Source organism: Ruditapes philippinarum, unplaced genomic scaffold (assembly GCF_026571515.1).
Source record: "Ruditapes philippinarum isolate M1 unplaced genomic scaffold, ASM2657151v2 ctg1211_1_1_1_1, whole genome shotgun sequence".
Taxonomy (NCBI): Eukaryota; Metazoa; Mollusca; class Bivalvia; order Venerida; family Veneridae; genus Ruditapes; species Ruditapes philippinarum.
Window position 1 is genome coordinate 252,722 of NW_026866456.1, and position 131,671 is coordinate 384,392.

Sequence of the window (131,671 nt, forward strand, 5' to 3'; positions counted from 1 at the left end):
AACTAACTTAACAATCTACTGTGGAAGAATAGTTAATGCCAAGAGTTTAAATATTGTGCATTGAGCATCACCTAATGGTCCTCTATAAGTTATATAAATCATGCCCCTTGTGTCAAAATTGGTTAATGCCCAAACAATCGCTTAGTTTATATTTAGAGTGACCTACATAGTAAAACATATTTAATTAGGTCTTCTTGTGTGGAATTACAATGACAAGAGCTTAGATATCTGTCATGAATCATATAGAAGCAGACTTCTACAAATATTTTAAAAATTATGATGCTTTGGGTAAATAAGACAAACCCAATGGTACCTTAACACAGAAATTGTAATATTTTTCTAACAATGTACATGTATCTCAGGTGAGTGACCCAAGGTCATCATGACCCTCTTGTTTGGGATATATGAAGGAAATATTGTAAATTTAGTCAGTTCACAGCAAAGAAATTGGCCAAACTGCACAGAAGTTCAGACTGACCTGAGTCTATAGACTAACCTGGTCACTTGGTTCCAACATTCTTGATTTTTACCAAACGGGCATACGGAATGTCGGTGGTTCTACTCAGGTGCCCTTTGGTGCCTAAAATAATGATAAACGGGCACCTGAGTTCTTCCTCCACCAATAAAGCTGGTACATCACCATATGACCTATATTGTGTTGGTGTGACATAAAACCCAATCAAACAAACCAAAGGGACATAATATTGTGTGATGCTTAGTATAATGATTTACTTTAGTTACTTCCCTTGGTTCCGTGAGCTGTTTCCCTAGCATGATATCCATCCTGCATTGTAATTCTAACTTTCTTTAAACAATATCATAAATTTTCACCACTTTTCACATGAATGATGGCCGTCTACACAAGAAGTTACAGTAATGGTTCAATTTTACATGTATAACCTAAATAAGAAACCTGTAACCTACAGCTTTGAATTCTAGCAGATTACTGGTGTTAATGAGTTTATTGACACATGTATCGTTTTACATACTATTGTCCCATACTTAAAATGCAGTACATTTTTCTTTTAAAATGGTCAGTTGTAAACAAAAGGTTAGTAAATATTTAAATATCCGTACAATATTGCCAAACATTTTTTTCAAATGATGATGGTAACATACTTTACAATTTTCTTATGATATGCAGTAAGTTATGAAATGAAAAGAAGAACACTTAATTTTCAATCAAATTTAGTTTTAAAGTAATAGTTGTGTTTGATGAAATTGACATGAAAACCATCCTGCAGATGAAAATCATTCTACAGTGTTAAGCACTTTCAGAGTCCAGAACAAGTTGTGACAATGGAACCATCCTGTAGTGTGCAGTGCCAGTTGTTCATGGTGATATATGATCCAGCGCTAGTACATGGTGACAAGAGAACCATCTTTCAGTGTCCAATTCTAGTACATGTACATGACGACAACTGGGCCATCCTGCAGGGTCCAGCGCCAGTTGTACATGATGACAAATTCATGGTAACAAGAGAACCATCTTTCAGTGTCCAATTCTAGTACATGACGACAACACGACCATCCTGTAGCGTCCAGCACCAGTTGTACATGGTGACAAATACATGGTTACAAGAGAACGATTATTCAGTGTCCAATTCTAGTACATGACGACAACACGGCCATCCTGTAGGGTCCAGCACCAGTTGTACATGGTGACAAATACATGGTTACAAGAGAACCATCTTTCAGTGTCCAATTCTAGTACATGACGACAACACGACCATCCTGTAGCGTCCAGCACCAGTTGTACATGGTGACAAATACATGGTAACAAGAGAACCATCTTTAAGTGTCCAATTCTAGTACATGACGACAACACGGCCATCCTGTAGGGTCCAGCACCAGTTGTACATGGTGACAAATACATGGTTACAAGAGAAACATCTTTAAGTGTCCAGTACATGACGACTACAGCGCCATCCTGTAGGGTCCAGCATCAGCTGTACATGGTGACAAATACATGGTTACAAGAGAACCATCTCTCAGTGTCCAGTAAATGACGACAACAGCGCCATCCTGCAGGGTCCAGCACCAGTTGTAAATGGTGACAAATACATGGTTACAAGAGAACCATCTTTCAGTGTCCAATTCTTAGTACATGACAGACAACAGCGCCATCCTGCATGGGTCCAGCACCAGCTGTACATGGTGACAAATACATGGTAACAAGAGAACCATCTTTAAGTGTCCAATTCTAGTACATGCCGACAACACGGCCATCCTGTAGGGTCCAGCATCAGTTGTACATGGTGACAAATACATGGTTACAAGAGAACCATCTTTCAGTGTCCAATTCTAGTACATGACGACAACACGGCCATCCTGTAGGGTCCAGCACCAGTTGTACATGGTGACAAATACATGGTTACAAGAGAACCATCTTTCAGTGTCCAGTACATGACGACAACAGCGCCATCCTGTAGGGTCCAGCATCAGCTGTACATGGTGACAAATACATGGTTACAAGAGAACCATCTCTCAGTGTGTAGTTCTAGTAAATTACGACAACAGCGCCATCCTGTAGGGTCCAGCACCAGCTGTACATGGTGACAAATACATGGTTACAAGAGAACCATCTCTCAGTGTCTAGTTCCAGTACATGACGGACTACAGCGCCATCCTGTAGGGTCCAGCACCAGCTGTACATGGTGACAAATACATGGTTACAAGAGAACCATCTCTCAGTGTGTAGTTCTAGTAAATTACGACAACAGCGCCATCCTGTAGGGTCCAGCACCAGCTGTACATGGTGACAAATACATGGTTACAAGAGAACCATCTCTCAGTGTCTAGTTCTAGTAAATGACGACAACAGCGCCATCCTGTAGGGTCCAGCACCAGCTGTACATGGTGACAAATACATGGTTACAAGAGAACCATTCTCTCAGTGTCCAGTACATGACGACAACAGCGCCATCCTGTAGGGTCCAGCACCAGCTGTACATGATGACAAATACATGGATACAAGAGAACCATCTTTCAGTGTCTAGTTCTAGTACATGACGACAACACGGCTGTACATGGTGACAAATACATGGATACAAGAGAACCATCTTTCAGTGTCCAATTCTAGTACATGACGACAACAGCGCCATCCTGCAGGGTCCAGCACCAGTTGTACATGGTGACAAATACATGGATACAAGAGAACCATCTTTCAGTGTCCAATTCTAGTACATGACGACAACATGGCCATCCTGTAGCGTCCAGCACCAGCTGTACATGGTGACAAATACATGGTTACAAGAGAATGATCTTTCAGTGTCCAATTCTAGTACATGACGACAACACGGCCATCCTGCAGGAATCAGCCCCAGTTGTACATGGTGACAAATACATAGTTACAAGAGAACCATCTTTCAGTGTCCAGTACATGACGACATCAGCAGGGTCCAGCACGGAAGTAAGACATTTTTTACAATTATATGATAGAAAGCTATTTTCTAATGATGTTCTTCCGTCAAATGAGCTATCTCTTTCTATGAGGGAACCTTTAAAGTTCCTCCAACTGTCATATTCTTATCAACCCTACGTCTTATTCCTATAAATGTTTTTAATTATATTTACATTTACATACTGGATCATCACCACCACCACCACCACCACCATCATCATTATCATGTTTCTTCTTCTTCTTCGTCTTCTTCTTTCTTCTTCTTCTCCTTCTTCTTCTTCTTCTTCTTCTTCTTCTTATTATTATTATTATTATCATTATTAATTCAGCAACTTAAAGAACGACGTTCACAGTAACCGTTCACAGTAACCTTTAAAGCTGTGAAAAATTTCGCGTGCTTGACTTTCTTACCTGACATTTATCATCAGTCGTGTATGCTAAAATTTTATTAGACTTTCTTACTTCCTCTTCAATAAACATAGGAGAGAAAAAAGTTAATTTGTTAGATGCTTTAAGTCAGTAGACCATGAGTAAGTTCTCATTTTAAACGCATATATTGTTACAAATTTGCATTCATGATTATGCTTAACCGATTTGCTTGATATTATATAGCATATACATCATAACTTAGATATTATATTTATGTTTATTCATTAATATACTCGTAAATACCGGTATATGAATGGGGGAAAACGATCTTGAGCACAAATACATTAATCAAGAACTGATTTTTTTTGCCTTCTGCAGAGATGGTCTGTATTTCTATTCACACATATTCAATCATTTTGAATCATTTATTAAATAAGACTCAACCATTTATTTTACATTCTGTTGATGTGACATCTCAAAGCAGCATGCCTCCAAATTCTTCTCATGAAAATTTTGAAATATTATTTAGAAGTAAACAAAGAACGTAATTAACTCACTGTAGACGGCGCTCACAAGTTAACGTAAATTACCAAAAAGATGTCAAAGTATGCCAAAATAGCCCTTACGACAGTAGGAATAAGGTAATAAATACAACAAAATATTTTTACTTCTCTACGAATCATAGTACATTTTCCTCAAGTTTGATTTTCTAGAAATATTTTGACCCATCTGGAGGCATGCAGCTTGAAACATTTAGGCGTGACACCAGAATTAACGTCAATTGTACCATAATAGATCTGTAATACCCATAAATAATAACGTTGTTGGTATTTAGTATCGTACGTGACAACAAAACCACGGAAAATGAATATACGGATGCTGGTCACGTGAGATATATGATCAGATATTACATATGAGCCGTGTCATGACAAAACCAACATAATGGGTTTGTGACCAGCATGGATCCAGACCAGCCTGCGCATCCGCGCAGTCTGATCAGGATCCATGTTGTTCGCTATCAGTTTCTCTACTTGTAATAGGGTTGGTAAGCGAACAGCATGGATCCTGATCAGACTGCGCGGATGCGCAGGCTGGTCTGGATCCATGCTGGTCGCAAACCCATTATGTTGGTTTTGTCGTGACACGGCTCATATCTATATATAGCCAATAATAAATTGCTCTAGAACAAAATACTATGATTTATTTTATTCTTATGAACAAAATATTGAGAAATATTGATTAAATAAAATGCGTATTTTTATTTCCAGTATTTTCACTATATTTTCCGTATTTTCTCTGGTGTCTTGGCGGACTACTTTCTTCTAAATGCAGCCAATACACAAAATTAAAAGGGAATTCTTCCTATTCATAAGGTTAAAAAAAGGTATAAAATAAACAGAAAATTCAAGTTTTTTTCTATAAATACAGGATTTCATTTCATCTTGTGGTATGAAAATAATCATATTTCACTCGCGGCTACTGCCACTCGTGAAATATTTATTTTCATACCACTCGATGAAAATAAATCCTGTATTTATAGAAGAAACTTGAATACTATTACCCTCTTTTATTAAATAAATGTTTTACTAAAATCACTTGGAACTCAATAAATATTTTATAAGAATATCAAAATACATGTAATACAATTCTATTGTTGTTTTTTTTTATTTTGTTGTTTTTTTGTTGTTTTTTGGGGGTTTTTTTTATATATATTTTTAATACTTACTGAGATTAGAATATGTCCACTGTAGATCAATCCACGATAAAGATGACATTGTTACTGTGACAACAAAAAGTGGTGATACAAATGTCACAGAAGTTACAAAGGTTAACTATAACAGTTTATGTTGCTGCGAAAGAGTTTATTCCACTTTTCTTGATAAGAGACACTCGGCCAGTATAGTACATCAGTCACTATTGATGGCGGCATCCTTGGCCGAGTGGTAAATGTCGTTCTCTTCAAACCATTTGCCCTTCACCGCTGTAGGTTTGAACCTCGCTTCTTTCATGTGAGGAAGCTATCAAGCTAGCTTACGGAACGTCGGTGGTTCTACTCAGGTGCCCGCTCATGCTTGAAATAATGCCTGGAGAGACACTTGAGGTCTTCCTCCACCAGTAACGCTGGAAACTCCACCAGTTAAGCTTGAAAGTTGTCATATGATGTGTACAGTGTTGATGCGACGAGTATTAGTGCGACGTAAAACCCAGCCAAATAATATATAAATTTAAATAACTATTGAAAATCACTGTCTTGATAACCGAACCTACGTCAACTTGACGAGCTTCGTCCATCATTTCACAAAAAACACACACACACACACACACAATAAAGAAAAAAGGAAGAGAAAATAAAAGAACTTTAAACAAAATGAAATACCCTGGTTGGTTTACCGAACGCAATGACTATACATTACTCGTTACGTTTGTTTCACTTTAGGAGATAATGCATTTGTCCTTTGATTGTGACTTTGATTAGTTTCAAAGTCGCACATTATGCTACAGAAACGAATAAATGTTTTCTTTTCTATTAAAAAGGGGAAATATGAACTTTTAACATGAACGTTTTAATAATGGATTTCAAGCATACTGTTACCTAAAGCAAATAGTGCTAGATGTGAAATTATCTGTCATAAAAGTAGCAAAATGTAAACAAAGTAGTATTCTAACTTTCATACAAAAAACTATATCACTGTAACTGTCCATATTGCAAAAAAGTAAAAAAGAAACAGAAGATAAGGATGGTCCAGGTAATTGGCCAATGAATAGCTTTTTGGAAGCAATAAAATTTCATCCAAAATAAAAAAGAAGCTTTTGAGAAAAAAAAAGTTTAAAAGGATCGCCACTGGGAAATCACATTTAGACATCTCCTTTTTGAGTTTATAAGCAATTATATTTAGTAAGTATTTTAACTAGTACTAAAGCGCAGCTCCGTGAGATTTTCTCTCCATAATTATGAAATCAACTATTCTTAAAATTACTAGCATGGTGTAGGTCAACATTACAAGAGGTGTTGGTTTAAAGACACATCATAAATAAATAAATAAAAAATAAAAAATAAATAAATAAATAAATAAATAAAAAAATAAATAAATAAATAAATAAATAAATAAATAAAACTCCGACATTTGTTATCTAATAAATTTGTGAATTTGAACTGGGACATAAGTCCCAGATTTGAAACACTATATATAAGCTCTGAAATCCCAAAATTTCGTGGTTTGACGATATACATATATAAATTTATATCCTAGGACATCATAAATCATGTCCTAGATTGACCTGATTTCATCTGGATTACATGATCAAAAACTTAAAGAACTCCGCTGCGGTTTAAAAAGAAAATTAAAATGAAATTTGTAGCTGGGACATATACGACGCAAAAGAATTTTTTTTTAAAAGGCCGGAATCCCTTTAAAGTTTTTTACTACAAGTTTAAAAAATATTATGAAATGGATATGGTATTTTAATTAGTTTAATTGAAACACTTAAAAATTACCACGGACTTAAAATTTTGTCAATTAAAGCCTTTTATTAAATAAAAATCTTCTAAATATTTTATTATTATCAAATCAAATCAAATCAAAATTTATTTATTGTCGGTATACATATATAACATTTTACAAAACATAAGCTATGTATAGCTTTTGACCGACATACATGCATAAGATATAAATATTTTATTATTATAGTAACGAAGCAGTGAAAGGCAGATAGTTTACAATGATTATTGAATTCATCAACTTTTCCCTTGTTGAAACATAACTTATGAAAATAGATCAAATTCAGGAAAATAATACGTGCTAAAAATTCTCAAAATATTGAGAACCAGCCACTTGTACCCCAAATTTGGTCACATGACTTTTTTTGACGTAAGGCCTAATAACACTTCTAACCGGAAGTACATTATACGTAAAGTAGATCTTAATTAACTAGATGTTATTTTGTACTATTAAGTTAATTATTTTTTAATTATTAAGTATATGCCGAAATAAATGGAAAAAGTCAAATGTGTTTGTCAAATTAATCAATGTTTACCCGAAAAAGCCGCGATGTTTATTCGTACGCAGCACAATGAAAGTAGTGCGAGCATCTTGTAAATATGGTTTTTCATGGATGTCAAGAAACTGAAAGTTTTTATGGAATTTTCAGCCAAAAATGTAGTCTGTAACTGTAATGTGCGGATATGTTGTTCAATATTCAACATAGACTAGGTTCATTTGAAAACCTTTGTGGAAATAACTTTAAATTATAGAGAAAATTACTTGAATAAGTGGCAACCATGTAAACCGTTTGTGCAATCTGGGACAGGTTGCACAATTTGAACCAAAATATTTTGAGTCCCAAATATCGTTGAAATTTGATTTTAAGAACAAATCTGTTTATCATATAACTGCTTCAAGATGTCAGATTCTCAGAGGTAAGATTATTGTTTGAAAGTCTGTTGTGTCACGTTTTTTATGACCTCAATTTCTAATTTAAAAAAATCTTGATTAGACCAGTTTGGTAATATTATTTCAGGTGAGGAAATTTAATTCAGTTTTGAAAATGACATGTTTGATGATATTCTATGTGTGAAGGTTGATAAATCTGCTCCTTTAGTCTTTGAATCTTTTAAATAAGAGATCTACCCTGGTTTTCAATCATATTTTCTGAAAATTATTAATGGGACCATCTTCAGAAAATAAGATCATTAGTATTGACTATTGGCAGTTACTTTTTATTCAAGTATCATTTTTTTACATAGTACACAGAAGTCTGCTGCAAGAAAATATTGCGAATGCAACAGAAGATTTACTAAATAATATTTTGACATGAACTTATTTTAGGTTTGGGTTCAACCATCAAGTTTGTTTGTTTGATTTTACGCCTTTTCCCAACAGTATTTCAGTCATATAGGCAGGTAGTTTCCTAACCATCGTTCCTGGAGAGTTACACCAGTACTAGACTACCTTCATCCGCGCTAAACTACCAAAGCATCTCCCGGGGATTGAACCCATGCCAGAGAGGTAACTGGATTAGAAGTCATCGACTAACCCCTCGACCACGGAGGCGGTACCATCAAGTTTATCTTTCTTATGTTATTCATTACTTATTGCCAAACCCTCTCATGTTTGTGATAGGCAGCACAACATAAGGTGCACATTGGAAATGAGGTGTTTAAATCCTGAAAATGAATATTTTCAGGATTATGAGAAATTTGAAGGTATTAGCGTCATACTCATAGCACAACAAATAACACAACATCATGAACATGTCAAATATTAGTGTATCTTAACTACTGCCTGCTTGCCTTGGTCAAGATCAGAAAATTTAAAATGCTTTTCCACAAATATAGCCCCATGATTTTATGCCCGCATGTTAAACTTGTTGGGAGGCCGGGAGTAACTCCCCTTACCTATCCGGGAACGATTTGTAAACAACCTTGCTTAACAGTAAGTCTTGCATGCTTAAAACAAAACATTTTTAGTTGCAAAAATGGCATTCATTGCAGGAAATTGGGGAAAATGGGCAAAAAATTTCCGGCTTTGAAAAAAACCAAATCTATTTGGGGGGGTAAGGGGGGGGCCCAATTTTTGATGAAGGGTTGGTTGAAAACCTCCCTTTAATAGTTTCCCCCAGAATTGTAAATTGCACATGTAAACATTGTTTAATTATTTTAAAAAGGTATTTTTTTAAAAGAAAAATTAAATTGAAAAAAAATTTTGGGGCCGGTTTTGGAAAACTTTTAAATTACCCTTAAATTTAGTCAAGTTTACCTTTAATATAACTTTGGAGAAAATTTTCAATTTTAAAATGTTTGGCAAAATAAAAAAAAATTGGTGGAACATTTTTTTGGCCCACAATGCTGACCCCCAACTAGTTAAATTACCCCCATTTTTTGAAAAAAGTCAAAAGAACAAAAAATATAAATGAATTTTTGAACCCCCCCCCCCCCCCCCCTCTGGACCCTGCCACCATTCTGACAAAAACCACTGAGTCTGTGTTATGAATTTAAGTAATATGATAATTGTATGCATTTTTTCATGGTAGAAAAGTATATGTTTCCGAAAGTGTCTGGGATTAAGGGTTCCATGTTATTACTTGTAATAAGAGTAACGATATGCATCTAATGCATGCACATCTGACTTGCATGTTAAATAAGCTGATTGATATAAAGTAATGTCAGAAAAAATATACTTCTTTGTCACACATTGACAACATTAAGTTTGCTTTTACATGGATTCTTTCACATTTTCCCCAATATGTTACATGCCATCGATACATCACCCAAATCTACTGTAAAGAAAAGGAAAGGAAATTAACTTTCTTTGCTTTGAATGTTTTCAATGGAAGTTTTTCCAACAGATGTCTCTTAAAAGATCAAACTTGAGATATTGGATTAACAAGACTCATTTGTTAATTTTTAAAAGTTTTGATGTGTCGGCTGGTTTTAGTTTGCTTGGCAATTTTTCACTGTAAGGATTGAACATGGATACTGTATTATATAATGTAATTGTAATACTTTGTGGCCTATCTTTTAACACTTTTATTGTTGTCATTATGTAATGATCTTGTCTTAGTTTAAATAGCAAACATGTATGTATTCCATTGTTATTTAAATTCATATATGCCGTTATTATAATCGAGTTTATCTGACTCATTCTGAGAGTTGGAATTAAGCCTCAGACATAAAAGAATATGTTTTGAACTGGCATGCAAAAGTGAGTACAGTAGGCATATACTATGAGAATGATAAGGTCTAAGCCTCCAACCTGTTCAGACTAAGTGATAAGCCTTAAGAGCCAGGCCAGCATGCACAGTCATGCCCATCCCTGCAGTCTGATTGGGCTAGATATGTTGGGTAATAATGTTTGTATTTTGATAATGAAATCCACTTAAATTTGCACAGACTGTTCCAAAATCAAAGCAGGGTAAATCAAGCCATAATAGTATACCAAAACTTCAAATGGACTGTTCCAATTTTATAAGGGAAATTCCATTATTTACCAGTAAACTGTTTTAGGTTTAATTTTAGCTTTCTGCTCATTCATGATGTATTGGTAAAAACTGAGCACTGAACCTTAAAACATGAAGACAATGAATTATTACTTGGCATGATATCAGAAGAAAGTGTCAGTTATTTGAGGAGAATATGATTATAAATATATATTGGGTGCATAAGTTTTCCTAGAATGTGCTATGTTTGTACATTTATCTACAGTGCTAAATAATGTTCACCAGTTTATTGGTACTACCTGAAAGTTTGAGAGGAACTGTAGAACTGGCATTTCTGAACAAATATATGATAATTATGCATGCTTTTTTAAATATCTGGTATGTAAAGGTCACTGTGGTGTGAAACTAGGGAAATTCTTGTCTTTCACAAAATTGACATATTTAAAAAAAGGAGATCTAAGAAATTGAAATAAATCTGAAAAAAAAAAGCATGACCTCAGTGCCCTTATTTATATATTTACAAATTTTGTAATGGCCTTGAATATCAATTTTAGTGTTTTATCTATATTCTACGAATCATAAAAGGAAGTATATAAAATTATCAGAAAACAATATATTTTTCTTGCAATCTGATAAAATAGTAGCCATTCATAAAGAGATGTGTCATGATTATGAGAGGTTATCTTAGTCTTAAAGGTAATAACAGTGTAATGTAATACAATGGTTCATCAGTGGATAAGTGTTATCTTGCAGTCTCATCATGCAGTGAAGTTGGCACACTGGTGCATTCTTCTTCTAGACCAATTATTACATCGTCTGTTACCTTGCTGCCGTGTCTGTTCTAATAATGACCCTTGTTGCCATATTTTGTTCTAAAAAGAAACTTACTACCATGTTTGTTCTAATATAACACTTACTACCATGTAAGACCCTTGTTGTCATGTTTGTTCTAAAAATGACCGTTGTTGTCATGTTTGTTCAAATAATGACCATTGTTCAAATGTTGCCATGTTCTGTTCCAAAAAAAACAACTTACTACCATGTTTTTTTTCTAATACTGACCCTTGTTGTCATGTTAAAACTTTGTTCTAAAAAAGAATACTACCATGTTTGTTCTTATAATGACCTTTGTTGCCATGTTTTGTTCGTTAAAACATACTACCATGTTTGTTCTAATAATGACCCTTACTACCATGTTTGTTTTAAAAATGACCCTTGTTACCATGTTTGTTCTAAAAATGACCCTTGTTACCATGTTCTAAAAATGACCCTTACCACCATGTTGGTTCAAATATTAACAGAAGCACTTCATTGTTTGTTTTACTATTTGAAAACCCTTACTGGCTAGTGGCAGATAATGACAAGTCATTAGTGTAGATTATGCTATTCCAAAGTAATTGTTGAAATGTGTTGTATGTTGTTACCTTAACAGACTTCCCGAAAGTTGAAAAAAACTGTGAGACATTCGGTCTGACAAACCCTGAAAATCTGTCGGACCCAAACAAAATCTGTCGGACCAAATAAAATTGATCAAAATCAAAGAAAAACTTGTGTTTGTATTTCTAAGACACTTTTTGTTTTTCATTTTTTCGCCGTAAAAATCGACACAATCCGTACAGCGCATTTTCATCTCCTCCCTGTCATACACCAATGATTCATGGTTCTGCTTTCATTTTTCATTAAATTTTGTCTCATGTCTAATATTTTCATCATTTTATTGCTTTTCTGTGCACTCTTCTGACGTAGATTTTCGGTTTTTCCAAGGTTTGGCACCTTTAGCGACGCCATTTTGTATACATGCGGCTTGAATAAAAGCCGGACAGTCGGACCGATCCGGAATAAAAAATTGTCGGACCTGATCAAAATTTATCGGACATGTCCGTCGGACCGACGTATTTCGGGAAGTGTGCCTTAATTGACAGAGGTGAAATCTTTTCTTTTACAGTATGCGTTTGCCGGAGTTGACGAAGGAGGATTTTAAGAACATGGCTAAACAGAGGGAGAAGGCAAAGAGAGATCAAAATGCGAAACAAGCCAAAATCAGCGCAACATATGGTGAGCCAGCCATGCCTGCAAGTGTTAGCTTTCCTGCACCAGTAAAGGTACCGTATGCAAGTTTTCATTGTTTTGTTTACCTTCATTGACAGAATAATCCAGATTTGGATTAAATTAGACTTAGTTGCACAATCAGTGCACATCTTGTGCTGGTTTTGGACATATCAACTACTGGCCTTGAGGGTTAAAAGCTTTTCTTGGAGGTCTGTTTCAAATATCAGGATTTTGCATTAGTCATTGTACATTCTGTGACAGTTCTAACCAATCAAATACCTGAGATAGAGAATTTCTTTATAACCCGGCACCCTAATTCATCGGTTATATAGCAATATTCTAAGCTCCAGTATTTGATTGGTTGGAAACAAGCTCAGAATGTATATGATTGGTCGAAAACAAGCTTAGATAGTACACTGACCAATGAAAATCCTGAGATCTGACTTTTAAGACAAGTCATGCTGACACAAAAAATGCTTAATTGTTTGTCAGAGATTGTCCCAATTTTAGTAATGTATTATGTATTATTTGTTTCTTAGTTCTTTAGGTTTTTCATCAGTAACTTAATACTTAGATGGAAATGAATAATGGCATTGGATTATTTTAAAAATGATGTAAATTTTTTACCATAGATTGTAGAGCTGTCATTGATTCAGTGAAAGGCATATCGTCGATATATCGATATCAGATTGCAAACATCGACGATACACCGATATATCGATATATTTACCTGTATTTCACATTCATATTTGTATGAATGATTTTAGTAAACAGAACACCTTCTTTACATGAACTTATGATGTGTTTTGTTCATAAATGTCCTCTGATCATATTTTGCAAATATTAGTGCTATGAAATATGTAAATTATCAAATAAATATAGAACTGAATATAAAACTGAGTATAAACTGTGGTTATTCATTTACTGGCCTCTATCCATATCTATACACCATCACACTAAGCAGAACACTTCAATGACTACAGTTACAATATGGAATCACTAGTTCACTTGACTATATACAGAGTTCAAACTTAAATGTATATTAACTAGAATGACTAGTTTACATGACTAGAGTAGAAAAACATAATTATTACATAAAAAAAATCAAATTTGTGCATGAGTTTTGTATGTAGGTGTTAAATAATAGTGACTGAAGTCATAAAGTATTGACACTTGAACACAGTGGATACAAAAACACAGTTGATAATAAGGATGCAAAGGAATTTGATTTTGAAAACATACATTTCTGGAAATAACTGTAATTTAATAGGAATTTATCAAATTGAAATACAATTTTATTGACTTTTTATGACATTTTTGTAATTTTACTGTTCATACAGAACAAGGATTTGTCAAACCATTGTTACGCTTTTACTTGACAAAGTTAGAATAATTATTTATTTTATTTATATAGATCTTCATATTTATTTATTTATTTTGTAAATCATAAAATGTTAGGAATTTTCCAAATTATTTTATTGTTAAGTAATAGCCTACTGATTATATTGTTTTTACAATCGGTCTTGTAAACCTTGCCCCAATCATTGTTTACGACTCAAGTTAAATGTATTGCCGCTATTAAAATGGCAGTCATACGACGAATCTAACTAGGGACTAATTTTGAGTTAACAACCCCTTTTTCATCAACAAACCCAAAATGTTCCCAAATGGGAATTGGTTTTGAAATTTTAGCCTTCTTTTTGTCCCAACAATTTTAATGTTTTCAGCCATTTTTAAGTGTTGCTAAGATATGGGCATAGACTAAAATGTAGACAATTGTGAATGATGAATCTCATATCAAGTCAGTTTAAGAACTTTAGGTATAATGATAATTGATTTAGATCTATTGGATTTTTATTTTCAAATTATTTTTTAAAATTGGATTGTTTTGTTTATATAATTTTCAACACAAAGAAATATGTTTTTTTCTGAAGTGCAAATACAGCTTCCATACAGTAGCTGTCCATTTAGTAGTCACGGTATAGTTTTAGACATGTCCTTTTGACAGGGCACCTGTTTCCGTTTATGTTTTGAGTTAATTTTCGTCGTTTCCACAGGTACTTGAAACAAACTACTTTAATGTTCTGTATGGGCTATATACTATGGTATTTTCTATACTTTTAAAAATTAGTGAAAGTATCGATTTTTTAAAATTTGAATCGATAATCGATCGACAAAAAAATATCAATGATACATCGATATCGCTTCTATCGATGACAGCTCTAATAGATTGTATCACTACTACAAAGAAGACCTGGCCTGTCATATACTCAGTTTGTTTTAAGTCTATTTTAGTTTTTAATTGTGTTTTTATGGCTTATCTACATGGTGTATCTCCTGCGAAAGGTTGTTTAAGTTGTTGTATGTAGTGTATGTTAAGTTAGAGGTAACCGAGAAAATGATAAATATGTGTATTTGAAAACTGTTTCTTTTATTTATGTAAATGATTATGTCATCATTATGAACATTTGAAACAAAAACTTTTGCAAGAACATATGTATACAGGTTCAGAGAAAAAAAAATACCTGAACTTGTTGAATAATAGAAAGATGGCTGAAATGATCAAATTGCAAATCTGCTAAACAAACTTAATTGCGAACATGAAATTTGATGACCGACTTTGGCGTGTTTGTCATTTTGATATAAGATCATATTTCTTGAAACTCAGTTGTTTTAATTAGAGAAAGTTCCTGTACATTCGCTTTGTAGAATTTATAAGGTATATTACATTGTTTGTCAGCGATCAAAGCACCCCTAGGGGCTGGCAATTAATTAGAAAGATAATGAAATAACATTATGCTGAGTCGGCAAGAATGGAAAATATTATGAAACGAATCTGTTTAATGTTGATATTGTAGAAAATATATTGTAAAACTGACTTGATTGTACAGATCATATAGATCCTATGGCAGGTGCTGTGTGTATTTTTTTCCCTGTGTAAGCATTGATTAATCTGCAACATGTTGTTGGGAATTGTTACTTCTACTGTCAGTAATAAAATGTCAGTTTTCAAACATCAAAGTCGTCCAAAATAATGAAAAAGAGAGAAATGCAGTTAGTAATCTGTTTCTCTGGTTTTTGCATTTCTTCTGACTTATAATTTAATAAGTAATTAGTAGTACATGTATAGGGATTTTAGTTTAATTATGGTGATAATAATGGTAGAAAAGATATTATATTACCTCTTAACTTGCATACAATGATCCTCTTTAACTAAGAATCTTGTATGCAAGCTTAGTAGTATATTTCTTGAAGATTTTCTAGAATTATATGAAAGCATGACATTTAATACGCCACGCAAGTCACTTTCAATTTCCAGTAACTATAGCTGTTATTTTACAGAGTTTGAATGAAAATTTTCTCTTTCCGAATTATTAGATATTGGAAACGATGATGGCATTCTCCCAAGGTTGTCAAATTTTATCTTTGAATTTTGAAAATCTGAACTAGAGGTCAATCTAAGTCTGATACAAGTTCAATGGCTTACATTGTAGTTTAAGTAGGGAGTAGTGGCTTTTTTTCCCTTGAAGGGGTAGGGTAGGATGACATGCCTAAAGGTCCCGGTGCAGAATCCAAAATTAGTAAGGTTATTAGATAATGATTCCCATCATTGGTTTTTAATTGCAAACAAAGCAGTACTTAAACAAAGATTCTAGAGTTGTTTATTTACATTTCTAGGGAGTTTTTACATTAAAATCGCACCATATTCAGGAAATGATGATTATATCATAATATTAAAACCATATGACCCTAAACTTTCAGATAGATCTGTGGCTCCCGGTTGTAACTTAATAAACTGATTAAACATTAGATAAGACAGTACTGCAATGAAAATATTTAGACTTGATTTTCAGTAAGAACACAACTAAACTAAACATCATCTAGAGTAAATGAAATTATTTCAAACAGGTCATTACCTCTTGCCCTGATAAATTTGTAACATGGCCTGGTCGGTAATTGAAATGGAGTCAAACACATTTTTATCTCTGAAAATTTTCTTGTTACATCTAAAATTAGCCTGGCTACTCGATAGGATGTCAAAAATAGAAGCACTAATCGAAAGGTTGATAAAATCTCTTTGTTGAGACTGTATTAAGACCTGTGCATTGCGAGAAATGTCTAAAAAAGGAAGAATTTGACCATTTTTATACTGTTGATTATTAAATGTAACACAAATATCAGCTATGAGAGTCCAAGTATAGAATTATAATAATTGCACTTTGAGCTTATCTAATATTTAAGACCTTTTTAGTAACGCTTCTGATAGGCAACATTTGTGTTGCATTATTTCTTATGCAGATCGGCTAATTTCATGCTGTTAGAAGTTATGTTATAGTGGTTTTGCTCCTTGAATATTGGTAATTTGCATGTCACGTTTTTCTCATAAATATAATTCCAAACTGGAGGTTATAATAATGCTCAGCAAATACTTGTACATGACTGTACATATATATTACCAGTTTACCTTCTCAATTTAGCAGGGAAATTACTTGGTAAATGCCACCATTGTAGAGCCAGCTAGGCTAGTCTCAAACATCTTTGCTGTCACAATATGAACTCTTTGCTGTTGGCCCAGCAGTTGAAAGTGCTCATTGTGATGTAGAAACCCCCTAAAAATACTAATTTAAAGCATGGCCCTTCTATGTAACAAGGTTATTGCTAGAGGGGGGTGAAGATAAATACAACTTCTGGCTGTGATAAAAAATCATGCAATTAAAAAAAAATGTTCATCACCTGAAAAAAGTAACCCAAATGTGTATATAAAGAGCGGAAAACACATTTGTGTTTTGAAATTATGATGAACGTCCATATGGTTTCCTTGCCCTTTTTAATTCATTTTTTTTTACTTAAATAATGTACATATGAAAAAATATATATGTACAATATATGTTTTAAAAAAAACACTTTCAGTTACTTACAAGTGTGAGGAGAATAGCTTTAATTTAGTGTAAGAATGGATAAAGGTGTTACTACATGTAAGAAATAGTAGTGGATTGTAAGGAAATCCTGTTATCATGATGGGTCATGATGGGTCAAACCAGGATTCAGGATTTTGTTCTGATGCAAAATAGTTACAAATTAATTTAATACTTGTATGTCTTTTTGTATTTATAGTTTTAAATCACAGCCACTGTGTGAGGCTGAAAAAGGTCATGCATGTATATTGTTTTCCAAGCTTTATTGGAATTTAATACCTCACCTCCGACCTCAGGTGCTTCTCAATGCATTATTGAAGGCACTAGCAGGCTTATACTGAGTAGAACAATAATTACCTTATATATAACATGCTGGATAGGAGAATTAATTGTTCAATCTGAGATTCAAATCCATAGCCGAAGACATTAACTTGTATGTTTTTATGTAATGGCCGGGGCATATAGTGTTACCCTGTTCCGTCCTTCCGTCATTCTGTCATTCCGTCATCATCAGTTTCCGTTCATTATCTTAGTAACGGTTGCACACATTCAACTCAAATTTGACATATGGATATGTCATGAGAAAATACAGGTCAAGTGCGAATTTGGTCATGGTTCGATGATTTTTGGCAGAGTTATGCCCCTTTTACTTTGAAAATAACATGAAATTTTCAGTTTCCGTTCATTATCTCCCCAACTGTACAACACATTCAACTCAAATTTAACATATGGATATGTCGTGAGAAAATACAGGTCAAGTTCGAATTTGGTCATGGTTCGATGATTTTTGGCAGAGTTATGACCCTTTTACTTTAAAATAATATGGAATTTTCAGTTTCCGTTCATTATCTCCCCAACGGTACAACACATTCAACTCAAACTTGACATATGGATACGTCAAAGGAATGCGCAGGTCAAATTGAAATTTGGTCATGGTCCAATGATTTTTGGCAGAGTTATGCCCCTTTCACTTTGAAAATAATATGAAATTTTCAGTTTCTGTTTATTATCTCCCCAACAGTACAACACATTCAACTCAAATTTGACATATGGATATGTTTTTTTTAGGAATTCCCAGGCCAAGTTCGAATTTGGTCATGGTTCAATGAATTTTGGCAGAATAATGCCCCTTTCACTTTGAAAATAATATGAAATTTACAGTTTCTGTTCATTATCTATCCAACAGTGTTACAATATTCAACTCAAATTTTACATATGGATATGTCAAAGGAATGGGCAGGTCAAGTTGGAATTTGGTCATGGTTTGATGATTTTTTTTGGCAGAGTTATGTCCCTTTCACTTTGAAAATAATATAGATACATCTTAGGAATAAGCAGTTTAAAGGGGCAACATTCGCTGCCGCGGCAGCGAGTATTTGTGGGTGTGACTTATCAGTGATGTAAAACTGTCTGTTATAAACCCTGAACTATAAATAGCACGCAGTGTTAACCTGCAGAGAGAATGTAAACAAAAACAGCTGATTTTACACAGGAGAGGTTTAATGGATGTTTTATATAACTCAAAGATTAATTAAAGACATTATCAAGTCATCTTGTCCAGATATTAAATGTTAAATCCAAAAGATGTGCCTTACATGGGGCATTTCTTTTAGGAACAACCTGCTAAAATGTTCTTGACAGAAATTTAAAATATTTTTAAACTGTTAATGTATAAAATTTTTTATGCATATGCAACATTTAGTTTGATTAACATTTGTGAGATGTAATTTTTGACTACAAGATATTTACAACAAAATATAGTGTAAATGAAATATACCTGGAAGTTACTTTTACTGTTTTCATGAAGTTTAAACCATTCAAATACAAGTTAAATCAGTACTTTGAAATTTAAAAAAAAATCATAGATTAATGGATTATTGTAAATTTGTTGGATTTGATAAAGCAAGTCAGTAAAAGTTATTGTTTTATTCAGCATTGAAATGTGTCGTCTGCTAAAAATCTACCTCCCTGAAATATACATCGTCTGCTACAAATCTCTCTCCCTGAAATAAACACTGCCACGTGCTTCTGTTTACTACTGAAGGTTCATGACCTGTAATGATCACATGGCTCCTCCCAGGGAAATTCAAATTTCAAATTTGACAGCCAGTATTTTTTTCCAGAAATACACTTAACAAAGTTATATTTTGAATAATTTTGGTCAATCTTTATCAAAAATATCTATGCCTACAAATATGCCAAGTGTTATTTTAATGCATTTGGTAATTAATCTTAAATCTTTGAAAAAGGGTCCCTGAAGTGAAGCATGCATAAAATTAATAAGAAACCTGCCCTAGCGCCATCTGCTGGCTTTTATAGTCCAGTTGGGCCTTTAAGTTTGAATTTGGTCGTGGTTCAATGATTTTGGACAAACTTATCTTTCTTGAACGTTGGAAAAATTTTGAACTTTCAGTTTCAGCACTCATACTTTTGTGGAAATGTATGTAGCCATTATGAAATATGCTATTTTCAAAAGGTTAAGACTGAATAATTTCAGTGCCTTGAAAATTGTATGAAAATGGTTTGTGTTAACATTGAAAAGTTTTAAGGGCTTTGAACTTAAAATGAAAAAAATAATTTGTACAAACAAATTTGGAACTAAATATTATAAGCTGCATGCGGGGGCATCCGTGGCATGATGACACATTTCTAGTTTTTTCTTATTCTGCGTTTACATCTTACAATGAAAAATGGGCTGTAACAAAATTCATCGTAAGAAAGTGATCAGCATAGTCCTTATAGCATTTCAACAACTAAAGTAAAATATATGTATTTTTCAGGTGGCAGGAGAGGATACAAGTATAGGTCGGATTATGGGTGTACGATTTGAGGACTTCAACAACATCATGAAACAGTGTAGGTATACGGATGTTGTGGGCGTGGAAAGACAACCGGCCACACCTCTTCCAGGAAAAAGTGTAGATAAGAAATTTTTTAATTCCAGTTCGGCCAGTAGAAATTTGAACTACCATTCAAATACGAGTAGTTCCTCTTCAAGACCAAATAAATCCACTGCTCATAGTCAAAATAGTGTTAGTAATAGTAGTAGAAATGATGGGAAATATAATAAACCATTTCATGGTGATGAGAGATCTAACAGTGTTCCAAGTAGTCATGGTTCAAAAATAGAAACCAGTTCTAATAAAACTACAAGTAGCGAAAGAGCTAGTCTACACAACACCTTGCAAAAACCGGATCAAAAACCAGAATCTTCCAATTCACATGACCATTTTAAATCGGAACGAGGTCAAAGTCAGGACCATTCTTCGGCTAGGAAAGAGTCGATGCCGCAATCAGTAAAACATCAACCAATCAGAACTAGAGAACCAGTGCTTCAATCTATGAACAAAGAGCTGATTGGTCAATCAAAACCAGAAATTAACCAATCTGGTGCGAGTAACCAAATTTTAAGTGCAAGTAACAGAACAGCTGAGATTAGAGACGGAAGGCAACCAAATGATGCTAGAACGGTCTTAAAAGAGAAGGAAGAGAATAGAAATGCTGATGTTGGTAATGGCGCTAAGTTGAAAAACAGACCAAAACTACATATCCCTGAAGTAAGTATATTTATGCTAGGTGACCCATTTTCTAGTTAATCTTTTCACGAATCAGTCAAATATTGAAACAAACTAATAATCATGACTTGTATTGTTGTTCGATTAGAAGTGCACAAAAATCGCACTGCATTGTTGCAATTTAGCTTGTTCTTGTAGACATGAGAAAGATAAGGTGGTGAAGAAAGTGGCTCTTGCACTTTTACAAGTGTATTCTCTACTTGAAACATAAGTAAACTGTGTACATTCTTTGAATTGCAAGTTGAAGTAGGATAAAGTCTTTTTACTTATTACATAATCATTCAATAATTTTGCGTATATATTGGACATGCCAAGATAAGTTGCATGTCATCAGTATACATGTTTATAATTTTTTTTTGGTGGGGGGGGGGGGGGGAAGTAAAGGTCAATGACGAATTTTCAGCCTATTTGGGGGAAGTGACCTAAGGCGCCCCTACTTGCGTTAGACCAGGAACAAGCAGCACCATATGAGAAAACAAAGTCCCTGGCAGGATTTGAACCTACAGCAGTAAGGGGCAAGTGGTTTGAAGTCAAATACCTTAACCACTTGGCCACAGGCACCCTTATCATTATCCAGTATAATGGAAATGTTATTCAGTTAATAATATACAGTATTCTTTTTGGTACATTTGAAACATGCCTTTTGGTGATTTTGTTTGAACATATGGCTGAACTCCTTCAGTGTCAGTTTTTTCCACTGAGTGCTTTTATTGTCTATAATAATAATTATTCATGTACATTGTTCTTGATTTATTTACTTGACAATATTTTTACTACTGAAAACTTTATCTTATATATTTACTTAATATTCATGAATCTGGGGGTACTTTACTTTAAGAGCACAAAGTTGTGATATATTTAAGAAATGTTCGAAGTTGGCACATTTATGTAACAATTATTGACATTTATCAATAATTTGTGGTTATAATATTGACTATAAATGAAGTCATATAACTAAAAAAGTGTTACCTAGTAAGTTTAAATGACCCAGAGGGTATGTTAAATTTGACAACTGGGACTTCCAGTTATAGTTTTAATAACTATGGTATTTTTGTATGATTTTGTATGATGTGCAGAATTATTACAACTTTAAGGTAAAAAGTATGGTAAATTTTTTTGATAAAAAATATAAGAAAGAAAATACAAGAAGGATCTACATTGACATTGCAGTGTAAATAATGGCTTTAAATATAAAAAAAAATGTAAAATTGTGCTTGCCATTTTAGTGATTGGCAACACTTTGTAGTACTATAAATCTGATTTGGATATATGCAGGTCAAAATTATTTGTAAATTCTTGAGTATTACAAAGGTACAGCTAAGTGCCTTTGGTGCATATTTAAAGGTATTGTTTTGGGAAAATTTTATAGTCCAACCAGATGGTATACTGCCCTAGATTCTGACATTTTACTTGATGCACATCAAACCAAATACAGTTGTCTTCTGTCTGAGCTAGCCCCTCTATTTCCCAGCTGCAAAGCCTACAAGCTGACCTTTCCCTGTCCCCCATCAAACACCTGCCGCCCGCCCCCTTAAAAACCCCAGAAAAGTGGAAACAATACAAAAACCTATTCAAAAAGTCAAAAAATATATGAGAAAATTCCTGAAGAACTTAAACAACAATAACAACAAATTTCTATAAAGAGAATTATATAATTCATCTGATGACCTGTCCTAAAAGAACACTTTGTTGTTTGACCATATGTTGCTCATACATTTACATGTATAACTGGTCGTACTGTTTCAAATTTATGTATAAATCATTAAATGTATGTGCTAATTTAAGAAAGACTTGAAATGACCTTTTTATCATATGTAGAGTGCTGGTGTCACATGTGACAGGCCTTGTAAACATGTGACATCAGTTTAATAATGGTATTTATGATCGAAATAATAATTTTCACCTTTATGCCGTCATTAAAATGTCTGAAGTGAAAATGATTGCAATATTTCCCCAGGAATATCTTGACATTTTCTTGGTGATGGTTCAAAAATGATTCTATATTTCATTATATTATAGTTTGTTTTAATTAATGTGGCAATTTTGTTGTACTTAAGTATTAAGTATTCATTGTGGTTATTTTGAGAACATGATTTTTCTGGGTAAGGAAATTCATATGAAAAAGAAACACAATCGGACGAAAATTACTTGTATTTAGTTCTAAGGAAATTTGTTTACATGTATAATAATATACAGGCAGTATTTCGATGTACAAATCTGATCATTCTTAGCAAAAGTTCCCATCTTCATCCCTTGTTTATTTTTTCTGTTCTTTTAAATAAAAAAAAATAAAATTTTCTCAAGAGTGGCTCTCTGTGTATCTGTTTTAAACCAAGGAATTTCTATATTTTGTGTAGTACATCAAAAAATCTGGATCTAATCCTTTATTTTGCTAAATATGATCAAAATATCTTTCTTCAAAGGATTGGCATGACTTTAAATCTCTTTCCAAATTGCATTGTTTTCAATCAATGGCATGGGGTCATTGACCGCTAAGTTTGACCACTTGTGTACACTGTAAAAGTGAATGTCCTTCGGCCTTGCCAGTTCTGTAAGAAGGTGATTATGGCATGCAAATATTCTATGACAGAATGTTTCGTGATTGAACACACATTTTTTGCAGGTATTTTACCATAGCTCAAGTCATGTTTTTGCCAAAGAGAAAAACAAATGACTTGTCTATAAGGCTTCCAGGCATTATTTGCTGAATTTTCTGTTATTTACCATTATTAATGGAAGTAGATGGAAGAAATTCATTTGGAATGACAGAGAATGCAATATTTTATAAGGCATCAAGTTTGCAAACACAGAATTTGTAGACTTTGTTCAAATTGGTGTATAGTTGTTTTCTTGTTACAAAATATTGTTAATATTTTTAACGTGACTATCAAGAATAAGGAAATTTTTTTGTGCTAACCCTAGAGTCAGCATCATACTAAAAATTGGTTACATTTTTACATGCAAATTGGCATCTCCATAATCCATTACTGAAAGGAATTAATTAAAAATTTGGCTGCAGTTCTGATGCCTTAACCCTTAAAGGTAACTCCTCAGGAAGGCACTGTTTTGTGGACAGCTCATAAGAATTTGTTAAGTTGTATAAAACCCATGCTATAAAACGCCTATGACCTATACTGTGTTTGCGAGATGTAAAAACCCAGCAAAAATCAATAAAAATGATACATTTGTTTTCTTTTTACATACAAACAAAATGTGCTAAAGCAAAAAAAAAATGTTCTTACATGTATGTGGTATTTTTCAGCTTTCCAGCAATATCTATTGAATCTTAGTTACTCAGTGGCACATTAAACATCAACATCATTGAATAGACATATTGATGATATTCATATGACCAACAGTATCAGTGTATACATAGAATTCATTTTAAGTGCAAATTATAGTACATTAAGTCCAAAGGTCAGTTTGTAAAGATTTAAATCAATGTCTTTGAAAAGAATTGTTTTTTGAATAAAATGTTGTTTATACTTAGCACATAATTGTATAAGGTCAGTCACATTTAATAATAAAACATGGAATTGGCTTTTAAAAGCATACTGATTTGACCTAGAACTTCAAACTTTGTAAATAGAAACTTATACTTTGAAAACACACATTTTCAGGTCAAAAGGTCAAACGTCAAGGCCACTTGGACCTGTAGTATCTAGATATAAACTGGTCATTCATTAAATCAATGTTGACATTGACCTCAAATGTCATGCAGACTTTGTATGTAGTGTCCATAAATGAGGTCTGCCTGCCATACCAATTTTCAGGTTAAAAGGTCACAGGTCAAGGTCACTAGTACATTGTACCTATATTAGGTTATCCTGTTGTCAGATTCATGGTCAGTACTGCTTTAAAATTCAACTTTCCGCTATTTTGTCAGTATAAATATTTTTCAAAATAATCCTGCAAATGCCCCCCCCCCCCCCAGAAAAAGTTTATGCATGTAAATGTATGAGTGATTTCCATGATTTTAGATCAGCCCTCGTTTATTACAAGGACACTACATTTATTTCTGCAGATGTCACAAGCAAACATGGTATAACAATGTAAACATACAGTACATTATTTAATACTCGTTTTATTGTATGTTTTCTCTGTGTCAGCAAAATGTGAAGATATTTTGTGAACTATATGCTTTATATTCTTATAACTATCATCAGTGTTTTTTTTACCCTGTTGGGAATGAGTCTGGGTCTTTGTCTACAGAATTGGGAATTTTGTAGTCATCAAATTAAAAATGTAAACTGGGAAAATACAAGTCACTGCAAAAGTTGAATTGCCAATTTTGATATTGCTTAGGGGAGAATAACAATTATTTTTTAGCTATTGTTGATAGGTCTTTTATTTTTTCAGAACCATCAAAGGAAAAAATAATGTGACCCTGTACATTAATTATGCACTCATTATCATGTTTAATATGATATATTTTTTTATTTTTTTTTATGATATTAATTTTTTTTTCTTTCTATTTTTCAGAATGTTGAAGAAATGCTTAAGGTATGTATACTTATAATTTTTGTTTTACTGCACTTAAGTGACAAAATTTATTATTATTCTGTTCTGTCTGACCAGGCTCTATAGTATAGACTTTACTGCCAGTAAATTGACAGTTCTACAAAGGAAGCTGGGCAAGTCGATTAATAAATTCAGCAGGTTACGGGTTAATACATTAATTGTACTTTTCTCGAAAATTTGATTACATAGGGGTGTCTGTGGCCCAGTGGTTAAAGTCGTAGGTTCGATCTGCACCAGCGTCTTCCAATTCTTTCATGTGAGAAAGCTATCCAGCTAGCTTATTGGATGTTGGAGGTTCTACTGGGGTGCCCGTTTGTGCCTGTAATAATGCACAAAGGGACATACATGTAAGGTCTTCCTTCACCAGTAAAGCTAGAAAAGTCATCATATGACCTACTTGTATACTGTGTTGGTTCAACATAAAACCCAATAATAATTTTTTTTTAAAAATAAAATGATTACCTGTAGGAGGAGGTGAATGATTTATGAAACTTGCAGGGTAACATGTTTTTATAATAATGTTGTTTTTGTTTTCCTCTATATAGGTTTTAACATGTGAATAACCTAAAATTTCTGTAACATTGCGAACAAGTGTTGTCCATCATTTTAAGGAAGAATATAATTATTTTCTTATTATTCTTTTCCACATGGTTAATAAGAGTTAATTTTGTTGAGAAAGAAAAACAACAACAAAACTTTACTTTTTCATTGTATTTGGATTGGCAATGGTATTTAAAATAGCATATGAAATATAATAAAATGAACACTGAGAATTACAAAGCTGAAGATGGAATTATCAATCTATACCTTCTATAAGTAGTGTACAGACCCCTCCAAAAAAAAAAAAAAATATTAAAAAAAAACGGAAATGGGGGTTAGTTGGTTAGTTGGTTAATGTTTCCTCTGTGACTTTAGCTAGAACTTGCAAGGTCAATACCTCCTTAATGGGGTCTATACTTGTCCTGGTATGTGCATAAATAAATATTAACAAGATTTAAAACATTTTTCACTAAATACAGAAATAGTGGTTTAAAGCAAGCTAAATTTAAATCATTTTAGCAGTTTATATATGACTTTATGTCTGGTCAAAAATACTTCTCCATATAAAATTTAAAGTATGTTTATTAAATTTCCTTGACATCATTTTATGGTGCACTTTATTAGATTTTCTTTGTATTGTTATTATTATAAAACAGGAAACATTATTTATAATCCCAAACTAAATTTAGATGTCCGATAAAAGCCACAAATGTCTTCCATTCGATTCGGCTTTTATTATATCTCAGTCGTTGCTACTTTTGACGTCATGGTATTTTTTTTTGTGTTTATGCAAAATAGTATGACGTATTTTGACATTAAGTCCGGATGAATGACGCATATTGTCTGTCAAGTGTTTGCTTTAATACTATCAATAATAAGTTAGTCCATCTGAGATTTATTGTAATGATATCTCGGTCTCGGTCAAACTCGCAGCCATGACCACTGCTTTAAATACCTTTAGAATACTTAAGTATACTACAGTGTAGTTATATGTTTATACTTCTGTAGAATTTAAATGACTACAGAAAAAAGATACTTGTGTTAAAAGGCCCATTATGCCCCAAAATGCTTTGAATATTAATTCTCAAAAACTTTATTTTTGGTGTTCTTTTGTAGTTTTCAAAACACTCATTGGCCATTTACAAAAAAGTTTTTTTTCTCTTTTGTTGCTTTTTGGCAAATAGTAAAGTCATAGTGATTAAGTATTTTGTATAGAAGTCAAAATAATACTATGTTTATATTTTGCTACTTTTATGACAAATTATTTTGACATTCAGCGCTACTTTCTTCATGTAACACACATCTAACATGCTCTAAAACCATTATTTAAACGTTCGCCTTTTCTAAAAAGGTAACAATTTATTTGTTTCTGAAATAAAGTGGTCTTTGTCACATATTTGGTAAAATTTTGCTGTTTCATAATTATATTTAAAAAATCTGGTCCATGTTTTATGATAGATATTTATATATATCTTTCATGTACATGATGGGATTTTTTTTGTTTTTATGGTTTTTTGTAGACAGATATATTGTAATTATGTTGTTGAAAGTAATGGATATGAGTTGAGTAAGAATTTGAACCCCGCTAATAGCCATGGAGGATAAAAGAAAAGAAATATCATGTTTCTCCTTTGAACAGTTGATAAAGATTCACTTTATCACCAATTTGATTCTCCCTAACAACTGAAGGATTTTACTTTAATCTCTTGTCATGTCTATTATAGACTTAAGAATTTATCGAACTTTTTTTTTTCTCAGTGCAGTTTTTAAAGGGTGAGGGATACATATAAATGGGTTATTAGTTAAAGTAATGGTACATGACTGTATGCATTTTTCCTGATATGAATTTAGTTTGTTTAAGCTATTTTTTAGCTCACCTGTCACAAAGTGACAGGGTGAGCTTTTGTGATCGCTTTTCGTCCGGCGTCCGTCCGTCCGTCCGTCCGTCGTCCGTAAACTTTTACTTTAAATGACATCTCCTCATAAACCACTAGGCCAATTTCATCCAAACTTCACAGGAATGTTCCTTTGGTGGTCACCTTTAAAAATTGTTCAAAGAATTTAATTCCATGCAGAACTCTGGTTGCCATGGCAACCGAAAGAAAAAACTTAAAATATCTTCTTTTAAAAAACCCAAAGAGCTAGAGCTTAGATATTTGGCATAAAACATCATCTAGTCAGTGTCTACCAAGTTTGTTCAAATAAAAGCCCTGGGGTCAAAATTGGCCCCGCCCCAGGGGGTCATTGATTTACCCTATGTGCATATAGTAAAACCTTAAAAAAATCTTCTTTTAAAAAACCCAAAGAGGTAGAGCTTAGATATTTGGCTTGAAACATCTTCTAGTCAGTGTCTACCAAGTTTGTTCAAATAAAAGCCCTGGGGTCAAAATTGGCCCCGCCCCAGGGGGTCATTGATTTTTTCCTATATGCATATAGTAAAACCTTAAAAAATCTTCTTTTAAAAAACCCAAAGAGCTAGAGCTAAGATATTTAGCATGAAACCTCCTCTAATGGGTGTCTACCAAGTTTGTTCAAATAAAAGCCCAGGGGTCAAATTTGGCCCCGCCCCAGGGGGTCATTGATTTACCCTATATGCATATAGTAAAAACTTTAAAAAATCTTCTTTTAAAAAACCCAAAGAGGTAGAGCTTAGCTATTAAGCATGAAACCTCTTCTAGTGGGTGTCTTACAAGTTTGTTCAAATAAAAGCCCTGGGGTCAAAATTGGCCCCGCCCCAGGGGGTCATTGTTTTTCCTTTTATGTATATAGTTAAAACATAAAAAATCTTTTAAAAAATCTTAAAAGCTAGAGCTAAGATATTTAGCATGAAACATCTTCTAATGGGTGTCTACCATTTTTGTTAAATTAAGGGCCCTGGGGTAAAAAAATTGGCCCGGCCCCGGGATCATTGATTTTCCTTTTATGTATATAGTAAAAACTGAAAAAATGTTCTGTTAAAAAGACCAAGAGATAGAGTTTAGATATTAAGCATGAATTATCTTCTAGTGAGTGTTTACCAAGTTTGTTCAAATAAAAGCCCTGGGGACAAAATTGGCCCGCACAGAGGGTGTGGGTCATTAATTGTTTTTCACTATATGTGTTTAGTAAAAACTTAAAGATTTTTCTAGAGCTAGAGCTTAGATATTTATCATGAAACATCTTCAAATGGGGATCTACCAAGTTTGTTCAAATAAAAGCCCCTGGGTTAAAATTAGCCCCGCCCCGGGGGCCTATATACAGGTGAGCGATTTCAGGGCCATCATGGCCCTCTTGTTTTAATAATCTGACATTTTAAGTTTGTATAAATGACTTGCTGATGAATCTTGTATATGTGTATTTAAGTCCTATAAGTAATGACTTCAATACTGCAATACTTAACTTTACAGTAGAAATCGAAGGCAGTGAGGTTTGTGGAAAAAAAAGCCAAATATATATACACACCAGTTAGAATACTCAGTATGAAATTGTTAATCTATTTTAAATAAACATTTGTCCCCATTAAACGACTAAAACAGTGATTTAATGAAAGTCACTGACATGTACCGATAGGTATTTAGTTTGATTGTTCATGTCAAGGGGTTAACCAGTACTATAGGACACCTTACAGGTACATGTGACAGATAGATAAACAGTGCTTTGTTTCACTGTCTAAAATGGCCTCCTGTAATGTGCGGCTTCATGTCACAGATAAAAACATCGCTGGTTATGAAATGACAATAGCAGATATATTTGAGGCACTTGCCGTTATGATAAAATTATATTCTATTTAGCACAAGCTAGTGCTTTTGACATGAATTTTTTGGCCGGGAGCAAAAAAACAGAGAGAAAAAACATTGTATTAAATAAAAATCAATCTTTACTCTTTATGTCGAGATATTAAGTGGAACAAGTTTTATGTAGTATATTGTGAACAGTTTAATGGTTAATTAAATTGACATATTTATGTAATTAACTGTGATCAAGTTTTAATTGTCGTACATCTTTTTACTTAACGGGACTGAATATGTTATTTCATGTTTACAATACTGAAACATTTTGCCTGAGTGGACAAACATCTTAAACAAGCAGTCTTAATTATGCTGGGTCATATTTTAATGCCCTGATTAATAAAAAAGTCAAACAAGGGAGATAATCAAGATTGTTTATATATTTTGTGTAATTTTTCTCAAATGATCCCAACAATATAGTAATTTAAGAATAAGTGAAGCTGCCTGCTATATGTTCATTCTGTACAAAAAATATTTAAAACAAAACACATGAAAATATTTATTATTTGTAAATGGGGTTACGGGATAGTGGGGTAAAATGTTGAGATGGGGGGTATCATGATAAATTGGCTGTGTGACTGTGTTGCCCAACTGAAAATGGAACTTGAAACAGGTGTCTAATGTTAGTTTAATAGATTTCAGCATCTAAATACTAAAAGAATTTAAAAAATAGGCAGAATTGTAAAGTGTGGTCAAATTGTACCATAGTTCGAAAAAACTTCATTTAGCCATTGTCCAATCTACTAATAATCATGCTGATTTTGCAGTTATTAATTTTAATCTAAATATATAGAACTGGCATTTCTTACTGAAAAAAATATAACTACCACTTTATTAAGCTTGTATAAAAGTTAATAATCATGTGCGTTCAACCTTCTTACAATTTTTTTAAACTGGAAAATCAAGAGGGAGGGACCAAGAATCTTTGGCCTCTATAATTGAATGACGGAAAAACCTGTGGGCACAATAATTGAATTTCTATTCATATGAGCGAAAAATGATAAAATGTTCCTCATGAATTCATGAAACATCTTGCAGACATGACCTAAGATATGACTGGGATATGATATATTGATATGACTGGAGTTTGATGATATTTATTTCGGATGCCATAGGATGGGATAATTGTATGGAGGGATTGGTCTATATTTTCTGCTGTAATTTTGGAAGCTGATTTTAAAAATATTTGGTGCCGAAAAGCATCCATGATTATTTGAAGCTTATGTGATTCTTTTCATTCGACTGATTATTTTTTAACATTTAACCTTTAACCCTCTGAATTTGTATAATGGACTTGCCATTCTTTAAAATTGGATCAGTTCATTTGAAGTTTGAGGGATTTTATTAACAAAATTCAGAAGTTGAGCTGCCAATTTTATAGAGCCTCGGGTCAGACTACATGTACATGCACTGACTCCAGCCTGGCTCTATACTAGTCAGTAGTGGCAAAGCCTTATCACTATCTGTTCCAGCAGGGGAAAGGTTGTTCTCAAATAATAATTAAATTCTGTAGACTGAATACCGTTCCTTTTTCAATGTATGCATAATCGAAGTATTGTGCAAGATGGTTAAGTTAAGGTACTGCTTATTTAGAAATAATATACATGCATATAATATTATTGTATATAAGATTTACAAAATGACTTTTAATCAATTTTTATTATATCATGCGTTTTAACAATTAAAGCTTTTAGGGATAATAAATCCCTGAGTCAATTGTGTAAACGGTTTTCTTGTTTATTTTTCAGGAGTTCCAAGTGCCACAACCTTTGACTGGCATACAGACACCGTTCAAGGAATCCCAGTTTCCATTCTCAGTTAGTAATTTTTTCCTTCTCTTTATATCAGTTACATATTATAAATGCCATCATATACTATATTGCTCAGCTATTTTAAGTTCCACTTTCTGAAAAGAAAAGTGAAGCTTTTGCCATGACTGCTTTTTTGTTGGTTAATATTAATTTTCTGAGATTCTACCAAAGCTATTGATAATTCACTTTATACTTAGTTAACATGTTCATTATATAAACCCTCACCTCTGTGAGATCAAATCCCGACAGGGACTTTGGATCTTTCATGTGAGGAAGCTATCCAGCTAGCTTATGAAACGTCGTTGGTTCTACTCTGGTGCCCGTTCGTGCCTGAAATAATGCAAAGAAGGGCACTTGAGGTCTTCCTCCACCAGTAAACCTGGAATGTCGCCTTATGACCTATATTGTGTCAGTGTGACGTAAAACCCAATCAAACAAATAAACAAACAACATAATATAAACTGTGCATCATTTCAAAAGGGCAGATAATTTATAAAATTAATTTTGGCAATGTTGTATTTCCTTTTCAACAGATAAAATTGCAGGACTCAAACCTGCACATGCAGTCAGAACAGGCTAAATTTTCACCTTCATATCACCTAAATTGATAATGGACTGTTCCGAAAACGGAAGTTCAGCCTGTTCAGGTCAGATCACTGAACAGACTCAGGAGGTGAAGGGTGTAATGTTTGACAATGCTAAAATTGTGGTCAACACTATATATAAATTCAAAGCTATGCTTGCTTGCCTTGTTAAACAGCACTGAAGCCCTAGAAAGACACAGTCTCTGCCATTATGTAATAGAGATCTTTTTATAGCAGGAATGTGCTTAACTTGTATGTAATCATTTGATTTGCATTGTTTGAATTTCTTTCAGGACAAAATACAAGACAGGAAAGACTTGAATATCAATGGGAAGAGTAGCAAAGGTAATTTGTTGTTGTCTTATACAAGTTTGTTAAATTCTTGGCTCAATTACCAGGGCTTCAGTTAGTGGAAGTTTTGAAGTAATTTACTCATCAGTCTTTGGTTTTGGCTTGTGACTTCCAAAATATAATGCTTTTTCTTCTTTACCTATATAATGTGACTTCCAATGGGAGAGACTTTGCAGTCTCTGACTTCCAATTTTTTTTAACTTAATTGAAGTCCTGAATTACAAGTCGTGTAATGGTTTGTTTTCTATTAAAGACCAATTCCATGGCCATTGTTTAATTATATATCCAAAATGACCTTTTAGTAACTTTGTATGAATATCATAGGTAAAAACCAAAGTGAAGTTATTTACCTTCTGGCTCAATTTATATTAAAGTAATGGTACATGATATTATATGACTAGACTTTCTTTGAGGCCGTTCACAATTATTATTTCATGAAGGAGACTAAAGGGGCTTTCCACCTCCACTCCCCTTGAATTGTGAAAATTGTTAAGTCTATTTTATTTGTGAAATGCAAGAGCAATTGCTCTTGAAATACTGAAGTTTTTTTCCTCTTGTGAAGGGAGAAGCGCAGGATATGCAAATTGGGGAAAAACATTGTGGGAAAAAAAGGTTTCTCTCTGTTTGATCCGGACAAAAACAAAACATTCAAATAACTCTGATTGTAAATAAGTAATAAATATTTTAGGGTAAGAGGTGATCAGAAGCAACTAATTATACAGTAAAATTTAGTTGAAAATATATGTTATACTGTTTTTATGGCAGTAATCAAGCAAATATTGGATTGCGGCAGTGGCATTTTTGTCAAGTGTGAAACTTGCATTTTTGAATTGTGAAGGGGCTTTAATAAGGCCCTTGACAATATAGTGAACAAAAAAACCAGCCCTGAAAAAATGTAACTGACAACAACAACAACAGTAGCTGCGGCATCAATTTAAGGTTGACAAAAGGTCTTAGATAATGTAGTTTTAGAGGAGATTTTGAGTTCTTAACATCTTATGGCATTTATGCTGAACGTGCAGTTTTCCATTTTCCACTGGACATCTGTTCACGTAAAGTAATATATTACACTGTATATATATGTTTTCTATATATGGGAAAAAAATTAATGTCTTTATTGATCAATGGCAAAATAGTCGTTAATTGTTCATGGAAAGGTAAATGACATATGTACCTTTAAGAATTAAGGTCATGTTAGTGCAGTATAACCTACTTTCTAGGAAGTCAATGGCACCTGGCACGTGGTTAGTTCATGAAAGGGGAAGATGGATTGTTTCTAACAGGCACAAAGTTACAAACCCTAAACTCAAAATCCTTGATGAAACTGTATGAACAAAAGATTTTTCTATCTCCCTAAATATTTTTTGTAAGGGTATGAAGTCCTGAATTTATCCATCTGTCATTGTTCTTTTTCCATATAACCATTTTTGTTTATAGACAAAAATTCATAGATATAACCACTATCAAAGGGTGAAGTTTCGGGTTGATTGAGGTCAAGGTCAAAGTCATTTCTGTTAAAAATAGATTTTTGGTCTTTACACGTTTCTTTTACAAATATTTTAGATATTTGATAATTAAACAATTACCATTGCCTAGGCAAATATTTATTGTTCTGAGGTAATACTTGTCCATTGTAGGCATTAGTGCTATATACTTTTTTGCAATTCTTGCAGCACTTTATTATGAGGGAATATTTTTTAATGCACAAAGTTGACATATCCATAAACCAACTTTGATGCAATGTATCAGAAAAGTTTCATCCTAATATTTGTAGGGAAACTATATACCATTGTAAATTGCTATATTTCCTGGTAACATATTTTATTATTCAAAGAATCATGCATCAAACATTATCAAATGACTTTTCAGTCATTGAGGTAGGCCATTAATAAGCCCTTTCTTTTACAAAATTAGAGAATGAAATTACCAGTTTGTCGCCCATTGTATGGCACCATGGTCAGTCTGCATATCTTTGCAGTTTGACAACTGGCTCTATGATTGTTGGACGACTTCAAAACGTAAATTTTCATCCTGACATCCCCAAAATGGATGATGAAAAGTTCCAAAAATGGAAACTTAATAACAAGTGCATTATTGAAATTGAGAAGGTTTAACATATAAAATGTTAGTGTTTTGTGGAAAGTGTAAAAAGAACAGAAAAAAGTCGTTTGTAAGGTAATTATTCATATATTGGCTTCAGGTTATCTTGTTATTCAATAGTTGGTTAAACATGTGTCAAGGTTGGTGGTCTAAAAATAGAGCAATTCTTAAAAAATTGTAACTTTTCAGGGAAGTGTTTTTTTTTATTAGAATGCAAGTATTTCCTAAAACTAAGATTTAAAATTGTTTTCTGTTACTTTACAATTACAATCAAGTTTGAACTGGTTATTTACAGCATTGTTTACAAGTTTTTTTTATAGTTGATGAATTACGAGTGTACAAATATTTAAAACCATTTGTTTGTATTGAAACAATACTTGAATTCATGAAGTATCAATCCATAATTATTTAGGCTAGTAAATAAAAAAGTATAAGCGCTGAGTGTACAGATATAGAAAATGTCACATATGCCAGTCTGAACTACTGTGCAGTCTGACACCCGACTAATGTTGCTACTAAATTTCTTTATTTCTACATTGAAATCCTGTCAGCTTTTAATGAACTGTTCTTAATGTCAATGCAGGAAAAATCCATTCTCAATTTTAAGGGTTAAGAATTAAAAATGTTTATTTATGGAAAAAAACAAACCAAAAAAACCCACCAAAATAATTGGACAAGTCTTTCATTTGAAGCCCTGGGCAGAAGCCAAAAAGTATTTGTATATGTTGCTACTGAAAAATCATGGTAAAAACAATAATGTTTTTTTTAACCGACATAGTGAAAATTAAGTTATCGTTGTTGAACATCTGTTTATCTTAATGTCCGTCTTATTGTTTATATTTTGTTCGAAGGTTATACAGTATAATAAAAACACTTCCTTATGAAAAAGTGGTTTAGATTTATTACACAATTTTATGATGCTGTTTTGTTCTACATTTTATTGATGACATTAAGTAAAATATATTAATTTTTTGCTTGACTGTTTGAAGAAAGGGAGAGCTTTTGTTCTCGCCCAGGCCTTGGTGTCAGGCTTTTGTTAATATTTTTCATGCAAGTTGGGTTCAAAACTACTGAATGGGTTAAAACTTCATACACTTTGATTAGAACAAAATAGAAAGTCACTGTCCAAGGCCTGTTACTCTAACATGGATTTTGACGGAATTATAGCCCTTTTTGAACTCTGAAAATTCTATCATTATGTTATCCAGGCTCTTGTTTTACTATCAGGCACTGAGAATTGATGAGCGTGCTGTCCTACCTAAAGCTCTTGTTTAATTTAAAACTCATATAGCTTGCATTTCATTTATAATGCAAAACTTTGCAAACTGTCACCTGTATATGTGAAAGATAATTTATTGAGACGTTTAAATCATATACTTGAGATTTAATAATAAAATTGGAAGTTAAGTTGGCAGAGCAGTCTGGTTAATATATAAATCTTTTTTTTTAACTGCCATTGCTTAGGAACAATTAAGGACTTACTACGAAACAGTGATATATGTATATTTCCCATTAAGTACAACTTAAATTATATACCAACATCTTGAAATGAAAAGTAGTTTTGATGGCCAATTTGTCGGCAAATGTGGAACATGTATGTTGATTATTTGTCAGAAGTCAATTTGTCACCAATTTGTCAAGATGCTAATAAATTCATGCACTGCTTGTAAATTCTGTTAAGTATGATCAATTGAATGTTAATTGTAGAAACACACTTTAACACAGTATTTTAAGCTGTTCTTTGAAGACTGGCGCAGGGATTGATGGATGATATGAAGGTTAAGTTTTATGTAACAGTTATGTTTGTTTCTGTCATCGTTAATTGTCAATTATAGTAAACCTGTAGAATTATTCTTGCTGTAATTTGTTCTATAGAAAAAGTTAAAAATGATCTCAACGGCCAATGTCTGGTGTTCTTATTTTTGCAATTAGTTGTTCTCAATAGCCCTGGTAAAGTCAGTCATTTTCGGAGATAGTTGTTCTATCAGTGTAGTAGAAAATGATCTCAACAGCCCTTGTAAGGTGTTATAATTCTTAGAGATAGTTGTCTATCAATGTAGTAGAAAATGATCTCAACAGCCCTTGTAAGGTGTTATAATTCTTAGAGATAGTTGTTCTATCAATGTAGTAGAAAATGATCTCAACAGCCCTTGTAAGGTGTTATAATTCTTAGAGATAGTTGTTCTATCAATGTAGTAGAAAATGATCTCAACAGCCCTTGTAAGGTGTTATAATTCTTAGAGATAGTTGTTCTATCAATGTAGTAGAAAATGATCTCAACAGCCCTTGAAAGGTGTTATAATTCTCAGAGATAGTTGTCTATCAATGTAGTAGGAAATGATCTCAACAGCTCTTGTAAGGTGATATAATTCTTAGAGATAGTTGATCTATCAATGTAGTAGAAAATGATCTCAACAGCCCTTGTAAGACATTTTTTCTTGCAATATTGCACAAATAAAAATTTCGTTAGTCTTGCAAGCAAAGAAAATCAGTTTCAATACAAGCTTTCTTAAACAAAGAAACTGGTCAAAAGCTAACAAACTAACTAACAAACTAACTAACAAACAGTTGGGTTCAACACACACTGCTCTCTATATATTTTAAAGTAGCTAGAGAAATTTTGAGAGTAGCCAAAACTGATGAAATGCTAAGTTTTTGACACTGTTTTGTTCTTGATTCAAGGAAGTACATTTTGAATGCCATTTTCTTTGGTATAATTTATTCAAGAATTGTTGCTGTTGTCTGATGGCATTTGGATCGGCATTTGTAAATGCATATATGAGCCGCGTCATGACAAAACCAACATATGGGTTTGCGACCAGCATGGATCCAGACCAGCCTGCGCATCCGCGCAGTCTGATCAGGATCCATGCTGTTCGCTTACCAACTCTATTACAAGTAGAGAAACTAATAGCGAACAGCATGGATCCTGATCAGACTGCGCGGATGCGCAGGCTGGTCTGGATCCATGCTGGTCGCAAACCCATTATGTTGGTTTTGTCGTGACGCGGCTCAATTATGTTGTTTATAAACAGGCAGCTTTTTGATAAAATAGAAGCTGTTAACATGTGATTGATCAGTGGTAATTATTCTGATACTTTAATCATCACTTTACATAATAACTTAGCAGTAATAATTTCTGGTTTCTTATTAGTTGTAAATATAGAAATTAATTTGATCGATTTGTTTCTATAAGTTGTATGAAATGAAAATGATGAAATTAATTTCCATAGAATTAATTTTGGTGTCAATTTACTAAATGTAGGTCATAATTTGTTTAACAAGTTGTAAATATAGAAAAAATTAAGGTAATAATTTAGTAAATATATTTTATTTATATAAATTGTTATTGGTGCTAATTTAGATAACAATTTTATTAATGTTTTATATATAGAATCAGACAAACAATTGAATGTGTAATATTCATCGCTATTCTTGTCTCGATGTTTCACCGCCAATAAACATAAAACATGTGGTAAAAAATGGATTTATGTGATTACATTATGAATAAGTAAATAAGTTATTTAAACAACATACATTTACATCAAAGCATTCTGTTTTGATTATAGTTGCTGTTTTGAAATAGAAAAAAGTATGTGCTTCTTTCATATTAGTATATCATAAATCATGTGTAAATAATGTTACGCGGAACTTTTTTTTTTTTTTCATGCTAACCATCCCCTCCGTCCATTTGCCAATCTTACTGTAATTGTCACAGTGAACTGCAGCTCTCAACTGGTTGTGATAATTTTCCAAGCTGGTAAAAACCCATAATATTCTAAATTCCGGGAGCAAGCTTACGATTAGTAAAAATTTTATTTCCTACCTTGATCTAAAAATAGATTTTTGATTGCATATAAGGTAGACAACTTTTGTGTCCTTATTTGAAAAACATTACATACCTGAATGATTTCCCTTGTGGTAGTTAAAAAAATCAATGGAATTGCTTGTAAATCGAATTCTGTGTAGTCGAGATTTAATTACTAAAGTCCCTTAGGTATAAGAATAAAATTAATGAATAAATGTGTGAAGACTAAGAAATTTTATACAAGTGTTATTATGATATTTAAGTGAAAAAATTCTTTACACTTCCTTAACCTTTTAAAAAAAAAAACTTGAAATATACATGTTTAAACTGCATGTATATTAAATTAGCTTAAAGGGTAATGGATTTTCATTGGTCAGATGGTCAGAGTACATACTGTGTCAGACTTATCAAATACCTGAGATGGTAGTTTAAGCCCAGAGAAATTCTTGAAAACCTCGGACCTTGGTCTCCAAAGAAATATTTTGAACATATTAAGAAAGAAGTGGCATTGAGTCAGCCACTCCTGAATCATAACTCATATTTTCATTGGCTATTGTGACTTCCTGCTACTATAACACATGATTGTAATATATGTGATACAGAATCTATAGTAGTATGTCCAAATATGGTAATGGTAGTAGGCATAGCTTTAAAAAAAAGAAAGAAAAAAACATTTTACTTGGCTATCTTAACATTGTTGGGTCATGTGTAACAGATTGCCAAAAGTTAAAACACATTATCCATGTAAACCTTAAACTTGCTTGAGAGAAAAGTGATTTGCCTTTGCCATCAGTATATAGCCTGGCCAGCCAACATGCATGTGCAGTCAGACCAGGGTTTGTACCATATTGCTAGCTTAATTTGATGTAACATTATTTAAATGTGTAAAGACTGTTTGAAATTCAGAAGGACAAATCCATTTCACAAATTCAGTAAATTTAGAGTTATAGCCCCTGACTTGAAGAGTTTATCTCAGAAGTAGGTTGAAACAGCTTAATGTATCAAGACGAGACAACACAGTTACCAGACAGAGGACTTGTTTAAGTTTGCAGATTTTGGCACTATTCCAATTCCTGCCCAGACATGCAGCCATTATTCTGTGAGAGTTTAGTACTTCAGGATTGAAGGCATCTATTATTATGTTAGAATCGTCCTTAATTTTGTCTGTCCAGACTGTCTGAAAACGTAGACATACTGTTATATATTAATTTCTGTATCGTTTTTTTCTCTTATTTGATATAATAAATGTGATTGCTTTAATTTGACAGTATCAGACGCAGCATCACTCTGTGCGGCATCTTCTCCGTAATTTATAAAGGTGATACGTTTATAGACGTGTTTGTTTATTGAACCGTATCTAGACTTTATTAGACTGAAATACTTGATAAAAATTTATTGTACAAAACACTTGAAATATTTATATATATTCCAAGAGTCAGATTTATGAAAAAAAGAAAGAATGAAATTCCTTACAGAGGATCGAACCCTAGACCTTATGATCACAACATATACATTCAGGAATTTTGCTAAATAACTAAAAGGCTGTTGAAAGTGATTTGTATATTTTGCTCAAAACAAATAAGAACAATACAGACGGTACTAAAGCTTTAATAATGTCTGAAGTTACTTTTAGGCTGTTTTTCCCCCCACAGTATCAAAGCTTCACATTTAACATGAAAACACTTAAAATAGAATACAATGTTTGTTTTTGATGTTATTAAAAAGCGTTTATAAAGCCTGCAAGATAGGAGTTTTGTTTTATTATGCTCCCCGAAAAAATTTCGGGGGAGCATATAGTCGCCGCCTTGTCCGTCCGTCCGTCCGGCCGTCCGTCCGTCCGTCCGTCCGTCCCCTTTTCTTGTCCGGGACATAACTTTGAAACAACAAGAGGTATCAACATGAAACTTTGTAGGTAGATAGATCTCATTAAGTAGGTGTGCAGTGCACAAGAACCGTAACTCTGCCTTGCCTAATTTTTGAATTATTCCCCTTTGTTTATTTTTACACTTTGAACTTTGTCCGGGACATAACTCTAAAAGTATAAGAGGTATCAACATGAAACTTTGTAGGTAGATAGATCTCATTGAGTAGGTGTGCAGTGCACAAGAACCGTAACTCTGCCTTGCCTAATTTTTGAATTATTCCCCTTTGTTTATTTTACACTTTGAACTTTGTCCGGGACATAACTCTAAAAGTATAAGAGGTATCAACATGAAACTTTGTAGGTAGATAGATCTCATTGAGTAGAAGTGCAGTGCACAAGAACCGTAACTCTGCCTTGCCTAATTTTTGAATTATCCCCCTTTGTTTATTTTACACTTTGAAATTTGTCCGGGACATAACTCTAAAAGTATAAGAGGTATCAACATGAAACTTTGTAGGTAGATAGATCTCATTGAGTAGAAGTGCAGTGCACAAGAACCGTAACTCTGCCTTGCCTAATTTTTTAATTATCCCCCTTTGTTTATTTTACACTTTGAACTTTGTCCGGGACATAACTCTTAAAGTATAAGAGGTATCAACATGAAACTTTGTAGGTAGATAGATCTCATTGAGTAGGTGTGCAGTGCACAAGAACCGTAACTCTGCCTTGCCTAATTTTTGAATTATCCCCCTTTGTTTATTTTACACTTTGAAATTTGTCCGGGACATAACTCTAAAAGTATAAGAGGTATCAACATGAAACTTTGTAGGTAGATAGATCTCATTGAGTAGGTGTGCAGTGCACAAGAACCGTAACTCTGCCTTGTCTAATTTTTGAATTATCCCCCTTTGTTTATTTTACACTTTGAACTTTGTCCAGGACATAACTCTAAAAGTATAAGAGGTATCAACATGAAACTTTGTAGGTAGATAGATCTCATTGAGTAGGTGTGCAGTGAACAAGAACCTTAACTCTGCCTTGCCTAATTTTTGAATTATCCCCCTTTGTTTATTTTTACACTTTGAACTTTGTCCGGGACATATTTCTTAATGTATAAGAGATATCAACATGAAACTTTGTAGGTAGATAGATCTCATTGAGTAAGTTTGCAGTGCACAAGAACTGTAACACTGTCTTGCCTACTTTGGAGTTATTGCCCTTTGTTCATTTTGACACTTTGAACTTTGTCTGGGACATTACTCTAAAATTATAAGAGATATTAACATGAAACTTTGTAGATAGATAGGTCTCATTGGGTGGAAGTGCAGTGCTTAAGAATCATTACTCTGCCTTGCCTTATTTTGAAGTAATTGCCCTTTGTTTATTTTTACTTTTTGACTTTTGTCCTGGACATTACTTTAAAACTATTAGAGATATCAACATGAAACTTTGTAGGTAGCTAGATGTAATTGGATAGAACTGCAACGCTTCAAGAACCTAAACAAAGCCTGGTCTAATTTTGGAGTTATTGCCCTTTGTTCATTTTTTTTATACTTTCCTGTGTCCAGAACCTTCTCGGGGAGCATCACCCGGTTCAACCGGTTCTTGTTTTGAAGTTCGTTTAATCAAATGAAGCTCTGGAAAAGTAAAAACCATCACTTCCATGATTGATTACTTTGCTAGTGCAGGAAGAATAATAAAAAAAAACCCTATCGTGCAATAAACATAGAAATATGTTTTGAATTCAGCTCCTTTAGATTTTTTCTCTGATTATTTATATAATGCAGTAGTGTGATAAATATATTTCCTTCTACAAATCTGATAATGTAGTGAAACATGATAAGGAGGTCCTTTTGAGTGGCAAAGATGATATAGAAAAGGTATCGGAGATTGTAACTAGCCGTTTTATGATGTAAACAAAGTAATAGACCTATTTTCTGGTTAAAAAACCAAACAAAAACAAAACAATCCAACAGGACTGTGTTACTAAATTGATTTGTTGCAAGCTTCCTGTTTAAGGATAATAGGCAGACATTATGTTCATTTTCAGCTTCATCCGCCAGTATAATAAATTGGTATAATTTTGCCGGCTTAGTGAATGATATTGTTAATGATTTTATGATGATTTATGATTAGTATGGAAGATTATGATTAATGATAATTATAATATAATACTATAATCATTGAAATGAAGTTTGATAAAAATCAGGGATGTTGCGAGATTTATTACGTAATTTGATTATTACCGTCTGTTGCCATGTTTGCAGGTTTGAGCGGAATAGATAATGTGAAAATTTGTTATTTTGGACACTTTTGTACTCTTTTCACTGTTATGCTGAATTAAAGAGTTATGTTGATGAAGTTAATGATGATAATGGTGTTGATGATTGGTTATCACACTGTATGTGTTAATTATCACGATAACAAGGTTTGTGAAGGTAGTGTTGATGATGATGATGATAGGTGATGATAACAAGGTTTGTGTTGGTAGTGATGATGATGATGATGATGATGATGATAGGTGATGATAACAAGGTTTGTGTTGGTAGTGATGATGGATGATGATAGGTGATGATAACAAGGTTTGTGTTGGTAGTGATGATGATGATGATGATGATGATGATATGTGATGATAACAAGGTTTGTGTTGGTAGTGATGATGATGATGATAGGTGATGGTAACAAGGTTTGTGTTGGTAGTGATGATGATGATGATATGTGATGATAACAAGGTTTTTGTTAGTAGTGATGATAATGATGATGATGATGTTAACAAGGTTTGTGTTGGTAGTGATGATGATGATGATGATAGGTGATGATAACAAGGTTTGTGTTGATAGTGATGATGATGATAATGATGATGATGATATGTGATGATAACAAGGTTTGTGTTGGTAGTGATGATGATGATGATAGGTGATGGTTACAAGGCTTGTGTTGGTAGTGATGATGTTGATGATATGTGATGATAACAAGGTTTTTTTTTTGGTAGTGATGATAATGATGATGATGATGATGTTAACAAGGTTTGTGTTGGTAGTGATGATGATGATGATGATAGGTGATGATAACAAGGTTTGTGTTGGTAGTGATGATGATGATGATAGATGATGATAACAAGGTTTGTAACAAGGTTTGTGTTGGTATTGATGATGATGATGATGATGATGATAGGTGATGATAACAAGGTTTGTGTTGGTAGTGATGATGATGATGATGTCAGATGATTCTTCAGCTGACAGAGTTTATAGTGGTAGTGATAATATATTTAAGTAGGGGGATTGATTATGTTATAACACAATGAATTTGTTGCTGATGATTATGATACTACTTATGACACTTTTGATATATAAGATTGTGAAAATGGTGATTTAATTATTATAGATTTTTATGTTCTTTTTCAGATCTGAGGAAAAGTTTGTCAGAAATGAGTGTGACTCCTAATGAGGCGGTTAAAACAAACGTACCAGAGGAAATTCAGGGGCTAGATTCCTCCAGTAGTAGCAGTGATAGCAGTAGTAGTGAAGGTGAAGATGATGACGATGATGATGACAGTAGTGTAGCTAATGATCATCATGATGAGGGCTTTGATATAGATGGAATAATGGAGACCGGGGAACACCCAGCAAATAGGTAAATAATTATATCAATGACGTTTTTATTTCAATGTTTCAAGAAGACTCTGTCATACAGATCTAAGAGAAGATAATTAATGTTACTCCGCTGAACCCGATACTCTGCTGTAATCATTACCTGTCGTTTCTGTTTTGAAAAAAAATTCTGCTTTGTATTTGGACATTTTAATTTCTTATTAAAGTTGAAGGAATTTCAGTATCAAAGTACTTCAAGTAAGCAACCGAAAGTTTCGAGTTTTTGTCATACTGCTTGAATTACAAGCCAACCTGTTTTGTTACCTGAGTGTCATACATCTCCTGTTAGAAATAAATAAAAAAGTAGCATTGCTTCAAAGTCAGGTCTCTGCATATATTGCCAAGCATAGATTAGGTTTACTTCAGTGTAAAAATTTTTTTTCCTTTTTAAAATTATCTTCTTGTAGAGCAGATTTTGTCTTCGTTAAGATATACTTTGTGTCAGAAAGAGTAAATTTATCAGAAGTACAAACTGAGAAATAAAAAGCCAATGATAAAATTGGAAGTAATTTACCGAAATGATATTTCCTACAGTAATTTTCTTTTGGACATCTTCCCATTAATTTCATTTTTAGAGAATTGAACAGGTCAGTTCAAAGATTTATTTTATACGCGCGTCTGCAGGATTCATATATTTATGGCGATTTTATAATATTTTCTGCATTTCAATTGTAATGCTGATTAATCTCTTTTGTATCGTATATAACAGTCTAATATCCTACTTGTTCATTATGCTGATTTATGACGGAACTAAACTGTCTGTAGATGATAGTGCTTATTCCGCTGCCAAATTTCCATTTCAACAAGTCTCGTGAAAGTGAAAAACTCACTCGCTAACCGATAGATTTGTTTTAATTATCATGTTTTGCTCTCCAAGGCTGTTTAAAACAAATTTTCAGACTTCTGTATGGGATTTGTTTTAATTATCATGTTTTGCTCTCCAAGGCTGTTTAAAACAAATTTTCAGACTTTTGTATGGGAATATGCGAGTGTTTCTTCTTTTTTGTGTGTTAGGAAACCAGAGTAATGAATAACAGAAACCGTTTTATAATTTTGTTATTTCCATTGATTAAGTCAGACACAAAGAAGATATTATATGTGCTCAACAGCAGTATTACAGCTGGCACTCAATTTATTATGTTGTAACATTGTTACATAATATGCGACAGGTCTTATCTTTAAACAGTGATCACATAAAGTAGCCTCTTCAAATATTTGAAATGTTTTTCTTGAAACGTCCCTTACCTCGTTGACTTTGAGTCATTGTATCCTTACAGCTATGGGTTTGAATCTCGCTATGAATTTTGGATTCTTTTAACTTTGGGTTCTTTTGAACGATTTTTTTTAAACTTTGGATTCTTTTGGATTCTTTCAAACTTTGGATTCTTTCGATTCTTTCAAACTTTGGATTCTTTTGGATTCTTTCAAACTTTGGATTCTTTTGGATTCTTTCAAACTTTGGATTCTTTCGATTCTTTCAAACTTTGGATTCTTTTGGATTCTTTCAAACTTTGGATTCTTTTGGATTCTTTCAAACTTTGGATTCTTTCGGATTCTTTCAAACTTTGGATTTTTTCGGATTCTTTCAAATTTTGGATTCTTTCAAACTTTGGATTCTTTCTGATTCTTTCAAACTTTGGATTCTTTTGGATTCTTTAGGATTCTTTCAAACTTTGGATTCTTTCAAACTTTGGATTCTTTAAGATGAGGAATTTACTAGTATTCAGATAGCTTTAACATGGTTGGAGTAACTCAGGTGCCCACTGGTGCCTGAAATAATGCATGGGGGCGGACCTATGATCTTCTTCCAAATGGAAAAGTAGCTGTATGATCTTTCTGAGACCTGATTATCTGTTAGGAAGTTTGTCAGTTATGTCTGTGTTGTAAGGAAAATGATCAGTATGTGCACAAGAGGTTCCATAATACTGCTGCCTTATTGGTTTATGATGTATTGAATTACAAATTTATGATGGAAGTGAAAAGTTTATGATGAATTTCATGACAGCAACAATATCAATTTTCATTGTGACAGTTTGATAGGGATAACAATAGTTAATGATAGCAAAGATGATTGTAGCTTGTGCTGATCTTGTCTGATTTATTGTAAAGTAAGTAAGTAAGTAGATGTAGTAACTCGTTACTATGATAAGTATTATATCATTAATCATGTAATAATGTATTATGATAAGTGTCAGTTATACAGAAGTTTTTTGTTTGATATTTTTACAGCAGTGAGGCAGCAAAACCTACAGTCACTAGCAGCCAGAGTTCCAGTGAGAAAAGAAGACCGAATATAGCAGAAAAGGTGAGCAAAGTAGTTATAGATGATTCACTGAAAAACACTGTTAAGAAAAAGAATAGGACTGAATTTGGAAATCTTACTTACTTCATTGAGGTCAAAAGCCTAAAACATAAAATTTGGAAAAGTGACGGACATAAAATGGAAAAATAATAACTATAAAGAACTGTTTCATCTATCTTTCCTGAAAATGTAACTGATCAAAAAGTCTTTAAACAGATGGGCATAATGTCACTTTAAGTTGACTAAAGGTTAAAAATCCTTAACCATATTCCAAGAAAAGGAAACCTTGTTTTCAAGAAAAGAACTAATAGCATTTCATGAAGCCATGGTCAGATGTGACATTTTGTCTAGTGGTTTTATCGCTTCAGCTAATGTAACATGATGTATATCTTGTATTTTACACAATGATCTAGTTTATGATAAAGTGCAAGAAGAAACATGTTTTAGATCTTATTTTCCCTGCTTTGTACGACCATTTTAAAACAAGATTTCCTTGTAAATAGCTTGACATTTAGCAGCTTCAGAGATTAAGAAACGGATGACATTTAAATAGGGAAATGCTTTACAGGATCCCCTGGTCTCTTGGTTATATATAAATATCAAGTCTCCGTGGCTTGAAAATGTAAAGCTATTTTTCACTTGCCATGATTATAGCTTAAGCACATTAATATGATTTAATATAGATTACAGGGAGGAAGGGGAAAAAACATGTTATTTTTCTAGATCATGATTTTAGTCATTAGGAAAAATGTACAAGTCACGTCCCAGTGGGTCAAATAAATGACTGTGTATAACAGAGTAAAAGAGCTTGAAGGATCTATACATACTATTTTGAATTCTTTTCATCACTTGAAATGAAAAAAAAATAAGCAAACAATAATGGAGTGGTATTCTCAAATTATTTTAAAATCAATTTTTGGTGCGATTCTTAGCCTTATTTAATTTTCGGTGCTATTCTTTGCCGGTATAGAGATAAAAGCACTTTTCGGTCATTTTGCAAAATGAAAATTATTATTCTTAAAAACCATCTTGAGAAAATGATCTGAAATTTTATAACAGAGTTATTTGTCAATGCCTTCATCAAATGAAAGACAATGCTTGAAACAAAATATTTCCATTCCCTTCATGTCAAGTAACCTCAGTGGAATCCTTTTAAATGGTCAAATACGAGCTTGAAAAGGGTGCTTCGATAGTAAGACTGTTGGCCTATGGTTACATGAAGTGAAAACTCTGTATTGATTTTAAAAGGTCTCCCAGATTATTTTATGATATTGTATTAATATGTATTTAATTATCCTTATTTAAATGCTTAAAGGTGCATTTATGATTTAAATTAACTACAGGCAATGAAATAATGTTCTTAAATAATAGTTAGCTGACAAATTCCATATTTTCATCTTGATATAACCCAAAATTCTTAATGGATCATTCCCAGAGTTGAAAGGTGGACAAGTTCATTTAAGAATTTCAGAAGGATTGTAGAATAAGCTGAGACATATTGTACAGTGCCTGCTAGAAATTTTATGACAGTAATGCCAGTCAAGTAGTCAACATAATTATTGATAATGTCAATTGATTGCCTGACAGGGAATGGGGTGAAAGTCCTGATAATGTGTGTGTACTTTAAGATAGTATTGTAGAAAATTGTCAGAAATCATTTGTAAGTAGTTAGATAAGTTGATGACTGATTAGCTGGTTAGTCATTGTAAGTTTATAGTGATAACTTACCTCGAGGTCAAAGGTCATGTTATTGATGTTTTATGATGAATTATGATGATATCATAATTATAGGAACTTTTTTTTTAAGACTTTAAACTGTCAAAGGAACTTTTTAACAATAGCCTATTATTATAGGTAAAATACAATACATCACATTATGTTATAGAATACATGTATAATAATTGTTTTTTACATCAATATTTAAAATATTTTTCAAAAAAAGAAAAAAAAAACCCCAAGGAAACTTTAGTGTGTAAATTTGTACAAAGAAAAATTAGCATGTTCTTAAGCTTTAAAATCAACTGTCTCCCACCCCCATCCCCCCAATCCCCTACCCCCACAAATAATAAATGCATTGATAAAAAAATGATACTGTGATTTGGTTATGATTTATAGAATACTTTATAGTGACCAAAATTTTTATAAAGTTAATCAGCAGTTTTTGCTTATTCATTTGGTATCAACAATTTATTTTGTTTACTTTATAAATAATTTTTATTCTGCTTAAGAGATTGGGTTTATTCTAAATAAAAAAGCGTGGGATTTTTTGAGCAGGACATTATTTTGCAGAATTACGGTTATCAGTTAAAACCCATGTAAAATTTTGCCATTATCCATTAGTTGCGAGTCTAAATTGCACCTAGCGCAAGTACATTTTACCTTTTGTTTGACTACGCGCTTCAATTTCATCATGAATTTTTTTTCTCTGGATACAAAGGCATTTAGATAGTGTTTAACAAAAAAAATGTCACATTAAACCCTGACAGATAATTTGATAGTCTCTTGTGTTGATAAAGTATGGCGGCCCTACTAGAAAGAAAAGCCAATAAAATACATGGCCACTCTTTATCCTAACAGACAAGTATTTGATTTTCTATTTACATAACTATTTGGTGTGGAATTCGCTCTGAAGAACTAGTAAAGTGCTCGAATGTGTGTTTGTGCGTAATCTGTCAAAATATGTTCGGAATACGGTGAAATTATAAGATGATCTTTGTTGGCATTTAAATAACCTGATATTCCATGTATTGTGAAAAACCTATTTATGACGACTCATTCCCTACGTGGAAAATGAACTTGTCCGGTTTCTGTCAGACGCACATATTGAATCATTGGATTATTCCATTTGACTGATTAGTGTAAGTGAGGAAAATGTTATGGTTAACAGATTTCAAGGATAATAACGTGAAGAATGTGAAAAAAATTACTCAGGATGTTTTATCATTGTTTCAGGTGCCACCCCTCAGCACGGAGACCGCCGTGCAGAAGACTACGGAAGAGACCGAAAGTCACGGGTACGTTTTCCTTTTATCAATATCTGTGTTTACGTATTTATGTATCGTGTAGTTTAAGGTATACAAGTTTTGATCTGTGACCTTAAATCTTGCCACTATATCACAGTTATTTAAGGTTCAAAGGTCATGTTTTGGTGATAAATTATCTCAATTTAAAGAAGGCTATTAAAAATAAAAGGTGAAATGTATAAGCTGCCAGGCAGGGGTTAAGATTGCTATGTTTATTACATGTCTACCATGACTGTTCCATTTAATATATTCCCCCAGCACATGAATAATTGCATGTTTTCAACTGGTAGATAAGAAACATGCCCATGTCATGTATGACATTATAAGATTGAATGCTGAAAAGATAGTTTTAACTGAGAGGGAGAAAAACATTACATTTCCTGTAATTCAAGTTTTATACTCTATAATGGCCTAAAGATATGTTGCCTTTGATTAAAAAGGTTACTAATAAAGGGAATCAATAATTCTGTTCTATATTCGAAGTACTCATGATCATTGTGAGGTTGCCATGGCAAAAGAATTTAACAATAAGACAAAATAACAACTATCCCCTCAATTATTATGAAAGATATTCACTTGTTGAAATTTTGCTTGAAATAACACCTTTGTTTATTAGTCACCTCTTGTATAAACGGGTTCAGTTGTTGAATGACATTATCATAACCATTGTCATCTATTAGTCAACATTATCACCATGGTTATCCATTAGTCATCATCATTATCACCATGGTCATCCATTAATCATCATCATCTATGATATTTTTCATTCATCATCACAACCATCATCTTTATGACTATTCACCTTGTCGAAAAATTTTCTTTAATCATCATCACCTTTATCATCACAATCATTATCATCATCAACCATCACCTTTATCATCATCATCATTATCATCATCATCTTCACCTTTATCATCACTATCATCATCCTTTATGTTTCATCATCATCATCATCACCTTCATCATCATAAGCATTATCATCTTCATCATCATTTATATCATCATCATTTCTGTTGCATTTGATATTCATCACATAATATTTTGTTATTCCCTATGTTCTCGGTGAACTATTCTAGTAACTGTTTTACGTCCTAACATAACCTTTTTCATCATATCTTGTTACTACAATTGTATTTAGTCCATACGTCTTGGGAGTGACATTTTTTCGTCCAGACAGTTGAATGGATCAAAGGAGAATAATATTTACATACTATAAAATTATCTTTAATACCCATCAGTCCTTTAATGATTCTATGACAGGGCCAAAATATTGTAGTACTAGTTCATACTTAATAAGATAGATAAGTGTCTGAATTTAGTAAAGCAGTTCAATTTAATGTTTACAGAGGTGATAATTTTGATTTTGTGTTAATAATATGTCTTCTTTATCGTTTGCAAAGATATGAATTATTCAAAACTTTGGTCATTAGTAGCTTGAACCATAACCCTGCTAACCATAACCCAGCTAAATATCTGGAATGGATTAGTCCATCTTTCAATATGGACAAAACCATTCATCATTTATGGGGGAAATTTCAAAATAATTATACTTCTGAATATGGTTTGCACTGATCGCTTGGTTCACACTGGTCACATGGTAGGCAACTTGTCACATGGTCTGCTCTTATTGTATGGTCTGCACTGGTCACATGGTCTGCACAGGTCACATAGTAGGCAACTTGTCACATGGTCTCTGCACTGGTCACATGGTCTCTGCACTGGTCACATGGTCTCTGTACTTGTCACATGGTCTGATCTGGTCACATGGGTAGTATCAGTTGCTGCCAGCAGGCTTAAGGTAAATTAATAACAGGTCATCAGTAGAAATAGGTCTACTTGCACAAGAACGTCATCTTCCCTTAGAATTTAGTTCCAAATTCAAACCAGGACTATTCCATTTTGCAAATTCAGCAGCAAATAGGTAAATTGAAGTTTGTTCATATGACTTTTAAAGGCTATTTAGATTTTAGAGTATTTTGTTTAAGATATTTTTTCTCTATAAATTGTAGACTATAAAAGATAAATACCAGATAAATGTAATCATGTTTCTCAGTAGTCCATTCTAATAGTGCCCTGATTTTAACACTGTTAACAAATAATAATAAAAGCATTTGGGGGGCATAATGGGCCTTTAAGAATGTAGAAAACCTGGGTAATTACTTGTATTGATCTAAACAAAAGATGTTGCCTGGTAAATGTTTGGTTATACTAGGACATGTATTCATTATGAAGTTGTAGATTTTATTATATGACTTTGAAACAGCTTGATACGATATTTTAGGTGATATGATATTTTAGGCGATGAGAATTTATAAAATTGTGTACCTTGTACTTTTTTGTGGAAAGTAGTTATGGTGCAGTTAATAGTTGTGTCCTATTGATAGAAAGCTCATGAATTACCAGTACTTGTGTATTTTCTCTGCAAGCATGGTTAGTGGGGATGAAACAGTTGTGTATGTTTTTATCAGAACAGAACAGAAGTTTGTTTATCCTTACATTAAAGTTTACGTAGAGTTTGATTGCGCATAGAGTTACGACTTGAACTTTCTGTTATTTGTGGAACGCAGGGTACCAACACCCTGTTGCTATGCAGCTTTGGGGCACAGAATGTTGTTATTTTATGATATTCAAAAAGCAGGGAACCAGCAGTATGTTACATAAAGGTTTGTGAAGTCTTGAGTGTCTGTTTTCATCCTGCGGACAACACACACTTTAAAGATCTCTTTATTTTCAACTTTAGATTAAATGGTAAAGGCACATCTCTTTAATTGATGATTATGTTTGTAATGAAAGAATAGTATGGCACCTGTCGTGAATGCTTCCAGTGATATCTTGTTATGTCTAATTAGAAAGTATAGGTAAATTTGATGTGTAATTTAGAATCCCATGTCACTAGGTACAAAATTTAAAGAATGCTGCTGTTATTACGCATGTCTTACTCAATACAGAAATGCTGCTCGCATACCCTTGAAACGTGCCACTTCTCCGAAATGAATGATTGCAATGTTTATTGAATTTTAGCATAATTTTTTTTTTAAGGTAAATAAATTTGCTTATAATTGTTGAAAATGAACTTTACAACTACTTGACAGTACTTGATAAAAGGCTGTAGGTAATTTAATTTTCTGAACGTTAATGAAGTTTGTTCTGAAAGGACGTGGGTTATCTCAGTGCTTGTACAAATTCGTAAAAATGCAGGCGGAAAATATTTTGATTTGAAGCATTTTGATTAATCTGTCATGAACAAATTTTTATATTCTTACAGAACGAAAAAAAATATGTTAGATTGGTTATCATTATATCAGAGAATATGTTGGTTATCTGCTAACTGCATTTTGACAGATTTGAAAAAGAAAAATTGAAATTTTAATATTTTTTTCCCCCATGAAATATTCTCCTTATCTCATCTATAATGCAGCAAAAAAAAAAAAGAGGGGAAATTTGATAGTCCTAAGTATGAAATTTTGCAGCTTCAAGTTTTAAAAATTGACTAGATGCCCCTTTATAATACCTGTCTGATATTGGACATTATCATAGGGCCATCCTTAAAAAAATGTTTGTTTGCAGTAATGCGACCGACTCACAAAATTTGTCCCTACTCAAAATTTTTTTTCATGGTCTGGATAAAAAATTATTTTTTTTTTGAATCAGAAAATTATGCCTTGTGCTTTGTTTTCGTTCTTTAAAAGGTTAATAGAAGAAATAAAATGTAGGTCTTATTAAATTAGAATTCAGTTATCAATTTATTAATTGTTACCAGATTATCAAAGCATATATTGTCCAGCATTTTGAAATTCCATGTTTATTAATTTTGGGAGTACAGTTCAATAAAAAAAAAAAAATCGACCTACCTACCCACCTTGAAAATTCTGGGTCGGGTTACTGCAAACAAACATTTTTTTAAGGATGGCCTAGCTCACTGTTTCCCCAGACAGGTGGTCACTGGAACTCAAATGCAAAGGTGATCTAGAAAGGGAATGATTGATGTTTGCTTTAAATATTTTGTTTTTATGGTTGTGGTCTGTAACAGTGTTTTGGATTATCTCATTATGACATTAAAAAGGCAGAATTTGATCATTTTCAGCTGTTACTTTTTTAGCTACTCCTTTTTACTCCCCCATAAAAGTTTTTTTTTATTTTTTTGCAAATGCTTCATAGTTGTTGCAGTGTGTTGAAATTTAGAAAAATATTCATTCAGCTAAATTTGTTATATTTAGTAACATTTGTTAACAAAGTTTTTACATTTAAGGTTTTTTTGTTTGATTGTAATCTTCTATCATATGTAATTATAACTTTCGTATATAGTCAACTTTTGTTTTCTTTTAAGGTAATATTAATTAAAGGTCCCATGACTCAAAACAAGTGTGATTCAATGTAAATTCTTCTTAAATTATTCATGAGCCATGTCTCATTCATGTTTATTGGTGTTTAGTGCAGTAAATATGAGAGCTTCATTGGTAAATTTGTTGTGAAAGTAATGTTGCCTGTTATGAAAGGTAGTCCTTTACAAAAGGTGGTTTTTATTCAGAAAATTTACAAAATACGGTTAGTTTTATCGGTTCGTTTTAGGGCTTCTATTGAAAATTTTGCAGAAAATTCTCAAGAAAAATTGGTAATAATTGTTTTTCCTTGAAAATGTTATAAGTGGTTAAGAGTATAGGTGAATTGATTGATTAGTCCGTACATAAATGTCAATGTTTTCAAAGTTTATTGTTCTATACATGTAGTAGAAATCGTGGTATAAATCATTATACAGAACACATAAAATAAAGACTTAATTCCCCTCAGGGTTTATGATAACTTTTCAGTAAAAACTTGTACTGAATAAGCAAGATATACATCAAATGAAACATTTACATAAACAAATAGAATTTAGCCAAGACGCATTTTTTTTGCCATTTTTGTGCAGTTGACGTTTCAATCAATACGACACGGCTACGGTGTTATTTTAAGGGTGAGAAGATTAAAGGGTTTAAGATGAGTAATGCTTAAGTCATTTGTCTACCTTTGAAGACATTGTTATCTATTCATTGAAATGTATTAGCATCGAATGTAAAAAAGAAGAAAAAATGTATTAAAAGATCGAAAAAAATAAAATAATTTTTATGAAGTTGGCGTTGTAAGAATTATCAGTGGTGCTGTATATAAACATGCCTGCATGGAAAAAAAAAATTGCGAAAAAAATTAATTGGCATTAATATGACTTGCTACAATTATTATATGTATTATCATAAGTATATCATAGAATAGGATTTTCAAACTAGAATTTGAATTTTAACGTCTAATTAAATTAAAAATTTAATTTAATTAAAAAAAAAAAAACAATAACAAAAAAATCAAGTTGCCCCTTTGATATTGATTATAACGTTTGCAAATCAATTAAGAATCATTCATCTATCAGTGTGCTCATAATTGGTTTATCATTTCGATATAATTTGCATGATGAGTAATTTATGCTTTCTAGTTATCAGATTTCATCGTTGTCAGTTTGTCGCAGGCACTGATTAAAAGCTACATTAGGAAAATCGTTATTAAATGAACTAATTTCCCATAATACTGGTCGACGTTGGCGAATCTGCTAGGCATTTCAGATTTCTGAAATGGGGAAAAAAAAAGAATGTAAAAGGATAAAAATCAATTTGTCGTTATTACTAAATAATAGTTGTGCAGTTGATTGGAAATGTTTCGCGTGAAATGATTTTGTCCATTAATGGTGATTGATAAGGAGTCATGTGAAGAAGTTGTTTAAATAGTTACCTGTGGGGAAAACAGATTGGCACTGGTGCAGAGTCCATTTGAGTGTACATTTAAGTAATTATATTGAGTAAACAAAATTTATTTTGAATATAAATTACTGGATATGATGGACGTTGCAATTTTGTGTAAACGGGGACATCGAGTTGTAAAAGAATTAAAGTTTGATTTATTATTTCTTACATGTGAAAGTTGCCATTGCTAATGGGAATACTGTTTTGTCTTAAAGATACTTTACCCTTTGTTCACTGAAAAATACTTAAACCTTAAACTGCTGGCGGGTATGGAGTCTAATCTACCCCCTGCGACAAGTACAGACCCAGATCATCCCACACATCCATGCCATCTGATCATGATCTACATATTTTGAAATTTTCCCTTAAAATGATGAATGGTTTTGTCTTGATCGAAAGATAGATAAGTCTGTTTAGGATTTTTGGATATTTACTATGGTAATGGTGAAGTATAAGATATTGGGAACTAACTTTTTGAGTGTAACTATGTAATATCTGGTATGACAAGACAATTAAGATGGTAAACAACTAAACAGGCCCTATTGATGTAAGAAAACATTCCCATCTCAACTTCAGTGACTCAGCTAAAATTGTTGACAAACATTCATGTAATTATAAGGAGAGCATTAGGCTTAAATGGGATTTTTTTTTTTTTGATTTTTCACTACAGCTTGTGACAGTCATAGGGTCATAGCTGCTCAGTTTAAATCATTAGTCAGGCAGTCAAAACACATTTGTACAACTCCCTGTGGTATTTTAACAGAAGAAATGCTTGAAATAGGATCTGACATATTACATTGTAAAAAATGTGAATCATTATCATGGGGCCTTTATGTGATGATTGAAATGAAATTCATTTCCATATCAGAATACAAAAAAAACAACAACAAAAAACACAAAGCCATGAAAAAAACACCTAAAATACAAAAAAAAAATCTTGCTCAATATTATAAATAACTTGCTTAAATGATATTTATATTGATAAGTAGACAGATTGGTAACAGATTTGGAGAAAATAGAATTAGCTCAGGTAATAAGTGGAGAAGCCATGACTTTGTAACAGATCTGTTGTAGAACCACCAATGTTACGCAAGCTAGCTGGATAGCTTTCTCCAAAACCCTTGAAAAGCTTGCACCTACAAGTCAATAACCACTTGGCCAGGGATACCCCCTTCAAATGTCCACTGGACTCTCAAATATATATTCCAGAAGCCCAGTAGTTAAAATGAGAACAATTAATCAATGTATTGTGTCCACAAATCATTAACAAAAAAACCATTCTTAATACTTTTCTCCCAGACACAACAATCCTATAATGTGTTTTTGATCTATGGGAAACATATCCTGGCAATAAATCTTGGAACATCTGAGTCACTTCCAACGTCTTTTTTTGCAGATCTCTCTGTAGCCATATAGGAATTGAGTTCTTAAAAAGTAGCCCGTTTTAGCGAAATCCTCAAATCCTCGATTATCCTCGATTATTTTCGATTATTTTATCGTTTATATATAATTACTTTGTATTGTTTTGTTGTTGATTATAATACAGTTAAAATGCTGTATGATTAAAGGGTGAAAAACAATGAAAATTTAAATTAAGTTTGCGAACCAGTCACAAAGTCTGACAATTTGGCGATGGCTTTATTGAGTGATAGAATTAGTATGTACATAAGCATAATTATTCTCTAGACTGTAATTTTTCAAATTTGGGCCAGTTTAAAAGAATGTCTGGGTTAGTTTTGTATGCCTAATATTAAGAATATGGTAGTGTCAAATCTAAATGATTGCTGTTGTCTGTTTTTCCTTTGGGTCACTTTAATGTGTCTTTGGTATCATTTTACATTTTCTCATGTCCAATACAGTTGAATATGTGTTGAAGACCCCTTCAAAGTACGAGCCCATGATAAATTATTAATAACTAGTTACTTGATTTAAACCATTAAGCATTAGGTGCTTTAGTACTTGTTTTGACAGTTCAGACTAGAGCATCACAAAACTTAGGTAGACAGTGGTCTTTTTCATCAGGGTTTTAGTGTAGTATAAAATTGTATTATTTAGGAAGGATAATTTAATCAGACATTACTTAGTTGAAACACATAATTTTTACTGTCTCATGCTTTGAGGGAAGGATTTTGTTTGTGTTTTGTTCAAACAGACTCTTAAGTTATTTCAAGGTGCTTTATTTACAAGAAGCCAGTAAGCACAGTGGCCTGGCTATAATTTTAGTAGAAACTTTCTATTTCTTTTTATATTTTATTATTTCGAGTTCTTTTTTTATTGCCCTGAGAATTGCCTGTAAGAAAATAATTTTTTCTCCCCTGGTCTTTGCATTGTGCCACTAATTGGAGAGCTAATGTATTAATTATTTATCATTTAAGTGGAGATTTTCTCATTTGATTACCAATATAGTTTATTGCCTAAGATGTTTGGTGGGGTGGTGGTGGTGTTGAGAGGAGGGGGGGGGACTGTAATAAAATGAATCCTGAAAATTAACAGACAGTCTTTGATGTCGTGTGCTATTATACTATAATGGCTAATGCTTGGATTGCATGTGCTGATAAATCATCAGCAATCATCAGCCATGCTATTGATTGCTGGGAAAATGTAGCCACTGTAGGAGTTACTATATCGTCACTTATAATATTTGATAGGCATTTATACTAGAGGGGAAGAAAAAAAAAGAAGAGAATTCTCTGGTAATGTTTGTTTATGGAAACGTCATAATATAAGGAGTGGACTCTTTCCTGAAATGTCAATGTTGTAAAACACTGACACCCACTTGAAAAGAATATTGTTTTTTTTAGCTTTTTAGCTCAGAATTAATATAGAACTGTGATATTGTTTAAGTATGATGATGTTAATTTACAATAAGTGACAAACAGGGCTTTATTTAGCATTTTGTAGGAACTATATTTGAAAAAAGTCTAGACATGAAATGATTGTTGTTTATTGATGAAGGTGTCCTGTCTTAGTTTAATGGTGTAGGTTAAAATATGATGATAACTGTGGTAGTGGTGATGGTGTGGTGATGATGATGATGATTTTGATGATGATGATGTTGTTGATGATGATGATGATGATAGTATTAAATGATGAGAATGGTAATGATATTAATGATGATGGTGATGATGATGATGATGATGATTATAGGCTTATGATGATGCTGATGATGATGATAGTATTTAATGATGAGGATGGTTATGATATTAATGATGATGGTGATGATGATGATTTTGATGATGATGCTGATGATGATGATAGTATTTAATGATGAGGATGGTTATGATATTAATGATGATGGTGATGATGATGATTTTGATGATGATGATAGTATTTAATGATGAGGATGATTATGATATTAATGATGATGGTGATGATGATGCTGATGATGATTATAGGTTTATGATGATGATTTTTATGATGATGATGATGGTATTAGATTATGATTTGATAATTGATTATCAGTTACTTGTATTGTTTATGATGAGTTTTATGATTGCAATTTTGATGGTGATGATAATTTTGAGTATGGTTTTGATGAAGATTTTACTTGTGATGATAATAATAATATTTGTATGATATTGTTCACTAAATGATGGTGATACGAATGATGATGACAAGACTTGTAATATCTGAGTTAATTGATAACATACTCTGCATTTGGGATAATAGTAGAAAATTGCAGGAATAAATTCCCACTATTTAGAAAGAAACAAATTCATAGTGTCAAATGTCTACTACTTGCAGGTCTTTTTCAGTAGTAACATTTTGTTTGATGACTGTATTACATGTTTCGCACCCATTTAAGAATTGATTTTCTAACTTTACAAATTAACATTGCGCGTTGACATTTTTTCAGTTGCCATAAAATAACTGAATCTCATTTTGTACAATTGTCATTGTAAAGTACTCAGCCTGTAATTTGATTTTCCACTGGTATGAAAAGAAAGAAGTTACAAGTTGATCAAGTTCCCTCAAGGAGTCTATAATAATAGTTTTGAACAATGAGAATAACAAAAGTTTGTTTTTTCCCTATTGTAGCTGAGAATATGATGTGCTTCTTTTCTCAGAGACTTTAATTTTAATTTCGATTTTGTTTTCTTTTAAGGTGCTCCTTTGAGTTCCAAAAGCCAAAAAAAAAAAAAAACTAGAAATTTTTAACAAATATATCCACTTTTAAAATGGAAAAGAAATACAAAAGATATTTTAAAGGAATATGCTCAGAATTTAATAGAATTTTTTTTTATGATATTCTGAGCCCCACCTCAACAGTTTAATTTTAGGCCATTTAAACAATTATTTTGGAAAAATGAAGTATGTGAATGATCTGATATTTATGCACACAAGATTCTCAGGTCCAGTCCTTTAACAAAGGGTACACATTACTTTGAAAAATAAAACTTCAGTGGAGTTCCTTTAATATTATTTGTATCCGGGTTCTTTTTTACTTTTTCAAGTCTTCATTATTATAACTTTTAAAATCTATAATTCAGTCTAGCGCATAAAGTGTTTTTGTACTCCCTAAAGGCATTCATTTAATTTTCAGTAAAAAAAAAGTTTTTTTTAAGGTTTAAAAATTTATTTGCTAATACCTAATTAAAGGTATCTTTTGAAAATATCAGACAGGATGTCATAAAATTTTAATAGCCAGGTAATTATAGAGGTTAAATGGGACTATTTTTCTTCTCTGGGATTTCTTTTCACTGTTAATAAATAGTCTTTTGTACATGTTGTAGTTGACACTGAACTGTTTGACCTTAAGATAATGAGGAGTTAAAGAAAAGTGAAATCATGTCTATTTTTATCCGTGTCTTTCTATTGTAATACCCCACTTGTCCAGTTTCCATTTTCGGAAGAGTCCAAAATCAATTTGGTTGATTATGGAGCCTTTGGCTAGATTGCAGGGATGATTGTCTTCCAGCAGGTTTAAGGATTGTCATAATATATAGACAGCAATAAAAAGAGAAAAAAGCAACTGTTACAGCATTTACTATTTCATATACTAATGATCCATAAATCATAAAATTCAAACTCCATCATTGTATAAATGCAACCCTGCAACCCCTTCTTGAAATCAAATTTGCAAGCCCTTTAAGTGTAACTGCTGCATTTGCTCCAAGCGAAACTACAGTCCCGTCAAGTGTTACTTCAGCCCCTTTTGATGTAACTTCCTCCCCTTTAAATGTACTAACTGTTGCGCTCCTTCAAGTGTAACTTCTGCAGCCCCTACAAGTAAATCTTTAACCTCTTCAAGTATTATCATGTTATTGCAACCCTAAGAAATTTTAAATGTGCAGTGAACCCCTTCAGAGCTCATTTTGAATTGTTATCTGCAGCCTTAACTCTGGTAGTCTTTTATTGTTAGCTTAACCAGAAAAATATGATATGTTCTTACTTTTAAAGTAACGTCGGGTCTTTTGATGTAGTGTGATTTTGTCAGCACATGAAAATGTTTTGAAGTTGTTTACAAAAAGTATAAGTAATTGTACATGAAGGAAACTGTCATAATTACAAAGTGTTTAAATACATTACGCAGTTTTTTTTAGCTTCATTTTTACTGTTTTTGTCACGATTGAAGTCGAGGCAAATAAAATTTGGTAAATGTCATCTCCATACAGTCGTACTGATGTACATTAAACATTATAAGTCATCTAAAAGCAAGAGAGAAATGTGAAGATACTGATAATAAATTGATATAATATAGTACAATCAATGACGTCTGTGTAGATATAGAAATGATGGCCTCTGAGAGCAATGTTTGTCACGTTTATGACAGTTTGCTTTATGGAAGAAGTTCATATCATTGGTTATTTAAAATGCTAGAAGTATTTACGATTTAAAACTGATTGAAATTGTAATATTTGATTTGAGAGACATTAACATTTAACCTACTGGAATGGAAAGTGATTAGCATTAATTGCCACCTGAGTATAGAGCCAGGCCAGTCTGCACATCTGTGCAGTTTTCAAAGCTCTATGTACATCTGGTATACATTTATGTTTTAGGTATTCAAACGATGCAACATTTCAAATTTAAAGTTTGGCTATTTGATTACACAGAATTAATTCAGCATTTTTACTGGTCGTGTGTTAAATAACAAGTTTTTATAAATTTTTATAATTTTGGAATTCAAATTTAAACACAACTTTGAGTGATTTAATGGTTTTCCTATAATGGTACATCTGGCTAATTATTAATGCTTAAGTACTTTTAACATCTCTGTTATTAAATTATTAATTGTATTACTATACTGATGATTGTTTTGTATGCAAATTGAAATTGTGTTTAATAGGGTATGTACGGTAATGTGACTGTTTTATTATCTACAAGTGTTTATTGCTTCAAGTGGTAATTAATCAATTATTTGTACAGGAAAGCTAGTTAAATAGTATTTTTAATTGCTTTTTTGTACTATGTTGTTTAAGGATAGGTGCTTAGACCAGTCAGTTTTCAAAATGATATGACTTATTTTAAGTTTCATTTATTAGTGCTTAATATGAGGAGAAAGTCCACTTTTGTTAAAGGGTCGGAGTTTTAACACCTTTATTATTAAGGTGTTATATGAAAGTACAAACGTTTGCAATTAAACGTTCCTTACAAGGGCCTGAAATGAAAATATTTTCTTAAACGTCAAAATATTAATTGGTAGTCCTTTATGTATGCGGTAATTGGTGTTTTTGTAGTGCCTACGTTGGTTTTAATTTAATACCATAGTGGATAGATTTAAAATTGATAAAAACCAGTGCCTTGTATAATATAAATCTGTCTGACTGCGGTTTTTACTATAGTAGATTCTCTAGTCGGTGTTTGGTGACCTTCTTTTATAGTCCATGGGTTGATGGTTTTATTATATCGGTTCACAAAGGACATGTTTCAATATGAATAAAACAAGGATGTTTTCAATTTTTTGAAACAAACGATTTTTTTGTATTTTGGAACTTGAAACGTTTTTGCAGTTTGAAAAAGAATGAAAAAGAAAGAATTGTCGAACTAAGTAAAGATCTGTTGAGAGATAATATGGTTTTAATGGCTATTTAACATGTTAAGGATGTATTTCGGATAATTTGATTCGTGTAATATAGTGTAAATATTGCAGCGGTGTTTTGTAGGCGAATAAGAGGTCAGAATGAGCTAAGCAAGTGTTTTTAGGAATCGTGTATGAATGTATGAAATATACCGCTGTGGTTTATGTGTTAATACACCTGGAGAATATTAGATAGATGAAAACAAACAAGATTACTTGCGATTTGTGTGTTATATAGCTACGAATGTTTGTTGTGTGTACATGTAGGTTTGTATGATGAACGTACAAGTATAGATGTACATACATGTTGCTTGTAATAATTATTTTAGGTCATGATTAATTCGTATTTTTATAATATACAGTCGCACGTGTATTTAACATGATTGTACAAAGATAATTAAATGCTGGTGGGAAATGAATGGGATTTTAACTGACAGTTAATTGTTTTTGTGGAATGTGTTTTAGGTACGACATAATTATATTCTCAAGTAAAAGGAGTTTAAATTGTTTGGAAAAGTTTTTCGTGAGGAAATATTTGTATTAAATTATCGGAAAATGTGCTTCTCAACGAATTCAGGTTGTGATTTAGTATTTTATATCACATAACACATAACCCATGGGAGATTATATACACATTCAGGATATAATATTGCATAAATACGAAACGGAGGATAAATCTTGCATATATTTGTTTTAGTGAAACTGTACGTACTTTATTAATATGTTTATGTTTTAAGCTAAATAGACTTGAAGACACATAAAGTGGATTAATCATAGGTCATCTGCATCGTGCCGTGAGATTTCACACAGTTATTTTGGTTTATGATTTAACCTCTTATAAATATATGATGAAATGTGAAGTTCATGAGTGAAACTTGGTGTTTAATTAAAAAAATAAGAAAGGAAAAGAAAATGTGCAAAGGATGTATTATAGAGAGTTAAATTAAGGGAGATGTAGTGAATGAAAAAAGTGTTACAAAGGTATTTAAGGAGTGCGAACTCAGTTTGTAGAAACACAAAAGCATTGTAATGTGGGAAAGATTGATTTTAAGCAATGCTGTGTCCAGGAGTGGTTCGAAAACTACTCATGTCAAATCAGGAACGTTTTTCAGGTTAGTAACTTGAGTCAGGTCCTTACATGTGCAATTTATTATATAAATAACAAGATTTTCTTGCTTTGAATTGACTTACTTTTAATACTATAACAGTGTATGTTTGGTATTGATGTTGAATCAGGTATGTATAAAAGTACAATCATGACTGGTTTCAGGTTTCAGCAGAATCATGGTTTGAACAAATGACATGAAACATCCTGCACAAACCAGTCTGTAAATAGCTTGTCTGAAAATAACTTCGTATCCTGGTGGTGGGCAAGTCAGTTGAGTGCAAAAAAATGTTTGAAAATAATCAGGGAAAGTAGGTGAGGTTTATTATAGACAAACTATATTGAACAACAGTAAGCAGCTTGCTGGGAGGGGGGGGGGGGTTGAAAATTGTTAGACTTAGTAAATAGTATGAGTTAATTACCTACTGCTTACATTTAATTGGCTTTGCAAAAAGACTGATTTTTCTTTTGTCTCATTCAACTTGTTTTCCATTGAATAATTTGTTGATTGATTCATTCATTTATTCATTCATTCATTCATTCGTTCGTTCATTCATTCATATTCATTTTGTTTGTTCGTTTGTAACTTTTCATCATTCATTCGTTTGTTCGTTCGTTCATTAGTTCGTTCATTCATTCATTCATTCATTCATTCATTCATTTTTAGACAATTGTATAAGCTTCTTTTTCAACAGTGCTGAATTTAAGCCAGCAGACCATATATAGTATGGTAGGTGCACCTCATACACTACTTGTAATTCCAAGGTCCATGGACGTTGGATATTCATTATGGTCTGAATGTTTTCCTGATTTCTAAGATATATTTGACCAACAGCTTGTTAAATTGTTGATTGTTGGGGAGAAGTTGTCGGTTAATTGCTGAGAACTTGATATCCATTAAAAAATTAGAAAGAAATTAAACAATATTAAAATATTGCGTATTCTAGTATAGCCATTTAGGTTAAATTTAAGGTTCAATTGCTACTGTTCAATAACGTTAGATGTTTTTCGGAAATTCATACCGTGCAAGATAATAAGTTACCTTTTAACTTTTCATTGAAGAAGATAAAATAGAATTTCTTTAGCTAAACACTTGACAAAAACCCTAACAACCATGGAAAGGGGGCAACTATAAAGACTGAAAGTTAATCATTGCTGGACAGAAATCTCGTCTCCTGGTGTTTTGACATTTTCCCATGAAATATTGGACACAAAGAAAGATCTATATCATTGGTAAGAGAGCCTCATACAGTGTCATTACGGAGAATGCAAGACGTAAAACATCCTGACTAAGAGTGTGTATTTGATTTGATTAATTGACCGTGCCGTTTACCAATTACATTTGAGGCAATGCTGACTCTAGGATAAAGAGATAATTCTACTTGTACGCCTGTGAGCTGAAATTGAATTAGTTTGGTTAAAAGATAAAAAGATTAGCTCCGAGAGTAGTTAGGTTAACAAGAATTTATTGCCAACACCAACTGCTTTTGTTGTTGCCATCAAGTCCAACCTTTTTAAACAGTTGCCTCTGACTGTGTTTTAAAAAAAATGTTATAAATATGTGTTTATTGAAAAATAAATGATACTGTTAACATTAAATATAATCGGGACAGAAGTGTGAATATTTATATTTTGGTTCTTTTCTATTTTGATATTTGATTATGATTTTGAAGCAAAAGAAACAGTAAAACGTGTGATTTTACTTTATATCCCAGACATTTTGCTGAGACTGAAATAAATATTTCAAAATTAAAAAAAAAAAAAATTCCAGCTTTTATTGTCAATGTTCCGCAGGACTACAAGAAAGGAAGGTCGAGTGTTTGAGCCCACACAAAGCCCACTTGTTTAAATGTTCCTAACTATATTGCTGCGAAAGATTGTGATGGTTTAATATATATATTTATATTATGATAGACGAAAAAAAAGGGGGATAAAATACTACTTATGGGGACTGTCAAATTTTTATCAATTTATAAACTTGACAATGTATAAGTATTGAATGTAATTGAAATTGAATTGATAATTATGACTTGCAAGTAATAATTGGTTCAGAAAAAGATTTAGTTAAACCTGTCAAAAACAATGTTGATGAGGCCTATTTTTTAATGAATTTCAGGCAATGAATAGGAAGTCAAGATTTGGGGTTGTGATAAAAGCGTTGAATTATATTACACGCAAAATTTATATTAATAGCCCATTATCGTTGACAATATTAATTATGTTTGTTTAATATTGTTTTCATTGATCGTGTGGAAAAATTCTGCTGATGTCATAAAACTGAAGCAAAATTTCATATAGCTGAAAATACCTTAGATGATGAATTAGGCTAGATTCTCAAGGATTCCTGAGCTTCAAATCATACTGTAGAACAAGAAATGCCCATTTAATTTCCTATTGACATTTGAGAGCCTTTATTGATTAGCATGGGGGAACTTGAGAGAGATCTTGCAGTGGCTTTTGCCATTTGAAACACTGTTTTCATTCAACAATTGAGAAATATGTGGGTTGTTTTTTCTGTATAATAATGGGTATGAAATTTGAATAGATTTAATTCTTGGTGTTAATAGATTGTCTTTAAAGTTCATGACAATGGTACAAAGTCTTTCAAATTTAATGTGAATGGAGCATTTTGCTGTATTGTATATAATATTTCTTAATTGAATCACTTAGGAAACAATTTAGAAGTATCTACAGTCAGGTCAGCTTTTGTCCCCGAGTATTGTATAGAGCCGGGCCAGCCTATACTTCTGTGCAGTCTGACAAGGCTTCATATACTGTTGGTAGCTGAATTTTTATATTTTGTTCAAATATTCATGGATTGACCCAAAATGAAAGCAAGGCGATTGTTAAGTTTGTTTAATGTATAAAAAAATAAATCAGGTTGGGGGTCTTAAAGTATTTCTTACACTTGTCTTTATTTCTTGACATTATGATTATGACAATATACAGTAGAACTTCGGTTAGTCGAAGTTCGAGGGACTTTCGTAAAAACTTCGACACATCGGGACTTCGACTTATGAATCGGTCTGAATTTCATGACAAAATGTTAACCCGTGACGAGCCCTAATTATCAGATCTATAACGTAACCTATTTCATGTTTTTCTTTCATTCATTAATCTGATATTTTACATTATACAATGATAAATATTACATGTTAAGTAACTTTTCACGGCTAATGATTTGGACTCCCTGTTGACGTAAACAATGAAGTTACAAAAGGCGTAACATTACGAAAGGGCAATAACTTAACCAGCTTATAGTAAATATTTCGCGTGTGATTATCACGCGACACCGGAAGTACTCAAATGATAGTTCTTACTGTTTACATGTACTTTCAAATACCGCTACGGCAATTAAAATAGTAATGATTAAAGCATTTTTTCACACAAAGGCTGTTTGAACACTCGGCTGTGTAATTAACACCTGTCACTTAAGTTGATCGGAAATCGTCTTCGCGGCCAGAAAAGGTGTGAAAATGTCTCGAGATCGAAGGTGTCAAAATTACCGAGGAACTTCGACTTATTTGTGGTAAATTGTATTAGATTTATTCTATACGGACCACGAAAAAAACTTCGACACATCGAAAACTCGACACATAAAATCTCGACACATAAATAGGTTTTTATAAGGAATATATAAGGGAAAAAATCGGGACTTTCATTTTACTTCGACACATCGAGAAAATCGACTAATCGAAGTTCGACTCATAGAAGTTCTACTGTACACCAGTAAGGATGAAGACCTTTCAGTTTTTAATTAGTTGTAAACATTCGTCATGAAATCCGAGGATAATTAATGTAATTCATAACATTGGATTGTATAAGCTTGTAACATGTGGGAAAAATCACTGTCATACATATTTTCTGTCTTCGGCTGTTGCAAAAAGAGAAATTATAATATGATGTTCTTAAATAGATTGAAAAAGTTTCTCCAAATGTATTTTAAATGGACAGCATTAATTTGAGCAGCTCGTTTTCCCATAGATGTGTGTGATATAAATATATATATAACCGTTTTAAAATAGAATCCACTTGACAAAACCAGGTGCACTAGCCCTGTGATAGTGTAGCTTCTAAGTCTACCGAACACCTGTTTCCACTATAGAATAAATAATGATACAAATTTAAATTGAATGAAATTATAGCCCTGCCGTTTTGAAGCTTGGTATTCAGGGTTAATGGTTTGATATGTTTTTAATAGCTATAGTAAGCACTGGTTTAAAGCTAACTGCTGATCTGTGTTATGTAAATTTGAATTTATGGAAATCTTGTTCAAGTTCCATATGTGCATTTTCACCATTAACGGTGTCAGCCATATAATCATCATGGTCATTTACATCATCATTGTTTGCATCATCATCATCATCATTGTTTGCATCATCATCATCATCATCATCATCATCATCATCAGTAACATCATCATCATCATCATTATCATCAGTAACATCATCAGTAACATTTCCATCATCATCATCATCATCATCATCACATTCATCATTAGTAATATTAACTTCTTTGTCATCATAATCACTAACTTTTTCACTCTCATCATCATAATCATCATTTTTGTCAATATCAAAACTTTTATCATCATGAAAACTGATCCTCCATTACAGTACTCTCCAAAATTATTTTTTTTCACTAGGTGAACCAGACTGCCATACATTTATCAGTGATTTTTATGTTCTTATATGGTTGTAATAAAATGTATATTATAAATGCCCTACTTCCAACTGCCATTAATAAATGGAATTTTTAAGATGTTTATTGTTAAATAAACCCATTTAGAAATTTTTTATGGAAAGTTACAAGTAGCCTGCATAGGTATAAAACTATTTCTGGTTTATTTAAATGTAACACGGAAATTAAAACTGTCACAAATAAACTCATTTGTTATGAAGAATTTGTAATGAAGAATTTGTGGCCAATTGCTTTTTTTCTTGGCACTTCTTTTTTTTTTTTTTTAGGAGATATTTACTATTAAATGAATGTGATCTATTCAAATGATAGTGTTTGATCGATTGTTAATGATATATGCCCATTTTGACATTTAAAAGCTGTGATTAAAATTGATGAAGAACTTTGATTTATGCACTTTTTGCTTGGTATATTTATTACTGCAGATGAATGCACCTAATGAACCTATCTCTAATGTAGTTTGCTAAGTTGTAATTAATAGACGAGTTTTAGGTTAATAGCCCTGCCCATGAAAAGTTGAACATTTGTATAATCCTTTGAGGCTATATTTGATGATTGGTATTTTCTGAATATCGGAGTTTATTATAGACTGTCATCCCAACTAAGCTTGACCAAATTGCTTGTGTCTTACGTGAGTAGAACCACCAACGTTCTGTAAGCTGGCTGCATAGCATTCTGGCTGCTTGAACCTACAGTGGTGGGAGGCAAGTGGTTTGAAGTCAACAACCTTAAACACTTGGCCACGTACACCCCATGCTTGTGTTTCCTGGGGCAGAAAATAATGCATTTAAGTGCAACTGTGGCCTTGAAAAAAGTTGTTAGTTTAAAATATCAGTTTTGGTGCAATTGTGATTAATGCATAAATTCAGCTTTAATATTTGAACTGGTCTTTTGTCTGTTCTGTCTTAACCAGTACTGTTGATTGCCATGTGAGTAATTATAGTGATGACCCCTGACTATGGCTTGAACCCATGAGTCCTGGGTTCAAAGGCATATGCCTTTAAGGCTAGACTCCCCTGTTGTCTTTAACAATTGTCTGTGCAACTCGAGAGTTGAACAAGCAAAGGAGAATTTTGTTACTGTTAATTTTAATTAACATCTGCATTAAATTTTGTCCCTTCAGGGAATAACCTAGAAGATCTACCTTAACACCCGGCTGTACAATTTCCAAGGTTTCCTTGGACAATATCAGGGAATTTTTCATGGAAAAAACCTTGGAGTATTGGGTATACTTTTTCAATACAATAAGAGTAAATTAAGAACAAAAATGGCAGGGTCTTTCCTAGGACAAATGCTTGGACAAATGCTTGGAAACCTTGGAGCTTGTACAAGGTTTCCATGAACATATGCCATAAACCTTGGAAACCTTGGAGTATTGGGACCAAGGTTTTTTCATTGGACATCCTTGGAAAGCTTGGACATTTACATAGACATCCTCGGAAAGCTTGGACATTTCCATGGAAGTCCAATGTTATTTCCGTGGAATTGTCCAAGGTTCTTCAAGTGAAAAAAACCTTGGAAAACCTGGGAAAATACTAGGACATCTTCATGATCTTGCAAAGCCATAGACGCTGTATCTTTGATGCTTGTAATTTCTGTGCTTTCTTACAATAGCCCCTTTGAGATATGGAATTTTCATCATTCTTATAACTAGTTGCCTTTAAATCCCTGACATATTGATGAGCTCGCTCTCCATCATTTTTAAACACAATATGTTACACTGGTAGAATACAAAACATAAAATATTATAAATATTAAAACAATATTTATTCCGCTTGGTAACATCAATGTCAATGTCAATTTCTGGACAGCTTCAAAAGTCACATATGGCCATTTTCTCTTGATCAACTCTGAAATAAAAATATTAAAATGTCATTAAAAACTACATTCAAAACACTTAATTATACATGTAGTAACAAATGAGGAATGCAAGTCTTAAACAATATATTTTAAACGACAACATAATTTTATATTTCCCTTGCACTATTATCATTATCAAGGGAATAAGCACTCAGTAGATATATATAAGACTTCCTAATTAATACAGATTTTACTTACTTTGAATAACTATGTATAAGGACATTAGAGTTTAAGTACATTAGTTGCAACTTAATGCTGTGTAAAACTGTAAAATACTGCAAAAAAAGATTAATATGTTCAAATTTGATTACAATTCTAGGAAATAAAATTATACAAACCATGAAGGACTTTCAGTAATATTGTGTCCTCCAATGCTGGCCTTGATTTCGGTTTTAGTGTTGGTACTGTTGCCAGTAAAACACCTGCCCCTGTATTCTTCAACACTATATAGTTTTCTGAACAGGAGCTTGCTGGCTTTTGAGAGGTCATCACTGTACTTTACATATCCTTACAGCTGTTCCTGGAATAATATAATTTAAGTAAGCAAAGTTTCAGTATATCTAGTCTATTTTAACATTAAATACATTGAATTCTCCTTAATCTTCATTTTCCATTAAAACTTTTTATCTTCAAAATTTAAGTTGAGCATACTAACTTGGAATTTCAGTAAGTAAATTAAACAAATAACTGATTCAATATAGAAATAATTAATAAATCTAGATCTAATTATCAAATAATTATTCACAGCATAATTTTATCAACCTTATAGATTGTTGTATTATAGAAACATTTTTGCTTGCTGCCATAATATATTTTGATTGTTTAAAATAACCATTTTTCTGCATAAATGTATCTAAAAGTTATTTACCTGAAACTGTTTACTATGATTCTTGCATAACTTCCTGCCTCAGGTCATTCTTAGTTCAATTACAACAACCAAACAATTCCACAATCTTGTCACATTTAGATAAATGTTTTCTTTGAAAATTCCACAATAATGTACACAATATTCAAAAACAAGATGATATCTCCAAAATAATCTGGAATACCACTTAGATCCTTTATGGTTAGCACTGAATGTCTGAGATTTCAAATTTTGCAACGGTTTCAGTCTGGACAAGTCTATCATAATGTGAAACAGGGATTATCAAAAAAAAAAATCAAAACACCCATCATTGTATTTTTACATTTATTGAATGTATAAACATATCAAATGATAAATAAATGTAGAATTTGAAAATAATAATAAGTGTGTAAAAAATCAATGTTTCAATGTCCTTCTAAACTGATTTTTTAGAAATGTATCATGCTCAGATTCCCTTAATAATCACATGGAATAGTCTGGTCAGCATCCCAGAATGCCCCATGAGGTCAGATTAGTCATGCAAAGATAGAGGGAAGGGCAGATGGTAGTCATTAGTCTTATCTGACCTGTGTGTTATATTAGTATTTATTTATCCTGACTAGGCAAGCTGGTTATTATATTTAACAAATTTTGCAGATAAAGCCATATATATATAATGGGCAATAATTATTATATAATTTATGTGTTTATTGTGCACATAAACTAAGTGGCAGAGTAAAGTGTAACCTAAATGTATGTCTACAAATATTCAGAGAATGTACTATTTTATATGGCCTAAAAACATATACTCTTATATCAAAGTTTAATAGCATTCTAAAATTATTTAACTGTTGCTTACATGCTGTCAAGAAATAAAAAAAGTCTAAAGATACAAACTACAGGGAAGATACTCATGCATCTAGAAACTTAGAAACCAACAGAACATTTTCCATACTGTTTTGATAAAAAAAATTAAATGTACTATGTATTATACTCAACATCATTCATCTCTGTAATGCAATGAATTTAGTAGATTGTATGCATGTACATGTATATATTTGATGTTTTTAATAACTTTATATTTGATAATTAAATACAAAAATCAATAAATGATTATATTTCTTAAAAATGTCTATTTACATGTATATCTTCTGAAAAGGATTAAATATTCTTTTCCATCTAGCACATCATAATGACAATAAATGTAAATAATTCATTATTCATTATCATTAGGATGATTGAAAAAATGAAAGAAAAATTGCCTAAGTCCTTTGTCCAAGCTGAAAATTTTCTAAGTGTTTCTTTCCAAGTGAAAAAAAATCCAAGCTAAAAATTGTCTAAGTGTCTGAATGTGTTCATTTTCCCAGCTTGAAAAAAACTATGTTTTACTTTCCCAGGTATTGTCCAAGCGATTCCTAGGAATTTTTCAGACAACCATGGAATATGTCCAAGGAAAAGTTAGAAAAAAAACCTTTCACTTTGGACAATTGCAACATTGTCCAAGGTTTCCTAGTAAAACTACCATTAAAGCTTGGACTTCCATGGTTTTTTCCATGATTTTTCTTGAATACCTTGGAAAATACACAGCCGGGCAATTATCTTTGCACTAAGTTCATGCATTGAAGCTTTCCACATAATTAGTGAAGAATATTTGTATCAGATATAAGATGAAAGAAGGATTATATAACTTTTGTGACCTTTATTTTCAAAGCTAACATTAACACAAGTCCTATCTGTAAAAAAGAAAGTCTGTGGGTAAAAAACCCCAAGTGCTTTAAGTAATTGTTATTGACAGTATAACCAATAACAACTATAAACAAAAGGGATACAAAACAATATGATGTCATTCACTGTTTAAACTTCTTTGCCTTGATTAACAGTCAGATGGTATATATAATTAACATCAATGAACTCTACTAGCAAATATTATGGCTTGCCAATAGTCAACCAATAAAGGTATTAGGCTGTTTGTTTGAATCAGAATCCTGCTGACTCAATGTTAAAAGTATTAGAAGAAAAATGTCTTTAAAACTATCGAAGCAAACTTCAGACGACAGTTCACTTAAGTCATTCGGAGTTTTATACAAGTTAACTAGTTTATAATTGCACTAAGGTGACAAAATTTGGTTCGTTAATAGGTAAAGACTAACGTATGTTGATATTTTGTTATTACAGAATGGGTCAGTCATGTTCCAGTAGTGAGAGCTCGAGTAGTGGCTCGGAGAGCGACAGTGATAACAGCTCGGACAGTGAGTCGGATAAAGATGTCTCTGATGACGAGAATCATCATGCCACGCCACAGGGAACTCCCAATAATCCAGATAATATGGAAACCTCGCCTTCATCTGGGGTACGTTTTTATTTTTCTCCGAAAAAGTCAAAGTCCTTGTGAAAAGATGATATTTCAGTTTTTACAAAAGTAATGAATGTCTGTTGAAAAAGAAAGGTTTTATCTTTGTGTTAAATCTATATAAAGATTTGCAAGTGAAGTAAAAAGATTTGAAAGTGAATGGCTATTTAATTCAGACACTATATCACTCAACCTATTGGATGACTAAGATGAAAACTGCAAGTGGTGATTAGTGCATACTGTTGGTGCATTTTAAGAACAGAAAATCTGTTGATTCATCTATGGACATTTCAAAAATCAAAGCTAAAACGATTGATCATTATGTAAGGCTAGATGTCTAAGGCAGTTCAGGAATTGTGTTTCGATCATACATACAACATTTAAAACTTGACAGCTTGAGTACATTTTCTGATTGACTTACAATTCTAAATGCATGATTTATGTATATGCAGAAGATAATTTGTATGCTGCAGTACTCAATAACTGATTGTAGGTTTTGAAACTTAATGCTCTTGATGTCTCAAAAAAGAATTTAAAGAGCTCGGCATTCTCTTTTGAGAAAACACAGTGAAATGTTTTAGTTTCACAGAAAATGTTGTAAAATTGCACAGTTCCTTTACTGAAAATCTTTCAATCTTTGATGAGACAGTATGAAGATAATAACCTGTCTAGAGTTTATATCTCCATTCTTAGGTCTAGACTAGATCAAATGCCAACTAAATCGATTCTGTGTCAACTAAGTGCAACTGAAATTTTATATGTCTAGATCTAGAATATCTCATTTCTTTTACCTTAATTTGTGCTTTTGCTTAGTTGAATTTCTTTAGGGTAAAAAAGATATGAAGTTCAGAGCAGCAAATTCTGATTTCTTAGAAAATTGACATATATTGGCTGATTCTGATGCAGACAAAATTTTGTTTCTGTTATACATTGATATTTAGTAAGAATCAGAAAAAATAAAAATTTAAATATGTAAGCAATGAATTTTATTTATTACACTTGTTTGTAAGTTAGCTCCAAATGTAGATATCAAAGAAACCATAATTTATGTGTTAATGATAATTTGTTTTGTATACATAATGACATTTTTATGTGTCTATTTATAGTCCAAAAAATGGAACCTTGGGGCATTTCTGCAGCAACCCCAGTCTATTAATATGGGATCGAAGCCCCCATCCTGTGACGCACCAGCCTCGAATAAATCTGATCATTTTGAAGAGGACACAGAGATGAAAAGAGGGGCTGACCACGTATCGGACGAGAATCCGCCATCGGTCGATCAGGATCTGTTATCAAAGCCAATGTCAGCCGACGAGTTCTCGCCACCTGCTCCGATAGAATCTAAACACATCCTGTCTCCTATCAAATCTCCACTTGCCCCGCCCATAAAGTCTCCATTACCAGCGATTATATCGCCAATGCAGTATACCCCTAAAGCAGCTGAGAAAGGTTTTCCATCATCATTGAGTGCTAACGAGGTGCCCAGTCGCAGTAAAACTGCTGATCGGGGAAAACATAAAGACAATAGTTTGCCTTCTAAATCGGTCACCGATGGTCCTGAAACAAAAGGAAGACGGTCTCGGAAAAAGAAGCAAAATATAGTGTCGGTCCCTATTATAGACACTTCTGATTCCGATTCCGATATAGACGTTGAGAAAATGTCTTCTGATAGTGCTTTAAGTTCACCACAAAAACCTCTTCCACTGAACTCGCAATTAAGTCAAAAATATACGCCATTAGATAAGTGTTCAGCAAATCTTGGTACAGTTAAACGGAAAGAGACTAAAAGAGATAAATTACTCAAAGAAAAAGATTCAGTGAAGTTAAAAAGAGAAATTGCAATGGCAAATGTACCTAGTAAAGACTGTGATAATAAGAAAGCAGCTTCGCGGATGTATGCACGTAGTTTTACGGATTCCATAGACGATATGCTAGACACATTTTCTGGCGAGAAGCCATTGTCACCTATTCGGAGTGTTACTAATATAAATAAGATTAACCCTACGGAACAGGACTTAATACGGGCCGGTCTCAACGTGTCTACAAAAACCCCAAATTCCCTTACTGGAAATATATCCTGTGCAAGAGAAAAACCGCCAGTGTTAGTAAAAATAGATCTAAATTTGTTAGACAAAGTCCTATGTGTAGATAGGCATAGCCCATATTTCCTGAAGCCTAAGGAGCATTTAAGTGGTAAGCACCGTAAAAATCTGACAAGTGCCAAATACTCTTCAAGTGATATCAGATCCAAGAAAGTGCACAATGACACTGTTAAGGATAAACTATCTAAGTCGACTGCCTCAAAAATAAGTGCAAATAGTGTACCTGATATTGATTTAAGTGATAAAAAGTATGTGCCAGAAAAAGAAAGGATATCAAATGTGAATTTGACTAGTAAAAAGGATATACCTAAAAGCCATGTTCCGAGTTTTGAGTCTCTACCGGTCCGAGAACCGGTAAAAAGTGAATCTTTATCTGATGATTTAAGTGATTCGGATAGTGACGGAAGTGCTAGTGAGATAGAAGACTCTAAGCACGTGGAGTCCGTGCACGATTCATTATCTACATCAAATCATTCGTCTTTCAGTCAATCTCCGCACGAGAAAAAGAAACGCAAACTAAATACCACAAGAGATGATGACACGAAGAGACGGAAAACCTTGTCTAAGTCACCTGCAAATTTGCCAGCATCCGAGATAGTAAAAGAGTAAGTACTTAAGATGAAGTATTTTAATATTTATTTTTATTTATACTCTATGCAAGAGGTTCTTGAATATGTAATTAACTCAATGGCTCTGATTGAAGAAGAACCTACTAAATCTCATTGGTAAACAAAGACATCAAAGACATTGTTTGATTCATTACATTAGAACAATTTTTAATGAGTAAAGCACAAAAAAAACTAAATAGATTATTCAATAGCTTATAGCCAAAAGTTAAGTTCAAACAAAACTCCTTATACTTTCTGTAATAAACATGTATGGGTCTGGAGCTCTTCCTTTCCAAAAATTCATTAAAATTGTGCAGTTTTCTCCTTAATGTTTTTTTCTTTCCCTTTTTGCAAAATAATACTACTTTATGGTTATCCCCAAGTATAAATCTCTCAATAAAGTCAAAAATATATGCCACTCTATAAGTGTAAATCTTTCCCTATCTGTGAAAAAAGTCGGAAAAATGCACTGTAAAACGAGATAAAATCCTGACAAACTATTTAAATGATACATTGTTCATTAACCACAAGTATGCAATGTTTTAGCCTTTATAATCAAAATAAAGTTGAATAATTTTGCACAAAGGTTTCTTGAACAGGCTTTAAACATTTATGTGTAACTGGCTATAATGGGAGGCCAATCAGCTTAAAGTCTATTCCTTCTAACCTAGAATCCCTGTCTGACAGGGTGTTCACTAGCAATGAAATCCTGGGGGTCATTTTGACTCAAGTTTTACCAACTATAAGGCCAAATCCCCATGATTTTAACAAAATTTGACCCTCCAGTTAAAATCCTGAGGGTCAAATCAGGCCTTTTGGAAATTTGAAGGGTCAGAGAGTCATTTCAAGGGTCAAACGTACACCCTATATTATTTTCTGCTAAATTTTACCATATTTGTAACCTGCTTCTAAATCTACCGTGTTACTAGTCTACACATAAGCACTCGTCACATCTGTGCTGTCTGATCTTTACTAAATATATTAAAATTTTCCCCAAAAAGGAAAGGCATAGACTTAAACATGAAACAGGAATATTTTTATATTACTTTAACAGGTGCTTGTACCTGATAACCATTTCTTTACATTATTTGGATAACATTAAGTGACATTTGACTGATATTGGGAGAATTTATCATTGTAAATTATTTTAATTTAGAAATGTCAAAATTATTGATAAACTTTGTTTAGCAATTGGCATGAAATCAAAATTTCTGAATATGTTTATATAAAGATGAATAATTCTGGTATTTTTGGTAGGCCATGAAGTCTAAGGAAAGTAGAAATTCTGTTTTAGGCCATGGAATCTGTCTTTGGCCAGGACATGATATTTTTTGACTGGCTCCATAAAATTGTTTGCCTTTAACCCTGTTAAATATCTCAAAGAGACTTGTCCATCTTTCAAACTGGACAAAACTGTTCTTAATCTTAGGGATTTTTTTTTTTTGAAATATGATGTATTGGCTGAATAGTAAACAGCACTGATCCTGATCAGACAGCATGGATGTGTGACCTGATCTGGGCCTGCACTGGTTGCATGGGTCAGAAGCAGTGGCCGCTTGCAGGCTAGAGTGTGGATGAAAGAAAAGTGGCAATGTTGTTTCTTTTTATGCCAACATCTAAGTGACATGAAGATAAATGATGTCTTTTGTTAATCTATTTTAAGTTTTAAGAGATGTTTCAGATTCCAGGCAAACAAATTTAAAAAAACTGAGAAATTTTTTATATATATATATAATAATATCTACTTTCAAAGTTACTTATTTAAAGGTGAATTCATGCAAAATAGGAGAGAGTTGACTTTTTTTTATCACCATATTATTTTCTTCCCTGTTATCAACAGTGTAACAGAGCTACCTCTGCATGCTTGCAAAAAGTATGTGCTTAAGGCTAGGTTTTTATCAGTTTGATTATACACCTGACAATATGTTTACAAATTAAGATGGCTTATTAAATTTTCATTTAAAAGAAGCAGAAATCTAAACGGTTGCTGCTTTGACTATGGAACATCATTCACATGTTGTCACCTTAGTGCAGTAATGGAATAACTCGTTTAAAATTACATAAGGAGTTAAGCTGTTACTGCACAAAGGCAAAGGTGTATAGTATTTTATTCTAGTATGACTATAACTTTAATTATTACACAGAATGAAATGGAATTATTTTTAAGGGCAAAAAAAATACACCGAAAAACAAACAAAACAACTGGGAGATAAAAATGATAAAGAGATATAACAATGTATTTTTCACGACTTGCGTTCACCTTAATTGTCCACCAGTGGAGTGATCTTACATGAACTTTTAACATTGTTATTAGATAGAGTAATTCTCGAATTGCATTATTTTCTGAGATTGTATTGATTCCGATGGAGAATACAAATGGACGCGTCAAGCCGCTGGCTATACCAATCCCATTTCGTAAAACAAATAAATCGCTTCAGTCTCGTTTAATTTGTTACGGCATGGAACATGGAAAATATGATTTACCATAATTTGATTTTTTTAGGCGATATTAATACAAAAACTTATTAATACAGAGGATTGATTAAATATTCTATGTTTAGTCATGATTTGAAAGTTTTCTCGTATTAAAGAAATGTTGAATGTATTTTGGGCAGTCCTCAGATGTTTCCCAAACCCCCACCCCCCAGTGCCCCACCAACCCTACCCTGTCTTTTCATAACAAACCTATACCCTCATAATTGAGAATTTTAGCAATGTTTTTCACTTAGAATTGGTAATTACATGAAGGGCGGTCACCTTAAAGAAAGTCTCGAACATCTTTCGTTAACAACCGACTTTTGGAAAAACCTTTTTCAAGTCCATTTGCCCTTTAAAATCGGGGCAAAGAACTTTTTTTAACTGGGAATGTGATACAATATTGACTAAAAAATCTCAATTAAAAATTACCCCAAAAAAAACTAAAAAAAACACCCAACTACTTAAGAAACTGTTATTAATTTAAGATTTTTTATTTGGAAGAGGAAGTATCGTTAAGTTTACTTCTTTCCGTCCTATCGGAAGATAAGATTTTTAACAGTTTTCAGTATCAGTAAATGAGCATATAAAATTATTACAAGAAGGGGGAAGATAAAAAAAAATATTTTGGAGGCGTTTTCCTTTTCAGGATGGGAAATTGTTATGAAATTAATGGGTTGTAAGCATTTTTGGGAAAACCTCTTAAGTGTCATTTATAATTTATTATAAAAGAGGTGGGGGGGGGGCATGGTGGTTAACAAAAAAAGGGAAATATATGGAATGTTCAATTTCTAACAAAATTTATGAAAATCCCCATGCATGTATATTTCAGTTTGCAGTATCAGAAGGTGACTAACTTTGACATTACTTGTTTCTGAAAATAAAATAAAAAAAAAAAAAATGAAAATGAAGTTAAATCTATTTTTCAATTTCCTATAGTATAGTTTGTATCACTTTAAAATAGTTTTGTTAAATGATTTGACAATCTAACGAGTGGAAACTATTCCGGTAGAGATATAAGGAAATCTTGAAATAACTTGGTTACTAAGACGTAAGTTAATAAAGCAGTGAAACATGCATAATTTATTTCATGCTCTAAAGAGACAAGAGACGGCATATTTTAACGCTGAGGAAATGCAGTATTATAAGATATGTTTCAAGTTATTCGGTGCATATTTAATTTAAATGCATTTAACCGACATGATAAACACTTTATCATTGATATATATGTTCTATTTAATGCCTGTGTTGGTATTTGAAAATTAAGGAGAAATTTTATAAATTAATTTTTTCGTGGACAGTTTAGTCACCTTATAGTGCTATAACTGGCTAACTCCTATAAAATTTAAAAGGACTTAACCTGTTACTGCACTAAGGTTACGGTTTGTTTAAAGGTTTAAACCTGACTACACTAATATCTTAAATGGACTTATCCATCTAAATGATCTAACAATCTGGACATAAGTGTTTATTATTTTGAGAGGAAATTTACAAAATAAGTAGCAAACAGGGCAGACCCTGATTAGATGGCACTCAGGTGTCGTATTTGGAACCAGTAGGCCACCATGCCCCTTGATAGTAATGACCACCTGTACACCTATATGACTCCCTTCTTAAATGTCCATTCCATGGCCAGTCCTTGAAAAAATTTTCAAATGACAATTTATGGATCTGGAATTTATGAATAACTAATATTTCAGATAATATTTCAGATAATTGAAAAACTTTAATTAAAATCTTTTCATCAATAGTAAATTAGAAAATTAGTTTAGAATTAAAAAAAAAAACAATAAAAAACAATACCACAATAGCGTCAGAACACAACAAAAAAAAATGGGTGAAAAATTGAACAACAAAGACATTAACATTTATTTGACATTTAACTTGATGTTAGACGTCGCCTACACATAATTAAAATATGTTTATATTTGGCTACCAGTAAATGCAATCCCACTGTAATCTTATGGTGAAACATTGTCTGCAAATTTATATATTTAATCATTTTTAGGGCCGTAAAATTTAATTATAAGGAGATTTTATTGTGAGTTAAATATCATGATAAATGTATATAGGTAATTATTATTATGGTTCCAATGATTAAGTGGTTATAAAATTTATGCATATCTTGTGCAGGCTTTAAAGTTTAAACCAGACTTAATATTTTTCGCTGCACAGTTTTTGTATATTTTTGATATTGAAACCTTCAAATTTTAGGATGGTCAGATCTAAATAATATTTGAAATATCAAAACAGGGTATAATAGACTTAGGGATAAGGTCCCCTTTAAAAATAATGTCTCATTGTTTGAGAGTTTGAGTCCTATTTTAGGAAGATATCCAGATCACTAGAAATTGTCTTTGTATGGGTTCCTCACAAAGGTAAACTAAAGTCTGAAAATGAAGATTGACTCTGCTGTTTGTCTTTGACAATAATAATTATGATCTTGAACAGTTTATAATATACATGTATACTGAATTTGTTAACCCTCAACTGTTTTACAACCATCACTCTGCGGAAACAGAAAGTGTCAAGCATAATGCCACCGTTATAGTCTATAGAGTACAGTCATATACTATTAGCTGACTAACTTTATATATTTAGAAAAGTTGCAAAAAAATATCAGCCAAGGCACAGTCTGGACTCGAACTACGTGTGTCTGATTTACAGGTCCAGTCCCTCCACACCACTGTGGCTTTGATGCCTTAATATATATCAAGGAGCATCTATTTAACACTGTCATGATAATGATAACTTCTTTGGAATCTCTTCATGAACAAAACCCACACACAAAGAAAACATCTTGTGTACATATTTTGTATATATGATAGGTAAATTGTAGGCCCATTGCCAAGCGCAATTTTCACCTGGTCTTGCAATAATGCCGAGCAGTTGATGTAATACTGTATTCTAAGATCAGCTGATTTCATTTCGCTGAAACAATCATAAAAAGATTTGTTACATTAAATAATTACATTATATACCCAAATGAAGCCAGTTTGCATAAGGTTTATTTAAGTTTAGAGTGGCTTTGAATTATTGCTTTTTTGATGTCCCCCACTTAATGGTGGGTGGTTATAGATGTGTCCTTGTCTGCCCACCACTCTGTTCTGCTGCCACATTACACTGAATATTAAGCAGTGGAATGTGGTGGCAACTGTGTCCTTTGGACACATTTTCATAGATTTTGTAAACTGTGTGATGATAAACTATTTTATAATTACAAAATAAGAATATTTTTAGCTTTAAAAGAAATAAAAACAAAACTTTTTTCTTGCCAAAAAAAAAGAGAACAAGCCTAGTAATAAACCAATACAGAATACCACTTTGGTCCTGGGGAGTTTTTAAATATTTTTAGATTTTGAATGTTGTTAAAAGTTGTCATATGTAGTAGCATTATAAATGAAAGTATAGATCTATGTTTTTATATGGCAAATTAATGTCCACCCTGATGATGATGACATTAGCAGAAACTGTATCATAAGAGTCAAGTTGAATTGTGTTAAAATAGTATATATAAATGTTTTGCATCATCAAATGTATGACGAGATAGACAATTTTGAAAATTAAGTAAACTTAGGCTAACATATCCTAAATAGACTTAAGTCCATCTTTCAGTCTAGACAAAACCTTTCATCATTTTTTATTAAGGAAAATTTCAGAGTAAAAAGTGACTTAATTAAACTGAACAGGGCATACCATGATCAGACATTTAAACCAGAACAAAAATTTGATGATTTATTGATCAATACCATATTTTAAGTTAAAACAATTAGTTAATTGCAAAAAATCATGATTATTTATACATTTAAAATCTGATGTACAAAATGAATTTGGTATTTATAAAATAGTAACCAGCCAAACAATATGTTGAAAAGTTTATTGATGAAGGTGGATTATTCCCATACAGACAGTATTACAAGTTAGACTGCACTTTTCTGCAGGACTTAATCAAGAATCCGGAGCTGATTAAAGTTTTAGTGATTTTAAAGGCTTTGGTTCCCACAAAAGATTGCTGGAAGTTTTTTTTCTTCTGATTTTAAAATGGTTATTTTCCAACCAGATAAGGGACTTTGGGACGTGCAAGTATAATTGGTTCGGAAAAAAATGTTGAGTGTAATTCAAATTTAGTGTTGCATTTATTGATCATTTAGACTGTCGTAAAATCTTTGTATTAAATCTCCAGTGCTGGAAATTGTTCTGCTGGAGTAAATTTAACTTAATTTGATTTCAGTTTCAAAGTAATTTGTAAAATTTGATTCATTACATGATTGATTACTGTCAAAACAAAAATGGTCAAAAACGTGATATCATTGTGTTTCAGCCATATATTTAAGTCCTGCAAATGTGTTAATTTACAAACAGTTTAATATTTTTTGTTTGATATAGATGTAAGGCTGTTATGGACATTTACCTTTCATGCCTTAGTTTTATATTGTTTTTCATAACAATAATGTGAAACATATTGCAATAAATAATTGCTATCCTGGTTGAATGTATTATAGGATAATACTATCTTAATGTGGGTTTGATCAATTGTATCCAGTTCAGAATGGTCTCTAAAAAAAAAAACTGAACATAAAAGCAGTAATCTGCAATAACTCGAGCTTATTAATGGCATAGAGTCAGGCCAGTCAATATGATTTGACCAAGTTGTAGATGGGGCACTACTTGTTTACAGGCCAGCCTGAAGTTTGTCAGTATGATTTGACAAAGTTGTAAATGGGGGCAATTGCTAGCCAGTATGATTTGACCATGCAAGTCCTAAACAAGACAATTCGTGATTACATTAATCAGGCTGTAGTTTACCCTAAAATAATAAGAAAATAGGAAAACATGATGGATTGATAATTTTTCCCAAAAAAAAATAAAAACATTTATGATGGATTAATAATTTACTGTAAAGAAAGAAAAAAAATTGATCATGTATATAATAAAAAAATAAATTAATTGACCGCAAATTAAACAAATGGAAAATCAATAAGATTTACTTTGCCTACAGCATAATATTAAACACAATTTTCGATACAAGGTTTTAATTAAGAAAAAAACTCGGTGAACTATCTGATATTTATAATGAATGAATATAATTTCACTTGAAGAAGATTCACTGTTTATGATAAATTATAACATAATATTTTATGGAGATCTTGTTAAAGTTTTTATGAAGATGTACTCAATGATAATTGTTAATATGGCAGAAAGATAATAAAAAAATGGCGAGCGGTGTGTGTGGTAGGTCTGGTATATATACGTGTCTGTTAAATTTTTTTTTCGAAGGAGTAGAATGATAGAAATGACCGTGTAATGTAAAAAAAAGCTTTGACATTAATTAAAAGCATCATTTTATTCTCAACACAGCTCTCCACCCATACACTTAGTGTTTATATTTATGGGAATTTAATCCTTAAATTTTTATGGGAATTTAATCCTTAACATGTTAAATTTCCTATTTGACTCTTCCAGCTATCATTTTTAGAACCATTAATTATCAATTTAGGGGATATGAAGATAAAAAATTAATGTAAGTCGGCCAACAGTATAGAGCCTGGTCAGACTTCATGGCTGCCCTTGCTCTATACTTGCAGACTGGTAAAGGCTAGAATGATATCAAAATGTGTTGATTATTTGGTTTAAACATATTTATTTAAGCACGATTGCTAAACAAGTTCTTGCAACTTATATAATCAAATAGTACTGGTGTCATAAGAAGAAACATGGTTGTGACCCGATTTAGGCTCGAACCCTTGATCCCTGATCATGTGTTGATTATTTAGCACTTACTCTGTTTCTGTGACAGGGTAGAAAGATGGTAATATAAAAAAAAGAGTAAATTCGGTCTTATTTGCATAAAACATGCAAATTTTCAAAATTGATTGTAATTTGTATATTTTGTCATAAATTTTCATAAACTATAGAATGTGATTGGCCTTTGTGAGGGGATGGTCTCTGTTCTAAACTTGTATTTTAGTAATAATTTTCTATAAGAGTTTGTAAACAAATTGAAGGCAAAATGTCAGGCTATTATTTACACATGCACCCACATAATTATATCTGCATAAGGTTGAAATTTCTGGCCTGAGCTATTGTATGCTTATCAGTATTATTTCATTTATTTGATGTTTATAATTCATCATACATTAAAATGGTTATTGTCCCATGTGAAATGTATTTGCGGATTTATTTTCAAACATATCAAAAGTGACAAGAAGCTTGAAAAAAAATATGGTAATTGAAATTTGATTAATAAATGTGATATCTGTTTAAAATATCTAATATAAGTATACATATTATGAAAATATTTCCATGAATGATTTCAGGACTTCTAAGGTAGCAAGCCATGCGTAATGAAAAAAAAAAAATAAAAAATAAAAAAAAGGAAAAAAGATATAGAGGATATTTGTTTAGTTCAGTGTAAGATCGGAATATATTTCACCGAGTGAGCACCAAAAGGTATATTTCACGAGTGGCGCAGCCACGAGTGAAATATGAACTTTTGGAGTTCACAAGGTGAAATATATTTCAATCTTACTCTAAACTAAACAAATTTTCTTTTTATTACATGCAAAGAAACGTTTTAAAAAGACATTAAACCTAATACTGAATGAAAAGCGCGCCAAATAATAATACAACGTGACGTCATTTACGACGTCACGTCATTAAGTTGGTACCCAGTACTGTGCACGCTGGTATTTCACTGAAACAACGTAAGGGGCTTAAATTCAAAACAGTGAAATTATCAAAGTGGTAATTTCACTGTTTCAAACAGTGAAATTACCAGTTTTATATCACTGATATTTTTCTATAAACCACCGAAAAGCATGTAATAAATTCCTCCCCCATATTGCTTTCACAAGTCAGAACTTTTCTTAAATATAATTATAGTAATTATGAATTAACTTCGCTTTTTTGAGGGAAAATGCCTGTCAAAAAGTAAAAAAACCATGATCTTTATGTCATATTTTAGCAATAAATTTCTTCTCTGGGTTTCATTTCAATTATTTCCCACTCGTTTTATAGCTAATGGCCCACTCAAATTTTGTTAAATGATAATTAAATCATAAAATGTGGTTAAATCTAAGTTTTTCTTTTAATGCTTTAAATGCTGGTAATATTAAAGATTTACCCTTGTCGCAAGAGATGGGGGCTGCCAAGTCTTTACGTATGTGTGGTTTGACCAGTCTCTCGATGGCTCGAAACTCTCGCCCTCTCATAAGACCTTCTTAGCCTGCGGGCGGGAACCGTTTAAAACCATGCAACAAGTGCAGACCAAGATCAGCTGGTTTTCCACCTCAGATCAGGGTCTCCATTGTTCGCTATTCAGTCAGTACTTATTTTGAAATTTTCTCCAGAAATGATGAATATCGAAAGACAGACGATTTCGTTTAAGATATTTAGTGCCGTAAGGGTTAATGAAGAATAAGGGAAGATTCAGCATGGAAGCTACAATTTTCTATGCCAGAAAAGCTTAAAATTTTAATTGTTGTTGTTCTAACCTAAATCACAGGCAAAAGTATCGGACCTGGGAAGAAAAAATATGACCAGATTGATAAAAAAAAACCTGTGTTCATCTTAAAAGTGTCAAAAAAAAACAACAAAAAAAATGTAAATAATGACCCCCTTTAAAAATATACTATAAGTTAAGAGAAGGCCGGAAACTCCAGATTCGAGCCTACGAGCAATATATAAACGTGAAATAGTGATAAAAGTTTTTTTTAATTGTCTGGCCAATTGTTTTCACAACGGCCCGGGAAATGAATCCCTTGCTCGTAGGCTCGAATCTGGAGTTTCCGGCCTTCTCTTAACTTATAGTATATTTTTAAAGGGGGTCATTATATACATTTTTTTGTTTTTTTTTTGACACTTTTAAGATGAACACAGGTTTTTTTTTATCAATCTGGTCATATTTTTTCTTTCCAGGTCCGATACTTTTGCCTGTGACCTAAATCATAAATCATGGCATTTTATTGTTTTTTGTGCAAATAAAGATTGTTAGTTTTTTTTTGTTTTTTGTTTTTTTTTATTTATAAATGTTGATCAATATCTAGTAGTGGAAAAGGTTGAAGTTAATATTTGTATAATTTTACATGTTATTCTCTTACACTTCTGAATTTATAACTTTTAATCATAAATTATATTTCATGAAATATTCTATGATGTAAGATATCATTTTGAAAACAGGTTTCAAGTGTTATGTTAATGTTTAACCAGTGTTTATTTTACTACTTATGTAGTCAGCTCCTTGAATCTTGTCCACTTAATGATTTCTTAGAAAGATATAGAAAAGGAAATTTAATGTAAAATGTAAAAGTTTGATAACACATGCGATTATTGATAAACATGTAACCCCTTAGAGTGTTAAAGTGTTAAAAATGTGTTTAAAATTTAAATATTTAAAATTTAAACATTGTGAAATGAACAATGAAAATAATTTGCACATTGCAAACAACACATGCAATACATGTAAATTAACAAAAAGAGGTTAAAATAAGCAAAAATTGCCCTTACTGTGTCAGTAACTTAGTAGAAATAATTATGGTAATAAATACAGCAACATCAGTCCTTAAGCCCATTAAGGGTTAAAAGATGATCTTACATTGGATTGAATAATAAATGCATGTTTAATGAATTTTTAGACAGGCCCATCCATACTTTGACTCATCGGTTACTCATTTTAGAAAGGTGTTATAATTGTATATAATACATCAGGTATGTTTTGATGTGGCCAGACTTGATGAATATGATTTAAATCACACCCTCAACAATGCCATGATGAGCAGCTTTTCTTGTGAGCACAATGCTAAATACCTGACTTCTATATTTATGTGTTTTGTTATTCAGATCGCAACCAGTAGAAATCAGCGTGCCGATAAAACGTGAGCGACTCGGCAGTGCATCTAGTCAGCACAGTACACACAGCAATGTTAGTCAACGTAGTTCTCATAGCCAGAAGGGTTCACAAGGTCATCGCAGTCAGAAACGGGCTCGGACTCACGACGATATTGGTCCGGGTCACGGTGGTCTGCGGCCATCATCGGGTGCTATAAACAGGCCTCATGACAGGTCCAAATCAACAGCTGTCGTGACCCCAGTATGTACACAATAGCATTTTTGCTTTTGATGTCTAAACGTTTTAATTCACGATCCATATATATCTTCTTATTCTTAAAATAACAAATCATTAATTCTTTAATTATACAAGTGCATGAACATCTGTATCGCGGAAAGATAATTGTTCTGTTTCTCCACTTACGACTGTTAATTCACTTGCGAGATAGGTGTGAAGACAGGAAGGTTCATTTTCTGATCACGTTCAGATTTGTAACTATATATAGTGGACCAATGTGTCTTTGAGTGCTTCTTCTGGTCTTCTTTTATCCATACTTGTAAAAATCTAAATTTTATAGTTTAAATCTCATGACTTTTCATGAATCAAATAAAGATTGAAAAATACTCCTAGAATTAGATATTGATACCAGATGTTTCTCAAATGATTTTTGAAATAATTTTTTTCTGTGTCTTTTTTCAGGTTGTTAAGTATGAAACATTAGATACGCCCTCTCACTCTCAGAATGGTTTTGTTGTACATAATCCACCATTTTACAGAAGTATGTTGTCTGATAAAGAAGAAGAAGAAAGGTATATAACCAGAACACAAGAAATTTACACCTTATACCACCCCAAAAAACTGAAAATGGTCATGTCTGTCTTTCAGTCTTGACAAAATCATTTATCATTTTAAGGGAAAATTTCAAAAATGTATGCTGACTGTATAGCAACCAGTGCAGATCATGAGCAGATGGGTGATTTTGTTTGGTACTGGTTGAAAGGGATAGAATCTGTTTCCACTAGGAGGCTAAAGGCTAAACAACTTGCCAATGCCAGTTAATCAGGTCAGGCCAGTCTGACCGTTTGTTCAGTCAGCTCTTTACTGTGTCTTGCTGAATTTTAATATTTTTGTCAGTGAAAATCCCCTTATATTGACAAAGAATGTGCTCATGTTTAAAGCATTTCAAATATATTTTACAATTTAAGCATTGCAAACATTTAGCTCTTGTTTTAACCCTTAGTCTACTGGCGGCTACAGAATCTATCAATGCAACCAGTGCAGACCAAGATCAGTTGGCATTGATTTAGTCTGCATTTTCCACTATTTAGTCAGTACATATTTTTGAAATTTTCCTGACATATGGTTTTGTCTATATTGAAACATGGACAAGTCCATTTAAGACTTTTAGCCTGAGTTATGGTTTTAAGTCGGAGATTTAGCACTTTTTCTTAAAAAGGTTGGTATCCCTGGACATTCCAGGTGAGGGTCTCTCAGTGTAAACGACTCTTTTATAGAAATTACTCTTATTAAAATAACATAGCTATGACGTTTTCCGTTTATAATTATACAATACAAAACATAATAGTTCTTTGTGCTAAGCAGATAATATTCTTAATTAAATTTTTAACTAAGGAATTCCAAAGTTGTCAGTAAAGCAAGGAATGTTCTTGATTAAATCTTCATTATGGATTCCATACCTGACAGTTGCTGGAAAAAGAAAGAAACTGTTTCAGGAAACAAGCATTTCTTATAGTGGAATGGTAAAAAACGACCACTACTAACCGCATTTCTTCCATGATCTATTGTTTATCTAAGGGCTCATATTACATCTTGACGAGATATTGCATTGTATGAGGCATAAATGGATCGTAATTAGGGCTCTGCTAAAGTCGTTAGAATGATTATTGCCTGGGATTGAAAGGTTAATTGGGCTAAAGGAAATTTGATGGCATATTCTGTGAAATTTCTGTAATTTGCAAATAACAGTGAAACCTGTCCAGAAATGCTGATCATGGTAAATTTGAAAATAAGGTTGTAGGTGGTCTCTAAGTAAAGGTTCTGCTGTATTGAAATTGATGGTCTAATATTAAAGGTTTTAACATTTTTCTAAAACAAGGGTACTAAAACTAGGATATTGTTTGTCAAGGTTTTTCAATATAAGGTCTATATTGACTATATTTCTGTCATAGGTGGCCTGTTAATACAGGTTCAAACCATTCTCCCCAAAAACCCATCTAAGTTGCAACAAATACTACTTTTAGACACATATTTTAAGCAAGAAAAGGTGGTAAAAATTGATTTCTGACAACAACATGAAGAATTTGTTAAATGATTTTTTAACAGTCCATTTGAATCTTATCTGACTGCATGGATGTGCAACGCCAAGCCAGCTAGAAGCTCAGTTGCAAAGGCTTAATTTTAATTACTTTTGGTTCCTGCATGTTTAAAGATATTCTATGCTCATATTTGGCTAAAATACTTTCATTGCAGAAATTTATTGAAATCTAGTAAATTCTTATGGAATATGTCTAATTTGAATAAGTGAATTTGGGAAGTTGCTTTCCCTATTACTTATCAAATACATTTGGTCTAATCTTATAGAAACTGCCAGGTTTTTTTTAAGACGCTTTGTAATCATCATACTGTGATTACCTGAGGTGCTGTAGTTCAAAACATAACTTTTTTCTCTGTATGTATTCACAAACTATGAATATAAATTGTTTATTTTACTTTTCAAAAGAGACTGTGTAGTAATTATCAGTTTTTTCAAGTAATCAAATTTAAGCATAATATGTTCTTTAAGGATTATAAGTCGTAATTATATGAATTAAAGTTGTAATTATATGAATAACATTGTCAAAAGTTATTTATTTTTTAAATGCATATTGATTCAATGAAGCTATACATGTATGGCTAAAGTGCATGTTATGGAAATATTTGAACTGTTTTCATTTAGTTTAGTTGATAGTAAATTATTTAGTTTGATTATGTTGGAAGCTATAAGCTTATTGAAACACGCTCCAATCTGTTCCTGGAACCAACCAATAAAATGCAATGGATATAAAGTTTCTTGATCACGGAAACAATGGCTTGCCCCTGACAGGGTTTGAACCCACATGATCAGCAATCCTTAGATTATTTATCCAATGTGGTAACCATGCGGCTATTCCGCCACTTATTTTGAAATGCTTAATACTTTTATGTGTAAAAGAGTTATTTTGATTAGCTAGTCATCATAAAAGTAGGAAGAACCTTGCCAGAAATTATTTATGTAATGCAGTATAAGTGACGTTTATATAATTATACTGTGAATTTGTTTTTGTTTGTGCTGTAAATTTAAAAAAATGAAGAAAACATAACTTTTAATTTATGCCAGATGCAATAAAATGTTGTACGGTATTTTGACTATAACATGTTTTATGATTAACTCAAGATTGCATTGAAGTAAGTTGTTTGGTTTTGGAGAGAAAATTTTTTTTTTTTTAAACGCGAAACATGTCTGCAGTTCTTTAGTTATAGACAAAGAGATAGAGAAATAATCACCGATTTACATCTTTCGCATCAGTTATTGCACGGTATTCTTATAGTTAATGTTCTCCTGCTTCAATTGATTTTGTCCTCTTCTAGTCTCATAAAACGGCAATAAATATCTAGTAAGAGTTTCTTTTTTTCTGTTATATGTATAGATAGTAACGTTTTTTGTCAATCATTAATTGAACGAATGGAGCGAATTTTTATGATCGCCTCAGAGAAATGCACACCGAGTTTTGTGAGTTTAAACCCTGCGGCGATAATAATTTTAATGATTGAGTGTACGCGAACTGAAATCGCCTTTGTAAATATATGTAATGTGAAATTGTCATTCATTCAATGGGTTAAGATTATTTATTGCACTATGTGTGACAGTTTTCCCCCTCTAGCGATTAAGCTGTTTCATGATGAAGTTTGCACAAGGAATTTTGTTCGTTTATGTTTATAATAGATTTTTCCATCCAGAAGCGTGAATATCGCGAACTCATTAATATACCGGTGCCCCTCGCTGTGAAATAGTAATTTCGCACTTTGTTTACACAACATTATGGTCGTCCTACCCATTAAAATGACTTAATTTAATATTCTGAAGATAATTTATATAAGTCTTAAAAGATGTTGAAATTTTTTTTCATTTTGATTTTTTCTCCTTTTTATAAATTTAAAAAAAAAGAAAAGATTAATATGTTCTATGATTAGTGCTAAATGATAAACTATTATGAAATTGGGTTAACCGGTATTCACATATTGAAATGCAATGCCGTTGTGATGATTTATTGAATAAGTCATAAGTGGTATATACATTAAAAAGCAATGACGGAAGAATTTATGGGTGCATATTAATTATTTAAATCTTTATTTCAATTTAATTAATTTCTTAATGTTTATTTAAAACTGTGCTGCAGTGTAAATGCAGTACAATTGAGGCCATTAATTTGTTGTATGTCTGACAATTGGTGGTAAAAAATTCTGTACACATATTAAGTTAATTATATCCCATACATTTGGACCAGGCTTTCATAATTTACTCTTTTGGCTGCTGAAGTTGAGATTTTTGTCATGTTGAAAACCCTGAAAAGAATAATAATATTTTACTGTTCCAAAGTCAGAGAAGGACAGGAGCAGATGGTTCCCAATTATTACAATATTTATCTCCCTTGATGAAGGTGGCAGCCATTTTGGAGGTCATCATTCAACATAATTATATAATTGATAAAATATACAAATAAGTTACAAATAAGTTAGAATTAAACAGACTGATAAATTAGGTTAATTTTCAAATTATTTAATATATGTGAAGAAAAACATTTTTTTTTCATCAATAGCAAACATATTTTATTTATCAACTTACGTAACCATGACAAGAGATTTTTATTTAATCTCAAGCAGTCCTGATAAATTGAGAATGACCCTCAATAAGGCAGCAAAGGGAATTATTGTAAGTTATGTGGAAAGCTTTAAGTGTAGAGGCATAAGGGTTATTTATAATCTGTTTTGCTAAGTAATATGTCATCTCTGAGTGCAATAAATGGTTAGCTTAAATTTAGAAGGACTTAACCCTTAACTGCACTAAGGTGACAAATTATTACATTATTTTGCATTTATATACCAAGAAACAATTTATTTTAGGTTTTATACAAGATACATTTTCTAGAACATGTATAACAGGATATAGGTTTTGCGAGAATGCAGGCAAGATGGGCAATATTTTCTGCTGAATAAAGTACTTTTTTTTCTGCAATCTGTCATTAATTTGTCTATGCTGACATTGCTGTATCAAACTTAATGAAATGTTATATTGCTATTAAATTGCACACTAGAGAAATATCAGGTAAATCAGCAAGATGACTTGCAGAATTTCAATGGACATTTAATATTTACAGCTGATTATTAAATTGTTTAAGATAAAAATAGTTTACTACCATAGTGATTTTCAGATTGGTGTTGTTATAATGCTTGGAAACCTGTTCACATTGGAAGTTTTCTTGGTTATGATGGCAAAACTTTATCCCTCTAATAATTCTAAAAATGTTCAGTTGAAAAAATGGGACATGGTTAATGTCATTGATTTTAAATCACTTGCCCCTCGCCACTTAATAAAGTTCAGGTTCTTTCCGCGGGAATTCTTTATTATGAGGAAGTTATCCAGTTAGTTATCCAGCTAGTATATAGAAAGTTGAGCATTCCGCTTTAGTGCCTGACTGTGCCGAAAAACAATATATGTTAGTGCACTCAAGGTTTTCATTTAACCAGTAATGCGCCATCTTTATGCAATAACTGGTTAACTCGTATTAAATTTAGAAGGACTTAATCTGTTACTGCTTTAAAATGACAATATATAATCTTCAGATAACCCTGCAAACAGGCATGGATCCCCTATTGATAAACATGTTAAACTAGTAATCTAAGGATTGTTGGCTGTATGGGTTCAAACCCAATCAAGGCCAAGCCATTGTTTCCTTTAACAAGGAACTTTACACTCGTTGCTTTGTATTGTTTTGATCCAGGCAAGAACTCATGTGTCTATAAGCTAATAGCTTATATAATATAATATGAGTAATATAATTTCTATAAAAAACTAATAAAGAAAAAAACAACTTATTAACAAGGCATACAGAGGAGAAAGTTCCAAATGTGCAAGGTATACAATTTTCTCTGACAAGTTGTTTTGTTCACTTATATGATAATTATGTTTGCATGTTTCAGATTACTACCTGCAGAAGATTATAACAGGAAGGCAAAAAAGTACAAATACCAGGCTGATGATATGGTAATGATTTCTACCTTTATTAATAGATTTACACTGTATGGTAATGGTTTTTTCGTAAACACAAAAGAAAAAAGAAATCAGTGTAATGATGAGTAATTTATCATTGCTTTATAAATTATCCAACAGATATTATTTATTACAATAATGATAATAATAACAACTTTATTTAAATCACTGAGGTAACATTTGAATAAAATATAATTTTATTAAGAGTTCTAGGTGCCATTTGAATGTGTATATAATAATAATAATAATAATAATAATAATAATCTTTTATTATAGTGACATATTTATTCAAGGGGTCAGTGCCATTTGAATATGTATAGTTATAAAAAGGGGTCAGTGCCATTTGAATATGTATATTTATGAAAAGGCTGAGGTGCCATTTGAATATGTATATTTATGAAAAGGCTGAGGTGCCATTTGAATATGTATATTTATAAAAAGAGGTCAGTGCCATTTGAATATGTATATTTATAAAAAGCTGAAAATGCCATTTGAATATTTGTATTTTGTCTGACATGACATTATAATTTAAACTGAAAGTGAGTGAGAGATTACAGGTGACCACAAGTTTGAGGTTCTTAATGTCTTTAGTTCCTTGTTGAGTAAACCTGTGACCTTTTATTCTAACATGTTTAAATGCAGACTGTGCATTACAAATGTCATGAAATAATTTGAAAATTTCCCATGTTTAAAAAAGAGAAAAAAACGAACATAAAGGACATTTCAAATTATTATAAATGTATAAATTAAATCGTATGGGTGAATTTAAGGTAGACCATGATAGAAAAGGGAGGGGGATAAAAAAACAACAACAACAAATTATTAATTGTTTAATTAACAAAGGAGAAAAACCCCAAGCAACCTTGCATTGTCTAAAGTATAATGAAACATTAGTTATTGTAGAAGCTTACGCATCTTTTATAGAAACAATGATTGATGCATGCCTCCAATATGTCTGATAAAGACATGCTCGTAAAGAAGGAATGGAAGAGATTACTGTCAAATTCCTCTTTGCACGAAATCTCGGAAAAAGCATCAATCTCGGAAAAAAAGTAACAATTTCAGGGGAAAAACATGACTTATCTTGTAAAGCGTACAAAATTGGATGGAGTAATTTGTATTTAACCTTGTTTAGGACTTGGAATTGTTGGTGGGACTTGAGCCAATCAGGTCTTGGTTAAATATGGTGCAAGCGTAACTTATTTCAATATGGGGAGCGCTTTAGATGAACAGATCTCAGATTCTTTTTGAGTCTTGGTTGGGGGTTATAAAATCATACTCTTATTTGATTGGTCAGACACTGGCCAATGAAAATCCTGAGATTTGAGACAGAAGTTCTTGCAGGACTGTTGGTTGATCTCAAACAAGTCAGGTTCTCTTTTGTAAATAATGAGGTTCCTATTAACTTGAACTTCTCTCTTGTATCTCTGAGGTAACTATATTTGTGTTTACAGGATCCTGGTCTAACAAAGTTTGTGCTGTACCTCGAGTCGGTTCTTTGTTTCATCCAGTATGGCTACGTTCAGGAGAGAGATCACAAAATTACCGAGGCATCTAACATGTACAAAGAAACGTATAGATTTGTCTCGTAAGTACTTGTAAATTTACTCCCACATCATATATATAAAAAGATATTTATGAATATCTAATACAGTAACATCTGTTGTGGAACAATTGTATATATTGTAAATACATAAATACATGTATGTATAATGCAGTTGGCTTTCAAGCAAAAATTATTCATTACTTGCTCTGGTTGTGCTATATAAGCTTAATATTAGTTTAGTTTTATCACATTATTCATCAAAACATTATTTTAGAATTTGTACAGACTTAAATAGATTTTTGACCCAAAACGAATGAATATGTACACTCTTAACTAGTTCTTTAGTCGTAATGCATACTTTGAAGTTCTGCTCACTGATCTCAATAGCTGGGGAGAGCTTGGGTATCGTAAGCCAGTGGTTGCTGGTTCAATCCTCTGGCGAGGGGCGATTTATCTCAGGACGTTTTGTGGTCATTTGTCAGTCACTGCAAATACAGAAATCATGGGATCAGTATTCGGTTACTTGTGTAGAAATTGGTAATTACTGGGTAGTTATCCAGGAAAGCCTGTGAGGGGTATAGACCACCTTTATACGACCAAAAATGTTGGTCGGTGTAAAATATTTTAACCCAAACACAGTAAGATCCTTTGGAGTCTCGTAGTAAAAATGAGGAAAAGTCCATTATACAAATATGGTATGGTGTAGGTTATATTTTGTTAACATGTTTCTACAGAATCTGCATGGAAAACAAATGGATTCAGGGTAGCTATCATAAAAATGACACAAAATCTAGACTGAGATAAATTGATGCAAGTCTTGTTAGAATAAGTCTTTAGATACTGTTCACTATTTAAAATTGTATCGTTTTCATTGAGGCTGGTACGTTTTGAGACTTTTGTTATATTCCGGCATCTGACATTTTAGTAAAATAACCGAAAGATCTCTACTTTCACGTCATTGACTTTTGTGTTTTGGATTCCAATTTTAACGATAATTAAGTTATTTTTGTCTGCTAGTATAGCATTAAAGCTTGTCAAAATAGAAAGGTGGAAAATCGGCTTCTGAAAATAGAGTCGTAATTAGCTAGAATTAGTGTACTGTTTCAAATAATTATAAAACTTATCCTTTTGTTGTTGAAATCATTACAAGTGTCATTAGTTATAACAGCAACAGTTACATAAAGGCACAACATTTTGTACTCCGGAAGGTAAAGAAAACACTGTTCTGAAATGACAATGTTAACATATAAATGTGAAAAAGAAACAAACATTGTTGTTACTATATGAATTTCTCGGAAACGAAACAGTTTATGGAATTGATTGACTGTATAATCTCAAATAAATGCTCTCTGGAGCCATTTCATTTTGTAAAAAGAGTGGCATTAATTGAAAGACCAAAAAAATAAATATTGTCTGTTTAACGATTTTGTGGTTAAAATTTGTGTTAATTTCCTTTAATTTATGATAAACTGCTATTCTCTTCATAACTCGATTTTTTTCTTTCTCTTTGTCAAAAAATGGGGCAAAGGCAAAGTTGTTAGGTTGACCAATGGCCAAGATATGACCAATAAGTTGTTAATATTGGCATGAATACCAGAAAATCAAACAGGATAATCATTTCTGGATTGTCTTCCCTTGTTAAGACGTACATACAGTGTGATTTTCTAAGATTTTTCTGATAATTACAACTTTTGTGATTAGCATCTTAAAATAACACTTGTTGACATATCGACAGAGTTTTATATAAATACATTGAATTATACCTTGATAAATAAATAATTAACAACCTTACACAAAACACTTTGAATGTGGAAAGTCTCAAGTATGTTTTTCTTTTCGAAACGGAAAATGTTATTTGCCTTTGTTACTGGGTGCAGTGTCTTCGGAAAATGATTTGCATATGTCAGAATGAAATTTGCAGAATTATGATTCAGGCGACTGTGTGTCTAAAGGGGAAACAAATTGAAGGAGAAATTAGGTTTCTTCCAGAACGCGTTTTGTTTCGAAAAAACCTCCCATTGAACTGTTACACATAAATAACCTTTCGGTTAATCACAAATACATTCTTTCTTAAGTTCATTTCTCCTCAGAAAGTATTTAGAAAGTCATTTATCAGGGGCACTGATTTAATTATGATTTTCATTTTTTCATTTCGTTCCTAAGATTTATTAAGAATGTCGGTTACAAGAGAGACGATTTTTGTTTTGGTTTTGGAATGTTAATCATTTCTGGCATGCTGATCAGCTGACTGTGTTTTCTGTAAGAAAGAATGATTTGTTACTTATTGGTTGGTAACAAGCATGTCTGATTTATATGTGTATTTATGAGTATATGTGTAGTGTAATGGTTGAAACCTATTAGGTTAAGCAGTGCCAAGAACGTTTTACAGTTTTCCCCCCCATAAAAACAGCAGTACAAAAAAGCAACATTTCTCATTGTGTGTGTGTTGCATTTTGTTAGGTATCGGAATACACACAAAACATTATGGTTTTGCAGAGAAAATTGCATTAGTTCTAGTTTTAGAATTATCAGGTAATAATTATCATAAATTAGTATAAGCTTTATGATTTTTATTGATTGATAACTTTTTATACTCAAATCTGAGAGGGGCTATGAAACAGGGAATAATTCTTGCCAAATCCACCATTATGTGTCAAGTGTAAGCCCCAGTCTGCACATCCAAGCCAGCTCACTATACTGTTCCTTGTTTTTATTTGAACATCAATCCAGTTCCACCAGTATAGTGTCAAGCTAGCCTGCACATCCATGCAGTCTGACCAGGTTCAAGACTTCACTGTTGGCCGAACTGTAAATTTAATATTTTGATGCCAAGATCTTAAACTGATTCAAAACATAACAAGACAAGTATGGCTCAGTTCATAATAAAATAAATGAAATAAGAAATGTTGTATACATTTGTGTTTGTTAAATACAAAAATGTACGTATTGTCAGTCGTCTCCCAATGTCATAGGATAATAGATTGAAGAAATGATGCCATTTAAAAGTGTATAGGTTTTGTTAATTGAAAATATTGATTAGTTCACAGTAGGATTATTATAGTGCCACTGGTAGACCAATTAGATGGTAATAAATGAATTAATCAAATATTGTCAGCCGAGTCTAGACTACTTATTTTGATTATGTACAGACCGTTTTCCGCAGAATTTTTTTTCCATCAGACAGACAATTTTTCTGCAGTCTCGGGTTTATGATTTGTTTGGTTTTGTTTGTAATTTCGTAACAAAAACGTATCTCGGACTTAATCTATCATTTGACACTTAGATATTTATTAATGAGTGAATTTTTACAATTTGTTACTTATTACGTTGTTTTATTTATTTGAATCTAATGGTCAAATATACTTTTCTTGTTATGTTTATGTCAATAATACTGGTTGGAGATTGAGAAAAAAAGTGGGAACTCTGTCATAATTATGCAAATTGACATTAAGTTTGTGGAGAAAAAAGAGGAATAATTTTTTTTTTCAAGAATCATTATCACTATGATGTGCATTTTAACTCGTGTCATTCAAGTTGTATGAGAGAATCTTGATAGAACATGACTTGCATACAAAGTACTGGTACTGTATACACTAGTAAAAAATTGGTCTATCTGTATGATTTTTTGATTTTTTCTTGAAAATTGATGAATTTTTTTCTAGTGGTTAAGTCAGCTAATATGGGGCAAATTCCATGTTTTTTATGGGTTAATTGGATTATTTCGCATTAATGTATGAATGTTGTTGCCAAAAGAGAGTTTCCAGCATTCCTGTGAGATTTGTCTACATGATTTTATTGTTGGATAATTCTCCACATGAGGGTGATTGAACTGTCTAGCACTTTTGACTTTTAATGAGTCAGTCTCATCTGAGACTAGTGCCATGATGTCACACTCTCTTTTAAAGTCATAATCTTTGGGATTGGTGGCCTAGTGGTTAAGGTGTCTGCCTCTCAAACCAGGGATCATGCATTCGAGCCCTAAGAGGGTCACGACAATGTTTCTTCATATGACAACAGTTCTGGTTGATTTCAGGAAGCAGACTCAAAAGTGATTAATATAAGTGGCAAGAACGTGTTTCGCAATCAAGCTTAAATAAATATGTTTAAACCAATATTCTTGGGTTAATTGTTTAATCATAAATCTGCGCTTGCAGCAACCAATTCTTGACTTGCGCTTAAGTGCAGACAAAGATTTTGGTTTGTACCGTTTGCTATTCATTCAGTACATATTTCAAAATTTGCCTTCAAATGATAAATGATTTTGTTGAACACATCCTGTTCAGAAAGTGTTAAAAATAGGATTAATATACATATTTTTTTTTTTTTAATAAACCTATTCTGCTGTATAGTGAATTTCATTTGATACACACACATTTTCACACACCCACACGAAAAATGCTTTCACTTGTCAATGTTAAAAAGTTGCTTAAAAGACGGAGAAATAATCAAGAGAAATTTACAGTTATAGTATTATATAAGAAGGTGACGGACTGAAGAATACTCATCTGGGAGAAATGATATTATTATCTTGTTTATAGATTGATTTAGAATTCTGTCTAGCCGTCTGCCATTTTACTGCTAGGAAATGACATTATTTTAGGGTCATAATAATTCACATAGAAAGGACAGTTATTTTTCTGGGAAAATGTCGCAGTTAAAACTGTGTAGCACAAGCCATATGATTGTTAGTTTGACACAAGTCATAACATTTTTCACGACCTCTGTAAATTTTAATTTCCACATGTCCTTGAAATAAGTGGTTTTACTATTTTAATTTTGAAGGATACAATTTGAATAAGTTTCTATCTCGTCACTTACATGTTATCTCCTCATATAATTCAGTAAGAGTTGATAGGTTACGGAACTAAGGTGATGATCTGATATAACTAATCTAACTGCTGTAGTGGATTTGGTAAGTTTTAAGTACATGTAGACTGAAAGTGCATTAAGTGTTTTTTTATGTCATTTGCTGTATAAATTGAAGATGTACCGAGTTTGATATCTTGATGTAAGATTTTATAGTGTTTGGGTGGAAACTGTCTTTGCTTGTAGTTACGTTCTTGAGGTTTGAATTTTAAGTTTTCAATTCCTGTTAACTTTTGAATATGAATCTGTTGATTTTGGTACGCAATGGATATTTTAGACATGTTGTCAATGAATGTTGTTCTTCTGGAACTTATACCAAGCTTGAGGCCGTACCTTCTACCCATTGTTTTGATGATAACTGCCCAAAATCACAAGCAAAATAAAAGCCAAGTTTAACAAGCATGATGGTTACTCTGTAGACCATTTGATAGTACTTCCCCACTTGATTTTGAGAAAATAAGATTGTTTGGTTTAGTAGAACCTGGCTAATACAAACCTTTCTGATCATGAATCCCTTCCTAAACCAAACAAGTGCTTTGGTCCCCATTGTTTTTAACCCCTGGTTCTGCAAATACACAGATTAACAAAAAAAAAAAGGTTCTAATTTGAAGATTAAGTCTTTGGTTAGGGTAAGGTCTTTGGTACTGGTAAGTTCTTACTGAACAGGTTTCACTGAGATTGAATAATTCTTATTCTTTTAATCCTAACATGGACTTATGTCAGTCTTTCAATCTAGGTAGATCCATTAATCATTTCTGGATTTTTTTGAAATTTTGAAAATATGTACTGACTAAAAAGCGAACATTTCAGGTCATGATCTGATTGCCAACTCTGTGCTGGTTGGTCCTAACTCTGCACTGGTGGCATGGAAAAATTCTGTTGCCGCTAGCGGGCAAACTGTTTTTAAAGAGTCCTATAAGATGCCTAATTTGATTTCCCGTTAAATGAAATGCATTTGTATATTTATGCAGTAAAATGCTTAATGATATTACAGTTTTACCGCAGGAAACAAATATATAGGTTTATTTGATGTTTTCAAAGATTATTTAAGTTAATGGGTGATCATAATGCTTATTAAAAATAATTTTCTACTTTAAACAGATCTTTTACATAATTTGCTTGAAAATGAACCAAATCAATTTGTTTTTACGTCAATGTTTCTTTGAGATAAAACTTGATTACTTTTTGTTGGAAAGTGTTTTGTGCAAAGCAGGCATGTTGAAAATCGTATTTTATGACTATAATCCATGTTAATTATTCTTGGGTAAATATTCGAACATACTGTGTTGGTCGTAAATTGTCATAAATTGTTGGTGTTTCAATTTCTTGTTGTATCTTAATGTGCCGTATGTATACCTGTAATATTAAATGAATATGTTTCACAGATCGTCAGTGAAATAAGCAAATTTAAGTTTTACGCTATAATTGCAGGCCATCGCCACTCAGTCCAATATGCAAAGTTTTGCTGTCTGACCGAGTGTTAAACAATAATATTGGCAGCTGCCTGCAGATTCTGTATGCGCAGTTTGACCAAATCAAGTTAACAACTCTGGTTATGTGAAATATCTGAAATGGACTTCACAGTCCATCCATCAATCAGGATAAAACCAGTCGACATTTTTTAAAATATTGTTAGTGAAAATTTCAAAATATGTACCGACTGAATTATTAGCAAACAGTGCAGTCCATGATCTGACAGCATGAATTATTGTTTTTAAAATTTTTAAGGTCTGCAGTACAAAAAGAAATGTGATATTGATTTTAAGAATTAGGGTCTTCAGTACAAATAAAAGCACCTGAAAATGTGATTTATTAGAAGAAAGTGTTATTAAGCAATTTTTTATTGATTTGGCTTAAAGGACTTATCTGAGGAGTAAATTATGTTACTGGCCAAGTCATCAAAGCAGTACAGAAAACGATTAAAATGTGCCCTACCTTATCGCTTTGTTTTATGACAATCCTGGGAATTTTCATAATTTCCAATCTGTAGGCAGTGTCATTGATGTGTTTTGAAAATTTTGTTTTAATTGATTGAAGATTTTTATCACGAAAATGTGTGTTAGCTTAATATTAATCGGTTTGATTCATCGTATTTTTTCTAAGTGAAATTTTCCCTTTGAAGATTATCATAGATTTTTCACTTTTGTTTAAAATGGTGTTTTTGTCCTCTCGCACATGATATTGCTCGGAATAAATAGAGGTGATTTTAAAGAAACCTTGTGGTTTCGGTGTGTGACATTCGGTTGTGGTTCTGTGTGTGACATTGGATAAATTAGCTGTTGGTGCAGATCCTGTGTGTGACAATGGACAGGTTAGCTCTCGGTGTGGTTCTTGTGTGTGACAATGGACAGGTTAGCTCTCGGTATGGTTCCTGTGTGTGACATTGGACTGCACAGGCCAGAATACATTTGGACTCGTACACTTGCAACCTAGAGAAATCATATTAGACTAGCCTAGTGACTTGTACGATATGATTTAACAATCGACTCCTACAAATATATTCCCATATTGTACAATTCAATATTTATTAACAATAATGTATAAAGATTGCTATCTATGGGTTGCTATATATATGAATTGTATAATTAATTGTATATATTACATTTTCAAAGAGTAAATAATACCTCCATTCAGAAAGTCAGATTGTGTGAATAGTGTTAATCAAATGACAGCAGCAAAATGAAACTATGCTTTGAAGGACTTGATTAAACACATAGAAATTGAAAGCATTGTTCAATGCCGATGATGTGTTAGGTTGTTTTGGTTTCTTTACAGTAAATGCGGTATCATGTGTTACAATGATAGGTATTTATTGAATAGTTACTGTTGCTCGGAGGTACACAATGGTTTATCATGAAGATTTACGCCCACTAATACGTAGTTTTTGTCATTGTTTCATCACAGGAGAGAATTAGTGTAAATCATTTAACCTTGTTGTACTGTAATCAATACAATCTTGAACTTACCTATGTATTTGGGTGTATTTTGGTGTATTAGGGTGTATTGTGGTAGCTAACTTGTTTATTGCTTCACATACTGTTTTCATTTACGGGATTCATACAAAAGTACATTATATGACATTTTTTTGCTATATGATAATTTATCTTAATATATAAAATTGAACTGACCAAAGCTACAAGTTGAGTTCACACTACAAGGAGTCGAATGCTTTATCCCAATTGAACCACTATTTAATGTCAAACTGTAGGAACTGTTCACGTAATAGGAAGAAAAAAAATGTGTTTTAATGACAGGGGAGCTTACTATTTAGATTTGTTGCCATATTGGTGCTTTTAGTTGTATTATAAGAAATATAATTATAATAAGGATCGTAGTTGGTGGAGACATTATTGTTTAGTGGAGACATGACTGTACATGTATAAGAATAACTACACAAGTTTGTTATAGAGAAGTCTGTAGATTTCAAGGTCTCATCTATAAAACTTATTTTAAGACCTGTTCACCTTAAATTATAATGTTTATGTATTGTATATTTTCAGGCATCAATTTCATCAGTTTAGAATGTACCATGACTTGGAGACATCCGACAAAACCCACAAACTCACAGTATTATGGTATGTAGGTTTTCTTACTGCCTCTAATGGCAATAATGAACTGCCTAACCCAAGCAGTAATTTCATCACTAAAAAAATCACTGTGGTTCAGATGCACATCATTATATCCATTTGGCTATGCCCTTGTGATATAATTCATTGCACCCAAAGTCCAAACAGTGATTTTATTAGCGATAAGATTCATAAAAAAGATTCGGGATTATTTCTGGTTTCATACCATCATTTTAAGGCCATTTAGATATAAAAGGATTATTAAATGTTACGCTAGATAGCTTGTATTTTGATAGCTTGTATTGTTTAATATGCACAATCAACATGACAAAAATGGTGCCATGTTTGCCTAATTGGAGAAAATGAACAAAAAGATATAAATGGCCATAATAAGATGCTAATATCTTGATGCTTGTAAGAGAACTAATATTTGCTTCTTAAATTCAGTCACGACAATTATTATCACACTGAGGTGACTGCAGGACTGGCTGGTGTCAAGGTTTCAGAAATTAATTTCATCTTCCAAGGATACTTTTTATTTTCAGAAATGTTAATTGAAATTCCTGCAGAAATTAATTGAAATCACTCTGAAATTGTTCATAATTATAATAATTATTCTCATGATATTGCTGCTGACTAGGTTATTATTAGAAATGAAATTTGATCTATGTCAAGTAGCCCTAGCAATGTTAATAACAGAGCTATGCACAAAGTGTTAGATAGAGTGAGGCATTTGTATATCGCTATGCAGTATGAACAGGCACAGTCCTGTTGGCTAGAGCCGGTGCTAGGGGGCATGAGGGTTGTTTCACATATTCATTATCCCCCATGTACAGACTCAATCAAACTGATTCTGTGATTTCATGTAATTTTGTTGCCATTAATACTTCCGGGGGATCACCCTTCTAGATTTTAATATTTTTCTATGCTGATATACAGTAAATCAAACATTGAACTGTTACTAGAATTTATACAGGACATGTCAATTACAAAATTTCGGCCAGCTAGGGTACTAGTAATTTTTTTTTTTAAATTTTAAGAAATTTCTTAAATGAAAAGATTATAAAGTTTGTTTTTTTTTCCACACATTAATATATTAAGTCTGCTCGGCAAATGATCTACCCATAAAACCAAAGCAGACCAATATGAGGTTACGCATGCCTTCCGATCATCACATTCATGTCATCTATTTATGGTCTGCACTGTTGGCTGTTCAACCAATACTTAATTTTAAAGTTTTCCCTGAAAGTTATGGATGGTTTTGTCCAGATAATGAATCATGGACAAGTCCATTAAAGATATTAAACATGGTAATTTAGAGTTAATGTAAGAAAAATTTTAAATGTCACAGGGTCTCACAGGCTTATTTTCTGGAGGGTATTCTGTGTCAATAACATTTGAGATCTGACTGTGTAAAATTAATGAGATTCTGGGAAAAGTTCAAATAAGTCATTAATACTGGCTGAATACTTGGGGCAAAAATGATTTGACTGTGCGACAAGTTTAAAGCCAGATCCAACAGCACAGAATTAATCCAGTTTGCTGTCTGTCCTAAGGTTCTAGTGTATTTTCGCTAGCTTTTGAGATTTCGATACATAAATGTAATACATTTGTAATTACAATTGAGGTATCTCAATTCATTAAGAAGGGCAATTTAGTTTAAACAAAATTGTGCAATAATTTTAACCCTTTAAACAGTTTGACTATCTAATGGATTTGCTGTATTTCTAGTTCTGAAAAGTCTATATCAAGTTTTAGGGAATTTCTGTATGAAGTCACCAACAGTATAGAGCCTAATATCAGACTCTGCACTGATGTGAAGGCATGTCTGTCTCTATCTGATCACTTTCTGTTCCAGCAGGTCAAGGGTTTAAAAAAAAATTAGACACCATCCTTTATGGTATATCTGTTATATCCTGTGTGATCAATGTTTGATATCATTTTCAAACTACAGAGCGTAACATCTGATACTAGGTTTAATGATTTAAATAAAGAAGTTGATAGCATATCAAATGTCAATGTTTCTTGATATTAATGTTATTTAAACCCTGTCTCTTCAATCTGTCAACATCCATTTGTACTTATTTTAGTGATATTTTTAAGTAACCTTTTATTATGTGAGATGAGAGAAGGTGGGTTGTACTGTACATAAAAACAGATGTTATTCTAGGCATGTTTCATAAACTTGCTTTAAAGATTAAAACAGGCATTATTAGTAACCAAATTGGTGGTAAAACTCATGTTTTAGTAGATTGTATAAAATACCAGGAGCTTGTAAAATATAAAGACTCTGATACTCTACTGATTAAAAAGAATGATGCAACTATTGAGATCTTAAAATACATGACTTGTATAAAGGGACTCCACTGAGGTTTTTTGACATAACCAACATTAAAATAAATTTTCGAGATTAATGTTGCAATGAGCTTGATTTTTTTTGGAAAATTTGTAGCCTATTTGAAACACAATAACGTCTTCTCCTTGAAACTAACCCAAACTGGTGTGATATGAGGAAACTTAATCATTGCAAGACCAGTAGGCCTTGGTTGAGAGGCAGACACATTGATAATTAGGACTTAGCCACTGCTCCCTATATTCTTTGCCTGTTTGCCTATATTCTTTGCCAACTTTCCTTGATCCTTTGCCTGCTTCCCTTGATTCCTTGCCTGCTTCCATGGATTCCTTGCCTGATTCCATTGATTCCTTGCCTGATTCCATTGATTCCTTGCCTGATTCCATTGATTCCTTGCCTGATTCCATTGATTCCTTGCCTGATTCCATTGATTCCTTGCCTGATTCTGATTCCATTGATTCCTTGCCTGATTCCATTGATTCTTTGCCTGATTCCATTGATTCCTTGCCTGATTCTGATTCCATTGATTCCTTGCCTGCTTCCATGGATTCCTTGCCTGATTCCATTGATTCCTTGCCTGATTCCATTGATTCCTTGCCTGCTTCCATGGATTCCTTGCCTGATTCCATTGATTCCTTGCCTGATTCCATTGATTCCTTGCCTGATTCCATTGATTCCTTGCCTGATTCTGATTCCATTGATTCCTTGCCTGATTCCATTGATTCTTTGCCTGATTCCATTGATTCTTTGCCTGATTCCATTGATCCATTGCCTGCTGGCAGTGCAGACCAAGATCAGCTTGCTTACCAGTGCCAGTGCCACCTGGTCTGCACTTCATTTTTTAGTGAGTGCATAATTTGAATTTTCCCTTAAAACTGATGAATGGAGTAGTTCAGATTGAAAGCGGACAAGTCCATTAATTTTGATATATTTAGTGTTTTAAGGGTAAATAATATGTTTACGGGGCCTGTAAATAGCAAACAGGATCTCTTGACAGAAATCGGTCATGCAAGCATGTAATCAGGTGCAATATAATATAAACAGATGTGATTATGCCATGAACAACATCCTTATATTATAGCCAAATGTGTAATTATTAATATTATTCAGAAATTGAGAGGTTTGACATTTTCTGGGCACATAAATTTTTATCTTTCCATATTTCTTTTTCTGCCTATAATTTACATAATGCAGTAAGGTCTTGCTGTTTTTTTATCTTCTCATTCGCCTGTTTCTACGAGGGTATTAATGGCACTTAAATCTGGTAATATAAGATGGACGGTTTCCGGTGAACTATTAGAACAAGAGACGTGGCTGTTTGCGTGTGCACGTATAATAGGCATTTATCAAAGCAACTGCGGTAGCTGTAAATCTTTATTGATTTGTATTAATACAAGGAATTATATCTCTATCACAGAAAAAAACAACAAAACAACAATAACAACAGCAAGAAATAGCATTATAATCAAAGCTTAGAGAAAATGGAATTCTCGCCATTTAAATTTTTTATACTGGCATTTCAATTATTGTTTTTTCTTTTGAATCTTGTGAAATTGAAAAGGAAATTAAAAAAAAATATGATTTTGCAGGTTTTTCTTCTAATGCTTTGAAAGTAGATCAATAGAGATGCATGTTTTACCTGGGATTATTCATTGAGAAAAATGTATCATTTACATTTATTATATTAAGTTTGTTTGTGTAGGAAGCTATAACCCTATAGACACACTCTTGAATCTGTCCCTTAAGAACCAAACATAAATGTAAAGTTTCTTGCTTAAGGAAACAGAAAGTTGCCCTTGACAAGGTTTGAACCCACAGACACTAGTTAGACTGACAGGTTAACCACTCGGCCATGCAGCTACTTTCACATTTGTAAAACATAGTTTTATTACCTTGACGATGTTTGTACCAGGTTTTAATTTAGACATAAAACTTATGTAAATAAGAGGTGATATAGTCATTTTGCTAAAATGTTTGGTTATATAATAGCTGAGAAAAAGGAAGTACTGAGTCAGAATGATTTTTACTATTATAATGAATTTTACATACTTAAAATGGTGAACATATCATCAGTGCCCTATAAAACATACCTATATTCATCATATTATTTTCAACCCATATCTAAAGCAGTCTTTGTCATTTTGTTCTCTGGGAATATACAGAATTCTCTTTTCTCTTTTGTGTATAATTATGTCTGTGGCAGTTAAAGGAGAGCCATAAACAGCCCGTTTGCTAATTGAGTTGGGCTCGGAAAAAGGTTTTTAAAGATATTGGGAAAAGATAAAAATCTAATCATTCAAGCATTCCAATCATCAGATGAAATTTAAACAGACCACAATTTTTTTATTGTTAATCAAGTTGCACAAGTCAAGATTTTGATTATGTAACTTCCTTCTTAATTTCTCAACTGTTTTTAACTGACTGGAATAGTTGAATAATGGAAGGGAGATAACCAGGGCTTTTAAGTAAGATTTAAGAGTAATTAAATTTGAATGGATATATTTTCCGGATGAATATTTGGAAAAGACTGTATCAATCTCCAACATTTCCAATGGGATAGGGAATGTCAATATTTTTATTATAAATTCCTTATTTTTTTCTAAAACAACTATTTTAGGTATAAGCCAGTAATCAGTGCTTGGACCTAAAATTTTTAGCCTTTGCCACTAGTATTGAGCCAGGCCAGCCTGTACATCTGTGTAGTCTAACCTGACTATATATTGTTGAATGACCAACTTCAAAATTGTGATATCCCCAAAATTGGTAATGGACCGTACCAAAAGTGGAGGTTAGACAAGTCCATTTTAGACATTTAGGGGAATAAAGGGTTTAAAAAAGAAGATTATTTCTTTTAAGGGTTGAAGGCCTTGTTTGAAGTATGATAACATTATTTTTTTGTATATATTTCAGTTTACGTATTCAGTCACTGGTCTATTTGAAGTTATATATGCTGAAGAAGAATGAAACAGTGAAGTTGAAACGTATATTAGAGGATCATAATAATAAGGTAGGATAATAATATAGTGAATGAATTGATAATGTACCTGCTACAGAAAATTGGCAAATTGTTGATGCAGAATTTAGGTAAGTTTGGTTGTATAGGATCCTGTAAGCTTTGATACTTACTCTAGGATATGTTCCTATAACCAACAAGTACTAAGTCAGTGAGTGTTAACAATGAGTGTAAAGTTTCTTGCTCAAGGAAACAACAGTCTGTTGCTGAAGGGGTTCAAACCTAATTGGTCTGCAATCTTTAGATTATTAGTCTGCAGGAATGTGGCCTAGAAAAGAGTGTGTAGCCAAACATAAAAATATTAGCCTCCTTATTCATTAAAGCTTGATAACAAACTCATGGTACATAAAAAAATGTTAGTTTGGTGCAAAATTGCCACAAGTCAATGACCTCAAATATACTGTTGCTGCAGTGTTGAATTAAAGGACATACATTTTTATTACTGGTACTTCCTGAACATATACAAAAGGCAAAATTTTTATGTTTAATGTATCATAATTATACTTGAGACTGTATCATGATTAAACAACCGTGGAGATGTATCACACAGAAAATGTTCAAGTCTATCTGTAGCAGGGATTTGAACCCAAAGTGGTTGGGACCAAGTGGTTATAAATTAATGACTGTAACCAGTTGGCCCTGGAGGCCACTAATATATATTATTTACTGAGGACCATGAAATAGAAGTTTATTATAACCTTGTTTGTTATTGTAGAGTGTAAAGTCTAGTTCTCAACCGAAAGCACCGTCCGCCCCATCTCCTCACCAGTCTAGCTGGAATCGGTCAACCGGAACCCCGTCACCTATGTCACCAACACCATCTCCTGCCAATAGTGTCTGCTCAGTTGGATCAGTGGTAAGCCCGTTTAATAAATTTGTTTCGGTTGCTATATTAATACCTCAATGAAATGTCTCGATAACATACCTTTAATGAATCTTTACTTTTAAATTGTATGGGTACAAGTTTTCCGGCATTTGCATGAAGTTGAAAAAAAATTATACTCCTTAAAGCACTTTTTATATATAATATCAAAGTTAGAGCTTTTGGTAGTCGAATTTTAAACTTGACGTAAAAACTTACATATGTGACTTATGACCATGATTTTGTTAGTTCCATAGCAACATTTTCGATCCATGTTAAAACGAAATCATTTCAAGTTATTTCCAAAATTAAACTGATATTGCATTTTAATCCCAATGATAAACTAATAGCATTAGTAATATAGGCTGTTTTTTCCACAAACATAAAATTATTTCTAACCGTTGCATTTTTACAACATGGGTCAGAGTTTATAATAAGTGATAACAATACGAATAGGGGATTAATCTTCTTTAATAAATTTTAATGTTATATATATTTTGGGGTTTTGTTCTCACGAGTACCGCAATAGGCACTGTAATTCCTTAAGCTGTGTTTATTTGAAGACCAATACGGCAATTTACAATAGTAACGATTAAAAGCATTTTATCACACATTTTAATCGCAAAAAAGGCTGTTTTGAACACACGGCTGTGTAATTAACACCTGTCACACAAGTTGATTGGAAATCGTCTTCGCAGCCAGATAAGGTGTGAAAAATGTCTCGAGATCGACGGTGTCAAAATAATCGAACAACTTCGACTTATTTGTGGTAAATTGCACTAGATTTACTTAACACGGACCACGAAAAAACTTCGACACATCGAAAAATTCGACACATAAAATCTCGACTCATAAATAGGTTTTTATAAGGAATATATAAGGGGAAAAGTCGGGACTTTAATTTTTCTTCGACACATCGAGAAAATCGACTAATCGAAGTTCGACTCATAGAAGTTCTACTGTATATATAAAAACAATGTAAATGATGCTAAATTCAGGGTATTCAGGTTTTCTGATATTTTTAACTTGTATCCGTGAAAATCTGAATTAATGTTTACTTAATGACCAGTGGCACTTTTTTTAGTTCAACAAAAGCCAAGATCCAAGATCGTGTAAAAGATTTTCCGATTAAAAACTATATATTGCTTTTCAGGGCAGTGACGCAACCCCTTCTAAGATATCTAACGGTAGCAGTGGTCAGGGTCAGATAGCTCCGCCAGGCTCGGTTATTGTTCCCCAGCGGATACATTCCATCACACAGAAGTATTTCTCCAACACGTGCTATCTTATACAGGCACATGAACTGTGGGATCAGGCCACGTCTAATATAATAAGTGATAACAGAGGTAAGTTGCGCAGATTGTTGGGATTTTTTTTTAATGATTCTGTCTTAAAATGATAAATAAAGAAATGTTTAAAGTGTCCATATATATTATTTTGTGTAAATTTTGTTCTGACGAAGTTACAAGCCAAATTAGGCACTAGTATCCAAATTCTTATCTGAATAGGAGGCAAATGCCTGCAGTAACAAACATACTTATTTGAGAAGAAAACAAGTTGATGTTTACATCAGTTTCACACATATTTGTTAAAGCTTGCTTGTAAAACAAAGTCTTGCAACTTATATTAATCACTTTCAAGTCCGCATCCAGGAACTTACCAGTACTGGTGTCATTTGTAGGATCATGGTCATGACTGTAGATGGACTCGAACCCATGCTCCCAGGGTTGATAGGCAGACACTGTAACCACTCCCCTCAATATGTTTACTTTGTTATAATTCTTCTGGATTTCAATAATCAAACTGTGTCATGGATGACTTGGCTGTATTTCTATTTAATTCATTGAATACTAGAAACGTTAAAGACTTTAGAAGACCAAAGTTGAGATAGGTTGTGGCTGCACATCCTGCCCAGTTTGATCAGGCATTGTACTGATGGTTACTGACATAACATATTCTTAAGTTAACCATGGACATAATTATTTCGAAGTTCAAAGCATTTCACGGCCATGTCACATATTGAAATGAAGTAAATGTAAAAAAAATTAATTTCTCTCTCAGAAAAGTTTATTTATAAATTTACAATAATACATAAAAGAATGAATTTTATACACACCTGTCTTTCAATTCTTTTTCAGAATTCTTTGCTCAACTTGATCTGGATTGTGGACCATTGACGTTACATAGCAGTCTACTGCATCTTGTTCGCTACGTTAAACAAGCCATAAGTCAGTTGAACTTGTAGTAGTCGCTAAATTTATTCCAGTCCACACACAATTGTCAAGACAGCATTCTCTACTTGGTGTATTTAATAACGCGTATTTAATCACATACGACAAAAGCAAAAAGGATCATGACCATGGGACGGCAAGTTATGTGAATTATGTATCTGAATCAAGTTGTTCGATGAAGAAATCTGTTGTGAAAGTTTCTGGCCCCATTGACATACAATCTTGGAGGACCCATTCACTGTGAATATTGGTCGTAGACCTTGGTGTTGAAATTTTTTGAAGCAGTCTACTGTGCTGTAATTCAGTTAAGTCAGTGATGAACCAGTCTTGAAGAATTTTGTATAAACCATCAGATAGGCAGCGATGAGCAAGTCTTGAACATTTTGTCTACACAATCGGGTAATTAGGACTTAAAAAGATTTAGGACCTGAAGATTTAGGACTTGAAAATCAGTCTTTCATAAAGTGTTCAGAGTTACAAAATGGAACTATGTTAGCTTCTTTATTTTTCTTTTCTTCCTTTCCTTGTTTTTTTCTTTTGAAAAATTGTAAACCAGTCAAGCTGATTATTTACCATATTTACCACAAACATGTTTGGTTTTCAGCTGAATTAATAGTGCTAGCTCGCTGCAACTTTTTATATATTCTTTTTACCTTTTCAATGAACATTGTATTAAATCATATGAGCTTTTCTCTGACTAAGATATTAATTACTTTATGGTCATTTAAATGATGAATTCTGAAATTTATAACATTTGTTGATAAAACGCATAATAATTAAAGCCAAGGAATATTGAGTGTATAAGAAAAAAATCTTTTTATCCTTTTGTAAGAGAATTTTGTAATTTCTGAAATTAACTTTAAGAATGAATATATTTACGGAGTTTTTTAAAATATTTTTTCATTTATTTTGATATGGATCTAAAAAGTTTCAATTGAGTCACTTGTTAGATAAATGCTGCACTATTATATTGTTTAAAGAAAATGATACATTATTATTGGCTAATTTTTGAAAGCTGTTTTTGATCTGACCAATGAAATGCTCGAATTTTAGGCTGGTTGCAGATTTACTGTTTTAAAAATTTCAATTAAAGCTTTACTTTGCTGAATTCTTCAATGGAACTTTCCATTATTAATTCTAGAAATATCAAGATGAAAATTAAAAGTTGGTCGGTCAATAGTATAGAGACTGGTCAGTTTGCATAGATGTGCAGGCGGGCCTGGCTTTATTATTGGTGGCAAGGGCTGATCATTTTTCAGTTCCAACAGGGTAAAAGATTAAACTTTCATAGATAAAAATACAATATTTTCATCATAATATATATATATATATATATATTTATTTAATATATTTGCATGTAATGTGCTCGCCAAAAGTCGGAGAAAGTCAAAATCTCGTTTTAGAAATTCATGATTTTTAATGCAGTTTTGCACGTTTTCAAATTGATAGGCTTGAGAGGGATAGAGGATTATAATTCAGTTATAAGCGTAGGCTGTGATCAGAACGTGCAGATATTTTGATGGGCCTTAGATATAGACCATTTTAGTACTGGTACGGGTTTGAAATATTGGAATTAAATTTTTTGCATCCGTTATTAACAATGTACATGTATGCGTGTAATATAAGATAAATACAGAGCTTGCCAGTGATATGTTTTTCAAAATATTAAAAATCAAAATATACAAAGTATGATAACAATCGTTTTTAAATTCAGGTTGAAGACAAATAAAATCAGGGTGTTTGGCTTTTAAATCTGGGTGGATTTATTTTTTTTGGTGTGTACATTTAAAAAAAATAGATAAAGTTTATATAAATGAATAGAAGTGTTAATTTTGAATCTAAAGTGATATATTCGTTTTTTTTGAATATCGAAAAATCTGTTTGAAAAAAAAAGTTTCTGGAAAACAGAATTTTCATGGTTTCAAAATGATTCAATTTGAATGATTTATTTTGATTTGTATCATCAGTGATGAATGTCATTTTCTGGAAATAGGAAAATAATGAGAGAAAAAATTAGATGAATTGAGGGGGGAAAAAATCTTACACCAAAGTATATTAATTACAGTGTTGTGTGTATTTTTGGTTACAAGGGATTGATAACGTAAGAAAGATACGCTAATTTATGGACTTTTAAGAGAGCTTCATAGTGAATGCATTGTTAACATGCAATCGTTCTTTAGAGCATTGCGTGCTTTTTGTTCTCGCGGATGAGAAATGACTTTGGTCTGAATATTTGAGATTCTACAAGTTGACATGCATTTTGTGGTTGTACATAGCATGATGTGATATAATAGAGGAGATATAAGTGCCATTTAATTGTTATAGAGATGCGGAAATTTAATGCAGAAAATAGGATTCTTATTCTTGTTATACTTGAATATGTTTTAAATAGCAGGCTTTGTCTAACATGCAAACAGGACAGTGTACTGGTATAATTATACAAATATGCCGATTTAACGGACAAATATAACATAAATATGGTTAAGAAATCAGTTATGATATAAAGTTATATATGTAATTTGCTCATCTACGTAAACCATGATTATCTCATTCAAGGACAGGGGTGTGTTCAAGGGGGGCGTATTGTCTGGTTGATAACCTTCTTTTTCACTTGGTGTTAAAAAATTTAGAACTTTTTTATTGTTCAATACCAAATTTAAGGTGCAGAAATCTTGAAAGTGCTAAAGATGCTTGTGATTTAAATGTTGTCATTCTAAAGGATATTTTTAGAAAAAATAAAGATAAAAAAATTTGTTTCAAAAAACACTTTTTTGAAATTGAATATAAAGGAAAAAAACACAGTTAAAGGGAGGTAATTCCTACATCACTTGATAGTAAACTTTTACACAGTGCTACCCATTTTCTGTTTATGTTAGATTTGTCTCTGAAATCATATGCAATATTATCATCAAATATTGTTTGATTAAGTGCCTATGGTTAAGTTTCTAGCATATAAAAAAACCGCAAAGAAAGCCAAAGTTTATGCCAACATGATTAAAGGCATTTAGAACCTGTCTGAGAGCCAAATCTCAATCTATTCATAATGTATAATAATTTGGAATATATAATTAAAAAGTAAAAAAAAATTGTAATGCAATGATACCATGATTAATCTATAAAGGTCAGACATTTGTTTGATTTTTTCAAGTAACATCATTTTTTGGTACCCGGCTTACATGATTGTTATATTTTTAGATCTTGACAAGCTAAGCTAAGCTAAGCAACTACACGCATATTTAGAACTGTTACGAAATGATACAATAATATGTAATCATTTTTTTTCTCCACCTGTAAAGTTAGATTATTTTTATTAAATGTTAAGTTTGTGATGATGATGATATTTCCTAAGAAAGTGGTTTTAAAGTTGCTGTCAATCTTTATAGTATAACCTCCTCAGAGCAACCCCTTATGGAAGCAAATAATTTGGTTGCTTCTTAGAGGTAATTTCTCGAAAGAGGTTAAACTGTATTATGCTTGTTTGTATTTTTTATAGATTTTTTTTTTTGGATGACCACACCTACCATTATAAAATATATTGACCATGTCCATGACATATACATAGTGCTCCAATTTATTTTTTCCAATTTACCCAATGTCATCACACCGTTAGCCTCGATAATAAAAACCTGTATACCCTTAATCTGCTGAATTTCTTAAATGGACTTGTCCATCTTCCTTGTACTGAACTGTTCATTATAAATTTTTAGGGGGTTATCAAGTATTATCCTGCAGGTAAAAGGTTATTGAGTACCTTGTCAGATCTTGCTAAAATATGGTGATAATTATACCCCCACAAACGAAGTTTTTATACCCCCACAAACGAAGTTTAGGGGGGGTATATAGGAGTCAGCTTGTCGGTCGGTCGGTCGGTTGGTCGGTCGGTCGGTCCGTCCGTCGGTCGGTCCACATCATGGTTTCCGGACGATAACTAGAGTTTGGAATGAGGTATTGTAATCAAACTTGGTATATAGCAACCTTATATGGAAACTCCGCTTGGTATTGCATTTGGACCCCCTGGGGTCAATGTCAAGGTCACCGTTACTAAAAATAGAAAAATGGTTTCCGGACAATAACTAGAGTTAGGAATGAGATATTGTTATCAAACTTGGCGTATAGCAAGCTTATATGAAGACCTGGGTTGGTATTGCATTTGGGCCCTCTGGGGTCAAGGTCAAGGTCACTGTTACTAAAAATAGAAAAAATGGTTTCCGGACAATAACTTGACTTAGGAATGACATACTGTAATCAAACTTGGTGTATAGCAAGCTTATATGAAGACCTGGGTTGGTATTGCATTTGGACCCCCTGGGGTCAAGGTCAAGGTCACCGTTAGGAAAAATAGACAAATGGTTTCCGTACAATAACTAGAGTTAGGAATGAGATATTGTAATCTAATTTGGTGTAAAGGAAGCTTATATGAAGACCTGGGTTGGTATTGCATTTGGACCCCCTAGGGTCAAGGTCACCTTTACAGTGTTACTAAAAATAGAAAAATGGTTTCCGGACAATAACAAGAGTTAGGAATGAGATATTGTTATCAAACTTGGCGTATAGCAAGCCTATATGAAGACTTTGGTTGGTATTGCATTTGGGCCCCCTGGGGTCAAGGTCAAGGTCACCGTTACGAAAAATGGTTTTCGGACAATAACTAGAGTTAGGAATGAGATATTGTAATCTTATTTGGTGTATAGGAAGCTAATATGAAGACCTGGGTTTGCATTTGGACCCCCTAGGGTCAAGGTCACTATTACAGTCTTACTAAAAATAGAAAAAATGGTTTCCTGACAATAACTAGAGTTAGGAATGAGATATTGTAATCAAACTTGGTGTATAGCAAGCTTATTTCGAGACCCCAGTTGCGATTACAATTAATTGAAATATTTTTTTGTACACAGTTGATAGTTTGTGTTCAAATTTTTCTTCAGACTACTTTTTTTTTCAAAAAGTCAAAGTTGTTGGTGGGGGTATTATTTGGCACTTATTTTTTTATGACTGTTGGTGGAAAAGGTCAGTTTACAAAAAAAGATGCTATGCCAGAACCAAAAGATCTTCTTGTTGTTGTTTCTATTAATTATTATATTTTTTTTTGCTATGAAATAGTTATTTTTTTCTTCCCCCATGATAAAATAATAAATGAAATGGACATAATTATATAATTCTGTATATTTTATTATTTTTCCTAATAATTGAAGTTGATATATTAGGAATAATATACTATGTAAATCACTGTATAACAGTGACTCAAAAAATATGTTTACAAGATTATATTTTGTATATAGAGTATCTTTCTTTGTGTTGTTATGAAAAATGGTAATTTATTATTAAATACATTTTATATAAGTATGGTGTCTACTAAATACATATATAGGCTTAAAAAAATGATGTTTTTCATTTATTTGTTGTGTTGCATTATCTATTTTCCTTTGATTTTTCTTTTTATCAATACGCTTTTTATTTTATTTGTATGTATGTATGTATGTGTGTTTGTTTATTTCTTATGTTTGGTTTGCTATTATTTCTAATAAGATTTATCAGGTATGTGAGATAGGGCTTGCTAAAGGTTTGTTAAAAAGTTTATTTATATCTTATGTGGCTAGCTTAATATACTGTTTTATAAATTGTTCACTTAGTGCAGTACTTACTTACTTACTGGCGTTCACCTCAGTTACTTACTGGCGTTCACACTTAGTGCCGTAACTGGTTAACTCTTATTAAATTGAATAAGAGTTAACCAGTAATGAATAGGATTTAACCAGTTATGAATAGGGGTTAACCAGTTACTGCACTAAGGTGACAATGTTAAGTGAAATAGTAAAGCTTTGATCAAGTGTTACTGTAATCGTTAAAGTACTACCAGTAGATAAGAGAAAATTAATGGCAATTCTTGTATTTTGCTCCCTCAATATAAAAGATTAAAATGCCAAATTCAATTATTTGATAATTTTAATTGACTGATGTAAAATAAATTTAGGGCTAAGAATATCAAATTTCATGAAAATTTATATTTATCGTATATTAAGCATAGTTAAGTTTAGTTGATACACTGTAGCCAGTTGTTAACTATTTGCTCTTTTCTTGCATATATATATAAAAGTTTGTGTGAAGCTAAATAGGAGAGCTAGAATATAAAGATTTGAAATTTTAACATTTACTTCCACTGCTAAACTTTAATTCCTTACTAAGAATTATTTCACTTAAAACATGAAGCAATACCCATGTTTTTCTTCTCTTATGATATAAATTTCTAATTATTATTGTTAACTCTTTTTTTATATCTTATTTTTTTCCCCTCATTTTATAAATGTCTTCCAGTGAAATATTTCTCTAGAATTCTTCCATATTTCAGTTATATACTCAATTTTTATTCTTAAAACATTCTCCATTAGTACACTTTATTTGTTCTTGGTGATGTGAGGTACTTATTAAATAAGTCACACACTGACAAGATTTTCATAAGAAATAGGTAAACTTTTACACAAACCAATCCTACTTTGCCATTATTTTAAGTCGGGGGGAAATGAATAGAAATTGGACTGGATTGAAATAGGTCTCAAAACAAGTGTGTTTTTAACTGCAAATAAAAACAAAAAAGTTGTTAAACTTAAGATTTAGAACTTTGATGGGATTTGTCACAAGATTTATGATTTTGTGACTTTATTAATATTGTCTTTGAATAAATTTAATTAAAAAAAAAGTGAAATAGACTCTAAACTGAAATAGTTGGTCTCAAAAAAAACCTTAAATATGTAAATATAGTATAATAAGGTCTCAAAATTAATGCTTTTTGACCTCGAACGAAATAGGTCTCTGGGACTTGTATGAATTTGGTCTCAAAATAAATGGGACTTAATACATAGTTTTACAAAGAATTAGGTCTCAGAATAACACTGTCATGTCTCTGTTATATATGATATTTATCTCACAGTTTTTCATTTTATTCCTATTTATTGAAAATGTGCTGGATGCATTGTTAACAGGAGTCGTGTTACAAAACGTTGGTTATTTATTTCATTTATTTATATATTTATTTGTTTTTTTCTGTCTTTTTTTGAACTGTACTATTAAGTCTTATTATTGATGTTGCTATAATGGAAGTAAAGTGAATATGTCTTATGTTTTAGGTATGGACTTCTGATCAAATATAATGAAAGTGTACATTATTTAAAAACAAGATTTCTTGTGGTTTTAAATTATTCTAAAATAATGGTCAGTACATATTTATCTTTTGATTCTATTAACTAGATAAGTAAGATTTCTTCTCCACAATTTTGTCTTTTTTTTTTTTTTTTTTTAAATAACAACCTTGCAAAAGAACAAAAGTGTTTCTATAGTAAACTGTTATAATAAAGTGTTCATAGATTAAAATACTACAGCCAGGATTTGGGAAAATATGAGAAAAACCAAACAGAAAACAACAGCAACAAAATTAGAAAACAATTTGAATAATTCCCAACCTACTTGATATATTCATTTCTTTTTTTGAAAATTAGAAAATGTTTTTTGGCACAATTATATTTCAGTCCCAAAGAATTCACAACTTTTTGTCTTGTTGGCCAGTAAAGGAGCTTAGTTAGAAATCTGGTGTAGTGTTCAAATCAAACCAATTGGACAGTTACATTTTTGGTACTTGATAACATTTTTATCTTGACAGTAAATTATACATGTAGTATTTTTTTTATAAATGTTAAGTTTGGTGTTGAATATAATCTGGGTGCTACTAAAGAAGGTAGTGATGTTAGAATGATAATTATAGATACTAAATATTGGGTGATAATTTAGGCTGATAATTTTGCATTTAAAAAGCATTTTGACATGTTATTCATGAGCATGACAAGGAACATGAAAAATCAGGCACAGATTGTGTATTACTTGTAATTAAAATTACAAACTGAATTTAGAAGATTCAATTGAATTATGATTATGAATGTAAATGATGTCAGAAGTTTGGCTTGAAGTGTGACACAGTATGAGAAACACTTATGCCAGAAAAAGGCTTGAAGTGTGACACACTATAAGAAACACTGATGTCAGAAGTTTGGAATGAAGTGTGGCACAATTTGACAAATACTGATGTCAGAAGTTTGGCTTGAAGTGTGACACAATATGAGAAATACTGATGCCAGAAGTTAGGCTTGAAGTGTGACACAGTTTGACAAACATTGGTGTCAGAAGTTTGGCTTGAAGTGTGACACAATTTGACAAACTCATACCAGAAGTGAAGTTTAAATTGTGACACAGTATGATAAATACTGATGTCACAAGTTTGACTTGAAGTGTGACACAATATGTATTGCTGGCCTAGTATTTGAAGTAAACTTACGAAGAAAGTGTGACATGATACTTAACTAATGAGGCTTATGGAATGTCTGCTAAATTTGACAGTTTTACTGATAAGTTGCCATAATTATATTATTTAACACAGACACGTAGAAATACATTTACCTACCTGTTATGACAATGTTTACTAGGAAGAATGTTCTAAATAATTGACATTGACCAATTTAATTAGAGTGACATTTTTATTGCATTCAGAGTGTGACATTTGGGCATAAAATTTTATTTAGGGAGGGTGGGGCTTTTTGTATTTAATATCATTAATATGTTGTTTTTTTTTGAAAGTGTGACATGATAATAAAATAATTACAAAAATTTTGTCAAGGATTATTTTGATTTTGTTCAAAATAGATTATCATAGGTCTTTAATAGATGTTATCTTGTACAAGATTCAAATGTAGATTATATTGTTAACTTAGTGCAGTAAGGGGTTAACACCTATTAAATCATATAAGGAGTTAACCCGTTACCGCACTGAGGTGACGTGTTATTATCCTGAAAAGAAATAATGATCATATCTATAATAATATACTACATCAACCATGTTACTTTTTTTGTTTTATATGGCAATCAAAATACACATATCTCTTACACACTGTGTATAACAGTGAATGTTAGATTTCAACTTGTGCTATAAAAACTTTCAGTTGATAGATAAGATGGTGCAAAAATTGTTTTTGATTTAAAACAGACACCAGCTAAATTTAGTCTTTTGATTTCTTCTTTGTCTTCCAGAGTGTAGATGCTCTATATTCTTAAATATTTATGAAATACATAGGTTCCATGGTGCAAAAGCAGCTGTCATCTAAAATTTTCAACTCTTAGAATTGACAGTGTTTGATTTAAAATACATTTATAGTTTCGAAGGTTTTATCAGGGATGTAATTTAATGTTTTCTGGGATGTAATATTAAGTTTATTACAGGGATTTTAGAAGAAGATGCAAAGTTAAATGGTTTAATAGGGATGTAGTGTAATGCAGATATTAGGAGTTTATAATTGATGTAAGTTTATGCAAATTCAAGGTTTATCGGGGATGTATTGCAATGCAAATTTTTAGATTTGATTGGGATCTAGTGTAATGCAAATTTAAGGCTTATTAGAACCGTAGTGTACTGCAAATCTGATGGTTATCTTAAAATTTAGAATTACTGGATCTACTTATTATGAAAGTGGGGCGTCCATGGCCGAATGGTTAAGGTCATTAATATCAAACCACTTGCCCCTCACTGCTGTGGGTTCGAATCCCGACAGTGACTTTGGATTCTTTCATGTGAGGAAGCTATCTAGCTAGCTTATGGGATGTAGGTGATCGTACTCAGGTGCCCATTCATGGTTGAAATAATGCATGGAAAGGCACCTGAGGGTACATAAAACCCAACCCAGAAAAAAATAATCTTGATCAGTCTACATGAATTATTAAGGCCAGCCTTTCTGTATACTGCTACAAAATTTGATAGAGCTACAAAAATTTTATAGACGTATCTAAGTAGAGAATGTATTTATGAAATAGATACATCTATTGTACTGGTAGAGATAGATTGAAATAAGTTTTTCATGTGAACAAGGGCCATGTGCTTTGTTTATAGTAACATGATGTAGTTACCGGTACTCCTTATGTTGTTTCATTGACATTGAATTGGTCTAATTTAAAAACAGAGAGTATTAAACCATGTGTAAGGGTACAAACAATTTTGTGAAAAACCATTAATTATTAACACATCTTTGTATGCAAAAACTAAAATTTACCCGTTGAGGTAATTTTGTTTCCTGTTTTGATAAATCTTTTTCATTTGCTTTAGTGTTTTTAATTTTTTCTTGTTTGTTTGTTTTTTTTGTGATATTTATGTCATGTTTTTATGTATTTGTTCAATGAATATTTATAAATATACATAAGTATATATACATATATACATTTACATATTGAATTAGCATTAGATGTAAAAATTATGATCAGGCTTAGCGTATACATTGTTCAAGCATTTTTGAAATCAAATATTCTAAACTTTGAAAGATTGTGTGCGTGTCATTATTATTATTTTGTATAGAAATTGTGTTCAAAGTATGAATGTAAAACATGAAATTGTTACTTGAGTTAAGAGTGAAGGGATGAAACTAATGATGGTAAATCATTGCAGAGTTTTCTAGTGTCTTATTGCATACAGTGAGTGCATTTGTTACGATATTTTTCTGCAATTTACTTCTTCCTTGGTTTGAGTGCATTTGTTACAATATTTTTCTGCAATTTACTTCTTCCTTGGTTTGAGTGCATTTGTTACAATATTTTTCTGCAATTTACTTCTTCCTTGGTTTTTATGCTTCCGAAAATGTTTTGATGAAGCATACAGTTACAGTTTGTCCTTCATTATGATTGACCTTCATACTGTTTGTCCTTCATTCTAATTGACCTTCATACTGTTTGTCCTTCATTCTAATTGACAGTCATATTGTTTGTCCTTCATTCTAATTGATCTTCATACTATTTGTACTTGTTTCCTTCATTCTAATTGGCTTTCGTATTGTTTGTCCTTCATTCTAATTGACTTTTATATTGTTTGTCCTTCATTCTGTTCATCCACCAAATAGTTTGTCATTGCACGTACATTTATTGACAGAAATAACTTGCCCCTTGCCACTGTGGGTTCGAATCCCATCGGTGACTTTATCAATTTTCAGGTGAGGACGCTATGCAGCTAGTTAACTAAAGAGCAGTAGTTCTACTCAGGTGCCTGCTTGTGGGTGAAATAATGCAGGAAGGAGCACCTGATATCTTCATTAGCCAATAAAGTTCAGGAGTCGCAAATGACATTTACTGCATCTTGTGACTTAGAAAGTTAGTCTTCGATTCTTGATAATTATTCGATATTTTATCAATACCATTCATTGGGTTTAAGGTGGTTAAGGCTAACAGCTGTTGCATCAATAAGGGAGTGAACAACAAAATAATGTTTTTCTTCTGAAATTAAAGTCGTTATGCTTTGTCAAAGTAACATTAGGGAGTACTAATCAGGTCGATCGATATTCATGTATGTGTACTTGTTTTTTACCCACCCATTCATCTCAGAATATGTTACGTTTTATTTCTCTCTCATGTTATAAATTTATCTATGTTTAATTATTATCAAATGATTTTTTTCTTACAAAGTTGTGAGTAAATTTGTGTAATTATGTATGTGTGCGTGAGTGTGTGTATGTACAACATAATAATTTATTCGTTCACACAAGTAGATCTTTTTTGCTTTTCTTTGTGATTTATTTTCTGTCATTATGTATTATATTGGGCCATTCAGTAACATTGGTCTGTGAGTCGGTGTTGTTGCTAAGGTTATCATTGTTAAGAGATACAGTGATAAATTTTTTCCTGGAGATCTATTGCCTATCATGGGGTCACTGTGTCATGTATATATTTCAGCCAAAATTATATCGAAAAATTCAAATAAAATTTGACAAAAAATAAAAAGTAGTCACAAAACTGTGTTTCTGATGTTTGTTGTGTTTTGACCCACATGTTTTAGTCTTCTGATAATAAGTCTGACCCGTCACTTTTGGAGAAATTGGTAATTACTGATTAGTTACATGTTTATCATTATCAAATTAGATAGACCTGGGACAAAAGTTCCGGGCCAGGCAACTTGCACTTTCTTATCAGTCACTATGTTGGTGTCCAATTGAAATTGTATTTTGTCACAGGATGGACTGATAGCCAAGATGTGTCTAAATATGAGTAAGAATTTGCGTAAAAGCTAGATAAGCAAACAAAATCATTTGCGGATGGAGAATATTGTCTGATATTATGACCCCACTTTAAAATTGGGGACATACTGTGAAGGAGTTTGTCCAAGCAATAACTAGAAAATTTGTTTACAGTCCTAAGATTTGGTGTGGAAATTGGACATGACTAGTAGAGGGATCCCTTGTCTGATCTTATTGTCATAAGGTCATAGCTTTTTTTTAATTTAAAAATATAGACCTAACACCCAAGCCGCACGGGCATCTGAGCCAAGTTTCTAGGGAAAATGCCATGTGCCTATTTCTTCTTCTTCCGGGTAATGTGCTGGGCCCCTCTGGAGCATCGTCGCACAATTGTGACTATTTACATGAGTGAAGGGAACATCAAGTGCAGCTAAAACAGGTTAAAAACACCATGCTCCAGAGTTACTCGTGCAGCGCACCCATCCTCGTCTTAAAGACCTCTAGGGACGGGGCTGTCATCACGACTTCTGGTAGGCTGTTCCAAAGTCGGATCCCAGAAGGAAAGAACGAAAACTTTGAGTTGATACTGGTAAAGAGTTGTAGGTATCTGTTGGCATGGCCTCTGGTGTGTACTCCAGCAGGGATCAGTATGTGATGGGCTCGGATATCCACCAGGCTGTTAATGACTCTGTACATCATCACTGCTTTGGTTTGCTGACGGCGGGCTTCTAGAGTGTCCCAGCTTAGAGCTTCCATCATTGCAGTAACGCTGCTGGTGTAACGATAATCACCTGTGCAGAACCTGGCTGCTCTTCGTTGGCAGTTCTCGAGCTTACTGATGTTGGCCTTGGTTTCCGTGGTATACTAGAAACCCCAAGCTGTTGCACTTAAGAATCCTCAACGAAATGGTACTAACTGGAAGGTCACGACTGACCCCAGGATATGGTGATTTTTTTTACGAAAATTCGTAGAGTTTATATCCTGAATAAACAGATCATTTCACCCATACCGGCCAATTTACTCGCTTTAGCGTCACGTGCGAGCTAATGCACTTGCTAATCTGCAACCAAATCGGACTAAACAGAAGGTCACGGTTCTGCTTTTTACGAAAATCATAGAGCTTATGTACTAGATAAACAAATTACGCATCTGTTTACAATCATGCCGCGCCATTGCTGAGCACCATGTGCTTTATATTGTCGTAAACAGAAGACTCTGAGTAATTGAACTGGACTTATGTATGGTGGCTGATTTGGTACGCTTTTGTGAGTCGACCGCCTCCGTGGTCGAGGGGTTAGAGTCGATGACTTCTAATCCAGTTACCTCTCTGGCGTGGGTTCGATCCCCGGGAGATGCTTTGGTAGTTTAGCACGGAGGAAGGTAGTCTGGTACTGGTGTAACTCTCCAGGAACGATTGTTAGGAAACTACCCGCCTATATAACTGAAATACTGTTGAAAAGGGCGTAAAATGAAACAAACAAACAAACTTTTGTGAGTCGTGTTGGCAAATCAGCCACCATACTTATGGGTAGGATCCGATAGCCTCTAGGAAATGGTGCTTTTTGACCTAACATACAGAATGAATACACTTTTTCATCGGCTAATTTAAGAATCATGTGACGCGCGCACATGGCCGTCAAGTTTCTAAGTCAAGCTTTTGCAATGTCAAAGCCACAACGAAATCGGACCAATAGGAAGGTAACGATTGCATCGAAATTAGAGGGATATTAATAAAAATTGAACAACATACGGTTTTTCACCACCATATAGTTTCGCACGGCATATGTACTGCTTTGTTAAGGAAGTGGAATAGTTAATAAATAAACACTTTACCAAGCTAAATTTAATCGAAGAGTTTAATGAATTCATAATTTGCAATACACCCGGGTTTAAATCACTACGTTATAATGATTCAACATGTTGCAAACATAGTTGATCTATAGATAGTATCAAGTTCTATTTAAAGAGTTAAAGAATTTCCAACTTTTTGAAAAGGAAACTACACTTCTTGCTTAAAAGGTAAAATATCATTTTCAAAATTGCGTTTTATTCATTTTTGTTTAAATATACATGTATTTTTTGCGCGGTAATTAATTATTATCTATGAATTATCGTGTTTCAGTATTGAAGTGATATCACTTATTATTTCCAAATTAATTCAGCTCCAGTGAGCTAAGGAATTGTGTGTGTGTGTGCTATATATGGTATAAGATACTTTTTAGCAAAAGGTCACCGGGTTATAGTTTTTAAATACATGTACATTGATTGATTTTAATGTCGACTGAAATAGATCTAGATGCGATATTCATAGACAAATTTATCAATCTTTATTTACACATGTCATGACATGCATCTTTACACGAATAATCATATTTTAAAATGCTAAACATTATTTATTTCATAAGCGTGACATACCTGTCGTGGTTTATTCGGTAAAATAAATTTAAAGTTTTCATGACTCATTATGTGGTCAACTTTGATTTTAACCTAATTATATGTAATTTCACCATATTTTCAAAATGTTTATAGGATACATATTTTATTTTCTTACAAAGGAAGTATGTACATGAATCGGGCCCAGTACATGTGTCAGTATATTTTATTAAGAAACACAGAACTTGGAATGATTCAATGCAATCGAAGCAATAAAGTTTACTTTATTAGGGCAAACATGAGTTTTATAACGTTTAAATAATGGTTTCAGAGCACCTTAGATGCTTGTTTAGTCGTTACCTGAAACAAATAGCTTTAACTATGAAATATACAAATGCTAAATTACTTTAACTGTGTTTTTTGGGATAAATCTGTAACCAAGATTATGTTTATAAACATCTCGTTAAATATACAATACAGACAATTATAAAACGCGTATAACATCCTTTAATGAATTAGATGAAGAAGTATATTAACAATGTTAATTTTATCACGATGATTGCAGTAGATGTACTACATGACACACGCACGCACGCATGAACGCACACACACGCGCACATATTCAACATTCAACATGTTATTTAGTGTTTTCCTCCCTTTTCTTTCAGGACAAAATGTTTCATGTTCCAAACTATCTGCATAATGCTTCAAATCGTCTTTCCCAAACTCTGTCCGAGGTTGGTGTCAATGATGATATGAGATTTGTAAGACAGAAAACCAACCTGCTAATGGAAAGAATGGATTGTCTGAGAAGTACAGTATGTTGCCATGATTCTCTTGTCTACTATTTCGGGAGTCAAACAGAAGGTTCAACAACAGTAGGGCTTGGATCCGACAAGGACAAGTTAATGTGTACAACAAGAGTCAATGTCGTACAAAATATTGCTGAATGTATAGAAGGTAAATGTAATCTTCTCATTGTGGAAAACGAAGATACACCCCCTGGCTATTGTTATCTAAAACTTTTCGATCTTGGACCTAGGAGTTTTTATGATAAATTTGGATATGACCAGCGTGGAAATTGCTTCTTACAGAACACCTTTCTGCATGATATTCCAGCAGACGAAGAGTTAGGTAGTGTCAGACAAGGGCCGGCACAGACTATTGAACAGTTTGATATAGATCATGTAAGGGCTTTTAGATGTAAATCATGGCCAAATATGGCCAGACGATTGGTACAACGCAATCGTCCTCACAATCGATGGCCGTATGATCACATGTTAAAATATTCTCACCAGACCGGATGTTTTGTTGTTCCGACAGGAAATAGTCTGAGTGAAAACGAAAAATATGAGTGGCGCATTTCAACTTCACAAGCAGAGAGATGCTACATGTTTAACATGAATATAACGCAACTCCGATGTTACACCGCGTTGAAAATTATCATGAAAACCATTATTCGACCATTATTAGGTGCAGCGCTCACAAGTTTCCAGTGCAAATCAATGATGATGAACCTCTTGGAAAATCTCAACATTCAAGAATGGACGGACGACAGATTGATTGAATGTTTAATTTCATGTCTGGTTTTGTTGAAAGCCTGTGTTGCAAGTAATAACTGTCCACACTATTTCATTCCGAAAAACAATTTACTAGTCGGGCGAATAGATCGAAGAGGTAGAAGTGATATCATTCAAGAACTCGGTGATTTGATTAATGATGGATGTCGGAAACTTCTTTCTGTTCAAGTGGACGGTATTGGTGAAAAATTTACGATGAAATTTTATTCTTTTCTTGGCTACAGTTTCCAGTTTGACCCAACCGTTCCTCGTGATTCAAACAAAGCTCAACTGATCGTATTTTGCCAGTTATTCCGGCGATTGTTTGCCGCAAAAATGATGTTTGTTCACTTGATTTCCATCGAAGGCATTCAAGATGGATCAAAGGCCCTACCGACAGTGGTTGGAAATCTTTTAGCTTTGAATTTCGTTGGCAATAAAACGGCACCAGAAGCAGCTACGTTAATGAACTCGGTCCTGTGTTCAACAGTTGGGTCTATGATAGCATCTTCAGATATCTTTGACGGAAATGCCCCTACGCAAGATGCAATGAAATTTCTCAATATGGGTATTTCCTCTGATATGGCAGCAGGAAGACTAAAACTGGCCTCAGTTCTTTACTGTGCCGGAAAAATCAATGATGTTGAGAAAATACTTAACGACATCGAAAGTCGCTACGGTAATGACACTGTAATGACAGTTTGTAACTGCAGGAGTACAGATCCTTGGAATGCTGAAGATTCTATTCCAGATGAAGTCACAATGTCTGACACGGACACCTTTGGGAAACTTCGCTTTGCATCCGGAGTTAGCTTTAATAGACACGAAATTCACTGCGTTCCTGTGCCACTGCAGTATGAAATGTTTAGGTGTACTGATGAGGAAATTAAATGTAGAGGAGATATATTGTATGGTTGGAACGATTGGGCTGTTGTTGATGCCTTGCCATTTCTTTACTTCTTGCAGTATCTCACATTCAAACAATTGGGAAAGGAGAACGAAATAGAGAATGCATTAGACAGATTGGCAGAGATTATTGTTTCTGAGCCGATGCTTTTTCATAGGGAAACAGCAATGAATCTGCTCGGACAGTGTATGGAAATGGAAGGACATACAGACTTTGCGTTTGTTTGCTATAGTTGGTCCCTAAATGAGTGCGACACACACAACGTGGCCAGATGGCATGCGTGCATCTTGTTATGGAAGTTGTTAAAAACAATATTGTAAAATATATCTTGTGGATATTCAGAGACATGAAATATGTCAAAGCGGTGGTCGTAAAATAAGTACATACTAGTAAGTAGGTTCAAGACAAAGTCAATGTTAAGGATGTAAAATACGAAAATATTACAATGAAGATAAAAAATACTCTGTACCTTACAATGTATAAGATTTGAAGGAATTTCTGCTGCAAATACAATTGATGGGAAATAAATGATACCAGGAAATCTTGAGTGCAGCGTTTCAAAATAGGAAAACTATTGCTATCATTACAAATCGTCGCAATATCGGGCTAATTACATTTTTTTCTTGAATAAATATTTAATCTAAAAGTATATTTTAGAATATTGATAGTAATTCATATGCTACACATGTATTGTATTATAAAATTCTGTAAAATAATAAATAGTTGCACAACATTTCACATTGATTTATTTGATATATTCAAGTCTTTGTAGAAATGATAATATATCTTTATTGATATCTTTTGTACAAATCGTTCACATTTGATACATTTTGTTACCTTAATATAAATTATGGAAAAGCATCTATTTTTATAAAAGTTCGTTTTTGGTTAATTACATGTACATTTTGTATAGTTTGATAATATGAAATCATCATTTTTATTGGATGTGTTGAAACAGAATCTCAGTATGTCATTTACAGCAAACCTATACCATTCAATGAGTATGGGTTATTTTGATTACAAGCATGTTTTACTCCAAATACTGTAATCTGATTCAATTTAATTTGTATCATTTTTTGCGATCACAGGAAGACGATGTGTTTACAGTTTTTATGGATATTTTTGCCAATATGTTCTGATCCTTAAAGCGCAACACTAACAGTAACGAATGTTCAACACCTCATTTCCATTCAAACACTTATAAAGTGTGTTTTCAAATATGATTAATTTAAAATCGTCTCTGCATGAGTACTGAATTGATTTCAAACTATGACATTGTTAAGTCGAGTGTAATTTCTCGCCATGTAAATTTTCGTTTATACTTAATCACCTACTCTTAAGAACACATATTAATTTCAACAAGAAACTATAACACAAAACTGACGAATGTTCCCGAACTGGTTGTGTATGTATTGCAGAAATGTATTATAAAAGGAAAAAAACAATAAAAGTAACTAATTTTGCTTAATATTGTTTTCTTGTGAAAGTGCTTTTCATAGCACATTGACTAGTACTTTGGATGTAGGGACATAGATCTTAAAAGCGACAATCAGTGCATGATATGGAATACATTTATGCCAGGCTAATTAAAAATAAAATCATTCATTGGACGACATTGGAAGTTGGTGTCCGGATTTGAATGTGTACCTTCAAATTCTAAGTGTGACCTTTTAGATAGTGACATGGGCCTTAGACGCCACACGTCTGCTCGGTGTGGTAGACATTTGACATATGTTATTTTTAGATATTTCAATGCAACAAAGTTACAGTCTGGACACGAATGCTGTGTAAGTGAGAAGCACAGACATACGTATTGCACAGTGCGATTTTTTATAGGACTCCCTTTGGGGCATAAAAAACGGTTATGCAAATTTTAATTGTAAGCTGCCTCTATTTATTAATTTCTTTTTTGACATTTGCATATTGCATCTTGCATATTATTTGTTTTCTTTTATTGTGCAAAGTTGCTATTTGCTGAGACTTTTATCCATATTACATGTATTACAAAATTATTGTGAATCAAATTTATACATATTAAAAATGGACGAAACGCGAATGAAATAAGTTTGCCATCCTACACTTTTATCTTATATTGTGATGTCTTTTATTATTCTTTTTTGTGAAACGTACAAATTGCTGAAACATTTCTCTACATAACACTAATTGAGAAACACATTAATATATTTGATGATTAATGAAGATAAATGATTAAAAAAGTCCAATTTGTTAGATATGTTGCTTGTAGTCAAGTGCATAATTTCAAGCTTATTTTCTCGTCATGTTTCTTTCCTATTTGAAAGTTCTCTTATCTTACACGTGAATATTTTTTTTTGTTTCAGACTTTTGAACTAGATGAATTCAGATCATTAACAATGGACCGTAATCATTTTTGTATAATTTTCATAATTACTCTGATTAAGTGTAACAGATGTGCTTCCGAAGAAGACAGTCGGTCCAAACGAATTCTTCTTGACGATAACTACTATACCATCATAAACGAACTTCATAATTTGTCAAAAGAAGTTGAAATTTTGAAGTCGGAAAATGTTGTTCTGAAGTCTGAGAATGCTGTTTTGAGCCAACAAATGCACGATCTGAAGGCAGTCAAAAGTAAGTTCCGTTTTTGTTTCATTTTACAAAGTGAAAGAAAAGTATAAAAAGTAATTGTATCCGTTAAAAAAACCCATAAAGCTATGGCGGCTGATTTCTGCAATGTGTCGTGTCTTCGTCCCTCAAGAGTTGAAGACAAAGACACTAAGACACGATAATATGCTCACTTATCATGTCTTCGACGGGCGCTGACACGAAGACAGGTCTATTTTTTAAAAAAACGAA

The 131,671-nt window shown here is 32.5% G+C and overlaps 2 protein-coding genes and 1 long non-coding RNA gene across 3 annotated transcripts; 2 read left to right on the forward strand and 1 right to left on the reverse strand.

The window, feature by feature from the left end:
* Positions 1-7,844: 7,844 nt before the first annotated feature.
* LOC132732547 (AF4/FMR2 family member 4-like) lies at positions 7,845-113,790 on the forward strand. Its single transcript, XM_060719027.1, has 20 exons — positions 7,845-8,189; positions 12,654-12,810; positions 20,454-21,230; positions 25,731-25,751; positions 31,825-31,893; positions 32,765-32,816; positions 43,999-44,227; positions 46,474-46,549; positions 49,499-49,560; positions 73,041-73,215; positions 74,322-75,922; positions 87,239-87,488; positions 87,927-88,036; positions 93,465-93,528; positions 94,989-95,122; positions 103,447-103,521; positions 108,776-108,872; positions 109,594-109,734; positions 110,894-111,086; positions 111,879-113,790. Exons 1-20 carry the CDS (start codon positions 8,173-8,175, stop codon positions 111,983-111,985), a joined length of 4,407 nt encoding a protein of 1,468 aa, XP_060575010.1. The 5' UTR covers positions 7,845-8,172; the 3' UTR covers positions 111,986-113,790.
* On the reverse strand, positions 69,623-72,131 carry LOC132732556 (uncharacterized). Its single transcript, XR_009626064.1, has 3 exons — positions 70,890-72,131; positions 70,360-70,541; positions 69,623-70,011 (listed from the first exon to the last, which is right to left on the reverse strand). It is a non-coding gene; the product is annotated as an uncharacterized LOC132732556 (long non-coding RNA).
* Positions 113,791-125,940: 12,150 nt separating the features above from the next.
* On the forward strand, positions 125,941-129,140 carry LOC132732551 (uncharacterized; the record flags this gene model as incomplete). The annotated part of the gene is given in 2 exon segments (XM_060719030.1): positions 125,941-126,016; positions 127,039-129,140. A coding segment is annotated over 1 exon segment (2,096 nt), but the record flags the coding sequence as incomplete, so codon positions are not given.
* Positions 129,141-131,671: the final 2,531 nt, after the last annotated feature.

What these genes read in the sequence shown, in the direction of transcription:
- LOC132732547 (XM_060719027.1), top strand. An exon ending in GCTTTCCTGCACCAGTAAAG is followed by an intron (nt 12,811 to 20,453) that starts GTACCGTATGCA and finishes TGTATTTTTCAG; the next exon opens with GTGGCAGGAGAGGATACAAG. An exon ending in GCATCCGAGATAGTAAAAGA is followed by an intron (nt 75,923 to 87,238) that starts GTAAGTACTTAA and finishes TTTGTTATTCAG; the next exon opens with ATCGCAACCAGTAGAAATCA.